Source organism: Equus asinus, chromosome X, assembly GCF_041296235.1.
Source record: "Equus asinus isolate D_3611 breed Donkey chromosome X, EquAss-T2T_v2, whole genome shotgun sequence".
NCBI classification, from domain to species: Eukaryota; Metazoa; Chordata; class Mammalia; order Perissodactyla; family Equidae; genus Equus; species Equus asinus.
This window is the reverse complement of record NC_091820.1, coordinates 94883374-95014482: the sequence shown is the minus strand read 5'-3', so window position 1 is coordinate 95014482 and position 131109 is coordinate 94883374. Positions and strand designations below refer to the sequence as shown.

The following is a 131109-nucleotide window of genomic DNA, read 5'->3' as shown; positions in this document are numbered from 1 at the left end:
AAAAAAATAAATAAATAAATAAATAAATGGATGGATGGATGGATGGATGGGTGAATAGCAGTGAGAAAGCCCTCATCCCCATCCTCCTACACCAAAATACTCATACTTAAAGCCCCAGAAGCTCCAGGCCGAGGCAAAGGATAAGAGAAACAGTCTTCTTTCCTCCCTCCATTTCTGAGAACAGGGTGTGTATGATGAGAGAGAAACAGATTGGTTTGGGGGTGACTTGCTTAACTTCGATGACTTGTCTCTAAAAACTCTCTAAGTTCTGATGCACTGGGATTTAGAACAGAAGACACTTCCTGGCCCAAAGGACATAGGACTAGTGTTTACAAAGTACCCTATAAGAACTGAGAATTGTTATTATTGTTATTATTACCATTATTATTATTATTACAGAAAACCTTCAGCCAGGAAGTAGTGTGTGTGTGTGTGTTTTCTTCTGAGATGAAATTTTCAAAACTTAAGCTCTTGGTTTCAGTAAAAGGTTAGCAATAAGGCCTGACTCCTCTTTAAAACAAGCAAACAAAATGGGATAGACTGCCCCCTCCCCCAAGCCAGGCTTTCAGAGCTGCGTGAGCGGCCCCTCCTGCCTGGCCAAAGTGGCAGAAGCCAGGCCCCCATGCAGGAGCAGAAAGGGCCTTTGATTTCTAAAGGGGCTTTGGGAAGGACATCCGGCTTCTCAAACTACACACTCTCAAGAGAGCATTTCTTAGCTACCCAGCCTAGCCCAGCCCTGGCCCTGAGTCCCGGCCCCAGTCTTCGCTCTGGCAGCTCACAGGCTTTCTCAACACCACTCAGACCCAGGGCCCCAGGAGTCCTTTACAACTGACTTGGAATGACTTGGAGGGGGCAGTTGACTAGAAAAAAGACCAGAGGGAACACTCTGAGAAATTGTTTGGGCTGGCACAGACACAGCATGACTGTGACAGACACACACCGAACACATGGGAACCTGACTCACAGCTCACCCTGGGCACCAGCTCACCAGCATGCCAAACAAAACAGAGTCTGGGTCTAGAAGGAGGATGGAGCGTGAGCTGGATGGGGTACTTGCTCCCTACTTTGACTGCAGTTGGACTTGCCCAGATCACAAGGAGCACTTGGAAGAAGCCTTTACTTTTCCTTTTCCAGCTCTAGAGAAAGCATTCAGGCTGCAGATACAAAAGTACAGTATCAGACTCCATGAAAATAAACCCACAGCGTTTGTTTTAAGGGGTGTAACAAAAGGCTTCCCCAAATCTCTCTCCCACTGACCCCCTCATGATGGGAATGACTCCCTCCTCGTTCCCTCCCTTATGACACTAAAGGCTCCTGTGAAAATAAGAATATTATTACCTATGAGGCAAAAAACATTAGGCTATTATCAGCCAGCAACACCTAAAATTTAATTATTAGATTATAATAATAACAATAATAATGGCTAACATTGAGCGTTTACTATAGGCTCGGCATGGTTTGAAGTGCTTTGCACACATTATTAGCTCATTTTGTTTTCTCAGCAAACTTAAAATAGCTTCCATTATTATCCCCATTTTACGGATAAAGCACTGTAACATAGTGAGGTTGAATGACTTGCCCAAGGTCACAAGGCTAATGCATTATGGAGCTAAGACTTACCCTAGGTCTCTCTGGGGAATGTCCACGTGATTAAGCACTGTGCTCTACTGCCCCCTTCATCTAGTAGTGGCCTGATCACATGTCAGGCCTAAGTACGTCACTGAGACAAAGATGATTAGGGCAAAAGAATTCCTCAGATATTTTTTCTATCCTTTGTGCCTTTTCTCAAGTTATTTCCTCTGCTCAAAATGTCTCCCTTCCCTTTAGAGGTCAGAGACAAAAGGAACCTTTGAGGTAAGACTCTCTCTGAGAAGTCCCAAGTGAGCGAATCCTACAAAGTTAAAGCTATGACTGGATAGAAAGAGAAAAGACAAATGGCCTGGAGATGAGGCGGAGCTCTCCAGTTTGCTCTGGTCCCCACAGCCCACTGTGCTCCTCTACTCATTTACGTGACCTGCTTAGCGCCCGTGAGCTTTTCAGTATGCACCATCCCATAGGCCGCTGAAGGTGCATTTGTTTCTGTTGTTGGTCTTCTGGTTCACTTGGAGGAGGGTTGTTTGCTTTTCTGTTTCCTGGAGGGTGTTGGGATGGATAGAGTCTCCAGTTGCGTTTCAGGAGAGGAAACGTCTATGCTTAGCATCGTGACTGGTTAGAAAAGTCCACTGTGACACTTAAACCCCAGGCAGACTCATTTGCACCCAGGAGACATCTGGACAAAACAGAGTAAACACATAGGCTAGCTTCAACTACTTCTCTGAGGAGGGAAAAGAAAGATCAAAGGAGGTTGGGCCACCAGCTTTGTCTGTGGCTCCATCCTGGTAACCTGTAGGAGGATGTTGGAGACCCACCCTGGTATCACTGAGCAGGACCTTGCTAGGTGGACAAGGACAGGTAGGGCATTTCAGATAGAGAGAAAGCATGTGCAAAGGTACAGAGGTCAGAGAGCATGGCTTGCTAAGGGACTTCCAGTACTAGTTAGTATGCCCAATTCAAGACAGGGTTCTAGGTGGGAAATGGGAGGAGGTGGCAGGAGATGGAGCTATGGAAGCACAGAAGGAGGCACTGGAATACCATGCTAAGGATCATTTAAGATTCTTTTTTTTTTTTAAGGCAAGCATCAGGGTCAGATTTATGTTTTGGAAATATCATTCTAACAGCTTTCATCCAAAGAGCAATTATTGAGTGCCTACTACATGCTTGATCTGTGCTAGACCCCAGGAGCTCAGAGAAGACTTGGAAATTGCCTTCAAGTTGCTCACAGCGTAAAAAAGGGTGAGACAATGAATTAAACATCAATACGATAGTGTGCAATGAAGGACGCGCGTTGGAAGAGAGAAAGCCTGGAAGTTTGGCCTCCTGGTGGGAGGCAGTTGCAGTACTCTCTGCGGAGAGCCCGAGGCAGGGCAGTCAGTGAGGGTGGGACAGTGCCCCCCTCCCAGTGAATTGTCCTTTCCTTTTATCATTTCTTCCTAGCCTTGCTACTTGCTGAGTTGAGAGAAGAGAAATAAACTATGAGTAGCTCTTTTGTTCTTTGGGGGTGGGAGAGGTGGCGTAGGTAATTCCCATTGCTGTTCCACAGCCTTATTCATTGGCTCCCTGACCACGTTTACTGAAAGTACTACTTCAAATTGTTTCTACTCTTCTCAAACACCCAACCCAAGCCCACCCACTTCAGCAAATAACCTTCATTCTTGCTTTACTGAGAAGCTGGAAGCTATCCCCGCAAAATTCTTCTCTACCTCAGAATTTCTCCAGTCCTTCCATCATGCCCAGACAAAGCAAAATCCCTTTTTCCCCACTAAGGTCAATACCTCTGCTCATGATCTCACATCATTCTCTTCCTCTCTCCTCTAAAATCTCTTCATAATTTTTTCTCTCTCTTGCTTTCATCCTTAATCTTTTCCTTGCTTCTGACACTTTCCTTACTGTCTATAAATGTCTGAAGAGCAGAGAGCTTGCTAACTCCTGTGAGCTGGGAAGTGGGAAGAACGTTTCCCCACTAGACAACGTTCCTCCATCCCACAATCCACCACACACACACATCCAGGTCAAGACTGTTTTACCAACAAGTTGGAGAAAGTTTGGAGGGAAATAACATCATCAGGGCAAAGAATTCCCAGTTTCGGGTAAGGCTGGGAAGTAAAAAGCAGCACTAAGAAAATGCAGAAGATGAGAATAATAAACATTTCTCAGTTACTATTTGCAGAGTGTTTTTGCCACATTATTTTATTTACGTAGCAGAGATTGCTTCCAATAAATGGGGATTTCTTGCAGCAAAAACGAAAGGGTTAAGTAGAGGGGCAGACAGAGGTGGAATGGCTCAGGAGAAGTTGGGATGTGAAAATGAGTCAGACGTCAGGAGGGAGGGAGTTTCACCAAGTGTGTATGACATAGACAAGGAAGCAGGAAACCGGGAGAAAAGTTGGAGGAACATGTTAGGAATGCAGGAGCACGATGCTGAAAAGGTTAGATTTTGTCATTGGGGTTGATAAGGAATAGTGCGAAGCCACGACAGACTAACGGTTGGAGAATCGGGGTTGCCCCAGTCAGTGTCCCGAACACCCTCTGCTGCTTTTGTTGAACATCTCAAAATGCAGCACTCAGCTTACACACTTGGTTACCTCCCACCTTCGTCTGCTGTTCTTCAAGCTTCTGCTAAACCAGACCCAGCAGCTGGGATCTTATATAACCAAATATGATGTTCTATTTATGTTTTCAAATGTATTCCATTTAGACCAAAACCATTCAAGCTACTGTTGAAGTGGTATAGTGGAAACAACACTAAATTAGGGTCAGAAGACAAAGGTTCTAATCCCAATTTTGCTACTAAATTGCTGTTAACCGTGGGTTTTTCTCCACCAGAAAGAGGATAACATCTGCTCTGTTCACCTGAATCAAACAGGATAATAGATGTGAATATATATTGAATATATCGAGAGTATAAAGTGCTATTCAAATGTAAGAGATTGTTATTTCCATTGCTTCAAGGTCCTGGTGGTTTTCCTATCTGCAGAAGACATAAAGGCACAGAGTAGATTATAGCAGCTAAGGAAGCAGTGCCAGGAATGTAATTAGCTCCCTGTTTCTGTGATAGATCAGATACTGTAGTGCTTTAAGTAGACAAACCAACAAGGCAGCCAGACTCCTATTCACCATCCTTCACGTTATCAACCTTGCCACCCTCCTTCCAGCCCAGAATGCTAGACAGATGCACGCGTACTAATGACCTTCATATATGAGATTCCAGGATAGGATACACAGTGCAGAAGGAACTACCGGTTTTCTAGGCTAAAGAGAACTGCTACTAATTTGTACTTTCCTTATGTTTAGCTTGCTGGGGCAAGGTAAGCATTTCTTGCTTGTAACTTGCATTGAGAGGAGAAGGAACCAACTTTTTTTGAGCTCGTACTCCGCGCCAAACACAGTGTAAAGCACTTGACCTCTGTTACCTCCTGTACTGCTCACAGCAACTCGGCAAGGTAAGGCTTATTGTTCCCAACTCTACAAGCAAGGAAACTGCAGCTCAGAGATGTTAAGTAACTTGTTCAAGTTCATTAAGCTTATAAGAAATGCAAGCTGGGATTCCATCCCAAATCCATCTGGCTCCGACGCTGATGCCCCTCCCACTCCTCTCCTTCTTCCAGGAAAGTAGGGCACATCCTAGAAATGATCACTTCCGGTTGCACTCGAAAGCACATACTTGCATAACATCTGGCAAGTACCTTGGCCACCGACAGGTGGAGGCCCCTTTCAGGGATACCTTTACATCCTGAAGTTGTTTAGGAATCTAAAGCAAGCCTGGGCCTAAAAGACAAGAGCTAGCTATCTTTTACATCTAGTAGGGAGTTCCATACATCTCACAAAAGAAAGGTAAGATATTTGCCTGCCGGGGGCAAAGTGACAATTGCAAGGTGAGAATCTGTCAGTGATAAAAGTATGCCTCACACAGTGTTGTCTCACCAAGAACCAATCAAACTCAGAGCTACCACACCGGCCCCTCCTTAGATTCAATCTTAAATTCAGTCTTATGGGGGTGGGTAGAGTCAGTAGGTACCTACTTGGTACGATTTGAGGAGAACTGAAATGCTGTCACTAGTCAAAATGACTTCCCCCACTGGCCCTGCCATGACGCCTGCAATTCCCTATGCATCACTTCTTTCAGGTTGAGGCATCTGTCAAAATATAAGTGCTATCTTCAGTCACTATACATCATACTCATTAGCTTATCACTTCCATTCTAATCACCAGACAGGTATGAGACACAGGGCAAAAGATTTTGAATAGAAAAGCAGAGGGAAAGATTCAGTGTCTTGTATGATGGGCAGCTAGAAACCAGTAGGGCCAGATCAAGACATTTAGGAGCCCCAGCCCTGAAGAGATAATGTTACAAACCCTACATGCCCATACGCATTTCAAAATAAAAATAACCTGTAACTAGCCTGTAAAATAAGCGTAAGATGGTTCAACAAAAATCTGATCTTTCCCATCATTGCTGCTGCAATTCTTTTTTATTGCCAGATAATTCACTATTTAAAAGTACAATTTAATGGCTTTTAAGACAGTCCAAGTCAGGCAACCATCACCACAATCAATTTTAGAATATTTTCATCATTCCCCCCATAAAACACCCCATATCAGTCATTCTCCATTTCCCCCCACACCCTTCTGAACTCTAGGCACTCACTGATCCACTTCCTGTCTCTGTAGGTTTTCCTATTCTGGACATTTTACATAAATGGAATCATACAATATGTGGTCTTTGGGGTCTGGCTTCTTTCGCTTAGCATAATGTTATCAAGGTTCTTCCGTATTATAGCATGTGGCGGTGCTTCATTCATTTTATGGCTGAATAATATCCTATTGTACAGATATACCACACTTTATTTATCCATTCATCACTTGATAGACATTTGGGTTGTTTTCCCTTTTGGGCTATTATGAGTATTGCTGCTGCGGATATTTGTACACAAGTTTTTATATGGACATGTGCTCTTTTTTTTTTTTTAAAGATTGGCACGTGAGCTAACGACTGTTGCCTATCTTCTTTTTCTTTTTCCTGCTTTTTTCTCTCCCAATCCCCCCAGTACGTAGTTGAATATTTTAGTTGTGGGTCCTTCTAGTTGTGGCGTGTGGGGCGCTGCCTCAGTGTGGTCTGACAAGCGGTGCCATGTCTGCGCCCAGGATCCAAACCAGCTAAAACCTGGGCCACCGAAGCGGAGCACACGAACTTAACCACTCGGCCACGGGGCTGGCCCCTGGACATATGTTCTCAATTCTTTTAAGTATATACCTAGGAATGGAATTACTGAGTTATACGGCAATTCTAGGTTTAACTTTTTGAGGACCTACCAGATTGTTTATCAAAGTGGCTATACCATTTTACATTCCCACCACACCAAGACTTGTTATCCTCTGTCTTTTTCATTATAGCCATCCGAGAGGGAATGAAGTGGCATCTCATTGTGTCAATCCTTTCTTGAAATATCAACTATCTAATTCTTTAAAAAAAACTTTAATGCCTCTATTTCGCCGGTTTCCTAAGCATGTGCTTGATCTTCCTATTACTAGGCCATCCAGAACTGGGATCAGCTTGAAATGATTTGGTTTCTGCGGTTGGAGGGCACATAAGGGAGGGCCTACTGTGTAAAACATTTCCAACACTAAACCAGGAAACAAAGATGACTAAGCCACACTTCCTGTCTAATAGGGGAGGCAGACACCTACTCAAACAACTACAAAACAAAATAGAATGAGAAAAGTGCTATAATAAGGCCATGGAAGTACACAGGGATGTTAGAGCAAATTAGGTGCCGTTCTCCCAAAGTACAGGGCTAAGCAGCCCCAAACGTCACCAAAGCAGCCCAGCTCTCCACCCCTACCCAGCCATAACATGAAGCCGGAGTTTTCTTACCATACAGCTAAAAGAGCAGGGAACAGGGCTTTTAGAGATATAATGTACTGGGCCTGTGAGGTATATTTGTCATTTCCTCATTTCAATTACTATTCATACTTAATACCCATTGGCTGACTCTTTCTGACTTGGCCTCATTACTTTTAGTCTTATGTCAATTTGTAAGACTGTACTGAAGAATGGCTGTAAAGTGCTTCGTAATTCTAAAGTACATCATAAACAATAATCTCCCACTGCAACCTTCTTACCAATGTGGGGGATCAGAATTTGCCACCCCCAAATGTGTCTCTTTGGCTTGATTATTTTTAAGAACAAAAGACTCTAAAAGAAACTTTGACCCTCTCCTAACTGCCTAAAAGAATTTAAGATAGAAGTCCTGTTCCAGGAAGGAGCTAATACCATAAGATAACTGTAGTGTAATGTAAAATGGGTCCCATTGTCTATAAAGGGCCCCCAAACACTTGTTTAACAAACATTTGTTTCCATCTCCATGTAAATCGCCTTTCTCCCCTTTGAAGTCCAAAACCACTACCCGCAATATCCTCCTTTGTCTTTAGCTGAAGATGGTATTTAAGGTGGCGGCTTCTGCCATTCTGGCCAGTTACTCAGCTTTCCTGGGTTTCTCCCAGGTATACACGTTATTAAACTTTTCTTGATTTTCTCCTGTTATTCTGTCTCATGTCAATTTAATTCTTAGACCAGCCAGAAGGACCTAGAGGGTAGACAAATTGTCTTCCTCCCCTACACCAACAACAAGCAAATCCTGCTCCAGAAGTTCCTCATCGCCCGCTTGCCAATCTACTATTTTACCTGAATCGTTCCCATTACACCTCTTTGCATCAGTACACCCCAACTTTTGGAGATAATGCTTACTGTCAGCTAAGCCTTCAGAGAGCCTTTGCAGTCTTAGAAGCACTTTGATTCAGTATTTTGCTTTGGAAATAGAAAGCAAGCCAGAGAGATTGCTCCCATTTCATAAAGGAGATGCTGAGGCACATAAAGATTAAGTGACCCAATAATTTTAAAGAAATCATGTTGTCAGACTGAAGTTCTGTGTGTCCTCCCTGTCTTATTCCCAGCTCTATTCATGAGAAAACTAGCTATTAAGGTTGTGGGTTTGGGGTAACTACTCCCCAGGTTCCAAGCCTTTCTCCAGAGAGTAGCTAAGAGTAAGCAGGCTGCCTGAGCACAGCTGACTCATATTCAACAGACCAGAGAAGGTAATTTCACTTTTGAACTGCTCTCTACTTTTCTGAAGTGGGACTCAATTGTGCTTGAAAATGTCAAGCACAACCTAATTGCCCTCAACCATCTGTCTAAACCTTCCTCAAAGCAACGGGCCAGGGTGTTGTAAAACCACGTGACTCTGCCTGAGGGAGGCCTTGGGGAAGCCCTATGGAAAGGAGAGAGTGCCAATCATTTATTTATTCAAATATTTATTGAGCACTTACTAATTTTAATACTTCAGAGTGGTAATAGCACATTGGTTACCAGCAAGGGTTGTGAAGGCCGGCTACCTGGGCTCCAATCCTGACTCTAATGTCTGCTTATTGACTTTAGTTCCCTCTTGGTTAAAATGAAAATAAGAAAATTACTTATGCCATAGGGTAGGTGTGAGGATGAAACGAGATCCATATGTGAAGTACCTAGCACATTGCCTGGCACGTGGGAAGTAGTCCATAAATGTTACTACCTATTGCTACTCATGCAGAATCAGAGCAAACTTGTCAGGGATCAATGGATAGGAGTAAAATTTTACAGCCCTTCAGCCTCATGGGCTCATTGCTGGAACCACTCCGGGGGAGAAGCATGTGCTACGAGTGGCAGGAAAGGTGTTATGTTTGGAGGAGGTAATGTAGAAATGACACTTGGATGACAGAGAACTACTTCTGGCACTACTGAAGTTTCAGAAGAATAGCAACACCAAAGAGGAAATTATTGCTCGTCGATACACACTGTTCTAGGGGAAATGCTTCCTGCTAACAGAACCAAGTCCCTGCCAGTCCTGTTTTCCATCACATGACAAAGAGCACAGACTCAGGGCAGGGATTCTTAGGTACAAAGCCCAGAACCTAACAAATTGTTCCAATTTTCTCCCAGCAGCATTTTTCCTGGAATTAGTCCTGAGAGTTGGGACAGCCCAGCTGACCCCAAGAAAAGGCAAAATGTGGCAGAGAGAAAATCCAATTGATGAGCTAACTGAGGCGAGGACTGGTTTAGGACTACTTTGACTGGTAGAAGTTCTTTCGCTGAGACAAGGCTCCAAAGGAATTGGGGAGGGTGGGGGTTAAAGGTGAGAATACTGTTTTGATCATTCTAATGGCTGCCAAGCACGAATCTTTAACTGGATTTCTGGCTTTCATGTTTACCAAGTGTCTTCTCTGTGCACAGCATTACTAATCATTGCAAGGACACAAAAGAAGCAACAAATGAGCTTCCTGCTTCCAAACTGTGATTAAACTGCAGTGGGAAAAATATTCTGCATTTTCTGCCTGTTACTTAATTCCTGATTAGACAGTACAACAGTAACAGTTGCACTCATTGCTTTTACTTTATATACAGCACTTAGAGTTAGGGCCTCTTGAACTCAATTCACAAAGTGACATAAAACCATGCGTGGGCACTTCTGTTTGTTATAGGATTGCAGCCAGAACTGTATAAAATTCGATGTTTATGTTCTCTGCTGCATCAGTCGCTCATTGGACTGGCATTCCATAGTCTTTAAACAGCAACCAACACAGTGAAATATCGCCCATCCTCCCAGGGAAGGGCTGGAGGGCCTCAAGGGCATGCACACAGTGGGTTAGCATCATTGGGCATTCCTGTGCCAGCTCTGCTGTTTTCTCTCAAGATCCTTTGCAATTTAGAGGTCCTGTTTTTGTTTTTCACTCCTGATAGGCTCAACCTCAGAAACAGTGGGCTGGTGAAGAACCATTTGTGAACAATCTAATTGTGAGGGAACCAGGGCAGTGGCAGACTGAGCAGAATGAACCCTAAGCACCAACGAGCTACACACCCACGCATCGGTGCACTCTCCAGATTCCTGTGTGTGAGTTCCTCGCACCTCCCACTTAGGGAAAGAAGGCTCACAGTGAGGGGGAGGTACTAGGCAAGGCGAGTAGTTTTCTATGATTATCTTTCCCTTCTATAAGATATTTTCAAAAAGTTCTCCCTTACTGGTCCAGGGTGGGTTAGGTGTAGCTCTGCTGAAAGCAAAGAAATGGCCTCTTGCGGTCATGTGAATCTCTGGTCATACTCCCTGAGTCCAACAGAGATGAACTAGGTTTAGCACCCACGATGTCCAGTCTCTTTTTCTGTTCAAACCTACTGAGGGCCAGGCCATCCAAAAGATCTCTGCTTATTGAAAGCTTGCTGCTACTGCTACTACTACTACTCTTATCACTGTTTCCTCCTCTTGGAGAATCTCAGCCTGATAGCAGAGCAACTGAGCCAGTAATTCTGACCACAAGGGGAGGGAGTGTGAGGTTTCCAAGAGGGGCTGATATCTAAACCGGTCACAGGAAGAGAAGGGCATTCCAGGCTGAGAGCAGCATGAGCAAAGTCACACAGGTATGTGAGTGCATGGCAGGTTCAAGAAAGTGAGTAGCAGAGTGAGGCTACAGTGGAAGGTATCACAGCCGTGAGAGTGATGCCCGAGAGACTGGAAAAAGGTAGGGTGGGGCGGATTGTGGAGGGCATTGGAGGACATAAGGGGGGTGGACTTACTCCCCTAAGCAACGGGGTGTTCTAGCAGATAAAACACAATCCAATCCACATTTACAAAGAGAGCTCTGGTGGGAGTATGGAGGCCTGATAGGCAGAGGGAAGGAGACCATTTAGGAGGTTCTACTAGATAAGAAATGGGAGCCATATCTAGGGTAGTGGTAGCGGGAACTGAAAGGGGCCAGATTTGAACAAGGCTAAGAAGCAGTAGTGTGCTGGTGAACAACTGGCTCTCCACAAAAGAAAAAGAAAAGCCCTGGTTTATAGTGTTTGTTGATTCCCATTGTGTAAATACTTCCCCGTAGCTGATTTCAAGCTACCAACTGGACGTCGCTGGACATGGAGTTGGGAAGAGATGTGCTCAATAGGCTGTCTCAAGCCAGTGTGAGCCAGCATACCACTGTGAAGTGACCAATTTGGTGTGGGGAAAAAAGAGAGAGAAATTAAAGTTGATAGATGTGTCTGATTTGGATGACTCCTTAGATGTTAGGTTAATGGAGAGAGGGAACCCAGGAGGAAAAATAGCCTTTGTTCATTTGTTTTTCTCTCTGGGGTGCGGGAGGATGAAGAGGTAAGAGACATACCAGGAGGAATTATGACTTTGGTTTTGGACATGTTGAGTTGGAAGTGCTGGCCCTGGAATTCAATTGTCAGTGAGGTTCTGCCTTATGACAATAACTCACATTAATGGAATACTTACATCGTGCTAAGCACATCATGTATTTTTATTTTCATTCAGGTTCATAGCAACCCTATGGGTCTGGCAGAATAGTCAGCATATAGTAGTTGTTCAACAAATAAATTAATTATGAATTAAATGAATGAATGAATTAGGTATTGTTTTATTCAATTTAAAAACAAGAGAAATGAGACACAAAGTTGTTAGGGAACTTGCGCAAGGGCACACAGCTGGGACTCAATTTCAAGCCTGTGTGATTCTAAAACCACTTTGCTATGCTATGTATGCGTGCTGTGGAGACAAACCATGGCAGGGACCTTTTCTTTTTTATTTTTCTAACTCTAGTCTACCACAATGCCTATACATAGTGTTACGGACTGAATGTTTGTGTTCCCCCAAAATTCATATGTTGAAACCCCAACCCCTAATGTGACTGTATTTAGAAATAGAGCCTTTGCAGAGGTGGTTAGGGTTAGATGAGGTCATAAGGGTAGGGCCCTGATCCGATGGGATTAGTGTTCTTGTAAGAAGGGGAAGAGACGTCAGAGCTCTCCCGCTCTCTCTCCACGTGCACACACCCAAGGAAGGCTAAGTGAGGACAGAGTGAGAAGGTAGACATCTGCTGACTGGGGAGAAGACTTTCACCAGAGGCCGAATGGGCCAGCACCTTGATTTTGGACTTTCCAGCCTCCAGAACGGTGAGAAAATAAATGTCTGTTGTTTGTTTAAGTCCCCCGGTCTGTGGTATTTTGTTGTGGTGGCCCAAGATGACTAATACACATAGCACAGGATCACTAAATGTTTGTTGAATGAAAGAGGGCTGATCGTAACATTTATATTGGAATTACTGTTTTTTCAGAGATAAGACCTAGTAGGACATAAGGAAGAAATAGGAGTAAAAAGAGGCTCCATGTGACAGATCGTTCATGGTGGATTTTTCTCTGATGGAAGTTTTTTTCTGGGGGACTAGTGAGGGGTTTCTTGCCCGAGTTTACAGGATCACTAACCAAGCCTTAGAAATACCTTTTCCTGAGGATCATCATATTCTGCTTCCTCCATTCTTGATTTACTTATGACATTAGGAATGCAATGTGAGAATTAGAGAAATATTTATTAATTTAACAAATATGTATTGAATATCTACTATGCTATAATATGTCCATTATAGCATTTTTTTTATTGCAGTAACATTGGTTTATAACATTATATAAATTTCAGGTGTACATCGTTATATATTTCATTTTCTGTGTAGACTACAACATGTTCATCACCCAAAGGCTAATTATAATCCATCACCACACACATGTGTCTAATTACCCCTTTCGCCCTCCTCCCTCCCCACTTCCCCTCTGGTAACCACCAATCCAATCTCTGTTGCTATGTTTTGTTTGTCATTGTTTTTTTTTTTTTTTAAAGATTTTATCATTTCCTTTTTCTCCCCAAAGCCCCCCGGTACATACTTGTATATTCTTCGTTGTGGGTTCTAGTTGTGGCATGTGGGACGCCGCCTCAGCGCGGCCCGATGAGCAGTGCCATGTCCGCGCCCAGGATTCGAACCAACGAAATACTGGGCTGCCTGCAGCAGAGCGCGCGAACTTAACCACTCAGCCACAGGGCCAGCCCCTGTTTGTCATTGTTTTTATCTTCTACGTATGAGTGAGATCATATGGTATTTGACTTTCTCCCTTTGACTTATTTCACTTAGAATAATACCCTCAAGCTCCATCCATGTTGTCACAAATGGCTGGATTTCATCATTTCTTATGGCTGAGTAGTACTCCATTGTGTATATATACCACATCTTCTTTATCCATTCATCCCTTGACAGGCACCTAGGTTGCTTCCAAGTCTTGGCTTTTGTGAATAATGCTGCAGTGAACATAAGGGTGCATGTATCTTTACACATTCATGTTTTCATGTTCTTTGGATAAATCCCCAGCAGTGGAATAGCTGGATCATATGGTAGATCTATTCTTAATTTTTTGAGGGAGCTCCATACTGCTTTCCATAGTGGCTGCACCAGTTTGCACTCCCACAAGCAGTGTATGAGGGTTCCCTTCTCTCCACATCCTCTCCAACACTTGTTGTTTCCTGTCCTGTTAATTATAGCCATTCTGACAGGAGTGAGGTGATATCTCATTGTAGTTTTGATTTGCATTTCCCTGATGGTTAATGATGTTGAACATCTTTTCATGTATAGCGTTTATTTTTTACCACAAGATTTGGAGGTAGTTTATATTATCCCATTTTGCCAATGAGAAAATTGAGGTTGGTAGAAGCTAATTAATTTACTCAAGGTCGTCTTATACATTTAATCACACCTTTAAACTTGTGTCTGACTTTAAAAAATTATCTTCTCCATTTCCTTACCCCTACCAACCAGCAGGGTGCATCCTCTGCTCAATAGATCTTTTGTCTACCTCTTCGCTTCTGCTTATTTCCATGTGGGGGAACTGTGCTAATTGCTCTGTATGCATTCTCTGATTTCATTCTCACGACAATCCTATGCATCTCGTGCAGTAGCTAGCACATAGTATGTATTCAATAAATTCTTTTTGGAAGGATGACTGTGTAATAATAATGGTAACTAACATTTATTGAGTCTTCCATGGATCAGCAACCATTCTAAATACTTTACATGCATTAACTCTAATTTTCATAACAACACCGTGAGGCAGCGACTATTATTATCTACATTTTAAATATGCCTGATGATAACTTTTTGGGTTTCACAGGCATCTCAAACTCAATACGCTTAAAATTGGGTACTTCTATCCCATAGCTCCTTTCCATACAACCACCCTTCCCTCTGCATCCTGCTCCCCTGAGTAGACGTATCTGTCTGCCTAACATCCTATTGGCCTTGCTTCTGGAAAAAGCACACATCATTCTTTGGGGAAATTGGCCCTCTTCCATTTCATCAGTTCTTCTGGAATTATGAATCACAGTACCTTGACATCTCTGCCACAGCGGTAGGCATGTGATCCAAGCAAGGTCAGATCCTCTCTCTCAGGAATCTGAATCTCAAGTGCATATGAAGATGGAAGTTGGCTAGGGTTCGGTTATCTAATGACAGCACCCTAAAGAGACATCCACAATTTCTTGCTGCAGAGAAACCCATATTTGCTCTGCTCCTATCCTTTCTAAGGTCTAGTAGCTCAGCTCTTCCTTCAGTGGTCACCTATCCTATATCCTTCCAATGAATTCCATTTTTTTAAGCCAGAATCATTTTTTAATTTTTTAATTTTTATTTTTTTACTGAGGAAGAGTCACCCTGAGCTAACATCTGCTGCCAATCTTCCTCTTTTTGTATGTGAGCCACCACCACAGCGTGGCCACTGACAGATGTGTGGTGTAGGTCTGTGCCCAAGAACCAAACCCGGGCCACCAAAGTGGAGTGTGCCAAACTTAACCACTAGGCCACCGAGGCTGACTCTGTTTTTTATTTTTATTTTTTTTTTCTGTTTACAACCAAAGGACTCTGATTAAACCAAACTCAGTGAATGGTACCATTTTATTTACCCAGGAATTTAGATTAGAAACCTGAGAATACTGGGCTGATAACACACTTCTATAACATCAGTCATAAAGTCTGACATTGATTCTACTTAACTATTTCGAATCTGTCTCTCTATTCTTACTGATACTGCCTTGATTCAGGTCCCATCTTGCCTTAAGTGCAGCAAAACCCTCTTAGTTGGTCTTCTTGCTTCTGGTTTAGTCCCTTCCAATAGTCATGCTATAGTGCATGCTTTCTGAAAACCCAAATCTGATCATTTACTCCACTATTTAATACCCTTTGTGGTTCCCCCTACCATTTAAGATGAGTTTGAATTCCTTAGCTTAGTACAAAAGGCAATTTATGACTAAGCCCCTGGCCACAATTCTCCCTCTTGAATAAAAGATAAAATAAAACCAGCATTTTTGTGTTAACATTCAACTACCATTTCACACACACAGTACAAACCAATAAGCAGGAGATATTTTCAAAATATTCGCCCAAAAGACTTTAACTCCTGGAGGGGGGCAGACCATGTTTTATTCATCGTTGTAATCCCAGTGCCTACTCATAATAGACATATGATATTTAATTCCCTTCACTCTCTTTCCCATGATGGATATTCCTCAGTAATTTAGTGGCATTATTTCATTCTATTTCTTTGTTGCTTTGACTCTTCTGTATAAGCCAAAATGTACGTATTATTATCTTTTCTTCCTGTGGTAGTTCCCCAGTGAGCACGTGCCTCCCTGTATTCACTCCTCATGTGACCTATCCCATATCCTTCCCTTCCGCTTGAATCTTGACTGATCTTGCTGCTTTCTTTTGACCAATAGATAGAAGTCATTGTGTGAACACTGAGGCGGGGTCAGAAGCCTTACAGCTTCTACCTGGGCCACTTGGACCACTCCCTCTCAGAACTCAGCCATTGTGCTGTGATAAACCCAGGCCACATGGAGAGGGCACATGTAGTTGCTCCAGTTGACAGCCCTAGCTGAGTTTCTAGCCCAGAGCCAGCATCAGCCGCCAGTGATGAGAACGAGCCACCTGGAACATCTAGCCAAATTGAGCCTTTCGATGACTCCAACCCCAGTCAAGAATTGCCCAGCTGAGCCCAGTCAGCCCATAAAAGTGTAGGAGACAAAAATAATTTTAACCTTGGGGTGGTTTGTCACACAACAAAAGATAATCAGAAGACTTCCCTCATTCCACCCTGTATCTAAAAAAAAATCTCATAGGTAATCTAGCTCATGTTGTAGGATTGAACTTTCTTTCCTAGTCATACTATTGTCTAGTCTAACATGTTTTTCCTCCTAGGACAAGCATTCAGAAAAACTAATCTAGATGATTGAGCCTTAATCTACATCTGCGGTTCTGAGTTTCTCTTTAAAAGATTGAATATATTCATTTTGATTTTTGTTATAATTAGGAATAGTACTGATTATAGGATTTCAGTAATTGCAGCCTTGCAATGAAGTATTCTGAAATTCATCCTCAGGAATGGCTGGGTACTTTTTCTTTCAGCTCTAAATGTCTGCCCTGGAACTCTTCTATTGGTAGGTATAGAACCCACAGACATCTTTAAACATATACTTGGTCTCCAGGAGCAAATCCCTCTTCTGTTTGCAGTAGAAAAATACTTAATAAAAGTAGACCACTGACATCTCATTCCCATTTCTTTTCCAATGCTTCCCTCTCCTTTTTAGATTAGTGGCTAGTCACTGAATTGTCAGTTTTGTTTTTACTTGGTGCATTTTTCTGACAATACATGTCAGTGGCAACCATTAATAAGAACCAAGTTAACTATTTTCTTCACCTCTCAACCCCTCCTTGCAAATCCTCAGCATCTCCTTGACTAAAAATTCTCACTTCAAAAGAGAATTGCTAGGTAAAGAATCCTGAGTCCATCAACTACTATCATTTTAAGCAAAATGTTTCCTTCAAAACCAATTGGACATAGGAACAATGAAAACTTATTGTCTTCTCCATATTAGTGCTTAATGGTGGCAAGCTGGGTGAAGAAGTAATGATAATAATGGTTAACGTCCATCAAGTGATCATTATATACTAAGCACTGTTCTAAGTGCTTTACACATATTAACACATATAATTCTTGTAACAACCCTGAAAGGAAGGTGATATTATTACCCCTATTTCACAGATAAGGAAACTGAGACACAGAGAGATTAAATAACTTGCCCAAGGCCACACACGCAGAGTGTAGCAGCATCTAGGTTCTAACCTAGGCAATCCAGCTTCAGAGTCTGCTCTCTTAACCACTACACTATTAGGTCAAGTTTTTGTTCAAAGCTTCCAGACACTCAAACTTTTAAAAATGGAATAGAAAAAGCAGAATTATCCAGTATCCAGTATCTATTTTTCTTCTGTTTTCTCTGTGTTAGAAAATGATTATTCATTGGTCTGGAAAGGGTAGAACAATTACTGGTATAAATATTATATCCAAAGATGAGTTAAGCAGCTCTTAAGACAACATCTCCACAATCTGTAAAAATTAAATTCTAGGGACCTGGGCCAGTAATTTACCTATTGCCCCTCAACTTTACTCTTACCATTCTATACTTGGCTCTGTACATTTTCCAGACTCTCTTGCCAACTTAGTTTGCTCTTAGGGTCTGCCACTGGGAGGCACTGGCAGGAGACCACAAGGCAAGAGGAAGAGAGATGCTTCCTGCTTTTGGCTCTGATGGCTAGTGGCTGCTGGCAGGAGCCAAAGTGGCAACAATAGTAGAATTTCTAGCCCTGGTTAAGGTGATACTACTTTGGCAGATCTAGAATTGATTGTGATGAGTCTCTAACAGTGCAATAGTAGATATGAGCTCGTGAGCTTCACTCCAGGACTAATAGTTTCTGGTCTCTGTGTATCATCTCTTCTTCCCTTTGCCCCTCCTTCTCCTTCTCCTTTTTGCCCTACCACTCCTTTCAAAACCTTTGGAACTAATTATTTTCATTAAATTCCATGTTTGAAACACCAAGAGTAATTTCCTTTTATCTGGCTGGACTCTAAGACCCCAAAGAACTTACAGATGAGACTATCGGATCCCTAGCAATGATTGTTGAGGAACTGACAATACAGGATTAGCATCGGAACACTGAAAGCAGCAAAACATTGTAGTTTAAAAAAATTTTTTTTGTATTGTTAAGAATAACATGTACAGAAAAGTGAGCACTCAGAAACACATAACTCAATGGTTTACCAAGAATCAGCCACGTAACCAGCACCCAGATCATGAAACAGAACATTACCAGCATCCCAGAATCCCCTTGCTAATCACTAAGTTCTCTCTCTTCCTCAAAGATAACCATTAACTTGACTTTTATGAGAATCACCTCTTCGTCTTTCTTTGTAACTTTACCACCTAAGCACGTATCCCTGAATGTTAATGGCTTAGTTTTTCTGTTTTGTGAACTGTTACATACATGTAATCAAATAATATGTATTCTTCCATGTCTGGTTCCTCTCACTCAACATTATATGTATGAGATTCATTTATTCTGATGCAAGGAACTGTACTTCATACACTTTATTGTTGTATAATATTCTATTGTATGAATAAACATGGCTACCAAACAAGGTCTGATCTGAGGCAGTATTAATAAAGTAGGTAAAATTAGATAAAATACCAATGAACTAGATGGTATGCTGTGAAGGAGGACCAAGACAGTAAAGGTCTAGTTGTTTACAGTGACCTGGAAAAAGAGAAAGCTTGGGACATGGCAGAAAAGAAGCCACAGCTGTCTTAAAATTTTTAAAGAGTAGAACAGGAATTGAACTTATTCTCTGCACTTTGATCAGTATCTTTCAGCCATCTTGTCACTATATTCTTGCTCTTATAATCCCATAAAGTTCTTGGAGATAATCTGGTCAGATAGGCAGGCCATAGCAGCCTATCTAAATATGGATAAATGACAATGATCTGCGTGGCTAGTTGCCTGAGCCCAGGGTTTTCAAATGCAATAAAACAGTTATAGAAATAATCTTCATCTCAGCATTCTCTGTAAGCTTCCTGTTGAGACTTTTCAGCTGGAGTAAGCAGAGGCAAATCAATAGAAAAGATAGAGAAGATAGGCTAGGAATTGTAGTGATAGTGACCACACGAATTATGGGAACTAAACAGTGTGAAGACCTCTTAATTGAAAAATTAGGATGCCGCTTGAGTTTTATACTAATCTCGAAAATCAATTCCTATGCTAGGTAATGTTGGGAATTTTTCCAACAAAAAAGGTGACCTCAAATGTATAAAGCTAGAGGAAAAAGACAGCAGAAATTTCTTGGATCCTCTGAGTGTGTGTGTGTGCATCAACGATATCTGCCTTACAGAGTTATAAAGTTCAAACAAGATAAAGTAAATATAAGCACTTCACAAACTCCAAGGGACAATAAACTGGAAGATGAGCTTTAAAAAAACAAAGTTTCCAGGAACTCTCAGAAGAATTAGCCTGAAATGCCAAACCATGATTTGAGTAATTTTTCAGAAATGAGGTTCCTAAAAATTACCTAATGAGATTCTTGAACAAAATTAAAGACATAAGAAGAATTAATCTCTAGAGAGGGAGTTAATTTTGTGAATAATGAATAAACATAAAAGGGTATTCTACTAGGGGCCAGCCTGGTGGCGTAGTGGTTAAGTTCAGGCACTTTGGTGGCCCAGGGTTTGCAAGTTCGGATCCTGGGTGTGGACCTATACACCACTCATCAAGCCATACTGTGGTGGCATCCCACACACAAAATAGAGGAAGATTGGCACAGATGTTAGCTCATGGACCATCTCCCTCAAGGAAAAAGAGGAAGATTGGCACAGATGTTAGCTCAGGGATCATCTTCTTCAAGCAAAAATAGGAAGATTGGCACAGATGTTAGCTCAGGGCCAATCTTCCTCACAAAAAAGGGGGGGTATACTATTAGACTTAAGACTCTCAGGTCAAAATTTTGCTAAGAAAAAGCTTCTCCTAGACTGCCACCTCCTTAAATACACTACCAGAGGTTTTCCTTTTATAGGCTGGCCAAAGGACTAAAGGGATTGCTTAAGTGGTAACTGAAGAGATAATTGATAACCAAAGTGGTTTTTACCAAAGTTTATTCCCCTAATCTAAGCATATTGAAGAAAGAGGTATGGAATCTGACATTAATAGTAAGGAGAAGGATGAAAAAGCTCTCTCAGAGCCTTCAAATTCTAAAGATTTTGGAGAAGAATTTCAGTCATTTGTAATCATATGAGTACAAGGATTTCAATTATACCTCTCTCAATTTACTATTAGCCATAGTATGATGCCTCATTGTACTTAGGTGAGGGGGGAAGAATGGAGATAGAGAAAGAACACAATATTTAAGAAAAATTCATGTCCAACAGAAAAAGGAAATAGATGTGGTTGGGTCTTTTTTTTGAGGTTAGAGAAAATGAAAAGACAGAATAGAAATAAAAGAATGTTATTTAAAAGTTGCAGAAGACAGAAAAATTACAAAATATTGGTGAAATTTTTTAAAACCCCTAAATAAATGGATTATTGTGTCCATAGATTAGAAAACTCATTATTTTTAATATGTGAATTTTACCCAAACTGATATATAGATTCAATACAATCTCAAAAGAAATGTCAACAGGTTTTGTTGTGGAAATCAACAGCTTTTGTTGTGTATTCTAAACTTTATTTGGAAATACAAAGGTCCTAGAAGAGCCAATACAATCTTAAACAACAACAAAGCTGGGGGGCTTACACTATCAGATACCAAGACGTGTATTATAATGCTATGGTAATTAAGACAGTCAGGTATTTGTACAATGACAGCCAAATAGACCAATGGGAGGAGTGACATCAGCAAGATGGCCATATAAGACATCCTTTGCTCATATCCCCTTAGCAACATCAATTTGGCATCCATCTATAGACAAAAGTGCCTTTGTAGGAGCTGTGGATTCCAAGGAAGAGATTGTGAAACCCTGGTACGGTCTAAGAACATGGAGAGCCATTTTGAGAAGACAGGCCTGCATTCAGGCTGCTGACTTGACTACCACAGCCCCAGCTATCGACCTGGAAATAGCTCCATACCCCAGAAGACTTGGCTACAGCCCCGTTTAGCTTTGGTTCTCTCATCGGCACCATACGCCAAGCGACTCAGGGGAGTCTCACCCAGCCATATGTTGGGTAATAGGCATAAAGATCTCAGTCCAGACTGTGGACCCTGAAGTTGCCTGTGAAACAGGTACAGACCCTCTTGGCCGCAGCCTGGGAGCCCCTAGAGAACACTGATTTAGACAATCACCCATGGACAAGAGAGCCTTTGTGGAAGTCTAGGAATCCAGCAGACAAGTTCCAACACACTGTTGGATCAAAAAAATCCAAGATTGGACACACTGGAGAGAGTAAGATGAACACTATGACTTTACTTGCATCACCCCTCCCTGAAGGCAGTACAGCTCAATGCCAAGAGAACAGACACTTCTTGGCCTATGATTTCTCCTACAGGAGAAAATGAGAGCATGTGAGTGAGCTCCTGGTTTCTTCAGCTGCACAGGACACTGCCGAAAAGGTCCATTTCTCTCTTGCCCCACGCAGAATACTGAGTAAGGAGTTGCACAACTTGGGGTCAGTGAGTGGCTGGAAGAACAGCAGTTTGGGCTAAGAATGGAACATATCAAAGGGACATGGATCCTAATAACGGTGTTGGGAGTCTGTCCACGAGCCGCTGGGGACCACTCACCTGCAGATCACACCAGCTGGCCCACAGACACCCCCATAGCTCCATGTGCCTCATCCACATCTCCCCCCACCCCTTGGCCAGCTCCCTGTGAAAGCTCCTGATGATGGCAAGATTGAGCTTTTGAAGATGGCTAGTGAGCATGTGCAGAAAGCCCACCTGAATCTGTAGGCCTGGGAGAGATCACAAACGTGAGCATTTAGCACCATCCTCGGAAAAGCAAAAGGGAGGCCATCAGGACCCGGCCTAATGCTTTGCAGGATCAAGAGAAAGTATACAAGCTTAAGAATTCTGCCACAAGAGGGAGCAAGAAGTATGGAGCAGGGGTACCTATAAAAGGACTAAGAAAGCCTCAGAATCCCTAACAGTGCTGATGGAAGGTATTTCTCTCCTGAAGTCATTTAGTAAAGACTGAAAGAGGTGACAGCTACTTCAAATGTGAAGACAGCACTGCAGGACTTCAAGGAACATGAAAAATCAAGGAAACATGATACCACCAAAGGTCAATAATTTTCCAGTAACTGACCCCAAAGACATGGAGATCTACAATTTATGAAATGAAGAATTCAAAATAGCTGTTTTAAGGAAGCTCAACGAACTATACAAGAACACAGAGAATTCAACAAAATCAGGAAAATAACACACAAACAAAATAAGAAGTTTAGCAGAAATAGAAATCATAAAAATGAACCAAATAGAAATTCAGGACCTGAAGAATACAATGAATGAAATGAAAAATGCAATAGAGAATGTTAACATAAAAATGGATCAAACAGAAGAAAGAATCTGTGAAGTAAAAGAAAGGAACTTTGAAATTATCTAGTCAGAGGAGAACAAAGAAAAAGTAAGGAAAAGGGTAAAGAAAGCATATCTGAAGTATGGGATGTCATCAAGAGAAGCAATCTGTGAATTACTGGAGTCGCAGAAAGAGGAGATAGGAAGAAGGGGGCAGAAAGTTTATTTAAAGAAATGTCGACGAAAATAATCCACAACCAATCTATAAATGAAAATTTGGGTGAGTTTATTCTGAGCCAAATGTGAGGACCATATAGCCTGGGGCCTTCCTTCGCCAAGGAAGGAAGGGCACCAAAGAAGTGGGGTGTACAGAGTAGTTATATACTCTCAAAAAGCATGTTTCATATATGATTGAAATGTCCCTTTTACAATAGTCATGAGTCTGCTCTGTCAGCGCAGCGATTGATGGACACAGCAGGTAGTAGGTCTGCTGTCTTGGTGGACCCAGCAGGGTGGCAGGTCCGTTGTCTTGAGCTGGGTGGTCACAGGTGAGCACAGCAATCAGTTCCTAGCCTAGGGAGAGATGCTTATCCTTAAGGAAATGCCAATGTGGGGGAAGTTGCACCTTCATCTTAAGGGCATTTGTCCCTGGCTTTGGGACACAGATGCCCTTAAGATAAAGGTGCAACAATGGCCCTTTTGGAAAAGCAAAGTCAGGCTGAATTAGGTTTACACCAAATGGCTTCCTCATATACTTCAATATCCTATTACTTGCCATTTTTCTTTGTCAGAAATAATGGCTAAGAACTTCCCAGGTCTGAGGAGAGATTTGGCCATCCAAGTTCACGAAGTGCATAGGTCCCCCCAAAATTCAGCCCAAAGAGATCTTCTCCATGACATATTATAATAAAACTGTCAAAATGAAAGACAAAGAAAGTATCATTTTTTTCTTTCCTTTTTTTAATGTTTTAAAATAATCAAGTTGTTTTCTAGACAATTTCTAGATGATTTTCTAGACAAGGAATAAAAACTCATTCAACAACTTGCAGTCCTAACAGGAACCAAGGCAGCTGTAGACACTGGCTCCTCTCTGAGGGTCTCTTTCCTGGGCCAAACGTGCTTTCACCAGGTATCCAGGTGCCCACACTTGGGCTGCCCTCCTGCACCACTGTCTGCTCTCTCTGCTTCCTGGGAGCTCTGTGCCTCTAATGGGGGCTTTTATGGCTGCTCTGGGCCCTCTCTACAGACACAGCCTGCAAGTTTCAGCCCCCACTCCTAGCTGTTTATTCCCTTAATATTTTCTAGTTGCAGTTCCCCAAAGAGAGATCTGTCCATGCTAAACCTGACCACAAGTAACTGGCCAGTACCTGAACTGGCTGTCCTTGGTCAGGTGCCCGCCCAGATCCCAGCAGCTGTGACCAGCAGGACCAAGATCATGTGACACTCAATCTGGACACTACATCAGTCAGGGTTCACCCGAGAAACAGAACCAACAGGACATGTATGTGTGTGTATATATATATATACACAGAGAGAGAGAGAGAGAGAGAGAGAGAGAGATTTATTTTAAGGAGAGATGTATTGTGGAGGCTTGGCAGGTTCCAAATCTGCAGGGTGGGGCCTGCAGGCTAGAGACCCAGGAAAGAGTGGCTATCTGAGTCCAAATGCCATCTGCCAACAGAATTTCTTCCAGCTTGGGAGACTTCAGTCTTTTTCTCCTAAGCCCTTCAACTGATTGGAGGAGGCCCACCTACGTTGTGGAGGATAATCTGCTGTACTCAAAAGCTACTGACTTAAATGTTAATCTCATCTAAAAAAATACCTTCACAAAAACCTCTACAATAACGTTTAACCAAATATCTGGGTACTGTGGCCCAACCATGTGACACAAAAAATTTACCCTCACAGACACCCAGGCATGCTGAGATGCAGCCTACTTGTTACAACAAATATAATTTAAACAATTCAACAGGTTGAGTGTAGTTGTTCCTAGAGAGAGAGACAGAGCTTGCTCTTTGAGTTCAGCAAAATAAACAGATAAATCATATTATCCCATGGGGCACTCATCCAAGATTAGTCAACTGGCAGGCAAAAGGTCACATACCTTCAGCACAAACCAGGCCCAAGAAATAACCAATTTCAGGCTCTACCAAAACAGACTGATTTTTGCTTGTTGTTTGTTTTCTAAAAGTCTCAAATCAGGCTAACTGTGTTTTAGTTGCCTCCACCAGGAAAATGGATCATAAAATGGAATCAACAAATAGTGATAACAAATAGTTACTCTCTACCCAACAGGCTCTGAGAGCATCTAACCTGGGGGGCTTCCCACACACACAGAACTCAGGAAGTTTTTAGGAAGACAAGAAATGCAACCCAAGTTAATTATTGAATGAGAAAACGTTTTTAGAGTGCTAAATGAGATAGTTTCATCAATCAGAAAATATCACAGTTTCAAGAGATGTGGGGCAGACAAATCCAGAAAGGAGCTGACAAGAGATGGTTTGAGGTGAATCATCAGAAAGGCTTCTGAGGGAACAAAAAGAAACCCTGCCTTATCCACAACTCCTCAGCCAGGATGCTGGAAAAGTCTTCTTTTTTTGCACTGAGTTTTCAGAGTTCTTGTGGTCTCACAGGCCTTCTCTAGTGGGAAAATGAGAAGCCCTAATGCAGCCCCCACTGTATGGAATGAGCTGGTTTATCTCCAGCATCCAGATGTTAGTGAGGCAGGATCCTTGGAAGAACTGTATCTCACACAGTTTCAAGGTTCCGTGTCCGGGAGCAGCTGTCCTGGGGGTCTGGCTCCTCTGGAGGTTGCATGTCTGTTGTTGAACCTACTATCCATATTATTACATGGAACAGCTTTCTAGGGACCCAAAACGAGCCATCCAGAGGTTCTACATACTAACGAGTCACAAATCTCCCCCATAGCACACTCCTGGCCTCCACACTCATTTCTAAGTGCCTTCTAGATGTCTCTACCTCAATGTCTCACAAGAATTTCAAGCTTATCATGTCAGAAACTCAAAACATTACTCTCCCTAAAAAATGTATTTTTTCTTCCGAATCACTGCTTTGATCCTCCAAACCACTTTCTCATAACTTACAACCTGAAAGTTGTCCCCAATTCAATCCTCACCCATTTAAGGAGTTATGAAATCCTGTTAATTCCAGTTGCTCACTGTTCCTCGGTCAACTCCTATCCTTTCTATCCTCCCACCTCATAACCACTGAGTCGCTGCCCTCCCCACCACCGCTGGACCACCGCTGAGACTCATTCCTGGGTACCCTGCCTCCTGCATCTACCCACTCCACCCTCCCCACAGCTGACAGAGAATATGTCACAGATTTGACCCTGTCACTTCCCTGTCCAAACACCTCTGGGCCCCTCCAAAGAGAGAATCTTAAAAGTAGCAACAGAAAAGAATCATGTCACTTATAAGGGAACCCCCTAAACTTTCAATGGATTTCTCAGCAGAAACCTTACAGGCCAGGAGAGAGTGGGATGATATATTCAAAGTGCAGGGAAAAAAATTTACCAACTAAGAATACTTTATCCAGCAAAGTTATCCTTCATAAATGAAGGATAGATAAGGACCTTCCCAGATAAACAAAAGCTGAGGGAGTTCATTGTCACAAGACCTGCCTTACAAGAAATGCTGAAAGGAGTTACTCAAGCTGAAATGAAGAGATGCTAATTAGTAACATGAAAATATACAACACAGTGGTACAGGTAAGTATATAGTCATATTCAGAATACTCTAACACTGTAATATAGTTGTGTATCAACCACTTAACTCTAGTAAAAAGGTTAAAGGACAAAAGTTTTAAAAATAACCATAGCTACAATAATTTGTTAGTGAATACACAATATAAAAAGGCATAAGTTGTGACATCAAAAACAAAATATGGGAGGAAGTAAAAGGATACATTTTTATATGTAAAGTTAAGTTGTCATCATTGTAAAACAGACTGTTACATCTATAGTATGTTTTATGTAAACCTCACAGTAACCACAAAGCAAAAACCTACAGTACATACATGAAAGATAAAGAGAAGAGAATCAAAGGAAACCACTATGGAAAATCATCAATTCACAAAGGAGGACAGCAAGAGAAGAAGAAAGGAACAAAATAGCCAGAAAACAACAAATTAATAAGTCCATACCTATCAATAATTATTCTAAAATGTAGATGGTTTAAGTTTCCTAATCAAAAGGCATAAAATAGATGGATGAATAAAAAACAAGATCCAACTATATGTTGCTCACAAGACTCACTTCAGTTTTAAGGACACACATAGGCTCAAAGTGAAGGGATGGAAAAAGATATTCCATGCTAATGGAAACCAAAAGAGAACAAGGGTAGCTATGCTTATCTCAAACAAAACAGACATTTGCTCAAAAGCAGTAACAAGAGAAAAAGAAGGTCATTATATAATGAGAAAGGGGTCAACTCATCAAGAAGATATAACAGGGGCTGGCCCTGTGGCTGAGTGGTTAAGTTCATGTGCTCTGCTTTGGCAGCCCAGGGTTTTGCTGGTTTGGATCCTGGGCGCAGACATGGCACCGCTTGTTGGGCCATGTTGAGGCAGTGTCCCACATGCCACAACTAAAATATACAACTATGTACTTGAGGGATTTGAGGAGAAAAAGTAGAAAAAAAGAAGAATATTGGCAACACTTGTTAGCTCAGGTGCCAATCTTTAAAAAAAAAAAGAAGATAAAACAATTGTAAATATATATGCACCTGAGACCAGAGCACCTAAATTTGCTAAGAAAATGCTAACAGATCATAGATCATTGGAACGGAATTGAAAGTCCACAAATAAACCCATACTTCTATAGCCAATTGATTTTTTACAAGGATGCCAAAACAACTCAATGGGAGAAATAGCCTTTAAAAAAAATGGTATTGGGGGGCCAGCCCAGTGGCGCAGTAGTTAAGTTCGCATGTTCTGCTTCAGCAGCCCAGGGTTCACTGGTTTGGATCCTGGGGGCAGACATGACACCACTTGTCAAGCCATGTTGTGGCAGGCGTCCCACATATAAAGCAGAGGAAGATGGGCAAGGATGTTAGCTCAGGGCCAGTCTTCCTCAGCAAAAAGCAGAGGATTGGTGGCAGATGTCAGCTCAGGGCTAATCTTCCTCCAAAAATAAAATGGTGTTGGGACAAATGTATATCCATGTAAAAGAATGACTTTGAACCTCTAACTCACACCAAATAGAAAAATTAACTCAAAATGGATAAAAATTTAAATATAAGAGCTTAGACTATAAAACCCTTAGAGGGAAACATTGATGTAAATCTTCATGACCTTGTTTCTTAGATATGTTTCTTAACAGTTTCTTAGATATGATACCTAAAGCACAAGCAACCAACAAAAAAATAGCCTGGACTTCATGAAAATTTTAAAATTTTGTACACTAAAGGGCACTATCAAGAAGTGTAAAGGCAATCCACTATTTGCAAATCGTATATTTGATAAGCATCTTGCACTCAGAAAATGTAAAGAAGTCTTAAAACAAAAGACAGGGGCCAGCCCCATGGCCGAGTGGTTAAGTTTGCGTGCTCTGCTTTGGTGGCCCAGGGTTTTGCCAGTTCGAACCCTGGGCGTGGACATGGCACTGCTCCTTAAGCCACGCTGAGGTCCCATCCCACATGCCACAACTACAAGGACCCACAACTAAAAATACACAACTATGTACCAGGGGGCTTTGGGAGAAAAAGGAAAAAATAAAATCTTTAAAAAAATAAAAGACAAACAACCCAATTAAAAAATGGGCATAGGACTCAAATAGATGCTCAACATCATTAGTCATTAGGTAAATGAAAATCAAAGCTACGATGAGATACTACTTCATAGCCACTAGCATGGCTATAATTTGAAAAAATGAAAAATAACAAGTGTTAGTGAGGATGTGGAAAAAATGGAACCCTCACACATTGCTGATGGGAATGTAAAATTGTTGCAGACATCTTGCAAAACAGTTTGGTAGATCCTCAATAAGTTAAACATAGAATTACTATATGTGGGTAGGCCCAATTGCCGAGTGGTTAAGTTCAAGTACTCTGCTTCAGCATCCCAGGGTTTTACTGGTTCAGATCTTAGGTGTGGACCTAGCACCACTCATCAAGCCCTGGTGAGGCTGTGTCCCACATAGCAGAACTAGAAGGACCTACAACTAGAATATACAACTATGTACTGGGGGGCTTTGGGGAGAAAAAAAAAAGAATTACCATATGACCCTGCAATTCTATTCCGAGGTATATACCCAAAAGAACTGAAACACAGGTGTTGAAATAAAAATTTGTATATAAGAATGTTCATAGGAGCACTCTTCACAATAGCCAAAGGTAGAAAGAGCCCAAATGTCCATCAACTGATGAATGGATAACAAAATGTGTCAGACTCACACAATGGAATATTATACAGGCATAAAAAGGAATGAAGTACTGATAGATGTCGCATAATGTTGAAATCATCATGCTAAGTGAAAGAAGCCAGACACAAAAGGCCACATATTGTATGATTGCATTTATATGAAAACCCAGCATATCTAAATCCATAGAGACAGATTCAGACTGGTGGTTGCTGGGGCTGTGAGAAGAGGGGGAAATGAGGAGCAACTGCTCAATGAGTATAAGGTTTGCTTTTTGAGTGATGAAAAAGTTCTAGAACTAGATATTAGTGATGGTCACACAACTTTGTAAATGTACTTAATGCCACTGAATTGTACACTGTAAAATTGTTAAAATTGTAAATATTATGCTACAAGTATTTTACCAGAATAAGAAAAAAGTAGTAAATGTAAAATAGTCATCTTACCAAAACTAGCCTTAAAAAGTGCTAAATAATGGCATCAGCATCATGGCGAAGTGAACTTGCCTGGGATTCTTTCCCCTCCAACATACAATGAAAAGGGGCATCCATACTTCAACAGAGGACATCCTAACACAACACAAAAATGTTGGAGAGACACACAGACATATGATGGAGGCCGGAGAGGATGGAGCCCCACTTGGAGGAGCTGGAACGGAGTAAGAGAGAACTTTGCTCTCTCACCTAAAGACTGTGATCTGTGACCATGGGAGGCTCCATGAGGGAAGGAATGGAGAAGGGGATGCTCATTTGCAGGAACATCAAGGACTCCCTAGGGTACTTGCAGCCTAGAGGGAAGGCCTCTAACAGGGCGAAATCTTTCAAAGGGGATGACATCATTAAGCCAACACCTCAGGAGACCAGATAGTGAGAGCAGAGTGAGAAAACCTCAAGAGCATGCAAAAGAAAGCACACCTCCCCCTACCTGCCCCACACCCAGTCCACTGCCTGGGATCTCAGCTGAAGGCAGAGGACTCAGAATATGCGACTCTTGACCTTCACCCAGTGGTGATAGGTGGTAACTGCAATCAAATAATAGAATGTATAAGAAATGACCCACCTCCTCCAGCAATATCAGACACTACATCAAATCTCCAGACCAGAGAGAAAATGACAAGTATCCAGAATTCTGTGCTGAGTACACAGAAATATGTGATCTAAATGACAAAGAATTCAAAACAGCTATCATCAAAAAACTCAACAAGGTAAAAGAGAATGTAGAGAAACAATTCAAGGAGTTCAGGAGCTTCTTCACAAAAGAGATGGAAACTATAAAGAAGCATCAATCAGAATTATTAGAGATGAAAGACACAATGGAAGAGATAAAAAAATATGGATTCACCGAATGCTTCAGTGGACATCATAGAGGACTATGTCAGCATAATTAAAGATAGACATGTTGAAATGCTCCAGATATAGGAGGAGACAGAACTAAGACCAAAAAGAAATTAAGAAAGTCTCAGAGAAAAATCCAACTCAATGAGGAAATGCAACATAAGAACTATAGGTATTCAAGAAGAAGAAGAGAAGGAGAATGGAGCAGAAAGCTTGTTCAAAGAAATAATAGCGGAGAACTTCCCAAACCTAGGGAAAGAGAGGGAAATCTTTGTGGAAGAAACTTCCAGATCTCCTATATTTGTCAATGTAAAAAGGACCTACTGCAAGGCATATAGTAGTAAAACTGGCAAAAAAAGAATGACAAAGAAAGAATACTAAGGGAAGCAAGGCAGAAAAAAAAAGAACCTACAAAGGAACCCCATCAGGCTTTCAGCAGATTTCTCTGCAGAAACCTCACAAGCTGGGAAAGAATGGAATGACATATTCAAATCTTTAAAAGATAAAAATCTTCAGCCAAGAATACTCTATCCAGCAAAAATATCCTTCAAGTATGAAGAAGAAATAAAAACTTTCCCAAACAAACAAAAGCTAAGGGACTTTGTAGCCACAAGACCCCCCCTCTACAAAAAATCCTCAAGAAGGCCCTCATACCTGAAAGAAAAGGGAGAAAGGAGTCACAAAACACAGAGTAAGGAGATAAATACATAGACAGAATAAGAACAGGATAGTAAATACTCAAGTATAGCATTAAGCTAAAGGGAAGGAAAACACCAAAAACAAAGATAATCCTGTCATTTTAACCACAAACTCACAACACAAGATGGAATAAGATGTGAGAAGAAGAACTTAGGACGGGAGGAGGAAAGGGACTGAATCGGTTTAGACTAAGGAAATAAGAGGCCATCAGAAAATGGACTATCTTATACATGAGAGTCTAAATACAAAACTCAGGGTAACCACTAAACAAAAAAGCGGAAGAGAAACACAAATAATAAATAAGGAGGAAACAAAGAAACACATCATAAAAATCCATATAATCCAATGGGTAGACCAAAACACACAGGACAAGAAACAAAGGAAATGCAGGAGAACCAGAAAACAAGTGATAAAATGGCAGCATTAAGCCCTCATACATCAATAATCACCCTAAACGTAAGTGGATTGAATTCTCCAATAAAAAGACACAAAATGGCGAAATGGATTAAAGAACAAGACTCAACAATATGCTGCCTCCAGGAAACACATCTCAGCTCCAATGACAAACACAGGCTCAGAGGGAAGGGATGAAAGACAATACTCCAAGCTAATAGAAAAGAAAAGAAAGCAGGTGTCACAATACTTATATCAGACAAAGTAGACTTCAAGATAAGACAGGTAAAAAGAGACAAAGAGGGGCAGTATGTAATGATCAAAGGGACACTCCATCAAGAGGAAATAACACTTATAAATATCTATGCAGTCAACACAGGAGCACCAAAGTTCATAAAGCACTATTAACAAACCAAAAAGAAGATATTAATAATAACACAATAGTAGTAGGGGACCTCAATACTCCACTCACATCAATGCATAGATCATCCAGGCAGAAAATCAACAAGGAAACAGTGGAATTAAATGAAAAGCTAAACGAGTTGGACTTAATAGACTATATAGAATACTGCATCCGAAAACAACAGAATACACATTCTTCTCAAGTGCGCATGGAATGTTCTCAAGGATAGACCATATGTTGGGAAACAAGGCAAGCCTCAATAATTTTAAGAAGATTGAAATAATAACAAGCATCATTTCCGATCACAATGCTGTGAAGCTAGAAATTAATTACACGAAAAAAGCTGAGAAAGGGACAAAGATGTGGAGACTAAACAACATGCTATTGAACAAGCAATGGGTCATTGAAGAAATTAAAGGAGAAATCAAAAAATATCTGGAGACAAATGAAAATGATAACATACCACACCAACTCATATGGGATGCAGCAAAATCCATATTAAGAGGGAAATTCATCGCAATACAGGCTCACCTTAACAAACAAGAAAAATCCCAAACAAGCAATCTCAAATTACACCTAAATAGAAAAAGAAGAACAAACAAAGCCCAAAGTAAGCAGGAGAGAAATAATAAAAATCAGAGCAGAAATAAACGCAATTGAAACAAAAGAGGCAGTAGAAATGATCAATGAAACAAAGACCTGGTTCTTTGAGAAGATAAATAAAATTGACAAACCCCAAGCCAGATTTACAAAGAAAAAAAAGAGAAAGCTCACGTAAACAAAATTAGAAATGAAAGAGGAGAAATAACAAAAGACACCACAGAAATACAATGGATTATAAGAGAATACTATGAAAAACTATATACCAACAAAATGGATAGTCTAGAGGAAATGGATAAATTCTCAGACTCTTACAATCTCCCAAAGCTGAATCGAGAAGAAACAGACTATCTGAATAGACCAATCCCAAGGAAAGAGATTGAAACAGTAATCAAAAGCATCCCAAAGAATAGAACCCCAGGACCAGGCGGCTTTCCTGGGGAATTCTACCAAACTTTCATAGAGGATTTAATATCTATCCTTCTCAAGCTATTCCAAAAAATTAGGGAAGATAGAAATGGAATGCTTCCTAACACATTCTACGAGGCCAACATCACTCTGATATCAAAGCCTGACAAGGGCAACACAAAAAAGGAAAACTACAGGCCAATATCACTGATGAACATAGATGCAAAAATCCTCAACAAAATATTGGCAACCCGAATACAGCAATACATCAAAAAGATCATACATCATGATCAAGTGGGATTTATTCCCAGGACACAGGGATGGTTCAACATCTGCAAATCAATCAATGTGATACACCACATCAACAAATTGAGGAATAAAAACCACATGATCATCTCAATAGACACAGAGAAAGCATTTGACAAGATCCAATAGCCACTTATGAAAAAACTCTTAACAAAATGGGGATAGAAGGAAATTACCTCAAGATAATAAAGGCTATATATGACAAACCCATAGCCAACATCATACTCAATGGGGAAAAACTGAATGCTATCCCTCTGAGAACAGGAACAAGACAAGGATGCCCACTATCACCACTATTATTCAACATAGTACTGGAGGTTTTGGCCAGAGCAATTAGGCAAGAGGAAGGAATAAAAGGAATCCAAATAGGGAGTGAAGAAGTGAAACTCTCACTGTTTGCAGACGACATGATCTTATATATAGAAAACCCTAAAGAATCCACCAGAAAACTATTAGAAATAATTAACAACTACAGTAAATTTGTGGGGTACAAAATCAACTCACAAAAATTAGTTACATTTCTATACTCTAATAACGAACTTACAGAAAGAGAATTCAAGAATACAATTCCATTTACAATCACAAAAAATAGAATAAAGTACCTAGGAATAAATTTAATTAAGGAGGCGAAGGACTTATACAATGAAAGCTATAAGACATTATTGAAAGAAATAGATAATGACATAAAGAGATGGAAAGAGATTCCATGCACATGGACTGGAAGAATAAACATAGTTAAAATGTCCATACTACCCAAAGCAATCTACAGATTCAATGCAATACCAATCAGAATCCCAGTGACATTCTTCACAGAAATAGAGCAAAGAATCCTAAAATTCACATGGGGCAACCAAAGACCCCAAAGTGCTAAGGCAATCCTGAGAATAAAAGAACAAAGCTGGAGGCATCAAAATCCCTGACTTCAAAATGTACTACAAAGCCACAGTGATCAAAACAGCATGGTACTGGTACAAAAACAGGCACACAGATCAATGGTACAGAACTGAAAGCCCAGAAATAAAATCGCACATCTACGGACAGCTAATCTTTGACAAAGGTGCCAAGAACATACAATGCAGAAAAGACAGTGTCTTCAATAAATGGTGTTGGGAAAACTGAACAACCACATGCAAAAGAATGAAAGTAGACCATTATCTCATGCCATACACAAAAATAAACTCAAAATGGATCAAAGACTTGAAGATAAGTCCCGAAACCATAAAATTCCTGGAAGATAATATAGGTAGTACACTCTTTGACATGGAACTTAAAAGGATCTTTTCGAATACCATGTCTTCTCAGACAAGGGAAACAAAAGAAAAAATAAACAAGTGGAAGTTCAGACTAATAAGCTTCTGCAAGGCAAAAGAAACCAAGATCAAAACAAAGAGACAACCCACCAATTGGGAGAAAATTTTTGTAAATCATGTATCTGACAAGGGGTTAATCTCCCATTAATATCTAAGGAACTCACACAACTGAACAACAAAAAACAAACAGCCCGATCAAAAAATGGGCAGAAGATATGAACAGACATTTTTCCAAAGAAGATATACAGATGGCCAATAAACACATGAAAAGATGTTCAACATCACTAATCATCAGGAAAATGCAAATCAAAACTACACTAAGATACCACCTTATGCCTGTTAAAAAGACTATAATCACTAAGGCTAAAAATAACAAATGTTGGAGACAGTGTAAAGAGAAGGGAACCCACATCCACTGCTGGTGGGAATGCAAACTGGTGCAGCCACTGGAAAACAGTATGGAGATTCCTCAAAAAAACAAAAATAGAAATACCATATGACCCAGCTATCCCACTACTGGGTATCTACCCAAACAACTTGAAATCAACAATCCAAAGTGACATATGTACCCCGATGTTCATCGCAGCACTATTCACAATCGCCGACACACAGAAACTATCCAAGTGTCCATTGACTGATGATTGGATAAAGAAGATGTGGTATATATATAGAATGGAATACTACTCAGTCAGAAAAAAGACAAATTCATCCCATTTGCAACAACATGGAAAGACCTGGAGGGAATTATGCTAAGCGAAATAAGTCAGACTGAGAAAGACAAACATAGATGATTTCACTCATATGTGGAATATAAACAAGCACATGGACAAAGAAAACAGTTTAGTAGTTACCAGGGGAAGGGGGGTGGGGATGGGCACAGGGGGTGAAGGGTGCACTTATGTGGTGACAATCAAGAAATAATGCACAACTGAAACCTCACATTGATGTAAACTATTATGAACTCATTAAAAAAAGTGCTAAAGAAACCTAATAATACAAAAATATAAAATATGAAATGTTTAACAAAACAAAGTTAAGCCTATTCGTGGCAGAATAAGACAAAATGCTAAGAAAAAATTTAATGCTCATTAACGTCAAGGAAAAATCTGAGACGTAGGCTAAAAAGAGCTAATGTGGTTATTAGCCAATATGTCTACTCTTACGTAAATAGCTGATAGGGGCAGGGATTTTCAAGAAGTGTAGATCCCAGCAAGACAATTACTATCTGACCCCTAGAACCTAAGTCATAGGCCAAGAATCCTTAAACTCTTTCCTTCAGCTCAATTCATTTCCAAACACAGGGGAAATGGCTCTTTAAAGTAGAAACGGGCAGAAAATCAGAAGAATTGTAGTCTAGCTCCCCATTCAGCTCAACACACTCATTTTCCTTACTCTAAGCTTTCTCTGCACTTATAGGGGCTAAGTTGAGAGGTCTAATTCTTACATCCTTGAGTTGGGTAAATGTTCAGCAGAGGGAGATGGTAGGTTATCCTAGATTCAGTAATAACATGGAATTCTAAACATGACTAAGATTTTTTTACACAGAGCATCTTAGAAACTGGGTTAAGTTTTTTAAATAAGCCTAATTTTTACAATTCTCACCTGGAATTAAATAGATTAATACTTTTTAAAATAATTAACCATATAAAACGTGAGTTTCCCAATTCTATTTAAAATACCATTCACTCTGGCTGTATCCTCATTCAGAACAGGAGAAATTAACTAAAGAATTTGTTAGAAATCTAATTGTGATTTATTTGTTTGAATACAGCCATTATAGCTATAATATTTTATATATTTTATTTTTGGTAGAAAAATATGCAAATGCCTCTAAAACTGATCAAAAACTTTTTTAAGAGAAATAATATTACAGTGATTTTTACCCACATACCATTTCATAATCTACTTACCTATCTGTATTTTAGAAAATTATTACAGTGTATCTGTTTTCCTTGCCGATCCTAAAATGTCTCAAATAAATATGTAAATCTGATATTCACCTTTAAAGATTCTTAAAAATACTTTTTAGCTGCACAATTACCACATACTATTCTCTTGGCATATTCCTAATTTCCTAGACTGGAAGAGGACAAGGAATAAGGTAGAAGAGAAGCTGGGGCCGGCCCTGTGGCCAAGTGGTTAAGTTTGCATGCTCCGTTTCGGCGGCCCAGGGTTTCACTGGTTTGGATCCTGGGTGCAGACATGGCACCGCTTGTCAGGCCATGCTGAGGCGGCGTCCCACATAGCACAACCAGAGGCACTCACAACCGGAATATACAACTATGCACTCGGGGACTTTGGGGAGAAGAATTTAAAAAAAAATTTTAAAGTTAAAAAAAAAGAAGAGAAGTAAATAATGATTTTATGATAATTTTTCTAAATTTATTATACAGTTAAGATAATCATTATGCAAACACAAGATCTTTAAGATTACTCATCTCATCCTTTTCCAAAGCAGGACTTAAAATAGTCCTTACAAGTTTTTTTTAACAGCTTTAGTGATATAATTTAATAACACAAAATGCACCCATTTAAAATGAAATTCAGTGGTTTTTATTATATTTACAGAGCTTGGAACACTTTCATCATCTTAAAAAGAAACTTCCTACCTTAGCTGTCACTCCCTGTCTTAGTCTGTTGGGACTGCTGTAACAGAATACCATAGATTGGGTAGCACATAAACAACAGAAACTTATTTCTCACAGTTCTGGAGGCCAGGAAGTACAAGATCAAGGCGCTGGCAGATTCAGCATCTGGTGAAGGTCTGCTTAATGGTTCACAGACAGCCATTGTCTTGCTATAACCTCACCTGATGAAAGGGGCAAGGGAGCTCTCCGGGGCCTCTTTTATAAGGGCACTCATCCCATTCACAAGGGCTCCACTCTCATGACTTAATCACCTCCCAAAGGCTCCACCTCCAAATACCATCACATTGGGGATTAGCTTTCAACACATGAATTTTGGGGGGACACGAACTTTCAGTCTATAGTACCTCCCATTATCCGCCACCTTATCCCCATCAGCCTTAGATACCCACTTTCTACTTTGTCTTTATAGATTTGCCTATTGTGAACATTTTCATATAAATGGACCCATACAATATGTGCTCTTTTGCGCCTGGCTTATTTCACTTCTCATAATGTTTTTGAGGTTTGTCCATATTACAATATGTATCACTTCATCATTCCTTTTTTGTTTTTTTGCCAAACGGTATTCCATTATATGGAAATAGTATATTTCATTTTTCATTCATCAGCCGCATATTGGGTTAGTTCCACTTTTTGGCTATTATGAATAGTGCTGCCATGAACATCTGTGCACAAGTTTTTCTAAGGACATGTTTTCATTTCTCTTGGGTATATACCCAGGAGTAGAATTGCTCAGTCATATGGTATTTCTATATTTAAATTTTTGAGGGACTGCAAATTGTATTCCAAAGCAGTTACATCATTTATAGTCCAGTCAGCAATGTATGAGTGTTTCAATTTCTTCACATCCTCTCTTGTTGTCTTTTTTATTATAGCCATCCTAATGGGTGTGAAGTGGTAGCTCATTGTGGTTTTGAATTGAATTTACCTAATGACTAATGACATTGAGCATCTTTTCATGTTTTTATTATCCATTCACACACCTTTCTGGGGAGAAATATCTATTTGGATCCTTTGCCTTTGTTGAGTTGTATGTTCTTTATATACTCTAGATACAGGATGCTTATCAGATATATGATTTGCAAACATTTTCTCCCATTCTGTGCATTTTCTATTCACTTTCTTGATGGTCTTGTTTGAAGCACAAAATTTCTAATTTTGAAGTTCAATTCATGAATTTTTTATTGTTTCTGCTTCCATTGTCATATGTACAAAATCACTGGCTAACTCAAGGTCACGAAGATTTACTCCTATGGTTTGTCTAGGAGTTTTTAAAGTTTTAGGTATTACATTTAGGTTTTTGATCCATTTTGAGTTAATTTCTGTATATGATGTGATATAAGGGTCCAACCAGATTCTTTTGCATGGGGATATTCAGTTGTCCCAGCACCACTTTCTGAAAAGACTATTCTTTCCCCATTGAACTGCCTTGGCATCCTTGTTGAACATCGAATTCACCCTAGATGAATGGATTTATTTCTGGACTCAGTTCTATTCCACTAACTACATGTATCCTCGTGCCAATGCAACACTGTCTTGATTATTGTAGCGTTGTAGTAAACTTTAAAATCAGGAAATGTAAGGCCTCCAACATTGTTTTTTTTCAGTATTGTTTTGGTTATTCATGGCCCCTTGCATTTCCATTTGAGTTTTAGGATCAGCTTGTCAATGTCTGCAAAATGCCAGCTGGGGTTTTGATAGAGATTACATTGAAACCATAGATGAGTTTGGGGAGTATTGCTATCTTAACAATATTGTCTTCTGATCTATGAACATGGGATGTCTTTGCATTTATTAGATGTGTTTTCACTTTGTTTAAACAATGTTTTGATATGGTGTATTACATTGACGTTAAATCAACCTTTTATTACTGGGATAAATCCCCATCGATCAGGGAGTAGAATCCTTCTTACGTTGTTGGATTTGATTTGCTAACGCCTTCGGCTTCTTGAATGTGTAGTTTGTTTTTCATCAAATTTGGGGCATTATCAGTCATTATTTCTTCAAATATTTTTTCTGTCCCTTTATCTCCTCCTCTGGTATACCCATCATGAGTGTGTTTGTGTGCTTGATGGTACCACGTTTCTCTAAGGCTCCAATCATTTTTCTTCACTTTTCAAGTCCAGAATTTCCATTTGTGGTGCATATGCATTCTATCCTTTACTGATATTTTTTGAAGTCATCACGTATTCCTTTATTTCAACATGGTTTCTTTAAGCTCTTTGAACATATTTATAATAGCTGCTTTGAAGTCCTTGTCCACCAAGTTCAACATCTGATCCCCTTCGAAAGCAATTTCTACTTTTTCTCCTGCGTATGGGTCACACATCCCTGTGTCTTTGTATGTCTCATAACTTTGTATTCATCTGAACAGTTTAAGTAATATATGGTAGCAGCTCTGCATACCGACTGTCCCTGCTCCAGGGTTGGTTGCTGTTGTTTAGTAATTTGGCTGGACTAATTCCATGAAGTCTGTTCCCCAACAGTGTGCAGTTCCTAATTTCCCTGTTTGGATTTTTTTCTTGTTTTATCTTTAAATCTAGCTTCCTAAGGGTTATCCCCGGGTCAGTACAGTTCAGCAGTCAGCCACTGATTGAACAGAGTTGTGCTTAAGCCCCCAAGCCTGTAAGGTTTGAATTTTTGCTGTTTAATCTGCGTGGCTTGGAGACTGCTTTCACACTTCAGGGAGTTTACAAAGCTTGTCCCATATTTAGTCAAGGACTAATAGTAAAGCAGCTTCCCCCTCAGTTACTCCTGAGAGAGTGTGGCCTTAGGTATGTGCACAATCTTCCATATCACCAGGCCTCCTTTGCTGTTTCTTTCTCTGATCTCCCTGTTAACCTTCTGGCTCGTCTGCCTCTCTTGGTATCTATCATGCCATGCTTTTGGCCTCAACTGTTAGCTGATTTTTATTTTGGACAATTCCTTGACAGCATAAATCGTTCCACAATCCAAATAAAGTCAGGCCCCTCAGCAGGGCCAGGGTGCTGCCAGTCTTTGAGGTTTTCTCTGACGTCCTCCCTGGCAGAACTTCTGGATTCTGGATCGGTATCTGGGGGAGATGGGAGCTGCCACTTACTGCCAGGCCAGCTAGAATACTTCTTCTGCAACACCGAGTTGGGTGGGGAAACGGGTGTAGCCTCGAGCTCAGATGTTACAGCCTCCTACTACTATTACTGAGTTCTGGAGATTTTGAATAAATTGTTCACAATTTGTTGTAAATCCTTTTATCATTCTCCAGAGACTTTGAATGATTGTCTTTGCTAATTTTGCCAGTCCCAACTTGTACCCTGAATGCTAGATTTGGATTATCCAACTGCCTACTCAGCATCTTCAAACTACCACGGCCGAAATAGAACCCCTGATTCCACATGTCTCCAAATCTGTTCCTCTTCCAGTATGCCTCTTCTCTGCATCCCAGAATTCACTCAGTTGCTCAGTCAAAAACCTAAGAGTCATCCTTTACCCCTCTCTTTCCCTCTGCTTATAATCCAAGCTGTCAGTATATCCTATCTTCCCCCCACTTTAGAGTAGAGCCCGAATCCAATATCTAACCACCTCCTTCTCATCAACCACCTAGTCTAAGACTCTTGCCTGGAACACTGTAATACCTTAACTGGTCTCTCTGTTTTCACCCTCAGTCCTCTTCAGTCTAACTTTCACACCACAGCTCCATACAGGTAAGTCAAATTATGTTACTCTTTTGCTCTTAATCCTTCTAATGGTTTCCCATTACATATCCAGACCAGGCTATAAGAACCTTCATAAACTACTCCCTGGCTTTTTCCTCTATTTCATTTCTTATCATTCTTCTCCCTTAATCACTATGTTGTAATCTTACTGGCCTTTCTGCTATTCCTCAATCACGCCAAGTAAGTTAACATTTTTAAGCCTTTTCACTTGCCTTTACCTCAGAATGCTTTAGCTCAGAATGCTCTTTCCCCATTCACAAGGCTCATACATTTATTTCATTAGGGCCTCTGCACATGTCACCTTTTCAAACAGGCCTTCCCTAACCACCTTATTTAAAATAGCAACCCTCTTAACATTGTCCTTATTCCTTGCTTTTTCTTTATAGCACCTGATATTATGTATTTATTTGCATTTTTATTGTCTTCTCCAGTGGGATGTAGTAAATTCCACAAAGCAGACACTTTGTCTTGGTCACAGTTGTATAATCAGCACACAGACGAATACCTGGCACATCATAAGCTCAAAAACCAGTCTGAACACTATCCAATAACACTTCAGGGTTTTGTTTTGCTTTAAAAGAAAAAAGAAAGAACCACAAGATGTGCCCTTAAAAACAAAAATAAACACAGCTTGATTTCTCTCAAATGATATGAATTTTATTAAAAGGGAGGGAGAGTTATTCAGTAGCACTGAAGCAAAATTTTATAGTAAATTTTCAGCAAGACATTCTAGCTATTATTAAAACTTTAAAAAGCTTCAGAATTATCCCTGAAAATAAAGTTGCAGTTAGTTTACTTAGGCCTGAACACTTGAAAATGGATATATACACATAAACACACACACACACACCAAATAGAGCAGTTTCATGAAATCAAACTGATATAAACAAGAACGTCTTGATTATCCCACAATCCTCTCCCCTTCCTTTTCTCATCAAATTGCTACCAATGAAGGCCCAAGAAGCTATCAACTACTTAGAGCCAGCTTTTAGAGTTAGCAATGTTGCCTCATGTTAACTTGGTGCAGGTGCTGTTGTTCACAATAAGAAAAATGGCAATATCCATGGAGGTTTCGTAGAGGCAACAGGGCATTTTGCACAAGCATGTCTATGGCTTAACTACCACTGTATATTACCTGCTCTCTTCCAACAATGCAGCTCACAGTTCACAAGACCATGAAAAATCCCACGGATGTTTCTCTTTACATGTAATTTGGTGGAAGGCAGAGCCTGATGATAAAGTTACTAATGGGTTAAAGAATCTAGATCCTGAAAAACAGTTAGCCACACCAAGGCTCTCCTGAGCCACGGACATAAGGTCAGTCCAAGCACTCTCTGAAGATGCCAGTCTGCTGGTGAAAAGAATATGGAAACTCAAGTTGGCCTTTCTAGCAACAAGGAAGGAATTTAGTCCCGGATGCTTCATGAAATGTTGATCATGTGGTTTATGCTCTCTGATCAGGGGACAGAAGAACGATGAATACTACTTCTTATGAAAAGCTTCAGGCCTTGCAACCCCTCTGAAAATAAATAGTCCAAATACCAGTTCCATTTCTTTCCCTGCAGGCACAAAAAAGGGGAAAATTACTTATCAAATATTTACTAAGCTTAGTCTCTACCTCTTCTTTACCTAGGAAAAGTTCCCAGCATCCTGGATGCACATAGCCGGAGTTAGCTCAGAGAAGCCAGGTTCATAACTGGAACTCAGCCACTAAGCAACATTCAAACCAGAAAGTGCCCAAAGTTTAAGGGCTAAACATTCCTCTTAGTGGCAAAAAACATTTAGCTGTTCAACTTAACAAGTACTGTGAAATGAAAATGGGTCATCGTTCCCACACCCTAGGAATTTAACATTTAAAATAGATAATGCAGAAGCAGACATTATTATATTACTGCCTGTATTACGTATGTACCCCAGCAGAGTTTCTATAGTAATGAGACCATTGTGTTGAGTTTTGTGAAATCAGCCTCATTACAGTCACACTTTGAATACGCGCAACTGTACTATAAAATGAGAGGCACAGTCACAACAGCAAGAGTCAAACTGAATAGTGAGAGAAGACTGCAGAGGGTATGTGCCAATACATTCACAAAACGTCACCGGAAGGAATTCAGAAGGAAAACGCTTCATTTTGACTCTGTGGAGGCAGCAGACTTAAGATTTGGGGAAAAGTAAAGGTATAAATTCTTGTGATGAAATGAAGCTGCATGAAATCCCTAAACATGATGAAAATAAATAAATGTATTTACCCGAATAGAGCTCAGGTTTACTGTCCTTTCTTCTGGCCATTCCTTAAAAAAACAAAAACAGGAAGTGGAGAGAGATGAGGACGGAAATATTTGGCCTATTATCTACTTAGATATTGCAGATCTCTAAAACATCTGCAAAATTTAGCGGAAAATTAAGACGGCTCTTCGCTGCCTGATTCATTTGCTACATTCTCTTCCTACCATCATTCTTGGATCACTTTGGAATTAACCCCCACTATAACCTTCCATATTTCTCCCTAGAAGCACAAACAGAAGGAAAATAAAATCACAGTGGATAACGTGAACACCATTTTGCTAACCGATGGCCTCATTTTTTTGTTCTGTACTTAGCCACTGGGGTGGGGATGGAAGATGTTCGAGAAGGCTTCTTCTGAGGAATATGATACTCGAATTGAGTCTTGAAGGATGAGGAGGAAATCTGATGAGGGAGTCTGTGTACACAGTGGATTCAATGAAACTCTAACTCTTTATGAAAACTCAGACTTAGGTGGTTCCGTTTATCCCCTGGATAATTTCTATCATCTACTGTTTTTCATTGAAAAGCCATCAATTCTAGCAAACAACATTTTTTACATATCACTAAGAAAAATTGTTTACTAACCTATGTATAACACAATGTCTTTTTAACACTTCAAACTTATTTTATAATGATTGAAAGTTTTAGATGTAGACAGATTTTGATCATATATCACTTTTATAAACATGAAATGGTAAACATAAACAAAATGAAGTGGTGAAAGTATTTCTAAAACTCCACATTCAGAGTCTAACTCTTCTGAATTACTTTTCTACTCAAGAGTTGTGGATATCTATGTTTTTTTCACACAATATCCTCTGTGCCAGAGTGTTGATGCTGCAGCATTTCCTAGAAGAATTACAAACTACTGGTGCTGGGGTCTCAATTATGTAAAGCTAACCTACTTTTGGCTCCTGCCTCAAGGAAAGTCTGTAACACATATGTGTCACCACTTCCCTCCTTTCTTTCTCCAAGTCATTTGGGTTTTGGGGCTTAAAATAGTGCTCCAATATTGTCTCCAATTTTTTTCCCCGAAGCTGCTGACATCCATTCTGCAAGGTCTGATTCTGGCAATCTGCCTGTGCACGCTCAAAAATAGCAAATGGCAACTATCTCATGATTGCTGCCTGGCTGACAGCGATCACGAGATGCATCCTTATCTTGAGAAGTTAAAAAGCAAAAAAAAAAAAAAAAAAATCTGTGTTTTGGGACTGAAAAATACGGTCCATGCTGATGAATTCCATATTTATTTCTCTAGTTCCAACCTCTCTCCTACGCCAAGCGTCTATTACAAACTGCCTATTTACACTTCTTCTCGGATGGCTAACAGGCATCTCAAACTTAAGTACGTCAAAACAGAACTTGATTCTCAACTTGCCCTCTCAAAAAACCAAAATAACCTCTCTTGCTCTTTCATCAGTATTTCTCTTATTAATAAACGGACCCACCATCAACCCAGTTGCTCAATTCAAAAAACTCAAAAGTCCTTGTCTCATTCCCACGTCTAATCAAGCCATCATCAAGTCCTGCCTGTTCTATCTCAAATCAGTCCACTTCTATCCATCTCCACCACCACCATGTGTATACAAATCACTATCTATATCCTTGTCTAGACTCAGCAATAACCTCCTAATTGCTGCTCCTGCTTCTACTCAGACCTCCTCTCATAACCCCAATCTCTGCAAAAAAGCCAAAGTGGGCTCTACGAAACATCAACCTAGACTGTACTATAACCCTGCTCAAAAATCATTTGTTTCCCAATGCTCTCCTAACAGACCTGTAAGATAGACGACCCTTGCATTATCTCCAGCCTTATTTCATTCCATCCTCCCTTAAGCTCTAAGCCACAGTGACCTGTCTTTTTCACTTGAATCCCTTGAGCCATTGTACCATTCCCACTGCCTGGAACGCTCTTCTTCCAGCTATTCATAGGCTGCCTTATTCTCATCTTTTAGAAGAAATCTCAGATAAAATGTCACCTCCTCAAAAAGGCCTTCCTTGAACAGCCACCCCTGACAACTCTCCTGTCACTCTCTCTCTCACCTCACCCTGTATATATCCTTCATAGCACTTCTCAGAACTTAAAATTATCGTGTCTACTTATTTCATTACTTGTTTATTGTTTTTTCTCATTAGAATATAAATTCCATTTGGGCAGAGATGGTATCTATCTTCTTAAGTACTGTATTCCCAGTGCCAGAAGTATAGTGGACACAAATAAATGTGTGTTGAATAAATAAAGAAAGAAACAACTAGTTATTAATTCAAAGGTAATTTATGGTAAGAAAACTTAGAGCTTCAGAATTTCCTGAAATGTAGGCTCCACAAATGTTCAAAATATTTCAACTCATTGAAGTGAACTGAGCTTTTTGATACTGAGAGCTGACTGGTCAAATTAAATTGAATAAATTATCTCTAAAAGTCTGGCTAATCTGAAATATTTACACTGTGATAATTCAGTAAAATAAAATTGTTAGAATTAAATCATACCACCATGGCATCAGAGGTTATTTTTACCATCTCAAGGGTAAGAGACTTAGATAGTGAGCAGTTAGCTGGCGACGAGGGCTCCAAAGGCACTCTTTTAAAAGACAGATTGACATTAAAGCCTAGTATTTTCAGAACCATATAGAAACATCATCATTACAAAAATGGTAGTTTCACATTTTGCCAAATGTGCTCTATGCTGTTGGAATTTAATCTTCCAGAACTGACTTTCCTTAAACATTTTAGAAACTATTTTCTGATTTAAAAGAATATATCAATTCCTGACCTCCAAAACAAGTTTGTTTACCTATATCCAAACTGATAACATTTGCTACTTCAATTATACTCTATTTATGATCCGTTACATACTTTTCCAAATAAGAACTGGATGCAACTGTATTGACAGGGTATGGAGAAATGGACACTCATTCACTGTTAGCAGTAATGTAAACTCGCATAAATTCTGCTGGAGGCAACTTGACAATACCGAACAAAAGTAAAAAGATATACCCTTTGAAAGCAATTGTATCGAACAGACACACTTGCATATGTATGAAATGATGTATATACTTCAAGAACATTCATTAGAGAATAATTAAAAACAAGATTAGAAACAACTTAAATGCTCAACTTGTAACTTATATGCTTAAACTTACTTAAATCCATACAATGGAATACTATGGAGACATAAAAAAGAATGAGGCTATGTAGAAATGTGAAACAAAAGCCAAGATATTAAGTCAAAAAATCAAGAGGCAGAAAAATGTGTATAGTGCACAGTACTGATAAAGATCATTTACACAGAAATGTACAGTATGTCTCTGGAAGGATAGTCAAGAAACTGAGAGTGGTTGCTTAAAGAAACAAGTGTCCACATGGAGTTCCACTTCCAGGATGAGATCCTGAGGAGTTCTGTGGACCAGTCCCCAGTAAAATGCACAAAGTTGGCAAAAATTATTTTTAAAAACCCAGCATTTAAAGCCTCTGGAAATTGTCCTAAGGGTATATAGCAAATATAAAAATATTTACTCAAGAAAATCTACTAAAATTCTGTAAGAACAGCAAGTGTCTAAGGCACGTGAGCCATGACTTCTCTTTCTTAGCAAGTGCGGCTTGAGAGGTCAGGACTATAAAAGCTTACATTAAAAATGCAGGAAGATCTCAATCCAATAATCTCACAAACTGCCTTGGTTTTTTCTTCTTCTTCTCCTCCCCAAAGCCCCCAGTACCTAGTTGTATATTTTTAGTTGTAGGAACTTCTGGTTGTGCTATGTGGGACACCACCACAGCATGGCTTGATGAGTGGTGCCATGTCCGCATGCAGGATCCAAACCAGGGAAACCCCGGGCTGCTGAAGCAGAATGAGAACTTAACCACTCGGCCACGGAGCCGGCCCCAAACCTACTGTCTTCAGAAACTAGACACAGGAGAGCAAATTAACCCAAAGGAAGAAGACAGTAAATAATAAAGATTACAGCAGAAATAAATGAAAAAAGAATATAAAAACAGTCTCACACTTCCTGATTTCAAAACTTACTACAAAGTTACAGTAATTAAAACAGTGTGGTACTGGCATGAAGGTAGATACACGGACCAGTGGAACAAAATAGAGAGCTCAGAAATAAACTCTCATGTATACAGTCAAATGATCTTTGACAAAGGTGTCAAGACCACTCAATGGGGAAAGAACAGTCTCTTCAACAAATGGTGGTGGGAAAACCAGATATCCACATGTAAAAGAATGAAGGTGGACCCTTACTTCACACCATATACAAAAATTAACTCAAAATGGATTAAAGACCTAAACATAAGACTTAAAACTATAAGATTCCTAGAAGAAAACATAGGGGGAAAGCTTTAAGACATTGGATTTTGTAATGATTTCTTGAATATGACACCAAAAACACAGGCAACAAAAGCAAAAATAGACAAAAAAAAAAGCCAAGTGGGGCTACGACAAACTTAAAACCTCTACATATCAAAGGATACAATTAGCAGAATGAAAAGGCAACCTATGGAATGGGGGGAAATATTGGCAAATAATTTATTTGATAAAGGGTTAATATCCAGACTTTTTATATAAAGAACTCCTATAACTCAACAACAAAAAAACAACCTGATTTTAAAAATGGGCAAAGGACCTGAACAGACATTTTCCAAAGAAAATACAGGGATGGCCAATGAGTGCATGAAAAGATATTCTACATCACTAACCACTAGGGAAATGTGAATCAAAACCACAATGAGATACTACCTCACACTCATTAGGATGACTATTATCAAAAAATCCCCAGAAAACAGTAAGTGCTAGTGAGGATATGGAGATATTGGAACCTTTGTACACTGCTGGTATGAATGTAAAATTCATATGGAAACATCTGTGAAAAACAATAATATTTCCCCAAAAAATTAAAAATAAAATTATCATATGATCCAGCAATTCCACTTCTGGGTATATACCCAAAAGAATTGGAAGCAAGGACTTGAACAGATAATTTTACACCCATGTTCACAGCAGCATTATTCACAATAGGCAAAAGTTGTAAGCAACCCAGAGGTCCAGGAAAGGATAAACAGATAAACAAAATGTGGTATATACATACAATAGAATATTGTTCAGCCTTAAAAAGGAAGGATCGTCTGACACATGAACGAACCTTGAAGACATTACGCTAAGTGAAGTAAGCTATTTACAAAAGGACAAATACTGTGTGATTTCACTTACATGAGGTACATAGAGTAGTCAAACTCATAGAGACTAAAAGTAGAATGAACGTTGCAAAGGGCTGTGGGGAGGAAGGAATAGAGAGTAATTGTTTAAAATGTACAGAATTTCAGTTTTACAAGGTGAAAAGAGTTCTGTGGATGGACAGTGGTAATGGTAGCACAATGTGAATGTAGTTAATGCCATTGAACTGTATACTTAAAAAGGGTTATTATGGTAAGTTTTATGTCATGTGTATTTAATCACAATTAAAATTTTAAAAAAAATTTAAGTAGAGAAAAATCAATGAAACCAAAAGTTGTTTCTTTGAAAAGATCAACATCATTGGCAAAGATTCAAATTACTAAAATCAAGAATGAAGGGGCCAGCCTGGTGGCATAGTGGTTAAGTTTGCACGCTCCACTTCGGCAGCCTGGTGTTTGTGGTTCAGATCCTGGGTGTGGACCTACACACTACTCATGAAGCTGTGGCAGCGTCCCACATACAAAATAGAGGAAAAGTGACACAGATATTAGCTCAGGGACAACGCTCCTCATTAAAAAAAAAAAAAAGAGTGAAAAGGGAGAAATCATTATCAACTTTACAGAAACAAAAAAATATTGTAAGGTATACCAATAAATTAGATAAATCATATGAAGTTGACAAATTCCAGAGAAACAACTAAATGTTGAGAGTGACTCAAGAAGAAACAGAAGATTTGAATAGAACCATAACAAGAAAAGAGGTTGAATAGCAATTTAAAACCTTCCCACTAAAAAAAGCCCATGATCAGATGGCTTCACTAGTAAAATCTACCAGATATTTAAAGAAGAATTAACGCCAATCCTTCACAAACTTTTCCAAAAAGTTGGAGGGAGAATACTTCCTAACTTATTCTATGAGGCCAGAATTAACCTGAAACCAAAACCAGACAAAGCTATCACAAGGAAAACCTAATATCCCTTATCCTTCACAAAATACTGAGAAATCAAATCTGGCAACATGTAAAAGGGATTGTTTCCCATGACCAAGTGGGATTTACCTCAGGAATGCAAAAAACATCTGAACATCAATTAATATAGCATACCATATCAAAAGAATAAATGGCAAAAACTACATGATCATGTTTGTAGATGCAGAAAAAGCATTTCATGAAATCCACCACCATTTCATGGTAAAAACTGTCGTCAAACTAAAAATAGAAGGGAAGTTCCTCTACCTAATAAAGGGCAGCCATGGAAACCCCTAACATCGTCCTGGGGAAAAACTGAATTGTTTCCCCCATGATCAAGAAAAAGACAATTGGGGCCGGCCCGGTGGCACAGTGATTAAGTGCACACCTTCTGCTTCGGTGGCCCGGGATTCGCCGGTTCGGATCCCAGGTGCAGATGTGGCACCGTTTGGCAAGCCATGCTGTGGCAGGCGTCCCACATATAAAGTAGAGGAAGATGGGAACAGATGTTAGCTCAGGGTCAGTCTTCCTCAGCAAAAAAAGGGGGATTGGCAGCAGATGTTATCTCAGGGCTAATCTTCCTCAAAAAAAAGAAACTTGTCCATTCTTGCCACCTTTCTTCAAAATTCATTGTACCTGAGGTTCTAAGGAATGCAATTAGGCAAGAAAAAGAATAAAAGGCATCCAGATTTGAAAGAAGGAAATTAAATTATCTGTTTGCAGAAGACATAATCTTATATATAGATAAACCAAAGGAACCTACTGAAAAGCTATAAAAACTAATTAATGAGTTCCACAAGGTTTCAGGATATAAGATCAATATACACAAATCAATTACATTTCTATACAGCAGCAACAAGCAATCCAAAAATGAAATTAAGAAAACAATTTCATTTACAGTAATATCAAAAAAATAAAATATGCAAGAATAAATTTAACAAAAAGAAGTGTAAAACTTATACTCTGAAAACTACAAAACATCACGGAAAAAACCTAAAGAGGACCTAAATAAATGGAAAGGTATCCTATGTTCATAGATTGGAAGACAACATTAAGATGCCAATACTATCCAAATTGATCTACAGATTCAAGGCATTACCCATCAGAATCCCAGCTGGTTCTCTGTAGAAACCGACAGGCTGATTCTAAAATTCATATGGAATTTCAAGGGGCCAAGGATAGCCAAAACAAGCTTGAAAAAGAAAAACAAAGCTGGAGGTCTCATATTTCCCAATTTCAAAGTTTATTACAAAGCTACACTAATCAAGACAGTGTTGTACTGGCATAAGGATAGACACAGATAATTGGAAAAGAATTGAGAGTCCAGAAAGAAACCCATAATCTATGGTCAGTTTATTTTCGACAAGGGTGCCAAGAGACACTTTAGTGGGGAAAAGAATAGTCTTTTCAACAAATGGTGTTGAGACAACCAAACAGCCACATGCAGAAAAATGAAGTTGGATACCTATATCACATCCTATACAAAAATTAACACAAAATGGATTAAAAAATCTAAATATGAAAGCTAAAACTATAAAATTCTTACACAAAACATAGGAGTAAATCTTCATCATCTTGGTTTAGGCAGTGATTTCTTAGCTATGACATCAAAAGCACAAGTGGTACACTAACAACAAATTATCCAAAGAGGAAATCAAGAAAATAACCCCATTTACAATAGTTTTAAAAAGAATAAAATATTTAGGAACAAACTTAACCAAGAAAGTGAAAGACTTGTACACTGAAAACTATAAAACACTGATAAAGGAAATGAAAGTCTACACAAATGGAACGACATCCCATATTCATGGATTGAAAGAATTAATATTGTTACAATGTCCACACTAGCCAAAGCAATGTAAGGATTCAATGCAATCCCTCTCAAAATCCCAATGGCATTCTTTATGGAAACAGAAAAAACAACCACAAAATTCATATGGAACCACAAAAGACCCCAAATAGTCAAAGCAATTTTGAGCAAGAAGAACAAATCTGTAGGCATCACAATTCCTGATTTCAAAATATAAAACAAAGCCACAGTAATCAAAACACTATGGTACTAGTATAAAAAGAGACACATACACCAATGGAACAGAATAGAGAGCTCAGAAATACAACCATGTGTCTACGGTCAACTGATCTTTGACAACGGTGCCAAGAATATACAATTGGGAAAGGATAGTCTCTTCAATAAACGGTGCTGGGAAAACTGGGTATCTACATGCAAAAGAATGAAATTGGATCCCTATCTTACACCATTCACAAAAATTAACTCAAAATGGATTAAGGACTTAAATGTAAGACCTAAAGAAAACTGTAAAACTCCTAGAAGAAAACAAACGGAAAAGGCTTCTGGACATTGGCCTTGGCAATGATTTCTTGGATATGACATCAAAAGCACAGACAACAAAAGCAAAAATAGACAAGTGGGACTATATCAAACTAAAAAGCTTCTGCACAGCAAAGGAATCAATCAACAAAATGAAAAGGCAAACTACTGAATGGGAGAAAAGATTTGCAAACCACATATCTGATAAAGGGTTAATATCCAGAATCTATAAGGAACTCTTATAACTCAACAGCAAAAGAACAACTTGAATAAAAAACGGGCAAGAGAAGTGAAGAGACATTTCTCCAAAGACGACATACAAATGACCAACAGGTGTATGAAAAGGTGCTCAACATCACTAATCATCAGGGAAATGCAAAGCAACACCACACCAAGATATCACCTTACACTTGTTAAGATGACTTTCATCAAAAAACAAAAGATAAGTGTTGGCGAGGATGTGGAGCAAAGGGAACCCTTGTACACTGTTAGTGGGAATGTAAATTGATGCAATTGCTATGGAAAACAGTGTGGAGGTTCCTCAAAACATTAAAACTATCATATGATCCAGCAATTCCACTTCTGGGTGTACATCCAAAGGAATTGAAATTAGGGTCTTAAAGAGAAACCTGTACTCCCATGTTCACTGCAGCAGTATTTACAATAGCCAAAGACATGGAAGCAATGTAAATAACCATCAACAGATGGATGGATAAAGAAAATGTGGCATATACATGCAGCCATAAAAAAGAAGGAAATCCTGCCACTTACAATGTGGATGAACCTGAAGGAAATTATGCTAGGTGAAATAAGCCAAAAACAGAAGGACAAATACTACATGATACCATTTATCTGATGAACCTAAAACATCAAACTCACAGAAGCAGAGAGTAGAATGGTGGTTGCCAGGGGCTGGGGCAGAGGACGAAATGGAGGCATTAAAAAAAAGTACAAATGATAAAAGAAAAACTTCATAAATTAGAGTTCATCAAAATTAAAAACTTATGTCCTTCAAAAGACAGCAAGAAAAAAATGAAAGTAGGAGAAAACTTTTGCAAATCACATATCTGATAAATGACTTAACTCTAGAATATAGAAATAACTCTTATAAGTCAATAACAAGACAAATAACCTAATTAGAAATGGGCAAAGGGTCTGGATAGACATTTCTCCAAAGAAAATATACAAGTAGGCAATAAGCACATGAAAAGATACTGAACATCAATAGCTACCAGGGAAATGTAAATCAAAACCACAATGAGATACTACTTCCCACCCTCTAGGAGGGCTAGAATAAAAAAAAAACAGATAATAACAAGTCTTGGGGAAGATATGGAGAAAAGGGAACCTTCATACACTGCTGGTAGGAATGTAAAATGGTGCAGCTTCTTTGGAAAACAGCCTAAAAGTTCTTCCAATAGTAAAACATAGAAATACCATACGATCCAGCATTCCCACTCCTAAATATATACCCAAGAGAAACGAAGACATATGTCCACACAAAACCTTGTACATAAATCTTTATAGAAGCATCATTCAGGGGCCGGCCCGGTGGCGCAGCAGTTAAACGCGCACATTCCGCTTTGGTAGCCCGGGGTTCGCTGGTTTGGATCCCGGGTGCGGACACGGCACCACTTGGCACAATATGCTGTGGTAGGCATCCCACATATAAAGTAGGGGAAGATGGGCACAGATGTTAGCTCAGGGCCAGTCTTCCTCAGCAAAAAGAGGAGGATTGGCAGCAGTTAGCTCAGTGCTAATCTTCCTCAAAAAAAATAAATAAATAAGCATCATTCATGATAGCCAAAAAGTAGAAATAACCCAAATGTCCATCAACTGATGAATGGATAAGCAAAATGTAGCATATGCATACAAAGGAATATTATTTGGCAGTAAAAACAAATGAAGTACTGATACACGCTATGGCATAGATGAACCATGAAAACATTATGCTATATTTTCAAGTATCATGTCTGACTGAGCAAGGGAAACAATAGAAAAAACAAACAAATGGGACTACATCAAGCTAAAAAGCTTCTGCACAGCAAAGGAAACCATCAACAAAATCAAAAGACAATCTAACAAGTGGGAGAAGATATTTGCAAACCACATATCTGATAAGGGATTAATATCCAAAATATATAAAGAACTCATACATCTCAACAACAAAAAAACTAACAACCCAATTAAAAAATGGGCAAAAGATGTGAACAGACATTTCTCCAAAGATATACAGATGGCCAACAGACACATGAAAAAGATATTCAACATCACTAACTATCAGAGAAATGCAATCAAAACTACAATGAGATATCACCTCACTCTCATCAGAATGGCTATAATTAACAAGACAAGAAACAAGTGTTGGAGAGGATGTGGAGAGAAGGGAACCCTTGTACACTGCTGGTGGGAGTGCAAATTGGTGCAACCACTATGGAAAACAGTATGGAGTATCCTCAGAAAATTAAGAATAGATCTACCATATGATCCAGCTATTCCACTGCTGGGTATTTATCCAAAGAACACGAAAACACAAATGCATAAAGACATATGCACCCCTATATTCACTGCAGCATTATCCACAATAGCCAAGACTTGGAAGCAACCTACGTACCCATCAAGGGACGAATGGATAAAGAAGATGTGGTATATATACACAATGGAGTACTATTCAGTCATAAGAAATGATGAAATCCAGCCATTTGTGACAACATGAGTGGACCCTGAGAGCATTATGCTAAGTGAAGTAAGTCAGAGGGAGAAAATTAAATACCATATGATCTCATTCATACATAGAAGATAAAAACAACGACAAAGAAACACATAACAGCAGAGGTTGGATTGGTGGTTACCAGAGGGGAAGGGGGCAGAGAGGAAGGTGAAAGGTGTGATTATGCATATGTGTGTGGTGATGGAGTCTATTCAGTGTTTGGGTGGTGAAGATGATGTCATCTACACAGAAATAGAAATACAAAACATTCTACATCTGAAATTTATATAATGTTATAAACCATTGTTACTGCAATAAAAAATTTAAAAAACACAAAAACATTATCCTAAGTGAAAGAAGCCAGTCACAAAAAACTCTATGTTGTATGAGTTAATTTTTATGAATTTCCAGAATAAGCAAATCTACACAGATATAAAGTAGATTAGTGTTTACCTGGAAATGGGGAGATGGGGAGACTGGGGAGTGACAGCTAAGAGGTATGGGATTTCTTTTTGGGATAACGAAAATATTCTAAAATAGATTGTGGTGACGGATGCACAGCTCTGTGAATATACTAAAAGCCATTGAACTGTGTACTTTAAATGGGTGACTTTTATCATATCTGAATTATATTTTGGTAAAGGTGCTAAAAAAGGGAAGAGACAGAACATTTTTAAAGTGCCCATATCCTTTAGAGGTATGTAATGAAACATTTACAGTACAATTGTATAACATTTGGTATTTGCTGCAAAATAATTGAGTGTAAAAGTGGATGGGGAGCTAGCCCTGATGGCCTAGTGTTTACAGTTTGGTGCACTGCACCGCAGCGGCCTGGGTTCAGTTTCGAGGCACAGAACCACACCACTGGTCTGTCAGTAGCCATGCTGTGGCGGCAGCTGACATAGTAGAACTGAAAGGACTTACAACTAGAATATACAACTATGTACTGGGGCTTTGGGGAGGAAAAAAAAGAGAGGAAGATTGGCTACAGATGTTAGCTCAGGGTGACTCTTTTCCTGCAAAAAAAAAAAAAAAACCAAAACAAAAAACTGGATGGGAGTAGAGACTGAGAGCTGGGTGATGGGTACATGGGGGTTCATTATACTATTCTCTCTACGTTTGTATTTACAAAATCAAAAAAGTTTTGTAAAAAAGGTAACAGAGCTAACGCTATGGTAAGGAATGACAAAATCTATGATAAGGGAAGTCAAAATCTAGATGAGAACCCAGAGGGTAAACCTAATACTCAAAGTCACTCTTGGCCTGAGGAAATTTGCCAATCCAGAGGAATTAGCTGCAACACTGAGCTGCACTTCCATAGTCTCAAAGGGCTAAGGTGAGTAAAGTCAAAGCAGAGAGTTTGCCCAAAGTGGGAACTCTTATAAACCAACCCCCACTTTAAACCAGAAACCCAAGGTAAGAGTTCACCGGAAGTAAATTAGCCTTCTCACAGACTTGCAGTCTGTCTGTGTATGGTCTGAGGAATCTCAGGCATAGAACTTGGATTGGGGGGGGTCCCAGACAAAGAGCACCCCTAGGTTCCCATGAGAAGCAAATGAAAGTCCTCTTTGCAGGAAGATACCATTCTAATCTTCCGATTCTTTCTACAAAAATATTCCAGGTGTCCAGCACATGGTCAAAGACAACCAGACACAAAAAGAAACTACACAACACGAGGTAGCAGCAGCAAAAAAAGGAGGCAAGAGAGATAGAGACACAAAAACTTGTGCTATTGGAATTATCAGACAGATTAGAAAACAATGTTTACTAAGTTTAAAGAAAGGAAACATCGGATGGAAAAAACAAGCAGCGTTAAAAATGGCTATCTAAACACAGAAAAAGAGAAAAGACGGAGGAGACGAGGATGGAAGTGTGATTTCTATAGTTTAGAATTTGGAATCATGTAAATATTTTACATTTTCCAAGAATCAAATTAAATAAGAAAAAAAGCAATCTCTAAAACATGAAAACAAACGGAAACAAATGTACCTAACTGTATGTAAAATACAATATGTGCACTGTACTTTTTTTGTAGGATTTAGTCCAGAGGTTAAAAGAACTAAAAATATTTCAAATTTCATCCAGTAGCCTCATTATTAATATTAACTTGAAAAAAGTTCTTATACATTGTATGATAAATCAGGCAAGTTATTACAAAGGCAAGAAAAAGAGGAAGGAATATCAGAAAATCACTAACTATACTGTAGCCTCTGAAACTCCTCTACGTACTTTAAAAATGTAATTTTTATTCAAATATTGAAATCAATCAATATGTTTTTGAAGGCCTACATATTACTTTTTTCATGTTCTGGTCATTGACTACATTTCAAAACCTCATCTCCTACCATGCTAGTCTAGCCCTGTGGCTCTCAACCCTTGTTGCATGTCAGAATAATTATATTTAAAAAGCAGATCCTGGATGTCACTCGAGTTATTAAATCAGAATCTCAGGGTGGGAGCAATCAAGGATGTGTACTTTGGAAAAGCACCCTGGGTACCTCTGCTGCTCGGTCAGGGGAAAACCCCTGCTCAAGCCCTACAGCTCTACCTAAGTTCCTCAAACATGATATGCTCTCACGCAGGGGTCAGCAAACCAAGGCCCACATCCAGCCCAACGCCTATTTTTGTAAATAAACTTTTACTGGAACACAACTATTCTCATTTGTTTACCCATTGTCTATGGCCACTTTCATGCTACAATGGAAAGGCTGAATAGTCTTGACAAAGACCACATGGCCTGCAAAGCCTAAAATATTTACAACCTGGCCCTCTACAGAAAAAGTTGGCGGTCCCCTTTTCCTCAAATACTCCTCCTGTCTTGGCAAGCTCATACTCATCCTTCAAAACTCCAATTAGCATCACTTCTGTAAAGCCTAAATTTGGTTAGCACTCCTGGATATTTGTTAATCGTCCTCTGTACTTTCCCTATACTACCCATCATTCTTTATTCTAAGATACCTGTTTAATTCCTCTTCCCTGACTAGACTGTAAGCTCTAAGAGGGCAACACCGAGATGTATCTTGTTCACCACAGTGCCTGGTTCATTGCATATGTATATTAAATACTTATTCAGTGAACATCTTCCCCCCTTTTTTTTCATTTTGCTAGATTTCTCAATGTTCCAGCCTGTTGAGGGAATTCTGAATCCGGATTCTATTGGTGTATTCGTAATCCCATCCCAGTTGTGTCATCTACACATTTCATATGCACACCATTTGAGTTCTTCCTCTAGTCACTGATAATGTTGAAAAGGACAGGGCTAATGATAAAGTCTTGAGAAGACCCTCCCCTGCCTGCATAATGGTATCAACCCATTAAATCAGCAGTCTTTGGCTAAGACTCCAACTCTAATTATAATATTATCTAGCCTACATTTTCCATCTTGTCTAGAAGGATTTTATGAAAGCTCCAACTTCTCTACAGCCTTTTTGTACCTGCTACCACCTCTACCCAAGCAGAACTGAACTAATAACCATTCCCTCATCTTTCTCACAACTGTACCTTTTCTCACTTCACCACACTGTATTTTAATAATGTTGACATGTCTGTCTCTGCCACAAGCCCAAGCTCTTGGAGGGTAGAGACTTAAGTTAATTTTGAATCCCCAGAGCCTAGCACAATGCCCAAAATTTGGCTGATACTCAAAAAGGAATGACTGAACACGTCTTGCAATTCACAGACACTAAATCTGTGGTATTTCCTGTTTCTGCCATCATAGTATTCCTATAGACAATCTAAAAATCCTTTAAATACCCTTACCTGTAGCAGAAAGGAAGCAGCATAACTCAATAGAGCAGGGTGATAGACTAAATTTAAACTGCTTTTGTATTGTGCTACTCCAGCTTTTTCTAAGACTTCGGGGTCAATATATAATCCTTTCTGGAAGGGTTTGGATGTCCACAGACAACCAACCATGGCTGTCAAATAGTGATTAAATTCTTGATAGGTCTTGTTGCTGAAATTGAACTCTGACTTTGTCTATTGGGAAAGAAAAAAAAATTGTCATTATTATCTCTTCTCCCTTTCCTTCTTATTCCCAACAGGTCATATATATATATATCTGGACTCAATTTTTAAGCAATGGTGCTTTAACACAGAGGTTTATCATCCATACCTTTTGTACCAACTCATTTTTCTTTGCAGCAGTCAAATTTGTACGATACCTAAAAGGGAGAACAAAGAAACTTTTAACATTAAATGCCTTTGAAATGTAAACATAAACAAAAGTATACATTTTAAAAGTAAATATATGCAGATATGCACATACACAAATATCCACCTGTCGAGTTAAGGTTTTTATCCTTTTGTGGTATTCTCCTCAAAGAATAAAAATTAACAGAGGCTCAAATATTGAGTTGAACATTTAAGACATGCACTTGACTGTTTGTAAATTATACTTCAATAAAAAAATGAAGGAAATGCTTTTAATATTTCACTATTAAAAAATTAATAAAGGCTCAAGGGGCAGGCCCTGTGGCCGAGTGTTTAAGTTCGTATGCTCCGCTTCGGCGGCCCAGGGTTTCGCCAGATCAGATCCTGGGCATGGACATGGCACCGCTCATTAGGCCGTGCTGAGGCGGCATCCCACATGCCACAACTAGAAGGACCCACAACTAAAATATACAACTATGTACTGGGGGGATTTGGGGAGGAAAAAAAGGAGCAGAAAAAACAATTTTTTTTAAATTAATAAAGGCTCAAAAGCAGTCAGTCACTGATACAGAACATACTTTTTCTTTTTCTTTCTTTTTTCTTGGTGAGGAAGATTGGCCCTGAGCTAACATCTGTTGCCAATCTTCCTCTTTTTTTCCCCCCTCCCCAAAGCCCCAATACATAGTTGTATACCCTAGTTGTAAGTCATTCTAGTTCTTCTATGTGAGATGCCACCACAGCATGGCCTGATGAGCAGTGCTAGGTCCATGCCCAGATCCAAACCAGTGAACCCTGGGCCACCAAAGCAGAGCACGCAAACTTAACCACTCAGCCACAGGGCTGGCCCCAGAACATATTTTCTTAATGTGGAAAAAAAAAGTGCAGTACAAAGGCTAAAGGGGAAACTTACAAATGTAATTTTTTTGTCTGAGAACTAATATCTAATTAATTTTAGATATTATGGAAATTAGTATATTGAGAAGGAGATCTGATCGGTGGTTACCAGGGAAAAGGGGGGGTGGGGGGAGGGTACAGAGGGGGAAGTGGTGTACCCACAACATGACTAACAAAAATGTACAACTGAAATTTCACAAGCTTGTAATCCATCATAACATTAATAAAAAAAAAAAAAAAACATTTTAACTTTGGTATAGTCCTACAAGTTATGCCAAAAGGGTCTACACTTATCAACTAAAAAGAGTAATTTCAGTGCATGTGAAAGAATTAGAGGGATAAGAAATAATACCTATGGTTTCATACATGTGGCAATAGCTCCCCGTGTCTCCCAGAAAATGTTCTTTTTACCAGAGAAGCAACATAGACCTAAAGCAGTTGTCAGCAAATGACAAATGTTTCTTTAAGACACAGCAATGAGAATTAACAGTTCTGAATGCAGCTGCACCATTGCACAGAGGGTCCTTATTTTTTCTTTAAGACTGGCCCTGAGCTAACATCTGTTGCTTATCTTCCTCCTTTGTTTTTCTTTCTTTCTCTCTCCAAAGCCCCAGGCAATAGTTGTATATCCTAGTTGTAGGTCATTCTAGTTCCTCTATGTGGGATGCTGCCTCAGCATGGCTTGATGAGTGGGGCGTAGATCTGTGCCTGGGATCTGAACCGGCGAAACCCTGGGCCACTGAAGCAGAGCATGCGAACTTAACCACTCGGCCACGAGGCTGGCCTCAGAAGACCCCTTAACTATGAATTTTTTTAATCCATATTCCCCTAGAGCGACATTTTAAAAACAACACAGTTAAAACAGCTCCATGTTGGAAGGTCATTCCCAAAAGAAAGCCATGTTTCCTACTTCCAGAGGCCCTGGCAGAAAATGGATAATAATTTTATTGCATTTAATGTTCTAATATTATATACAACAAATTTATTGTGGCATATTTAAAAGTTATAATTTATTGCATAGTTGAAAATGAAGACAGAATTATGATATACTAATTTGTAAAATGGTAAAAGGGCTTCATACCTGTGCATAATGTAACAGAGCTGGTTCAGGATACTGGAATCCAGGCTGAGGAGTGCAGAATAGAAGATCCCAGGAGGAAACAACACCACTAATGGAAGGTTATAACTTATATATACGTCACACACCTTTGGGAAGAATGATAATATCAGTATATCCAGATTATTCCCCAGAACTCCTCCACCAAGTTCACCCAAAGAATCATCAATAGAGAATAGGCGATAATAGAACATCAAGTTTGGGCCTGCCTGATTCATAAATAGAATAGGTAGCCACAAGCCTGCTTAAAAATGTACCTCACCAAATATCAGCCTTACCATAGAGGATTATTTCTAGAAGATCTTATTAAAATCTTGCATTTCTTTCTGGGAAGAGATCTTAGAGTTGGGGAGAAAGGGGAAGGGAGCATTTCTTCCCCCTTAAGTCCCCAAAATACTGATTTATCATATTAGTTAGCTGTCAACCTGGAAAACAAAGGAGCATGCTTCTAAACAAACATAACACAACTAGGTATTAGTGAAGGGAGGAAGCAAGGAAAACTGAGATTAGCAGGTACTTCCTAGATAATGCTTCTGTCCAAGTCGAATACTATAAAAGAACAGAACAGGACCGGAATCATAGGTACCAGGAGAAATAAGGTGGTTAAAAGGTGGGAGTGGAGAGTTGAAGAAATAATAAAGTATTTTCGTTTTTTGCCAGGGGTTGGGGATGTACAATGGATGAACAAAAAGTGATGCTAGAGACAGACTTCTGTCTAGGGCTAGCATTATTCAGGGGAACATCTATCAAAGTGGTACCTGGACTTTTCAAAAAGGAAGCATTTGGTTTTTCCACTTTGTTTTATGAAAGTCAGTTATTCAGGCAAGAATACAATCATTAACTTCAAAATATGTAGTTTATTCTAATTATGCTAATAAGGTCATAGCCAAACTTCATGGTTGTACATAAAATTTAAGTAAGAGACCAGTAAAGAAACAGCCATCACAAAAATCTAAACAGGGAAAACGGAATGCGTGCTACCTTCTCATAGAAATCCAAAATGAAGTGCAGCAAGAAAGTGCTGTTGCTTTCTAAGCGCATTGCAGTAGTGGACAGCCACCCTACATAGCGGATCAGTTCAGACACGGAGTTCATGGAGCCACCTAAAGTTGTCTCTCTGCAATAAGAAACCGTGACATTCAGATCCATATTAGCAAAAGGCTTCACAATTTCCAAGTTAAAGCTGGATAACATATAGCAAAAAGTTGTCAGAGATTTCAGAAAACGATCAGTGCTCCAATGTATAATTCACTTTTTCTTAAACCACAGTGATTCATCATAAACTACACAGCCCTCTAGGGAGCAGTTAAGTGAATTCACAGAAGAGCCTCAGCAACCGCTCTACTAGTAAATACCAGAGAAATAAAGGATTAAGCTCCAGACAGACTTTAGATAATATTACCAATGTCCAGGGACCATAACAGTCAGAAAATTAGTTTCTAAGTACCCAAATCAAAACTCAGTTTTGCCTGAATTCCTGAGCTAAAATGCCGTAAAAAATATTTTCACTCTAATTTAACTGGAATTCAATTTAATCCTAAAACTGAATTAGTAAAATTTTTGGCATCTTTCATTCTTCCAGTAAAAACCAGATCTGGATATTTTATATTCTTCTCAGGTCAATGAACTGTGTCTCTTTAAATCACACATGGGTATAACTGGTTCAGCCCATTTATCTACTTACCCCGTCCTTCAATTTACTGTTGAGTGGATTAGGAAAAGACCTAGAAATGTGATTACAGAGCTTTCCTCTCTGATCTAGGTAGCCAACAATGGTTACGCACAAGGGAAAAGGCACAGTATATAGTCTTAGAGCTTGAGATGATGATGATAACTCTACCACTACCCACTGCCATGATGGTTCAGTGCCAGAGCAAACAGGGAAAGATCAGGAGACCATCCAAATAGGCGGGCATCCATATAGTCAGCCAGCTATGTGCAAAACTATATTTTAACTGTGATTTTTGGCAGCACTTGGCAAATGCGTCTGAAATCATTTGAAACCATGGTGATTGCTCAGAACAGCGTCTTTTGAAGTGTTTCTCTATAGGACACTACTGGCATTTTGGATGAAACTATTCACTGTTCAAGACTGTCTTCTACTTCCCATCCACTTGCAGCACATTTAGCACCCATGGCTCCCACCTACTAAATGATGGTAACACCCTCTCCCAGTTACCATGCCAACCAAAAATGCTTCCTGGTGAACCACTGCTGAGCAGGGTTTCCCACCCTTCTCTCCTTGTGATCTACAACTACAATTTACTCCCTCTTTGACAGTTATATGGCATATGGACATACGATGGAAACAGGGCATTACACCTATATAGCCAAAAGAGAAGGAATTATTGAGAACTTAAGAGCTATATTATATAATGTCAAGTAGTATTATGACAAGCAAAGTTATCTACATTTATGTCCATTTATTTAAGAATTTTAGAAAGCAGAGCTCCTTTTTAAATGCCCTCCCCAAATTTATAACACTAATTCTAAAAGGATCCTTGGATTTTGGGAAAGAAAATATAGAAATTTTAAGTTGCCTATATCAGGGGTAACTAAAACTTACATTGCAAGTTGGCCAAAGATTATAGATGCAAACACACTATTCTTATTAGAACTGAGGTGTTCAAAGAGGTTAAGCATTTAAACAAAAATTCTTTATGATAGTGGTTCTCAAACTTCAGCTTGCACCAAAATCATGGAAGTATTTGTTAAATCACAGACAAACGGGCCCTACCTCCAAAGTTTACTTCAGTAGGGTCTACGGTGGGGCCTGAGAATCTGCATCTCTAACAAGTTCCCAGGTGATGCTGATGCTACTGGTCCAGGGACCACACTTTGAGAAGCACAGCTTTATAAGATGCTTTCACTTCCCGCTAATGCTGCACTTCCCTCTAAAAGTGACCACACACACCTGATGTATGGAAGCACTGCAATAATGAATATGAAGAATTGAAAACAATTTTCCAGGCTACTCCCAAGAAACTTCTATTCTCCATTCTCCTATCAAAGGAGGAGATGACTATAGGGATAAAACATATAGAAAAATGAGTCTGGGTTAATCTAACCAAGCTAACTACTAGCTACTTGCAACTGAAGTCAAAGTCTTTACCTTATGAAGTAAGAATGTGACTGATACTATAGTGAATGTGAACACCGATTAGATATTGAAGATATTAAGAACTACTAATTTTTGAGGTGTTGTACTGGTATCATTTTTCACAAGTTGAAAGAATGCCTGGGTTTGGCTTTAAAAAAATCTAGTATAGAGGAGGAAAAAAGTGAGGGTGTTATAGATGAAAAAAGTTAACCATGAGGAAGATCCAAGATGGCGCCGTGAGTAGTCCTCTTTGTCTCTCGCCCTTCGAGTCTACAATTATTTGGACACTTATCGCTTGACAAAGGATATCCAGACAGCATCTCAGGACGTCTGAGACACCCACGCGACTATACATCGGAAGGCGGATGGACTTTCCTCCGGGAGGATGTGGAAATAGGTGAAAACTCTCCGACCCCGACAGGCAGCCTAGTACCCGCAAGCGGCTTTCTTCCAACAGACGCCCCCAGAGGATCCACACACATCTACGGCAGGAGCGAGAACACAACAGAGGAGCGACGGTGGAAACAGGTGACCAGAACCCTACCTAAACCCCCCGCAATTACTCCTAAACGCAGAGGGAAACTTTGGAGTTGCACACCTGAGCCTGCGGGGAGAGTCTCTCCCCGCCATTGGCGGGGAGACCCAGCCTGGTGCTCGGGGCGCCCGGAGGGTCCCAGAGAGAGACACGGAGGGCACGGAGGTCTCCCAGCTGCCGTTGCCCGCCCCGTGGGACTAGGGATTGCCGGAGATCTCAGAGAGGACCGGGGCTGGGGGAACTTTCAAAGGCCGGTTCTGCGACCCGGAGGGGAAGCGCCGGAGCTCCGCCCGGGCAGCAGACAAAACTCTCTGTCTGCCGTTAGCAGAGGGGCCACGCTGAACATTCACGGCTCCGGGAGAGGCCCGGAGAGAATCCCAGAGAGCGGGGCGACCCCCAGCTGCCGTTGCCCGCCCCGTGGGGCTAGGGATTGCCAGAGATCTCGGAGAGGACCGGGGCGGGGGGAACTTTCAAGGGCCGGTTCTGCAACCCGGAGGGGAAGCGCCGGAGTTCCGCCAGGCAGCAGACAAAACTCTCTGTCTGCCATTAGCAGAGGGGCCACGCCCAGCATTCAGGGCTCCCGGCAGAGGCCCGGAGAGAAGCCCTGAGGGCGGGGCGACCCCCAGCTGCCGTTGCCCGCCCCGTGGGGCTAGGGATTGCCGGAGATCTCGGAGAGGACTGGGGCTGGAGAGAGTTCCAGAGACCCAGCTTAGTAGCCTAGGGGGAAACCCTACAGGCTCACAGCAGCCTTAGGGAAAGCCTCTGCACAGCACCAGTAGAAGGCACCCAGACGCCAGCCACAAGGCTGGAAGACCCCAGGGCAAAAGCAGCATAGCTAGGTGTACTAACCACAGACTGTAGAAGATGCCAATAGCTCTCCTGCGACCCATAGAGGACAAGTGAGATTTGGGGGGTGCCGACAGCAACGGAGCGACAAATATAAGTGATCCCACCCCTGGCCGCTGGAAAAGCCCATAACACTGTTGCAGACCCCAAGGAGAGAGCACATCTAGGTGGGCTGCAACAGTAGGCACCTGCAGCCTGAAGCCCCCCTGTGACGGCCCCCACGGCAGAGGAGGGAATCCAAAGGGCCACTGTGGCTACGAAGAGGGGCCCAGGCCCAGTTAGCAACTACGGACAGGGTTCCTGGTTGGTGAAGTATAAACAGCTGCTCCCCCCACCGCAGCAGCTGAAACAAGTGAAAGGAGCAACTAAACTCTATCTCCCTGCGGAGGCACAAATCAACAACATCAAGCAATATGAAAAAATACATTAAATCTCCAGAACAGAAAGAAAGTAACAAATACACAGAAAACAATCCCAAAGAAAATGAGATATATAACCTAAATGATGATGACTTCAAAACAGCCATCATTAAGATTCTCAATGAGTTAAGAGAGAACTCTGACCGACAACTCAACGAGTTCAGGAGCTATGTCACAAAAGAGTTTGATACGATAAAGAAGAACCAAACAGAAATATTGGAAATGAAGAACACAATAGAGGAGGTTAAGAAAAATCTAGATGCTCTGAACAGTAGGGCCGATAATATGGAGGAAAGAATTAGCAATTTGGAAGATGGCAATATAGAATTGTTGCAGGCAGAGGAGGAGAGAGAAGCAAGACTTAAAAGAAATGAAGAAACTCTCCGAGAATTATCAGACACAATTAGGAGATGCAACGTAAGGATTATAGGTATACCAGAGGGAGAAGAGAAGGAGAAAGGGGCAGAAAACCTATTCAAAGAAATAATGGCTGAGAACTTCCCAAATCTGGTGAGGGAGATGGATCTTCAGGTGACAGAAGCCAATAGATCTCCAAACTTTATCAATGCAAGAAAACCAACTCCATGGCATATAGTAGTGAAGCTAGCAAAAGTCAACGACAAGGAGAAAATATTAAGGACAGCCAGGCAAAAGAAACTAACCTACAAAGGAACCCCCATCAGGCTATCAGCAGATTTCTCAGCAGAAACTTTACAGGCTAGAAGAGAGTGGAATGATATATTCAAAAATCTGAAGGACAAAAATCTACAGCCGAGAATTCTCTACCCAGCGAAAATATCCTTCAAATACGATGGAGAAATAAAAACTTCCCCAGATAAACAAAAATTAAGGGAGTTCATTGCCACAAAACCTCCTCTTCAGGAAATCCTCAGGAAAACCCTCATTCCTGAAAAATCCAAAAAAGGAAAGGGGCTACAAAACCAAGAACAGAGGAGATAAGTAGAAGGACAACAACAGAGAGTAGCAGCTCTACATCAGAACAGATTAAACCATGGGACGAGAAACAAAGGAAACTGAAGAAAACCAGAAAACAAGACACAAAATGGGAGTGGTAGGCCCCCACGTCTCAATAATCACTCTAAATGTAAATGGATTGAACTCCCCAATCAAAAGACACAGAGTGGCAGGATGGATCAAAGAACAAGATCCAACAATATGCTGCCTCCAGGAAACACACCTCAGCCCCAAAGACAAACACAGACTCAGAGTCAAGGGATGGAGAACAATACTCCAAGCTAATAATGAACAAAAGAAAGCAGGTGTCGCTATACTAATATCAGACAAGGTAGATTTCAAAGCAAAACAGATAAAGAAAGATAAAGAGGGACAGTATATAATGATAAAAGGGACTCTCCACCAAGAAGACATAACACTTATAAATATATACGCACCCAACACAGGAGCACCAAAATTTGTAAAGCAACTCTTAATAGAACTAAAAGAAGACATCAACAACAATACAATAATAGTAGGGGACCTCAACACACCATTAAGACCAATGGACAGAACATCCAGACAGAAAATCAACAAGGAAATAATAGAATTAAATGAAAAATTAGACCAGATGGACTTAATAGATATATATAGAACACTTCATCCAAAAACAGCAGGTTACACATTCTTCTCAAGAGCACATGGAACATTCTCAAGGATTGACCATATTTTGGGAACCAAAGCAAACATCAATAAATACAAGAGAGTTGAAATAATATCAAGCATCTTTTCTGATCATAACGCTATTAAACTAGAAATCAACTACAAGAAAAAAGCAGAGAAAGGTGCAAAAATGTGGAGACTAAACAACACGCTTCTCAACAAACAATGGATCATTGAAGAAATTAAAGAAGAAATCAAATATTATCTGGAGACAAATGAAAATGAGAACACGACATACCAAATCATTTGGGATGCAGCAAAAGCAGTCCTAAGAGGGAAATTCATTGCAATACAGGCTCATCTCACTAAACAAGAAAAAGCTCACGTAAGCAACCTCAAACGACACCTAACAGAACTAGAAAAAGAAGAACAAACAAAGCCCAGAGTCAGTAGAAGGAGGGAAATAATAAAAATAAGAGCAGAAATAAACGATATTGAAACAAAAAAGACAATAGAAAGGATCAATGAAACAAAGAGTTGGTTCTTCGAAAGAATTAACAAAATTGACAAACCCCTAGCCAGACTCACCAAGAAAAGAAGAGAGAAAGCGCAAATTAATAAAATCAGGAATGACAGAGGAGAAATCACAACAGATACCAATGAAATACAAGAGATCATAAGAGAATACTATGAAAAACTATATGCCAACAAATTGAACAACCTGGAAGAAATGGACAAATTCCTAGACTCCTACAATCTCCCCAAACTGAATCAGGAAGAAATGGAGAATCTGAATAGACCAATCACAAGTAAGGAAATAGAAACGGTAATCAAAAACCTCCCCAAAAACAAGAGTCCAGGACCAGACGGCTTCTCTGGAGAATTCTACCAAACATTCAAAGAAGACTTAATACCTATTCTCCTCAAACTGTTCCAGAAAATTGAGAAAGATGGAGAACTCCCTAACACATTCTATGAAGCCAACATCACTCTGATCCCCAAACCTGACAAGGACAACACAAAGAAGGAGAACTACAGGCCGATATCACTGATGAACATAGATGCAAAAATCCTCAACAAAATTTTGGCAAACCGATTACAGCAATACATCAAAAAGATTATACACCATGATCAAGTGGGATTTATACCAGGGACACAGGGATGGTTCAACATCCGCAAGTCAATCAACGTGATACACTACATCAACAAAATGAAAAACAAAAACCACATGATCATCTCAATAGATGCAGAGAAAGCATTCGACAAGATCCAACACCCATTTATGATAAAAACCCTCAATAAAATGGGTATAGAAGGAAAGTACCTCAACATAATAAAGGCCATATATGATAGACCCACAGCCAACATCATACTCAATGGACAAAAGCTGAAAGCCATCCCTCTGAGGACAGGAACAAGGCAAGGGTGCCCACTTTCACCACTCCTATTCAACATAGTACTGGAGGTGCTGGCCAGAGCAATTCGGCAGGAAAAAGAAATAAAAGGAATCCAAATAGGTAACGAAGAAGTAAAACTCTCGTTGTTTGCAGACGACATGATCCTATACATAGAAAACCCCAAAGAATCCACAGAAAAACTATTAGAAATAATCAACAACTACAGCAAAGTAGCAGGGTATAAAATTAACGTGCATAAATCAGTAGCATTTCTATACACTAACAATAAACTAACAGAAAAAGAACTCAAGAACTCTATCCCATTCACAATCGCAACGAAAAGAATAAAATACCTTGGGATAAACTTAACCAAGGAAGTGAAGGATCTGTACAATGAAAACTACAAGACTTTCTTGAAAGAAATAGGCGATGACATAAAGAGATGGAAAAACATTCCTTGCACATGGATTGGAAGAATAAACATAGTTAAAATGTCCATACTACCTAAAGCAATATACAGATTCAATGCTATCCCAATCAGAATCCCAAGAACATTCTTCACAGAAATTGAACAAACAATCCTAAAATTCATATGGGGGAACAAAAGACCGCGAATTGCTAAAGCAATCCTGAGCAAGAAAAACAAAGCCGGCGGAATCACAATCCCCAATTTCAAAACATACTACAAAGCTACAGTGATCAAAACAGCATGGTACTGGTGCAAAAACAGGTCCACAGATCAATGGAACAGAATTGAAAGCCCAGAGATAAAACCACACATCTATGGACAGCTAATCTTCGACAAAGGAGCAGAGGGCCTACAATGGAGAAAAGAAAGTCTCTTCAACAAATGGTGCTGGGAAAACTGGACAGCCACATGCAAAAGATTGAAAATTGACCATTCTTTTTCACCACACACCAAAATAAACTCAAAATGGATCAAAGACCTAAAGATTAGGCCTGAGACAATAAGTCTTTTGGAAGAGAATATAGGCAGTACACTCTTTGACATCAGTTTCAAAAGAATCTTTTCGGACACTGTAACTCCTCAGTTGAGGGAAACGATAGAAAGAATAAACAAATGGGACTTCATCAGACTAAAGAGCTTCTTCAAGGCAAGGGAAAACAGGATTGAAACAAAAAAACAGCTCACTAATTGGGAAAAAATATTTACAAGCCACTTATCCGACAAAGGGTTAATCTCCATAATATACAAAGAACTCACACTGCTTAACAACAAAAAAACAAACAACCCGATCAAAAAATGGGCAGAGGACATGAACAGACATTTCTCAAAAGAAGATATGAATGTGGCCAATAGACACATGAAAAGATGTTCATCATCGCTAATCATCAGGGAAATGCAAATCAAAACTACACTAAGATATCACCTTACCCCCGTTAGATGGGCAAAAACATCCAAAACCAAGAACGACAAATGTTGGAGAGGTTGTGGAGAAAGAGGAACCCTCATACACTGTTGGTGGGAATGCAAACTGGTACAGCCACTATGGAAAACAGTATGGAGATTTCTCAAAAAGTTAAAAATAGAAATACCCTATGACCCAGCCATCCCATTACTGGGTATCTATCCTAAGAACCTGATATCAGATATCTCAAGAGTCCGTTGCACCCCTATGTTCATCGCAGCATTATTTACAATAGCCAAGACGTGGAACCAGCCTACATGCCCAGAAACTGATGATTGGATAAAGAAGATGTGGTATATATACACAATGGAATACTACTCAGCCAAAAAAAAAGACGAAATTGGCCCATTCACAACAACGTGGATGGACCTCGAGGGCATTATGTTAAGCGAAATAAGTCAGTCAGAGAAAGACGAACTCTATATGACTCCACTCATAGGTGGAAATTAGTATATTGAGAAGGAGATCTGATCGGTGGTTACCAGGGAAAAGGGGGGGTGGGGGGAGGACACAAAGGGGGAAGTGGTGTACCCACAACATGACTAACAAAAATGTACAACTGAAATCTCACATGGTTGTAATCTATCATAACATTAATTAAAAAAAAAAAAAAAAAAAAAGTTAACCATGAATTGATAACTGTTGAAGCTGGATGAGGCATACATGGGGGTAACATTGTACTATTTTCTCTACTTTTGGTTATGTTTGCAATTTTCTACATATAAAATTTTAAAAAATTAATATTAAAAAATAATGTGCCTAATAGTAGAATACAATAGCCAAAGCTTTTAGGTAGAAAGAGTCAAAACATATTGATTAGGCAGTTCCTTGAAATTCAGCCAGTCTTTTATTTTCACTTTGAGGGTAAAACACACATTTAATAATCATCATCATAATGGAAATTTGGGCTTCTTTTTTATTCCAAAGTGAAAATAAATTAATGTATAATGACCGAAATACATCTGAGAAACATAAAAAAAGCTGTACAGCAAAGTGACAGATTTTCCTAGCCATAATCAAAATTGACTCTACATACAAGTAAGAATACATTTTATAAAGTGAGCTAAACTGAGTGGAAGCCAAAGTTGCAAGTTCTAACGTCAGTTTTCCAATGTTTTGCTACATTAACTCTTGCAAGTCACTTAGGGGCTTAGGGGTTGCTTTCTGATTTATATAATAGAACTTGAAGAACGAACCTTCCTCACAGGATTGTGGGGAAGAAGAGTGAAAAGTAACAAAAATTTGTTTAGAAAAGTAAGACTAAGCATGTACATGAAATAATTAGGTCTCACGCCACACTATTAAACTCCATACGCCAACATTTTTCTATAGATCACCTATTGTGGAGGGTTGTAAGATAACTCACAGAGGACTGTTCATCACAGGTTTCACGTGGATGTCCACAGAAAGACACAACAGCCAGTTCTGCAGTAGCTCTTTCAGGCTCTGAAGAACACTACACTGAGGGGGCAAAGCAAAAAAATCATTTGTAAAATCATTCAGACATACCATCGTGTTGAGAACTAAAAGACTAAAGCAGAGGCTTAGAGGTGGAAGGAACCATGGAGATGACGGCATCCAATTCAGAACCCAATGGCTGCTACTCCGACCTAATCAGTCTCCAGGAGATAGATGAATGCAAGTACAAGTTTATTTTGCCATTTTCTCTACAAGAAACACACCTCTACAGGGTTGTCCCCAACTTATCAGCCTAGGAAGAGATTCTTGTATCTCTAAATTACAATCAATAATAACATAAATTACATCACCAAATACAGCATCACCCACACCTTATTGTCTCCACTCAGAGATCCTTTGAAGTTGCTACAGATGAGTTTCCCCTTTGTGTCTACAACTACAATTTACTCCCTTTTTCATGGTCAGAAAATTTATCTTATCTTCTGTGACTGTGGAAAACAAACAATTCTAGTCTTTCCTTTCTCAGGCCTTGCCTCGATTTCCCAGGGCCGTGTTCACACAAAAAATATAGTCTTGACAGAAGTATGCCTGGGGCTTTTATGAGGATAAATCATAATATCTATAAATTTGAAAGCGATTCATGCCATCCCAAAACCTTATACAAGAAGCCTTTCTTAAACATCCTTGATAGACAATGGTCTAGATACTATTTGAGTAACTCTAGCGATAGGGTACTAACTGCTACTTCATAGAAAAATTAATATTTTTTTAGAAATGAACACCTTGCATTCAGGTTATTAAATACGTTCAAGTTGAAAGTAACCTTGGAGTCATTTAAAACAATCTTATATTTTGGCGTCAACCAGGGAATTTAACATTTGAAAAGGTATTCAATATTACTATGTCATATTCAGAAAGCAAAAATCCTTAATTCCCCACCCACTTACTGCACCCCATCCAGCCCCCACATTAAAGGAAGGCATGAGATTTTTATGTTTATGAGAAGGGGATATTAGTTAAAAAAAAAAAAAAGGGTTGAGAAACACAGCTCTACCCTACATATGAACCTTCTCTACATAAATATCCCCAGTAGACAGACATTAAATCTCTGCCTGCCCTACTCCCCTGTTGGGAAATATACTACCTCTTAAGGTCCTTTATTCCATTTAAGTCTGGTCTACCTATAAGATACTGCCCCATATCTAATCCTGCCTCCCACAGCCACACAGAAATCTATTCTTTCCATGTGACACTCCTTCAATCATTTGAAGGGGACCAGAAAATCTTAGTCTTTTTTTCCTCCAGGCAAAATATCCCTGGTTCCTTTACTGTCCCAAGCTAGAAATCTTGAGGTCATCTTGTGTTCTTCATGCTTTATTTCCGGTCACCAAATCCTATCATTTTTTTTCCCCTTCAAAAATGTCCAACTTACCCATTTCCTTCCAATCCCTTTATAACTACCCTAGACCAGGACTTCACATCTCTGAGATTACTTTATCCTCCTAGTTGGTCTTCTTTAGTCTTGTCTCCCAAACCCCAATTCTTTCTCCATGGCTGCCAGACTCTTGTTATTTAAATAAGCCACCCACTATATCCATCTTCCTTCAAAGAGCTTGCATCGCACATCCCTTTGGCAAAGGAACAGCAGTATGTATCAAAGTCATGAAAATGTTCAAGCCTTTTCCTTTCATCCAGTAACCTCACTCCTGGAAACGTATGCTAAGGGAATAGTTCAAGAAGAGGAAAAAATCTAGATTATGAAGCTGATCAATACAATTATCTATTCCTACAATAGAAACAAATTAGAAATAATAATAAGGAAAAGATTAAATAAATTATGGTATAATGTCCATGGACTATGAAGTCACTTTAAAAACATTAGGAAGACTATGTGGAAATATAGAAATTGTTACACATTAATTTTGTAATCTGATTTTTAAATTTATGCCGACTATGTTTGTAATTATATAGGAGATATAAATCAACATGGATAAAAATTTGAAAATTAACATGCCAAAATGAAAATAGCAATGTTACAGTAGATCTGTGTGTTTTTCCCATTCAAAATTCTTCAGTGAAAAAAATTGTTTGCTGATAGGCACAACTGGCTAGGCACAAACAAAAGCACTGAAAATGTAAAAATACTTTAATAGATTTTTTAAAATATTATTTATTAGAAAGAGTAATCAAAGTATGCAATAACACAGCAATAATTAGTTACTAAAAGCCTCAGAAATCAACTGCATTTTTGGCTAATTCCACCAAATGTCACATTACTGTATCCTTAGTCACCACTCAGAATGGAAGCCCCTTTGGTCACCTATCCTTTCTTGTGCTCTATTCTGCTCTGTGCTTCTTTCCCCCTTTCACTGATCCCATCCTTCCCAAATCTTTCACTTGCAGTTTCCAGAACCTCCAGTCCAGGGTAATCTAAACCCACACCTTCATAGTTGTCAAAGTATGCTTTCTGTGTCTTCTTACACCAAACATATCTGGCTCTCCCTCACCACCCAACTAGGACACTGTTTTCTGTGAATATATTTCCATATCCCACTTCAACACCTGGAGGTAAGCACTGTCCTAGCTCCCCATTACTAATAAGAGAACAGGATATAAGCCCTTTCTGTGAGAAGATAAATACAAAATCAGAAATGAGTCTCCTGGGGCTGGCCCTGTGGCTGAGTGGTTAAGTTCACTCACTCTGCTTTTGTAGCCTGGGGTTCGCCAGTTCAGATCCTGGGTGCAGATCTAGCACCGTTCATCAAGCCATGCTGAGGTGGCATCACACATAGAGGAACCAGAAGAACCTATAACTAGGACATACAACTATGTACTGGGGGGCTTTGTGGAGAAAAAAAAGAGGAAGATTGGCAACAGATGTTAGCTCAGGGCCAATCTTCCTCACCAAAAAAAAAAGAAATGAATCTCCTTTTAAAAAGGGAGTCGGGGCCGATCCAGTGGCATAGTGGTTAAAGTTTGCACAATCCGCTTTGGCCTGGGGTTTGCAGGTTCAGATCCCGGGTGCAGACCTAGCACCACTTATCAAGCCATGCTGTGGCAGGTATCCCACATATAAAATTGAGGAAGATGGGCACAGAAGTTAGCTCAGGACCAATCTTCCTCAGCAAAAAGAGGAGGATTGGCAACAGATGTTAGCTTAGAGTTAGTATTCCTCATCAAAAAAAAAAAAAAGAAAGGAGTCAGCTTTTTTTTATTGCAGTAACACTGGTTTATAACACTATAAATTTCAGATGTACATCATTATATTTCAATTTCTTTGTAGATTACATCATGTTCAGCACCAAAATACTTATTATAATCCATCACCACATACGTGTGCCTAATCACCCCTTTCAGGAGTCAGCTTTAATGAAAAAGATACTATAAGAAATCAAATGAATCTGGTCTTTAATGAGGTGTCACAGAAAAAATTGCCTTGTTTTACAAAACCGTCAGCCCTCCGTATCCATGAGTTCCACATCCGCGGATCCAACCAGTTGCAGATCAAAAGGCCTATGATGGTTGCATCTGTACTGAACATGTACAGACATTTTTTCTTGTCATTATTCTCTAAACAATACAGTATAACAACTATTTACATTGTTTTAGGTATTACAAGGAATCTAGAGATCATTTAAAGTATACGGGAGGATGTGCATAGGTTAGTTATGTGCAAATACTATGCCATTTTATATAAGGGACTTGAGCATCACTGGATTTTGGTATCCACAGGGGTTCTGGAACCAATCCCCTGCAGATATTGAGGGACCACTGTGTTTAAAAATATTTTGTGAGCTACAGAACCTCATTAGCTAAATTACTGCTAACATTAGCTAAATTTGTTAGGCTAAGGTCAAAGACCCCCACTTCAGATTGCACTTTGCTATAGCCAGTTTTTGTCATGAATTTGACTATCCTTTGGTTTTTTATACACAACACAAAAGCTATCTATCTTCAACACTGTTTCCAAACTATTACTCCTCCTTTCTTATGTAAAAAACCCTTTCTCCTTTGATGTTTATACTATCCAACTACACTAGCTTTTACTTTTTATCCTTTCATACCTCTGCTGTCTACCCCCTGAAACTCATCTACATTCATTGAGGACCTTAGCACTCTCTGTCTCATGTCCTGCCATCAACACCTCAGTATGTCAGTGTCCACGAAGATGATCCACCCAATACTTTGCATTCACAGTTTCTTGACCTCAAACTAAATAACCTTCACCTTCATTCTACCTTAGTTATACACTCCCACAGCCACACACTAGACTTTGTCATAACCTGAATCGAACCACCACCGAAATCTACTACTATCCTTTCTTTGTCATGACTTCCTATTCTTCCAGCATTCTGACACCCCCACCTCCAACTATAGCTCCTCTTGCTCTTCAACTTCAGAGACATTCAATCCCTTGATTTCCTTTCCTTTTAACCTCTATTTTCAGGCTTTTCAGCCTTCTCCTGGCCTCATCGCCCTATCTAGTCTAGACTACACTGCCCACCATTCACAACTCCCTTGCACTCCATTCAACCAGCAAAACTCCAACTGATTGAATCTCGTAACTCACTTTCTCTGCTCTCACACCTGAGCTGAAGAAAAACAGACAACTATACAGACCACTCAAAATTTGTGGTCTCCAACTTCACCTGGGCCCTTACTGAAGCTTAATAAGCCTTTTACTTGTCTTCAATCAGCTTTCCCTCTTCCATTTTTCTCAGCGACTGTCCTAAGCACATAATACCCTCCTGAAGCCTCCTACTCAATTCTGTCCTCTATAATGCACTTCTTATTTTGAGAAATTTAACATTTTTAGGCACAAAGTATTTCAATGTCTCGCCCTTTCTTCCAACTCTACAAATATATCTATATATCCACCTAGCTATAAGTCCTTATAAGAGAATAAGTTGTACCTCTCAACCCCCGTCATCCATTCAAGCAAATCCCTCTACCTAGTTTTAAAACCAATACTTTCATGTTTCTTCTCAAATCCTGCACCATCGATTATCCCCTATCTTTCCTCCATTTTCAACCTTTCTCTCTTCTCAACTGGCTCCTTCTAGTCTAGCTACAAACATGCACAGGTTTCTCTCATTCTGCAGTCAAAAAAAAAAAAAAAAACCCACAACTTCCCCCAGCCCCATGACAACGATTTCTCTACCTCTTCTTTTTATAAAAACATAGTCTATACTCATTGTCTTGTCTTCCCTTCTCACTGACTCCTCAAACTTGACAATCTGGCTTCTACCCCTACACTCCACTGAAACTGCCCACAAAGGGAGTCAAAACCTCTACTATCAATTTCAAAAGAAACTTTTCTTGGTCCTTTTCTTTCTGGACCTTCCTGGGATATACAGCAACATTATTCCTTCACTCTTTCTTGACAACCTGTATTCTCTTTGCTTACTTGGCACCGCTGTTCTTCTGGTTCTTTTCATGTCTCTTGAAAAGATTCCCTCATAGAGTCTCCTTTTCAGCTGAGACTTAACTACTGAGAATTCCTCTGAGTTCTGTTCTTAGCTCACTGTCCAGTTCCCCTCCTCCATCTCTTCCTCTCCTCACCCCCCCACACTCAAACGCAAATACACATGTGTGTAAAAATGTATATATACTTACTAGGTTGGACCATATGAAACTGCCAATTGTCAAACATCTTTGACCTACAAAAATGGCAATTTCATATGGTTCAACCTAATATTTATAAATAACTCTCTAGATTGGTGGAACACGAGAAGAAACAAAAGACTAACCAAATTAGAAGATCGGAAGAGAACCACAAAAAGCTGCAAAATGAAGTTCCTGAAGATGTATCAGCTGGGGAGAAGTGTGTGTATTGCCGTGTGAATAATGATATTAGTCTGGGGGCTGGCCCCGTGGCCGAGTGGTTAAGTTCGCGAGCTCCGCTGCAGGCGGCCCAGTGTTTCGTTGGTTCGAATCCTGGGCGCGGACATGGCACTGGCTCATCAAACCACGCTGAGGCAGCGTCCCACGTGCCACAACTAGAAGGACCCACAACAAAGAATATACAACTATGTACCGGGGGGCTTTGGGGAGAAAAAGGAAAAAAATAAAATCTTTAAAAAAAAAAAAATGATATTAGTCTGGTACTAAGTTACAAATACAAATAAACCTCAAATCCAAGTTAGTGTGATAGCTAGTTAATAAAGTGCCATTTGATTATGACAACCACTAACCAGGACAACGTATTTTTTCTGTAAAGGTGGCCAACAGTGATTTAAGGTGAAAAAAAGTTATAAAAGGAACACTATTTGGGAACAGAAGTAACCATTCTATAAGAAAGTGGCTCTCAAATTCAGTCAGGCAGGACTCCTGGAAGCCACAGTGGTCTTTTTGGAGAACACCCCGAAACAGTAACATTTTCACTATACCATATAAGATTGGAACATTTTATTAGCAGAAAATGACTATATTATATAGCATGAATGTCACAGGGAGTTTTGTTTGCTTTGGTATTACTGTAATCCTAGTGTCAAAAAGAGTGTCTGTACACACTATGTGCTCAATAAATATTTGTGAAATGAATAAGTGTATCTACAAAAATATCAACCACAATGATCAAACTAAATATAGTTAAGTATTTCTGGGTTTGTTTTTATTAATACTCATTCGCCACCTGTTCATTCACTTTGTCATCTGCTACAAGTGAAAATAGTTTAGGAAAACTGTATGTGACAAAACCTTAAAAACAGAAAATTCTATGCATTAACTTTTTTTTTCTTAAGGATTGGCACCTGGGCTAACAACTGTTGCCAATCTTTTTTTTTTTTTTCTGCTTTATTTCCCAAACCACCCCCATACATAGTTGTATATCTTAGTTGCAGGTCCTTCTAGTTGTGTGATGTGGGACATCGCCTCAACATGGCCTGACGAGCAGTGCCATGTCCGCGCCCAGGATCCGAACCCTGGGCCACCGCGGCGGAGCGTGCAAACTTAACCACTCGGCCACAGAGTCAGCCCCTATGCATTAACTTTGATTTGAGTCACGGCAGCACCTCAAGTCCAGGTCTGAGAGAATCCTGTTAGAAAACCATTGCTATAATGTGGGTTTGGAATCGTGTACCACTGGCTATAGAATAACACTTCTCATTGAATCTAAGTAAGACAGGGTTTTTTTTTTTTACCTTGAAATAAATGGTTGATGTAAAGAAGAGCTGTGCTAGATGGTCAAAAAGAAGTGGTTTCACCTCTAGGAATTAAAAAAAAAAAAAGATTATTCAAGCTCCTTTTAATTAATATTACATTGGATTAAATGACTCCAAATTTCATGATACATACCAGAGAAGCTACTAAAAGGAATCCAGCTCACAAGTTGAAGGAACTGTGACCGACAACAGAGGCCATCCCAGAGAGGAAGACTCTTATACATGAATGCTTCACAGGAATAAAACCCCTCCTGTAACACAAGTCGATAGCAAACACTTATATGGAACTCTTTAGTCCATAACCATGCTAAACAACCAGTTTCTTTTGCGCTATAGTTGCTTTATTTAGACTACTTATTCTGTCATCAATATAATAAAAGCTGTAGGTTAGGTGACAGACTTCCTCATAAAAAGGATCAGATGATTAATATTTGATACATTAATACTGGGATACATTTCTATCTTTATCAAAACAGTTTTCAAACACCGAAAAAGGTAAAAAGTCAAATTATGGAATATTTTCAAAGATAAATGAAATTGTACTACTTTGGAGTATATGCAGTCACTTGAACAGTCAATAAAATGTATACAATGTTATAATAGGGCTGGAATTTCATTACAGGCCACAGACCAAATCCAAACTCTGGGCAGCTCCATCTGGAGAAACCTGAGTGTCCAGGCTGCTTATGTTTCCATTAAAGAGAGGATCCAGGGCTCTCTTTTTTACCTTTGTCACCCTGGGCCTTTGTCACACCTGGGCCTTCAAGTGGCAAGCACCAGGACTCCATCCTAGACCTTCTTCTCATGACATGAATTCTCTGGACAATCTCATCCATAACAGAGCTAAAACCACCACCTACGTCATGAGTCCTAAATCTATATCTCTAGCCCAAATCTCATTCCTGAGCTCTAGACTCATTATCTGACTGCCTACTGGATATGACCTCTTAGATGTCCCATAGGCATCTTTTAAATCAAATTTTTCTTTCTTTCCAAGCCTGCTCTGCCTATATTCCCTTTCTCACTGAATGCCATCATCCTCCCAAGCAGGACACCTAAAAAGTCAACCTAAGTTCGTTTCTTTATCCTCACCACTATCATCCACATCCAACTTCCAAATCAATGGTTTCACACTAAATCCTTAAGATTTATAGCCAACAAACATTTATTGAGAATCTCTTTTGTACCAGCTACCAAGCTCAACACCTGTACATGAAGAAAAATTAGACATGGTTCCCACCCACTGTGAGCTCATACTGTGTAGAAAAACAGATGCTGAAATTGTCATGATACAGGTAAACACAGAGAGTTAGGGGAGCTGATAGAACAAACAGCTAATCCAGACTGGGTGTTGAGTAAAGGCTTCCTGATGGTACTACTACCTGAGTTGCAGCTTAAAGTACAACTCAGGGTTACCTAGGCCAAATAATTAATTGGCTGGAATATATTCAACATTCAAAAACTATGTGATTATAGGAACACAGGTAGTAACCCCATGAGATTTATCTTACTGGTTAATTCAGTTAATTGAACGCATTCAATTACATCTTCAGTCTGTTCTCTTAAATTATAGGCCTTTCTCTCTTATTTGCATAATTTAACAAATTCTTTCTTCAAATCCAACAGTACAGACGAATGTCAGTTCAACTCGGTTCTTTTTACAATTAATTTTAAATTGAGCAAATACTATTTACAAAAAATGTCAAGCGCTAAAGAAAAGGTATTCAATAGATATCGAAATAAATTTTAGTAAGAAGTGGTGAAGTGCGTACAAAGCAAGTGGAATCTTACTTGTAAGAAGCATTCTGCTCTGATGATAGTGTCCAGGAAGTTGGTAAATTCTTTTCCATGTTCATAATTATCCACCTTGTACCAAATACATTCTGGAGCAGAAATATTAAACATAAGCATCTGGTTGCACAATAAAATCTACACAAAACATAATTACCACAACTCTAAAGCGACAAATAAATGACAAATATAAACAGACCATCACTCTTACACAGCCTAGCCAACTCACACTGAAGACGGTAACATGTAAGTGGTGGTAATAGTCAGATGTTCCTCAAAAACTTGGTAATATAGGGAGAAAGCTTATAGGGAAAAAATAATCTGGTAAAATTCACATATAGTTGTCCCATGGTATCTGCAGTGAACTGGTTCTAAGACCCTCCCGTGGATATCAAAATCCTCAGATGCTCAAGTCCCTTAGTCGGCCCTCTGGATCTCCGGCCTGGCATCAGCGATTCAACCAACCATGGACCGTAAACATTACACAATTGTTGGTTGGTTGAATCTGCAGATGCAGAACCCACAGATACGGAGGGCCGACTGTATCATGTGATTAGCTTTATGTCACATAGTAATCCAAGAGACTATAAATGGATGAATTGAAAGTTTGAGAATGTTCTAAACTTCAATTGAGCTGGGGGTAATCTAAGAGTGGAAGGACTTTAGTAAGTGGAAATCTAATAAACTGTATCATATCCTATCTAAAGAAAGGCTCTGAGTAGGAGAGTTAGCCTGAACCGACTTTAAACACTTGAAGAGTCAGGAATTGCTTATCCAGGAAAGAATCAAGCTGGCAAAGAGAATAATATCTCTGGAGAAATCGATCCCGTTGGAGGAATGAAATGATCGAGATTTACTATGGCCTGGATGAAAAGCTCCCTCACTGCCCTTTCCTCCAATTCTGTAATTAAGAAATCTTCTAATGACTAATTTGGCTCCCATATATACTGATAGCAGAGAGGAGATAATCTAGTTAGCTGACATGAACATTTTGGTCACCAGAAAGCATTACTTCCATTACAAAATAATAAGTTGACATTTTGGCTTATACAATTGTCTCCTCTGAGTTTGGTTAGCAGTAATCTGATGATTCTGGGGGCTTAACGGCAAGTTTCTGGACATACAAATATGAATAGGCCTTGGAGTGTGACAGTCATCAATGGGTGAGTTTTGGTGGCCATTTAGCAGTGTTTCCTTAACAGCACACCTCCCTTCTCACTGCCCCTTAAAATTATAACAATAGAAGCATTCAGGCTCTGAATATATGATTATCAGAGAAACAACCACAGCATATGAAGGCTATTCTTGTATAGAATTTGGCACCCTTATAAAAGAAACGCATTTGTAAACTATCTCATACCTTCCCCATTCATCCAACACTTTTAAGTATCAATTTTTACCTTCTTGTAGTGTTTGACTCAACCAGTGATAGAGCCTCAGTAAGACGGACTCATCTTTGACACAGTTAATATAGTGAAGTAGCACAGAGTTGTTCAGCACGGCACCCATCTGAGAAGGCAGCTGCAAAGACAGCACAAGTGATTAACCATAAGGATTTGAAAAGTAGGTCAGAGCAACAAGGAAATCATCAGATAGGAAATATATAAAATAAAGGCCATGAAGATCAAATGGAAAATGCAAATAAGCACATGGTCCAGTCACATACCTCTAAGCAATGGATGTTCTGTAACAGTTGAGGGAAGCTTTTAAGCTGTTCTAGTGGAAATGATCCATTGCTACTGAGACAATCAGAGAGACTCATCCCTTTTTTTCCACATTCTTTACTGCAGCTACTAGAATTTAGCACTGGTATAACTGAGTGAGAATTCCATTTCTAAAGAAGAAAGACAATAAAAAAGTCTATCAATGGACTAAAGAGACTACAAATTATAAATGTAAAAGCAGTTGTTAAGGTGGTTCAATAATGGAGTCTGAATGTGGTTTGCATAGAATCCTGAGTAATTAAAAATGTATTCAAGTATCTATAATCTTTTCCAACATCTGAATGGTTATTGGTTGGATTTAACAAAAGAAGTCCACGCAAGTCATTTGGGGTTTTAGATACTTACTCTTTTTACAGGACGGGCATTAGCTGGACCTAACATCAGCTTTAAAGGTTCTGGAGACGGTCTCTGATTCCTTTGCCTCACAGCAAGTAGAGCTGTCTTCCACAGATTCTCTGAATTTTTGAAATAGATCTATAAATTTGGATGTAAAGTACATGAGAGTAAGTACCCATAAGTTGGAGCAACATAAAATCTGAAACTCTTCATTAATTAAAAGTATATTAATTATGAAATATTTTGCACTGATGCAATTCCATTGGAAGTTTTTTTTTCTGACCAAGAAACTATTAAATACATCAAATGGAATCAAAACAAAGTGCCAATCCCTAAAAAAAATTCCCCCAAACAGTGCCACAACATTAGATATTAAAACAGTATGCTGTAAACATTTTAGTCCAAATCTGTAAATTAATTTAATCAAAATAACATATTTCAATCTCAATACGAGTTATAGCTCCTTAATTCCTTACCTTCCTCCTTACAGGCAAAGACACAGAAATCAAAGCAGGAGCAAAGAACTTATATAGTGACAACAAAGCCTGGAGATGAGGCTGCATTCCCTGAAATAAAATAGTTTTCAATTTTCAATTCTGTGGCCAGTAAGAAAAAAAAAGTAATGAGAAAATAAACATATTAAACACGTATTCAGACCCTAATTTTACTATGTCATACACCTATAGGAAGATGCTTCAGAAAATCAAGGAATGAATAACCAGACATTTAAATCAACTCTCATAAAACAACCCTCACCCAACTGTGGTCTTCTCTTTTATGACTTTTTCCCCTATTTTACTTCTTCCTTCTATTTTCTCTTCTTCTCTTCCTATTTTATCTCCTTCTCTGCCCATGCCTTAGGCTTACCAGTTATACCTGCTAGCATGGCTTACTCTCACTGGCAGCATACTCAGGACTCAAAGTTTACTCATTCTTGATTTGGACAGCAAGATGAGAGGATGAATAGGGAAGCCAAGAAAACAGAGCAAAGGAATTAGTAATACCTTCTCATCAAAATTCCTGGAAAACTAACTGGGAAATCTAACAACTGGTATGTGGTAGTCAAGCAACTTGATATAAATGAAACAAATCTTAACAAAAACATTAGTTTCACAACGACAGAAGTTATTACTGCTGGATACCTGTTTGAGATATCTGGCTATTCAGAGAAAGCACACCACTAAAATGAATTCCAAGGAAGTAACCAAATTGTTTTATCATATTACAATTTTGTTGAATCAAATACTGTACACAAAATAAGGAAGGCAGAAACTGGGGCTAAGAAATACAGTATTCCTATTTTATAATAGCTTCTTGAAATTAAATTTGTTATTAAAAAAATCAAAATGATCCAGTTTATCTATGCTGAAACATCTTCTGATCTCTGTATTCACTATCAATTAGTATCAGAGTGTTTTCTTTGAGTCAGAATGGTTTTTGGTAGAGCAAATATTTAGTAGTGGAGAGACCTTTAGAACTTATTGTCTAGTTAACTAAATCTATCTTTGTTGTTAAAAAGTTAACATTCTTGGGGCCAGCCCAGTGGTGTAGTAGCTAAGTTCACAGCATCACTTCAGCAGCCCCAGGGTTTGCAGGTTCGGATCCTGGGCATGGACCTGCACACCACTCATCAAGCCACGCTGTGGCAGCATCCCACATACAAAATAGAGGAAGACTGGCACAGATCTTAGCTCAGGGACAATCTTCCTCAAGCAAAAAGAGGAAGACTGGCACAGATGTTAGCTCAGGGATAATATTCCTCATTAAAAAAAAGTCTCTATTCTCTTTTTTTTAAGGAAACTTTCACTTAAACATGGCATATTGAACATATCTGTTTAACTCTGGGTCCTCCCAAAGCTCCACTAAAAAGTAAAGGAATGAAAAAGGCATGAAGCACAAGTTCAAAGAGAACAAGTGAGGAGACAAAGCAAATGAGAGATCTCAACAAGATTTTGGAACCTAGAATGAAGATCAACAAATAGTAACCAACTTAGCAGAACATAGAAAATGAACCCTAGCGCAACAACAGAAAAAGCCTCAAAAGCAGCAGATTCATGCTTGAGAATTCCCAGAGAGGCTCAGGAATTTAAGGAACCAGATATCTCTGAAAAGTGGAGGTCCAGGAGGAACAGAAAACAGGAGGATTGTTGAAAGCCTACGCAGGAAGCAGTTAGAACTCCAAATTCCTTCACTCATTGGCAAACATCAAGGTTCTACTCTCTGAAGATGAAGCTGGACTCGGACAGCAGGCACAGTTGAGAAAGGGTACCAGGATCTTTCTCCATCCCTTTTCCACGGCTTATGTCCCAGAGTGCTGGTCGCCAGGTTTACACCCCTGTGACAGTTAATTATATGTGTCAACTTGGCTAGGCCACGGGGTGCCTAGATATTTGGTCAAACATTATTCTGGGTGTTTCTGTGAGAGTGTTTTGCATGAGATTAACATTTAAATTGTTGGACTTTGAGTAAAGCAGATTGCCTTCCATAATGTAGGTGGGCCTCATTCAAACAGTTGAAGGCCTATACAGAACAAAAAGACCAGCCTCCCCCAAATAAGAGAGAATTCTCCAGCAGACTGCCTTCAGACTTCATCTACAACGCTGGCTCTTCCTGGTTCTACAGCAGACTGCCTTCGGACTCAAACTGGAACATCAGCTCTCCTGAGTCTCCAGCTTGGTGGCCTACCCTGCAGATTTTAGACTTGTTAGCCTCCATAATCATGTGAGCCATTCCTTATAATAAATCTTTCTACATATATACACACATCCTATTGGTTCTGCTTCTCTCGAGAAGCCTGACTAATACAACTCCCAGGTGGGAAACAGGAGAATTTCTCTCTGGGAAAAGTAACACAGTCCTCTGGGAGGCTCTGCAGTGAAACATCAAGATCTCTCAATGAACAAGTCCTGCTCACACACACAAGTCTCCAATCACCATTTTAGTGCTTTACTATTAAATATGAACAAACAAGGTTTGCCAAGCATTTGAGAAAAGCCTCTACCATGAAAGGCCAAACAAACTAAAGAATAGAACTCTGAGGAAACAGAGACAAAGCTGGGAACAGAAAAAACAAAAATCACAGTCCGAGTCACACAGGCTCATGCTGGTGGAGGGACAATCCCAGAAACCATCTTCACCAACCCTTAGGACGAGACCTAACTCCTCCTTCCTGTTCCAAAGATTGCTCTCAACAGGGCCTGTGCATGTCAGATAACACGCCTGCTCTACTTCCCACCATTCATGCTCGCTACCAGCAAGACAATTTCTATGTTTTGTTTCCTTCCACGAATCAGGAGTTATGGGGCAAGGTAGAGGGGCTACCTGCCTGTACAGGGTATTAGAAATTCACAGATCCAATATATTCACTCACATGTCTTGATTACGACTGTTATCATTACACAGGTTCAGTTACATGTGAGCATGGCTATGTCTTCTTGGTTTGATACCATTGGACTTGACCAAATTCATCAAAATCCAGCTAATCAAAACAATTTTATGAATGCATCTTTATGTATTATATAGAATGTTAATAATGAAGCCATACATTTAATGTCTAGGTTTAAAATTTGTAGAGGATCATGTACTAAATCTTTTCTTTTCACTTGAACATACACTGTTGTTTCAGTTAATATAAATCAGCAAGATTTACATTATTTATGGTGAGAAGTTTCTTATTCTGTTGAAATGTTTTGCCATTAACATGGAAAAATGTAGATCTTTTTCACAATTTCTGTTAACGTGAAATAAAACTCAATTTAGACAAAAACATTATCATTAATATCCTCATAAGAGCTAAGAGAAGATATGGCAGCCATAAAACTAAAACAGGAAGCTATAAAACAAGATCAGTCATCGAACTGTGCTAACAGGAAGCCTCACACTGGAAAAGCACAAATGTGCACGTGTTTGTGTTTTTCCTGAAATGTGAGTGCCCTCAGGTAGGTTATGCAGGCTCAGCAGCTAGGCACAGTGCTACAACTTCCTACGGTTTTATACCCAAAGCCTCACAGACTTCTGTCACCTGGCAGGCAGAGTGGAAGTAACAATGCAAGAGAGCTGTTAAGGACAAGAGATAATGGTCAGGGAATATACTGAAGTTTAAGTATTCAGAAAAGAATGTTTTCCTACATCATATCCATAAAAAAAACTGGTCACTTTAATAGTCATTTTTGACTACTCCCTGGCACTTATTTTCCAGCCATACCAACCAAGTTCCCTGAACAATTTTTGCTAATTGACATCTACATGTCTTTGCTCATGCTGTTCCCTCTCCCCGAGTGCCCTTCTCTTCCTTCTTGGCCTAGTTAAATCCGATTCATCCCTTAAAATTCCTCACAAGCATCACCACTCCTCCTTGACCCGAGTCTGATTCTAATTTTTTCCTTTGTTGACTGAGCTTCCCAGACAATAAGTTCCTTGAAGATAATGACTCATTTGATTTTATACCACCAAAGCCTAGCACAGAGTACACTGGCCAGTTTTAGGTCTTTTCGGTACTCACCATTTTGGCCTGAAGATCAAGCAGTTTTCTCACACGAAATGGTTTGACTAGAAAAGGTAAAGGAAAGAGGTACTATGTATGTGGTTCAGAATAAAAAGGAACCATGTGGTTCACATAGCTTCTTCTTACAATGCATCAAGAATATAAACACCCTGTTCAGTTAAGCCATTAAGCAGATGCCCTTAGATAAAACTACCAAAAAGCAATCCCCACAAATTCCTGTCACAGAACTAATGCTAATAGTTAACTTTATAAAGGCTAACACAAATGCTAATGCCACAGAGTGAACGTCCTACAACTGGAATCAAAATACTCACCATTCTCTTTTTTGGTAAGTAAATATAACAAATGGCAGACATAAGGGCACTGTTAAAATATAAAAATAAAAAAAAGAGAAATGACAATATATCTTGAACAGCAGCAACACATTTTCCTCAAATATCAGTCTTATACTGATTAAGTAAAAAGACTTCAAGACTTCAGTGAACAACAGTTTTACAAAGCTTCTCTTTTTCATACTACATAGTAGTGATTAAAAAAATGATGGTTTTAATTGGCATTTCATTATGCCATTTTAAATGTTATTTTTGGAATATAAAAACACTGCAGACAATTTGAAAAAACAGAAAAACATCCTTCTACCTAAGAAAAATCCATGTATTCCTTACAGTAGTCCACATTTATTAAGATACAAACTTAAAATTTTTATCCTGTTTTTCCACTTAAAAGCATTTTCCCATGTTTGGTCTTCAAAATGATCACTTTCTATGATCTTAATATTCTGAGAGCGGACAGACCATAATTTAATTAACCATTTAGCCCTCAGTTTGGCAAATAGCACACACAATAAATTTGTTACTTAAATTACTGAATGATTGGTGCCCTTATACCATTTCATTTTGAGTGTCCACTTTTTGAGATTTTATTCTAGATCAGGGGTCAGCAAACTACAGTCCGCCTGTTCTTGTAAACCAAGTTTATTAGAACACAGCCACATTCATTCATTTATGTATTGTCTATAGCTGCTTTCTCACTACAACAGCGGAACTAGAGGAAGATGGCACGGATGTTCGCTCAGGGCCAGTCCTCCTCGGCAAAAAGAGGAGAATTGGCAGCAGTTAGCTCAGGGCTAATCTTCCTCAAAAATAAATAAATAAATAAATAAAAAGCCCATTACATGCTAACATAAATGACATATTTTATGAAAAATAACTATTTTCCAATGAAAGAAAAATAGTAAGAAAAGTGACATTGTTTTACATTTTACGTTATATATGAATGTTAAAATAGGTACGATAATACCTAAAAGAACACACACAGAATGTGTAACTTCCAAATAAGAGTGGGGGAAAATCACAATCAATCCAAAATAAAAGGGATAGAGGGAATCAGAAAAAAGTAGATCATTTAGAAACCTCAAAATAAGATACTTGAGTTTATTTCTACTATATCAGTAATTACTACAAAGGTAAACTAATTCTCCAGATGAAAGCAAATGCCCATCAACCTGGAAGTAAAAATAAAGTCCAATTACATGCTACTTAAAAGAGGCATGTAAGACATCAAGGCAAAAAAAGATTAAAAAAAACAAAGATGAAAATATACCAAGCAACTACTAGCCAAAATAAAGCCAGGGTAGCAATGTCAATATTAGACAAAATAGACCAAAACAAAAAGCATTTCTAATAACAAAGACTGACTCCATGATAAAAGGTTTGATTCACCAGGATGATAGGAAAACTATAATCACGTATACACCTAATATTACACTCAAAAAATATGAAGCAAAAATTGACAGAACTTTAAGAAAAAACTGACAAATCTGCCTTCATAGTGGGAGATTTTCAACTTATCTCACTCAGTAATTTGACAGATGAGCAGTGATCACAACAAATGCATAAAAATACAGAAAATTTCAATTCCAATAACCTTCATTCCCTCACTCTACTTCAACAACTCACCCTCTGGTCACTCTGAACCTTATCATCACATTGAACCATCACCCTCCTGAAATCGTAAATTCCAATGCTACAACTTCCTATCATTCCACCTTTTAATCCCAATACATGACTTAAATGTCACCAGGGCATCCTGAAACTCTACTGCATGTGCTCTCAATCTGCCCTCTTCTGTCTTTACCTTCTTCCCTTTTCTCTCTAGATCTCCTGGTCCATTAGCTCAATTACTTCCTTGCCTCCTTGCCTGACCTTGGAGAAATCACCTACCCTTGTATATTAATAACATCACAAACTCATGCTCTCTAACTTCATCTGGGCCTCCAAAACTTGTGTCTCTAATCAGCTCCTATTCCCATTTCCATCAGGAACTATTTCAAAATTTATACTCTCTCCTCAAACATAATATTCTGTCTTTCCCTCCTCACTCTCAGCAGAAGACCTTGCATCCTACTTAAGCGAAAAATTGAAAAAGAAAAACCACCAAGACCACTGGGCAGGAATTCCCTCAATTGTGTCCCTTACTAAGCCACAAACTTATTAGCATCAGCACCCATCCTTTTTGCTTATTGTCAGGAGAGGTATCACTCTTCCTATTGAAAAATTCCTATAACTTTAACCCTGATCCCAAAATAATATGCCTTGATACCTCTCCTCTATACCCCCATAGAACCTTCTGGATATTATCATACGATTTATCACACTGTACTTATCTTTTCCCCTACTACACATATAAAGATCCTCAAGGCTCGACCTCTTATTAGGTAGCTTACTTTAGCAAAGTTACTTAACTTTTCCATGCCTCAGTTATCTTATTCCTAAAATGGGAATGATATAATTTCCCATAAATCCTGGTTCCAGTCATGTGACCCTGCATAATTATTTGACTTCTCTGTGCCTCAGATTCCTCATCTCTAAAATGGTGATAAAAGTGTATACCTCGTAAGATTGTAAAAGGTTTAAATGGGTTAAAAACACATTTTATCTGGTATGTACTTTACACTTACAGCACATTTCAGTTTGGCCTAGTCACATTTCTAGTGCTCACTAGTCACAGGAGGTTAATGGCTACAGTATTGGAGAGCACAAGTACAGAACATAGTAGGTGCTCAATAAATGTCTTTTTTAGAATACTGATGTAAGAATAAAAAGAACTTTCAGACCCCCCCCAGCAACAGAAAAACAAATACTTTACACGGTCTAACACTTCCTTTATTTACATTTTAACATCTCTGAAAACAGGACTAATCCTGTAATCAATGTCATATGAGTTTTAATGGCAGCACTCTTTTGTAACGATTCATAAGATAACGATGTATCTTACAACTGATAGCATCTTAGAGTTGATGAAATACTGCATATATAAAGCACCTAGTGCCTGGAATATAAGCCTCACATAAATTCACTATTATGTCTTATTCATATTTGTATTTCCAATACCGGTTCAATGGCCAGCATAGTATGTAGTTGATAAATGTTCACTGAGTGAATTTCTACAGATCGTCTTGTAAACTCAACTCTGTACATGTAAATCCAAATATATTATATTCCTTCCAGAACCATCTCCTTTTCACAAATTCCCTTTTATTGTCAAAGGTACCACGGTTCTGAGTCATGCTGACTTACAAACTCAGATCTTCATCTCTTGACCCTTCCTTTAATTCAATTTAGGTACCAGTCATGTCAAGTCTTCCTTTACAACTCCCCCTAAAATGTGTCCTTTCAATTTTTCCTTCTCCTTACCACCCTCTTAGTCTAGGACAGCGCTTCTCAAACTTTTTGGTCTCAGGATCCTTTAAATTCTTAAAAATTAGAGGACTCCAAAGAGCTTTTGTTTATCTGGATTAGATCTATTGCTATTCACCATATTGGAAATTAAACCTGAGAAATTTTAAAATGTTTATTAATTCATTAAAAAAATAATAAACCCGGGGCCAGCCCCATGGCCAAGTGGTTAAAAGTTCCACGCACTCGGCTTCAGTGGCCTGAATTCGCAGGTTTGGATCCCAGGCGTGGACCTACTCCACTCATCAGCCACACTGTGGAGGCATTCCACATACAAAGTAGAGGAAACCTGCCACAGATGTTAGTTCAAGGCTAATCTTCTTCAAGCAAAAAAAGAAGAAGATTGGCAACAGATGTCAGCTCAGGGTGAATCTTCCTCACCAAAAAATAAAAAATAAGTAATAATAACAAGAAACCCATTATATGCTAACAAATGACATATTTTACGAATAACAGCTATATTTTCCAAACCAAAAAAAATGACTAGAGTGACATAGCTTTACATTTCTACAAACTTCTTTAACATTTGACGTTAGAATATAGTTAGATTATCTGCTTTTGCATTAAATCTGTTAAGAGATGTTGTTTTGATTAAAGGACATGAAGAAAATCCAGTCTCACACAGATACACAGTTGGAAAAGGGAAGAAAAATTAAACTTTTCAGAAAACTGTGGATGTGACTCTTTGAGACTATACCCAAACTTGGTAAGTGGTAGTCTCTTAAGGGTTAGCTGCAATGTGGAATCCGAGATCTTATCAATAAACTCTGTACTGTGTTCCATTAAAATTCATTGATGTATCTGCACTCTGAATGGATCTTTCACCCAGGCATAATTTTATAACATCATACTTGGTCATCTGGAAAATACTGGTTCACTGAGTGATACTGAGCTTCCAAATATTGAGAGATTTCATTACACAATATTTAAAAATCACATTCTGCCAATCTCATCAGAAAAGTCTATAAGTATTGAGAAGCTGTCAGGCTCACAGTGGCAGCTAAAAATTTTCCAAACTTGTAAGTTTTGCTCGAAAGCTCGAATTTTATCATTGGCAACAGATATTGCCAGTTGTTTTCTTTGAAATGATAGGCTCACTTTGTTTACTTTCAAGAAAACATCTGCCAAATACCAAAGTCTGAATAACCATAGTTTATATGTCATTCTTTCAAGTAATAATAGGATTCCACATAAAAAGCAGCTAGTTTAGCTCGCAACTCAATCACACAAGTGCTTTTCCTCAGAACAACTATTGTACTTTCGGATGCAGGAGGACTTGATGTGTACTTCCCATTTCATCACATACAATATTAAAGACTCTCAAAGGTAGAAATTTTTTAAAGATTGGCAGCTGAGCTAACATCTGTTGCCAATCTTTTTTTTTTATTTCTTCTCCCCAAAGCCCCCTGGTACATAGTTATGTATTTTTAGTTGTGGGTCCTTCTAGTTGTGGCATGTGGGACACTGCCTTAGCATGGCCTGATGAGCGGTGTGATGTCCGCACCCAGGATCTGAACCAGCAAGACCCTAGGCCACCAAAGTGGAGCGTGTGAACTTAACCACTCAGCCACGGGGCCAGCCCCCATTTGGGACACTCTTAAGTGAAACCAGCATTTCTGTTTTTTTACTGCAGTGAAGAATACAATGACCAATAACACAGTTTGGCCCCACTACCCTGATTCATGCTAAGGCACCAGCAGTTTTATCCACCATTGCTTCAGCATCATCAGTGCAAATGCCAACACAGTGAAAATAGCAGACATCTTGATATTGCTATGAAAATAATCTTGACCGCTCAGACCTCCTGAACAGGTCTCAGGGAGCCTTAGGGGTCCATCCACAGACCATATTTGAGAATTGCTAGTCTAGGACTTGATCATGTTATACCAGGATTATTCTGTTAGTCTGCTAACTAATCATCCTGACTCAAGCCTCTCTCCTAATTCAGTGTTTGGCACTACCAGATACAACTTCCTACAATCCTGCTTTCAACACATTCTGCCCAAAATTTTTGACTGATTTCCCAACTGGATAGAAGATAAGGTTCAAATTCCTTAGCATCACATTCAAAGAACTCCACCATCTTTCCTCACCCAACTTTTTCCACCTCACCACCCACCACCACCTGAAACCACAAGTAATGAAGACAGTCTGATCAAAGTCTCCTGAAACACAATTTACACACCTTGCAACTCTGCTTGAAATATTCCTATCATTTCAAACATCATTTCCTTTTACCAAATCTCAAATCCTATTCAATCCTCAAGACCCAGGTCAATGCCCACATACTTTATGATGCTTTTTCTAATCACTCTGGTTTACAGTGCTCTCTTCCTTCCTGGAAATATCACAGCAATTATTATCTTCACATTATCATATATTGTCTTTGATAATTTAACTTGAGTTGTTATTTAACTTTAAGTGCTTTCCTTAATGCCCAACTGGATTCTAAGTCCCTGGAATACAGAAACTCTCATATAGCTTTGAATCTTCTACAGCGCCTAGTACAATGCAACAAACAGATTAGAAACGTCAATTTTTAAAAGTGAAATCAGTGAAGGAATTCCCTGCCCAAAGGCAAGAGGAATTTGGTTAGATGAATGGTTCACATGGTCTGTGAACTACTGATGGTCCTTGAAAATCTTCCAGGTGGATGGATTGATTTCTTAGAGTTATTAATGTTTTCAATGGGAATAATTATACTAGTTAATCAAAATCAGTCCACTGGCATCTCAAGAAAAGCAAAAAGCAATCCTCTCCCTCTCATTAATTCTGATGAGGTTTTTGCAGTGTTAATCAAGAAAATGTAGAATAAGTGACCCAAAGGACCCTGCTGAAGTGGTTTAAAAGGGAAAAGATGGCAATCGCTGCTCTAGATCAGTAGAGACTCCAACGTGGATCAATTCTATCTGTAACATTTTATTTCCTTAAAAGAAGATATAAAGCAACTATGGTAAAATTTCATATTTGTTAAACTGAGAGACAGATGCAACGGTGTTTGTTGTGTTATTCTTTAAACTTTTCTATGTTTGATATATTTTAAAATAAGTAAGGAGAAACACATTGTGTGGCACTTTGAAGCACATACGTTACGTCAATATACAAGCACGTACCATTTGATCGATGCATGATACCGTCCAATTTTTACTTACCAGTGCATCATCCTGCAATGAAGCAAAAAAGAAGCCATACAGCAAGTTAATTTGCTCCTTGTGATCGATGAAGTCAAACATTGCAACCAGCCAACGATAAAAAAGTACCTATCGAGAGACAAAACGCTTATCTTTAGAGAAATATAACTGGCACAGAAGAGTTTAATTTCCCCCTCAGGGCTGTTTTAGAAGCCTCTAGCACAAAATAGGATAATAGGTTTTATTTCTCAGTAAAAATTTCTGTTTGAACAGAGTTCTTGCATCAAGCTATATTGCTCTAAAACTACAGGCTTTGCACAAAAGGCCACTGCCATTACTCCATAAGTGGCTCTTCCTTGCCAGCCCTTAAGTGGTTCTGAAGGACTTATAATCAAAGTGTTTAAAAAGATTACCTTGGTGTTACCAGAACATCTGCCAACACAAAGCCAGGAGACCGCCTTAACCACAGAATCTTCTGATATTAGAGTTGCTGGAATCATGCACTTCAATATCTGAGTGCTTACAGCACTCCCTGGAAAGCAGACAAACTCTAAATTAAACTACCTTTTAGTATCCCAATTGTTCCCTTACTATTTTTCGCTTTTGGTCCTAAAAATCTCACTTTATATTGAAGACAATAAAAAACAGTGAGTAATATTTGATATGTCTTATCATCATTATAAAACATAGTTCAAAACAAAAATGTACCTTAATTTCTAATATAAATTATAAAGCATAATTCTTTGGCTCTAATATTTCTATTTAAAAGGAAGGATGCATACAGGGTTTCTTTTTGAGCTGATGAAAATGTTTGGGAATTAAGAGAGTGGTGATGGTTACACAATGCTGTGAATATGCTAAAAAAACACAAAACCTAGGGCCGGCCCTGTGGCCGAGTGGTTAAGTTTGCACGTTCTGCTTCGGCAGCCCAGGGTTTCGCCAGTTCGAATCCTGGGTGCGGACATGGCACCGTTCATCAAGCCATGCTGAGGTGGCATCCCACATGCCACAACTAGAAGGACCTACAACTAAAAATACGCAACTATGTACCCGAGGGGCTTTGGGAGAAAAAAGGAGGAAAAAGAAACACAAAACCTGAATTTACACTTTAAAAGGGTGAATTTTATGGTCTGTGAATTATACCTCAAAAGAAAAGTCTTTTACTCACAGAAAAATTTCAAGGATGATATTTTTTTGTTGTTATTTTTTAATGGCATGATCGATTCTGATTTATCTAAAGCTACTGACAGACATCTTGCATGAGCTGCTTTTAAGAATAAGTAAATAATTTGTATTCTTCATACCCCCCAAAAAAGTGGGGAGGATAGTAGAATGGAACAGTTATCCTTGGAACTAGCTGGCAGTAATATCATTCTATACTGGTCCAATCTTTCCATCATACTCTCTCAGCTTCCATGGTATTCTTCCATCTGGTAACAGAAGTGATATTGAAATTGTTTTGCGCACATCTTACATCAACTTCTGATTAAGGCATCAAGAATTAAATATATATTTCATAAATTTTTTTTTATATTTAAACATTGTTTTACTTGCATTATATTGTGGTGATCACAACTATTCACTGAAAAAACACTGTTCTCAATTTCTCATGCAAGTAGAATTCTCAAAAACATCTTGGATACACATGCCTCTAACCACTGTTTGACATGTGTGACAGTGTGGTGATCACATCCATCCAGTATAATAACACTGTTCTCAACCTCTCTGGCAAGCATCAATCTTAGAAACATCTTCTACCTGTCTTTAAACAGTGTTTTATATATGCACTCTAGCATAGCGATCACATCCTTTCGCCGAAAAAAAAAATGTCCTTAATTTTGCCTGCAAGTGGCATTCTCAGAAACTTATGTCTTGTCTTTCTTCCCAAGAAGTTGAAGACTTTTATTTTTTTTAAATAAAAATTGTATATATTTAAGATGTACAACATGATGATATGATATACATATACATAGTGAACTGATTACTACAGTCAAGCTGATTAACATATTATCTTCTCACATGGTTACCATTTTTGGTGTTGTCAAAACACCTGAAATCTACTCTCTCAGCAAATTTGTAGTATTTACTACAGGATTATTAACTATAGTCATCATGCTGTACATTAGATCTCTAGATTTTTTCATCCTACATAACTACAACAATATACCTCATCAATTTCTACCCCCATCATTCTGTGGAAAAGAAAGAAAGTGGTGATGACAGGCAAGAAATCACAAGAATAAAAATCTCTGCTTCCTACTTTTGTGGTTTCTTGTTGGTATTTCTCTTTTCTCCCTGACTCCCATCCCCTAATCCTTCTAAAGTTTAAAACAGTCTGACCACTAACAATTTACACATGTACCAAATTCAAAGGGGGAATTCAATACAGACTCTATTCTTACCTTCCAGGGAATTTTAATTAATTCCTAAAGAGTCTAAAGTCCCTTCATCCCTAATTATGATGACATTTCTAGCACACTTGCCCCTGAATATGCATTTCAATTTAGCAAAAGAGCTACATGTAAAGATCTAGTAGTGATGGGGGATATATAGAAACAACTAAAAGGGAGAAAAGCAATTTAGGAGGCCACATTTGACATCACCAAATTCCAGCTCAATAGAAAAATGAAGTTAGACTAGAAAGCCAGAGATTACTTTAACAATTGGACATACAAGTTTCCGAGTCTGAGGCATGCATTTTGAAAGAGGCATGCACTTGCCACAAGACCTGGCAAACATCAGGAAAACCTTCTAACTATTAATTTCTGAGATACCAAAAAACAAAAGAGAAATTCCAAAATAGAAAACACCTGTACATTTTATACATGTTTTAAGGGAAGAGGGGAGAAACAGAATTGTTCTTGATAGACAGTGATTGGTTAAACACAGTTTCCTGGAAAGATATTAGAACTAAACAATCTGAAACCACTTACAAGAAAAGCAAATTTTATTAGGTCAAATTTAACTGTAGGAAAACACAGAGAATTAACCAGGTAAAGTATAGAACTAAAACACCTGGGAGTCATACACTGAATTTGGCTAGTAATGTGTTGCTGCTTTAAAACACACACACACCCCTGCAAACATGATGCTAGGGTATACACAAGAAGCTCAACACGCAAGGGCAAGGAAATAGTATATAAAGCATCCAGTTTTGATAGCTGTCTTAATTTTCAAAAATAAAACCAAAAGTAGAAAACCCAGTAGCAGCGTGGTGTAGTATAAACACTAGAAGGGGAGTTAGGAGATCTGAGTTCCCCCATTCTAGTTCTGACATTAAGCAAGTCTCTTTAACCATTCTGGCCTCAGTTTCCTCACCCTTAAAATTAGGATGTTCAGGGTTTAAATTCCTTCCAAGTCTGAATTTGTTATAAACATAAGAAGTTATATATGAACCTCACAGTAACCACAAAGCAAAAACTTATAGTAAATACACAAAAGAAAGTGAGAAAGGAATCTAAAGGTAACACTAAAGAAAGCCATCAAACCACAAGGGAAGAGAAGAAGAAAGGAACAGAAAGAAACTATGAAAATAGCCAGAAAACAATTAACTAAATGGCAATAAGCACATACCTATCAATAATTACTTTAAAGGTACATGAACTAAATTCTCCAACCAAAAGACAAAGAGTGGCTGAATGGATAAAAAAAACAAGACCCATATATATGCTGCCTACAAGAAACTCACTTTAAAAGGACACACACACTGAAAATGAAGGGATGGAGAAAGAGATTCCATGTAAATGGAAATGAAAAGAAAGCTTGTGAAGTTATACTCATAACAAATGAAACACTTTAAAACAAAAACTGTAATAAAAGACAAAGATGGGCACTACATAATGATAAAGGGGCCAACCCAGCAAGAAGACATAACATTTATAAATATATGTGCACCCAATAAGAAGCACCAAGATATATAAAGCAAATATTAACGGGCGTAAAGAGAGAAATTGATAGCAATACAATAATAATAGGGGACTTTAAAACCCCACTTACATCAATGGATAGATCATGCAGACAGAAAATAAGCAAACATCAGCTTTAAATAACACATTAGACCAGGTGGACTTAATAGTTATATACAGGACATTCCATCTAAAAGCAACAGAATAAACATTCTTCTCAAGTGCACATGGAACATTCTCTAGGATAGATCACATTTTAGGCCACCAAACAAGTCTCAATAAATTCAAGAAGACTGAAATTATACCAAGCATCTTCTCCAACCACAATGGTATGAAACCATAAATCAATAACAAGAAGAAAACAGGAAAACTCACAAAAGTATGGAGATTAAATAACACGCTACTAAACAACCAGTGAGTCATTGAAGAAAGCAAAGAAGACATAAAAAAAACACCTGGAGACAAATGAAAACAGAAATATGACATAGCAAAATCTTTTGGACACAGCAAAACCAGTCCTAAGAGGCAAGTGCATTGCAATACAAGCCTTCCTCAAGAAACAATAAAAATCTCAAATAAACAATCTATCTTTACACCTAAGGAGCTAGAAGAAGAATAAATGAAGCTCAAAGTCAGTAGAAAGAAGGAAACAATAAAGATTAGAGTGGAATTAAACAATATAGAGACAAAAGAAAAAGACAATAGAAAAGATCAATGAAGACCTGGTTCTTTGGGGCTGGCCCGGTGGTGCAGCAGTTAAGTGTGCACGTTCCACTTCAGCAGCCCGGAGTTTGCCGGTTCGGATCCCGGTGCGGACACAGCACCGCTTGGCAAGCCATGCTGTGGCAGGTGTCCCACATATAAAGTAGAGGAAGATGGGCATGGATGTTAGCTCAGGGCCAGTCTTCCTCAGCAAAAAGAGGATTGGCAGCAGACATTAGCTCAGGGCTAATCTTCCTCAAAAAAAAAAAAATGACCTGGTTCTTTGAAAAAATAAACAAAATTGACAAACCTTTAATTAGACCAACCAAGAAAAAAAGAGAGGGTGCTAATAAAAAAGGCAGAAATGAAAGAGGAGAAGTTACAACTGATATCAAAGAAATACAAAGGATCATAAGAGACTACTATGAAAAAATTATATGCCAACAAATCAGACAATTTGGAAGAAACAAATTCCTAGAAACATATAATCTTTCAAGACTAAATCGTAAAGAAATAGAAAATCTGAATAGACCAATTACTAGTAAAGAAATTGAATCAGTGATCAAAACCTTCCCAAAAAACAGAAGTCCAGGACCAGATGGCTTCACTGGTGAATTCTACCAAACATGCAAATAAGATTTAATACCTATCCTTCTCAAATTACTCCAAAAAATTGAAGAAGAGGGAAAGGCAGCATTGCCCTGATACCAATACCAGACAAGGACACCATGAAGAAAGAAAATTACAGGCCAACATAATTGATGAACATAGATGCAAAACTCTTCAACAAAATATTAGCAAACCGAATTCAACAGTACATTAAATGGATCATATATCATGATCAAGTGGGATTTAATCCAGGGATGCAAGGATGGTTGAACACCTACAAATCAATCAATGTGATACACCACATAAACAAAAGATAAAAATCATACGATCATCCGAATAGATGCAGAAAAAGCATTTCACAAAATTCAACATCCATTTGTGATAAAAACTCTCCAAAAAGTAGGTAAAGGAGGAATATACCTAAACATAATAAAGACCATATGTGACAAATCCACAGCTAACATCATACTCAATGGTGAAAAGCTAAAAGCTTTTCTTCTAAGATCAGGAACAAGACAAGGATGTCCACTTTCGCCACTTTTATTCAACATAATATCAGAAGTTCTAGCCACAACAATTAGTCAAGAAAAAGAAAAGGCATCTAAATTAGAAAGGAAGAAGTAAACTGTCACTATTTGCAGATGACATGATATTATATATAGAAAACTCTACAGACTTCTCCAAAAAACTGTTAGAACTAGTAAATGAATCCAGAAAAGTAGCAGGATACAAAATAAATTTACAGAAATCTGTGGCATTTCTATACACTAAAAACAAAGTACCAGAAAGAGAAATTACGAAACCAATCCCATTTACAATTGCATCAAGGAGAATAAAATACCTAGGAATAAATTTAACCAAAGAGGTGAAGGACCTGTATACTGAAAACTACAGGACACTGATGAAAGAAATTGAAGAACACACAAATGAATGGAAAGATATTCCACGCTCATGAATTGGACAAATTAATATAGTTAAAATGTCCATACTACCCAAAGTAATCTACAGTTTCAGTGCAATCCCTATCAAAATTCCAACGGCATTTTTCACAGAACTAGAACAAATAATTCTAAAATTTGTATAGAATCACAAAATATCTCAAATAGTCAAACCAATCTTGAAAAAGAACAACAAAGCTGGAGGTATCACACCCTCTGATTTCAAACTATACTACAAAGCTATAGTAATCAAAACAATACGAGATTGGCATAAAAACACACACAGATCAATGGAATAGAACTGAGAGAGCAAAACTAAACCCACACATATGGATAATTCGTTTTCGACAAAGGAACCAAGAACATACAATGGAGAACGGAGGACAATCTCTTCAATAAATGGTGTTGGGAAAACTGGACAGCCACATGCAAAAGAATGAAACTTGATCACTATTTTACACCATACACAAAAATTAACTCAAAATGGATTAAAGACTTGAATGTAAGACCTGAAATCATAAAATTCCTAGAAGAAAACATAGGCAGTAAGCTCCTTGACGTCGGTCTCAGCATTATTTTCTTGGATATGACTCCAAAGGCGAAAAAACAAAAGCAAAAATAAACAAATGTGACCACATCAAACTAAAAAGCTTCTGCACAGTTAAGGAAACCATCATCAAAACAAAAAGGCAACCTACTAAATAGGAGAAGATATTTGCGAATCATATCTGAAAAGGGGTTAATATCCAAAATATATGAAGAACTCATACAACTCAACAACAAAAAAACAAACACTCCGGGGCCGGCCCCGTGTCTGAGTGGTTAAGTTTGCACGCTCCGCTTCGGCGGCACAGGGTTTCGCTAGTTCAGATCTTGGGCACGGACACGGCACTGCTCATTAGGCCACGTTGAGGCAGCATCCCACATACCACAACTAGAAGGACCTACAACTAAAATATACAACTATGTACTTGGGGCATTTGGGGAGAAAAAGCAGGAAAAAAAAAACACTCCAATTAAAAAACGGACAGAGGAACTGAATAGACATTTTTCCAAAGAAAACATACAGATGGCCAACAGGAACAAGAAAAGATGTTCAACACCCCTAATTATTAGGGAAATGCAAATCAAAACCACAGTAAGATATCACCTCACACTTGTTAGAATGGCTATTAAAAAAAAAACAAGAAATAAGTGTTGGAGAGGATGTGGAGAAAAGGGAACCCTCGTACACTGCTGGTGGGAATGTAAATTGGTACAGCCACTATGAAAAACAGTATGGAGATTTCTCAAAAATTAAAAACAGAACTACTATATGATCCAGCTGTTCCACTTCTGGATATTTATCTGAAGAATATAAAAACATTAATTCAAAAAGATATATGCACCCCTATGTTGACTGCAGCATTATTTACAATAGCCAAGATATGGAAACAACCTAAGTGTCCATCGATGGATGAATGGATAAAGAAGAGGTGGTATATATACACAATGGACTATTACTCAGCCATAAAAAGAATGAAGTCTTGTCATTCGCAACAACATGGATAGACCTTGAGAGCATTATACTAAATGAAACAGGTCAGAGAAAGACAAATACTCTATGATTTCACTCATATGTGGAATCTAAAAAAACAAAACAATGAAACAAAACAAAAACAAACTGATAGATACAGAGAACAGACTGGTGGTTATCAGAGGGGAAGGAGGCTGGGGGTAGGTGAAACGGGTGAAGGGGGTCACTTGTAACTGTATAGTGATGGATGGTAGCTAAACTTTTGGTGGTGATCACTTTGTAGCATATACAGATGTCGAATTATAATGTTGTACACCTGAAACTTACATAATATTATATACCAATTTTACCTAAAAAAAAAAAACTAACAGCAAACTGATGACAAATATATGCCCTTGACATACCAAATTTGCCACTGAGTGCCACATTTAATAGAACGTCAATTCCTTCTGGAGCTAACCCATTCTTCCAAGCCACATTTTCCACAGTTTTCAAGTGTTTTTCCAGGGTTTTATCTTTACTCCGTGAAGTTTTAGTGGGACCTGGAAAAAGGAACAATATTAAATAAGTAGGATCTTCAAAATTCTTTCAGTCCTCAGCATCAACAAATACAATTTGGGATAGTTTAAAGGAATAGTTTTATGTTAAAAACATCTTCCTAAAAACCCTTCAAAGCCTTTAAAATTCTAGAAAATTTAATAGCACCTTCAGTGAGGAAAACTGACTCGTGCCCTGGCATCTCTGCTCTAAACTAACTAACAGCACTGAACTTAGACTATAAGCTGTTTCATTACTAGCACAGTGGTCCCCAAACTTTACTGCATGTTGGAATCACCTAGAGAATCTTTAAAAAATCCTGATGCCCAGGCTGCATCCCACTCTGATAAAATCCAAATGTCTAAGAGTGGATACCAGGCATCAGGGTTTTTTCAAGATTCTCGGGTAATCCCAACTTGCAGCAGTGTGGAAACCACTCTGCCACGAACATGCTTTGTTGCTGTATCTCTAGTACCTAGCACACTGATGTATAGTAAGTGCTCAATAAATGTCTATTAAATAAACAAAAGTATGAATGAGGAGCCGGCCCTGTGGCCGAGTGGTTAAGTTTGTGATCTCCGCTTCCACGGCCCAGGGTTTCACTGGTTCAGATCCTAGGTGAGGACATGGCACCGGTCATCAAGCCATGCTGAGGCAGCATCCCACATGCCACAACTAGAAGGACCCACAACTAAAAATATACAATTATGTACCAGGGGGCTTTGAGGAGAAAAAGGAAAAATAAAATCTTAAAAAAAAAAAAGTACGAATGAGCAAATATATATGCTTCTCTTTAAAAATCCTTAAGAAAAATGTCTAGAATATTTTTTACAGAAATTGGACTTGCATAAGGAAAACAATCTGTCTTACCTTTCTCGAAATATCTTACTGCTATTTGCAGAGCATCTTCTGCTTTATCATCAGCATGTTCATAATCTTCCACTGGATTGTTTTGTCCATGTTTCGAGATGCTCTTTGAGTCGCTTAGGTCCTCTTTTACTTTCCAGGCCGAGAGATTAGTCTGATAACTATTACTACTTTGTGAAGGCTTGCCTTGTGACTGAGAGTTCTTAACTCTCTTTTGGGATGACATTACTGCACATGTTCTATACAGAAATAAGTTTCAAGTTACCATTAATCAGCCAGTCCCTTTTTACTCCACAAAGACAGGGACCATATCTGCCCATATTCCCAACATTTAGTACAGAGTACCTAGCATACAACAAGTACACAATAAAAAAACTGACAACAATCCAGACAACAAAATCTACACTTCAACTTTCTCAGATAGCCCCTGACCTAAATAGGAATAGAGAGAAACAACACTCCAAGGTAACATTTACCAGCTGAACTGGCCTCCTTGTGGGAAAAGAACAGTGGTACAGGCAACACAGCAAGTTCTCTTTAAATGGCTATACCACATAAGCGAGTCCAAAATTAATCCATCTCATGAACTCAGTCTTCCTTTCTCCACTCCTACTTTTCTCCACCCCTCCTTGATTCTGCTTTTAATCTTTTATGCTCCCCACTTTGTCAGTGCTAAGTTAAAACTGCATAGTTCAAAAGTCAAACTGGTGGCCAAACTAAGGATTCTCTGAACAGAAACATTCCCCATTAATTCACTTATTCAATAAATAATTACTGAACATCATCTATATGCCAAGCACAGTTCTAGTTACCATAGATAAAATAACAAAACAGTCAAGGTCTGTGCTCTAATGAAACTTACGGGGGTGGGGTGGGGAGGAGTGTGAGAGTCAAAAAATAAGTAAATAATTAATAGTGAACATCACATTGTGATGGGACAGAAATGGGGTTGGGGGTGAGAAGCTACTCTGGAATAAGTGTGCAGAGAAAGCCACTCTGATGTGACCTTTAAGCTAAGATTTGAACGCCAAGAAGGAATCAGTCATGTGAAGATCTGGTGGGAGAGTATTTCATGGAGAGGGAAGAGCGAGACATGCTAAGAACTTAAAAGCAAGAGCTTCGGGTGTTAGAGAAACAGCGACACTAGTGGGGGTGGGGGTTGCATAAAAGGGGTAGAGCGTAGGGGGAGATGAAGTCAGAAAGGCAGCCAGGGACTCCCATATTGGGACTTGCAGGTCACAGAAAGGAGTTTGGATTTTTCTTTTTTTTTTTTGAGGAAGATTAGCCCTGAGCTAACTACTGCCAGTCCTCCTCTTTTTGCTGAGGAAGCCTGGCCCTGAGCCAACATCGTGCCCATCCTCCTCTACTTTATATGTGGGACGCCTACCACAGCATAGCGTGTGCCAAGCAGTGCCATGTCTGCACCCGGGATCCGAACCGGTGAACCTAGGGTCGCCGTGAAGCGGAAGGTGCGACCTTAACCGCTGCGCCACCGGGCTGGCCCCAGGAGTTCGGATTTTAAGTGTCTTGGGCAACTATGGGGGAAGGGAGGAGTGTCAGAGAGGTGAGTGATACCACCTGATTTATGTGTTAAGACCATTTTAGCTGCAGCGCGGAGAACAGAATGTTAGGAGTCAAGGAGTGGAAACAGACCAATTAAAAGGGTCTTGCAGAAGTCCGGAAGAGATACAGCTGTAATCTGAGCTAGTCCTAAGGTTATAGTGGTGGAAGAGGTAGAAAATATTCGTATTTGTGATATGTTTTGGAGGTACAATGGGCAAAGGCCACAAAGAACTGGATGTAGGGAAAAAGAGAGGAACCCAGAATGATTTCCAAGTTTTTGGCTTCAAAATGGGAAAAACTAAGAGAATGGTGGGAATGACACTTACTCGATCCCACCTCCCCAGAACAGATGAGGCCAGAGCTGGAGAGCAATATGTATGCCTAACCCAGGGGGAGGTTCCAGGTTCGGAGGTGTTTCCTAGGGTCCCACGAAAGAAGGGCGAGAGAGCAGCTTCTGACCTCACCCGGTTGAACCGTCCATCGCTTCCCAAGAACACCCCCCCTCACCGCCTGCCCCCGCAGGAAGCGAACTTGGCGGCGGCGACAGACTCACGGAGCAGATTCCTGGGCTGGGGCAAAACCCGATCCCAGCCACACTTTGCAGGATGTCTTGCTCAGAAGTCAGAGTCCCTTCTCCCTCCGGGGAGGGGGGCCCATTTCGCGCGGTCTTTAAAAGTACCTCACCTAATACTCTCCTCGTTCCTAAAGCCTCCAGCGTCCCAACACCGCCTCCCGGATTCAAATGCGCGGGCCTCGCCCTGCGCATGCTCCTCCGCGGAGAGCCCGGCGGCGGGGGCGGAGCCGCGCGCTCTGCTGAAGCCTGATTGGTTGGGTTACAGCTCAATGGCGCGAGGCGGTGCGCGCGCCGACGCTGACGCAGACCCAGCCCGAGAGCCGCTTGCCCCACCCGCCCGGGCCCGGGTAAGTGCGGCAAGTGGGCCGTTGCTGCTGAAGCCTGCTGATTGGCTGGTGTTTCTACTGTTCTAATAATATTTGCATTAGTCATTTTGCATAAGCCGGGACAATTAGTGTCCCCATTCTTGAAGTTAACAAGATTATAGTGGTCATTTTGCTCAGATTGACCCCACTTGTCGGAACTTTGTAAGAAAATATGAAACTGTAAACTTCGCAGTAAGGGCTGCTTCTCCCAAGCTGGGCAAGAGACTTTGGTTAAAAGGTCTGTGACCTCTGAAGTTGTTGCTTTCCCCAAGTAAAGCTAGGGGCTGGGAGGAAAGCACGGTTGCCTGGATCCGCCCTCCTTTTACCGAGGATGGGCGCGCATACCTTCCAGGGTGTGCTAGAAACATGCGTCCTGAGCCAGATGTGGCACCTTGCACGTAGCCGGCCAGTCAACATGTCGAGATTCCTAAGTTTGAGGAATCGATGGACCTTAAAGAAACTGACTGAAATGGCAACAAGGGCTTAATCTGAGACGGAGTTTGGTCCCTAGTTTAATCTCTTTCTAAAGTAGGAATCAGAAGAAAGATATAAATTTAACGGATCTCACTGATTTTTTGAGGCCAGAACATACCTATAAACTGTAGGCAAAACTGTCCGAGAAAACTTTGCAATCTTAGGGAGAGATGAAGAATCAAAGATCAAGTTGATGTATTTGGGAAAGACTACAACAGAAGTGACTATTTACCGCATCTTGTATTTATGTGGTTTTCTGAGTACTTTCCCGAACTCTTAATTAATCATGCATGAGAATTGAGTATTCAATATTTTCCGTGATAAGTGCTCTTCCTTATCTAGTAAAACTGAAAATGTCTAGAGTTCTTTTTCATACTTTTAATCATTTCATAGACATACCAATGGGAAAGGATTTTAAGCCTTCAATCCTCTTCTTTTTCGTAAATGATAAAACAGGCCCTGAGTGGTGAAAAAATTTGCCTAATGTGACAAACCTGTGGCATTGGAACTTGTGCCACTTTGTGGACACATATATAGTGAGAGGCACTGGTTCACCTTTATTTAATATACCTGCAATTTTCTAGGAAATCATTCTTCTACCTCCCCTTGTCATCACCTAATGAAGCAGAACTCCCCAAACCTGGAAATCTTATTGAGATCCTAATTCTATGGCTTTCTGTCTTATGTGCTGACATCACTGAGGTGTGGGCGAACTTAAATGAGATTGAGAAATTGGGAATCTCATTAGTATATTAAGTGATTATACTCCCTCTTCTCTTTCTTCTCCTGCATCCAGACTCAAAAATAAAAAAGCATCAGGGCCAGCCCCGTGGCATAGTAGTTAAGTTTGCTATGCTCTGCTTCAGCTGCCCAGGGTTCATGGGTTCGGATCCCAGACACAGACCTACACCATTCATCAGCCATGCTGTGGTGGCGACCCACATACAAAATAGAGGAGGATTGGCACGGATGTTAGCTCAGGGACAATCTTCCTCAAGCAGAAAAAAATAGAGGAATATTAGCAACAGATGTTATCTCATGGCAATCTTCCTTAGCAAAAAATAAATAAAAGAGCCTGAATCCCTTGATAGAACCCTTTCTTTCCAGATTTTCATTATTTGTCCAGACAGTTTCCTCCAAATTTCAAAAATTTTTATTCTGAAAGAATGAGAGAAATAAGACAGAGAGGTATCAATTAACAAGAACAATGACATTGAAGAAAATACAATAATTTGTACTCCCCCACACACACAACACCCCCACCCATTTCCCTATCCCTCGCACAATATTAAAACCATCAAAGCACATCTAACAAGGAGAAACAGCAGTATGTAATGAAGAAAGCAAATTTTCATACTGCTCAATCCAACTAACCCATATCAAATGTCCTTCCCCCAGCTCAACTCCACCCACCAGAATGATAAAAAGGTGTAGGGAGACAACCGTGGGGGTACCTTGGATCTCTGCTTACACTAGCAAAGTTGAGTGAAGATTCAGTAGACGTAGTGTCTCTATTTGGTGGGGAAACACTGTTTAAGAGAACAGCTAGAGTTTGAGATTCACAGGCTTCTGACAGGACTCCCTCTATCATGACAGTGGAGCAGCTGCCAAATCCTGGTTAGCTGCTGGGAATAGTGGAAGTGAGGCAGCTTTTGGCTTAAGAAAATCTGAAAAAGATGTCTGGTAACAAGTTTACTGCTTCAGTTTCAAACCGTGAGGTGAGTAAAGGAGCTTAGTAGGTTGGGCTCGGACAAAGGCAAGGTGAAACTTCCAGTTTTATCACTTGAAGGATTAGATTATCTAATGACTGCATATATCCATTATTTTCATTAAACTCAATATGGAGTATTTAAAAGTTAAGCAACTGTTAAAGTCGTGGCTAATTAATTTTACATATAAGTCAGCGTCTCAAATTGAAGGAACTTTTTCCTAAAGTGGTAAGTTTAAGTTTTCAGCTTAATCTATAGAGGGATTCCCCCATCCCATGAGAATATATCACTTGTTTTATACCTGAAGTAGGATTCTCTTTATAGGCAGTTAATTTTATCCTGCCACGGCTAGAATCAATCTATAAAGGGAAGGATACCTATGCAGGATTAGTTCAAGAACAGATCCTTCTCCTCTGCACGTGCACCCGTGCACACACACACAGTAAATACATTTGCCCACATATAATCTCACAGTCACATGCTTGCTGGAGTCCGTCTCACAAATACACTTCAACAGTTAGCCGTATACATGTACATGCAGCAAGATGTGAGAGTTTCCCCAGAGTGATTAAAGGTGGTGCACATATGTCTATGTGGGGAGGTCATTTTAGGGTATAGGTGTACACAAGCCAATAGGGCCATTAACTTGTAGATTATATTTTTCCCTTTCCCCCAAGATAAATAAATCAAATGAAAAACACACACTAACATCTTCCTGGGTGTCATGGAGGCAACTGCCTGGAAGGTCCACTTTTTGCACTTCCGCTTTCCTATGACAACTTCATTTTGCCCTGAGGGGCTTTCTCATATAAGGAGGGCTGCTCCTCGGCATTCCCAGCGTTCCCTGCACTGGCTGGCGGCGGCAAGGGCTTCTTCTCAGAAGACCGGTCTTCCGGCTTGCGGGCAATCAGCAGGCGGCAGGTGAGCAGGATCCCGAACACCAGGGCATGGGCGTAGCGTTTGAGAGGATCCCCGACGAGCTGATGGAAGAAGAGCACAGCCAACACCAGCAAGAGTAGGAAGAAGTTGGCCACATCCTTGGGACGCCCAGGCACAAGGGTCATGACAATGCCACAGGCCACCTCAAGAGCACCAATGCTTTTGCGGAGGAGAATGGAATTGATCCCCATTTTCTTCAGCAGAGGGAGGGCTCGGACATAGCTCTTGTAAGCACGTTTCTAGAGTGGAATACCATAAGGAAATCACTACATTAACCACAATTCTCACTTTAGAATGAAGAAAACACAAGCAAGGTTCTCCTTCCCCACCCTTCCCTTTCCTCCCCCGCCAAGTGTGCACCATTTTTTAGTGTCCCCTAAATAAAAACCTTGTAATTAAGAAAAAAAGCAAGCAATCTGAGTTCCCTGTGATTTAAACCTTAGTAACAGCACCAACAGTAAGAGAATTTGGCTTTATAGTTTAAATTTTTTTCTGATTATAAATCATAAACGTCAAGAATTTAAAAGAAAATTCATTGCCCATAAAAACTGGTACAGATTAGCCACATCCCACATTTTCTAGTGCCTGCCTTGTCCAAACCCAGGTGCATATAAATACCAACAAAAATGAAACAAGGCAAGGCACAGTATTGCAGAGCCTTCCAATCTGCACTTCCCTATCTGGAATCTGTGATAATTCGGAAAAGAGCTGAGCTGGAGTTTATATTTGTGGAATCTGTAAAAATTTTAAAAGTGTGTGCTAAGCAAATAGAAGAATAAAAATGTATGCAAATGCTAGCCCCTAATATATCATTAGAAAGAATATGGTAAGACAAAAATCACTCTCATGTTCATTGAGATAAATCCCCAGCACTGCCTTGATTAGCCTGGTTCAAATTCATTAATTTTAATTCGACAAATATTTATTGAACACCTACTATGGATTATGCGATGGAGATATAGAGATGAATAAGACAGGGTCAAGAAGCTCTCGGTCTAATGGGGGGAAACATAAACATACATAAACAACATTATAAAGCAGCATGGTCAGTGGTATATAACAGGGGACTGTACAAGGTCTGATTGTAGCCCAAGGGGGACATAATAGGACAGAGGAGGGAGTCACTGGATATATTACAAAATAATAGAATTATACTGACCTTAGAGTAATAGATAAATCATATTTTTCACTATTCAGATTAGCCTGATCCTCATTTTGGAGTAAATTGATGAGATTTTTTGTGCCTTTTTGGGTTGGCCCACTGCTTTGTTTTCATTAAGTATCCATTAATTCATTCAGTCTTTACGAAGTACCTTCTCATGCCAGGCCCTGTACTAGGTACTCTGAATACCGATATCAATCATTCAAAGGCCCTGCCTTCCTGAAACTTGAGTTTATAAGACGAGGAACAGTTATGTAAATACGTAAGTGCAACAAAGTGTTATGAGTGCTAAATAAAATTATGTAGTGAGTATAGTGGAGGCGCAGCAGAGGGAGTGGTCAAGTCTCCCTACATGGTGACTGAGAATAGCTAGAGTAGAATCTTAAAAGAAGAGCAAGTGTTTGCAAGATCAACAAGGGAAGGGCATTCTGGACAGAGGAAGCTGGATGAGCAAAGGCCCTGAGGCACAAAATAGACTGGTGTGTTGCAAACACTGCCCCAGTTCAGCATAGGTTAGGGGAGGGAGGGAAGGGAGAGGATACATGAGACAGGGGAGATAGACATGAATCAGATCATGGAGAACTATATATGTTGTGTTGTGGAGCTGGACTTTATAAGCCAGGGAGAGCAACATAATTTGCCGTTTTTTTTTAAGATTTTATTTTTTCTTTTTCTCCCCAAAGCCCCCCGGTACATAGTTGTATATTTTCAGTTGTGGGTCCTTCTAGTTGTGGCATGTGGGATGCCTCCTCAGCATGGCTTGATGAGCAGTGCCATGTCCATGCCCAGGATTCGAACCGGCAAAACGCTGGGCCGCCGAAGCAGAGCGCGCAAACTTAACCACTCGGCCACGGGGCCAGCCCCCATAATCTGCTTTTAAGGAAGGTAGCTGCCTCTGGAAATAGTGTGGAGGATGGATTGGGAGAGGTATGCCTGGAAGCAAGGAGACTGGGGGAGAGAACTGGACTCGAGTAAAGACAGAGGAAAGAAGATAGAGTCAAGGATACTTTGAATGCAAAATCAACAGAATTTGATGCCCTATTGGATGTGGACAGTGAGGGAAAGTGAGAAGTCATAAAAGATTCTCTGGGGGCTGGCCCCATGGCCGAGTGGTTGAGTTCCTGCCCTGCGCTTCGGCGGTCCAGGATTTCGCCGGTTCAAATCCTGGGCACTGGACATGGTACTGCTCCTCAGGCCATGCTGAGGCGGCATCCCACATGCCACAACTGGAAGGACCCACAACTAAAAATACACAACTACGTACCAGGGGGCTTTGAGGAGAAAAAGGAAAAGTAAAATCTTAAAAAAAAAAAAGATTCTCTTGTCTCTAGCGTGGGTGCCTAGATAGAAGAGTATTACGATTCTCCAAGTTTGGGAATGTATCCAGAGGAACAGGTTTGCGGGGGCCAGAGGGTAGAAAGGAATAAGGAACTCATTTTGGGTCTTTTTGAGTTTAACTATCTCTAAGATATCTAAGTGGAGATGTCTGGTAGGCAGCTCAGTAACAGAGGTCTAGGGTAAAGATACAGAATGGATAGTCATCAGTATGCCCACGTAGAGTATATACATTGGGTAAAATCGTGTGACAGACATTTAAGAAATGAGAAGAGGAAGAAAGTCCACAAAGTAGACAGAAGAAAATGTGGTCAGAAAAGTAGGAGGAAATCCAGGAGAGGTAGAGTCATGGGGGCCAAGAGGAGTTTTACGAAGATAATAGTCAAAAGTGCCAGATGCAATACAAGTATTATAAGAACCAGGCAGAAAGCCAACATGACCTCTCAGAAGCATCTGGCGCTTAAAATAGTGTTCACACACTCTAGGTTTGGAACAAATGTTAAGTCATTTCTCTCACTTCTGGACAAGTGAATGCACCTTTATTTCATGGATTAATTATCATGAGGGGCACAAGATAATCCTCTATGAGGACTGTTAAGAGACAGATGGTTTAGAGAAAAAAGCATGGGTTTGGATTCAAACAGCTTTGGCTTCAAATCCCATGTCTGCCACTTTCTGGTTGGGCAAATTTGACTTTCTGAGCCTCATTTTCCTGAGCAGGGCAAGGACTAAGGTGGGGTGAGGCTATTGGCCTTGAGTGCAAAATTTGAGAGGGCACCAAAAACACTCATTAATGAAGGTAAATAATATCCATGATTAACAAAATATCAAAACTGTAAATAAAGGCAGGATCCAACTCTGCACTTGCACAACCCTGCCGCACTCAGCTCTTCCTAATTCCGGCCCTGTCAGATCCTGTCTTTATTTAAAATTTCACTTCACCCTAGTCCCTACCCTATTCCTGAGCATATAAGGAAATACAACGTGTTAGTTGTTCTTCCTCGCTCTTCTCATCTTAGGTTAAATCAGGGATTTTCAGAGAGAAATTACGAGAGAGGTTGACCAGTTGGCATAGTAAAACCCTGGGCTGAACTGAGCCAGACGCTGGTGGGGTAGAGCAGGGCTGAGGGTTAAGGCACCTGGTGGTGGGGAGGAGCCTGCCTGTTTCTTCTCACTATTAACTTAGATGCCACCTGCCCACTCTCTCTCCCTTGTACTCTGGTGACGGAAGCAGGACATTAGGGTAAGAAATCTAGACTCAAGAGGCTTCCTTAACACTTTTAAGTAAGGACCACTTCTAATTAGTAACATAATGTTTCCCAAAAGGCAATTCCTAAATCCTAAGTGTAAGCTTCTGACATGATGAACACAAGAGGCAAGATGAGTTTCTCACAGTCAGTTTGGAGGCAAGACTTCCAGATGCTGGCTCAGTGACTTCTGGAAACGCTCCTTTTTTGGCTAGGGCTAAGCACCCATCATTCAAGAATAGATTCTTATCTATACTATAGTGGAATCTGTAGCCTGGGGCCAAATTCCAAGTGTTTAAACCAAGTTCCTATGACTTCAGTGATCTTTTTTCTCTCCATTTGGGGTAACTCCATATTACTTTTTCAGTTGTTTATCTAACCTCTTAAACTGCAGCTGTGGATCTTTTTATGCAGCTGTTGCCTCTTTTCTTTTCTCCTTTTCTCCAGAGGAATGTGGATGAGCCATTTCATCCACTCTTTAGTTCAAAGCTGAGTAAGTACAGATAGCATCTATTCTCCAGGATTCCAGACAGGGAATGTTTAATTTGTTAGAAATGGGACTAAGCTTGGATGAGGTCTTGACATTATAGGAAGCCCTTTATTCTTTCTCCTGTGGAGTAGGATTGAGACATGAAAGGAATCTTACTATTGCCAGTCCCATCAATGCTTGGTTGGGCCACCTCAATTCTAGCAACAGAAGGGTCACATGTCTTGAGTCTATAGTAACTAGATCTCTAAAGACTTTAATTGTTCTGATAGTAAGAACAGAGAGTTGACTGAGTCACTCTCCCAAAAGGCTGTTGCAATTCACTTTGCTAGGTCTGTTTCCTTTCCATTGCAATGACCCAGACTCTGTAACCATAGTTTCCTTATGGGGAAGGAAGCAGGAAAGAGAAGGCTTTAGTCAATGTGTTAAATCCCTTTAATCAAAGTCAATCATCCAGTAATATCCTAGAGTTGGGATCCTTAAGTAAGCTAAATTCCAATTTGAGTTTTGCCCCTAAATTGCTTGGAGACAATTACTAAGTATTTTATTACCTCAGTTTACCCTTTTGTAAATTACATGAGCATTTTGGAGATTTAGTCAAAGAATCATAGCACATAGCATCGACCAAGGGCTACACACACACGTTTTATCATTAATGAACCACACAATTAGAAATCCATTCTTTCACAAGCCACAGTAATTATTTTAGTGACAACAGCAATGAATCTAGCAGGTCCATTCTTATGATGTGAGGAGATATGATTCAGACATGAGTCAAAAGCATATGGAGCCTTCCTTTAGTCATACCTTTTTCTTTTTTTTATTAAAGATTTTATTTTTTTCCATTTTTCTCCCCAAAACCCCTGGTACATAGTTTTGTATCTTAGTTTTGGGTCCTTGTAGTTGTGGCATGTGGGATGCTGCCTCAGCATGGCCTGACAAGCAGTGCCATGTCCACACCCAGGATTCGAACCGGCGAAACCCTGGGCCGCTGCAGCGGAGCGCACGAACTTAACCATTCAGCCACAGGGCTGGCCCCACCTTTTTCTTTTTGTCATTAATTCTTCACAACACCCCATGGTCCATGATCTCATAGTAATGACAGTGAATTTCAACAGCTCAAAACTGTCTGATAATAATCATCTTCCATTACAATTAATAACAGATACAAGCCAGCGATCAGGACAAAATGGGAACAAAGAGCAAGCGATTTGGTCCACTTTAGTTCACTTATGCCAGTCAGGTAAAAGAAAAAATAATTTGGCTGATAAACTATATGATTCCATTTATACAAAGTTCAAATCCGGTAAAACTAACATGTTGTTAGAAGTCAGGATAGTAATTACCCTTGGGGAGGTAGCAACTGGAAGGGGCCAAGTGAGGGGGTGTCTGAGGTGCTGGTCATGTTCTGTTTCTGGATATGGGTGCTGGCTACATAGGAGTAGTCTGAGAATACCTTGAACTGTACACTTACGTGCATGTTTCAGTATGTATGCTATACTTCAATAAAGTATACAGGGGAAAAAACTATATGAAAGCAGAAGAGGGCACTGACAAAAATATATTTTGGCTAAAAATCTCAGCCTAGTTGCTGTCTTATACCATAAAGCCTACATAAGTGCTGCAAAATTGACTGACTCCAGTATGATTTTCCTGAATCTCTGTAGGAGAAAAAGCCACATATGAATCACAGATAAAATGTAATAAAAAGCCATCAAATGTTTAATTGCAAAATATCCAGGTGAATGATAAACACCTTTTAAGCAATTCTACTTTCCCCAGTCAGATAATGCCCACCTAGGGGCCGGCCCGGTGGTGCAGCGGTTAAGTGTGCACATTCCGCTTCTCAGCAGCCCGGGGTTCGCTGGTTCGGATCCCGGGTGCGGACACGGTACTGCTTGGCAAAAAGCCATGCTATGGCAGGAGTCCCATGTATAAAGTAGAAGAAGATGGGCACGGATGTTAGCTCAGGGCCAGTCTTCCAGAAAAAAAAGAGGAGGACTGGCAGTAGTTAGCTCAGGGATAATCTTCCAAAAAGAAAGATAATGCCCACCTAAAGGAAGAAGCTGGCAAACCTGGTCCTACTAACCATAGTGGATCCCTCCCAGCATCTTAGGGCAGAGTCTGACTTCCACTGTCAGTCAAAGGTCGCTCTACAACAGGCACAGCTGTTGACCACTGAGATGCTACAAGCTCCCTGGCATAAGCTCCAATGTTATTTAGCTTGGGATGGCTAGCTGTGGGAACTAAGCAAAGTCACTTCACATCTCAGGGTCAGTTTCCTCTCTGAGGGAATAAACATACTGTACCACCTCAGAATAGTCTAAGCATCAGTGAATTACTATCTTATTACCTAGTTGGAAAGCAATTAATGGCAGTGATTGGAAGCATAAAAGATTACTATGGACATCAAATAAACTGCCCAAACATAACTGGAGTGTTTCCCCAGGGTTACACAAACAGGAGGGCATTTAACTATAGATAAGCAAATCAATCAAATCAATAAACCTTCCCTATGAGACAGATGCAAAGAAGCAGAGATTTGCCCTGTCTTCCTCAGGGCCAAAATCTCTTGGCTTCGTTGTGACAGGATTTTGATGTTTTCTTACCATTGCATATGTGGCTCCTTGTGCTTACAAGGTGGAACCACTGCTGAATACCAAATTCAGAGCAAGTCAACTGCTGAGCATTTGTAAGCATTGTCTCCCAACTTCTAGTTAATTAATGAAGGAATTTAGTCATGGGAGTGGTCGTTCATGTTGAATTGACAAGAGATTTAGAGTACTCTATAATGACACTTACTAAATCTGGAGGAGGTATGAGGTGACACACACCAAATAGGCTATTCAGAGAGGCATCTGGAAATACTGCATGGGATCTACTGTGCATTATCCAGCAGCAAGTGTGGAGTTTTCGATATTAGCTGGTTGCATAAAGCTCTGTTCTCCAGGGCACATGAAAATAGCATCTTGCTCTTCTAAATACCTGATTCGAATCCCTTAAAGTGGCCATTCAAATTAGTTAGGAAGCCACTGCATAAAATGGAGTCAATTATCATCATCACCTCACCCAGAGCATTTCTTGAACACTTACTATATGTAAACACTGTACAAGATAATTCCACATGAAATCTCAGTTAATATTTACAAGAACCTTCTGAGGTAGAAATTATTTTCCTCATTTTACAGATGAGGAAACAGAGATACTAAGAGTGTCAGGACTTGAACCTAAAGCCATATAACTCAAAGCCTGTACTCTTTCCACTACCTTTCCTGGCTTCCCCAGCAGAGACAGGAAAGAAGTTCATAGTCATTTGTCTGTTTGGTTTTTAGCAGTGATTCTCCATGGAGGGGACCACACCTACACATAACACTAATGGTTTTAGAACAGGAAAACAAATAGTCGTAAGAAAAGCAAGAAAAAAAAAATCTGCTTTTGAAAAATTGATTCCAAAGTAAAACAAAACCCCAAAGTACGGATTGAGGCAGTTGAACTGATACAAAGAGGGAGAGAGAATGTGCCAGATATTTTTAAGAATCAGCTGTAAGTTCTGACATCCCGAAAAGCAGTTGTAACCACTAATGATTCCTCTACTCAGAGTATCGAGTCACAGACTTGGTTTCTAATCTCTGCACCAACAACAGTTTACCCTACAATCTTGGATCAGTTTATCCATCAGTAAAATAAGAATAACTAATGAAATGAATCTTCCTCACAGAAATATTTTAAAGAACAAATGATCTTAAAGTAACAACAACATTTTGAGATCTTATAAGAAAATTCACTGCTGTTAATACATGACTAACTCCATCAAAGCAGAGGACTTACTCCTAAATGGAAAACAGAAAATCCCAGATAATCATCCCAGATGATCCAGGGTTGGGGTCCTGAGGGGCTGTAGCCCCCTTCTAAGAAGCAAGTAATGGCTCCTGAACTGCATAATCAAGAGCCAACCAGAGAAATCTGAAGGGTGGTGACCAGCCAAGACAATGCTACAATGACTCATTCATTCACCCATCCATTCAGCAAATATAAACTGAGCACCTTCTTTGGACTAGAACTGAATTTTCCCCATTTCCTATGGATTCAAGAATAAAGCTGGGCCAGTCCAGGCACTATGCAGTGGGCTCTATGCCAGATAGCCGTCTCTGGCCGGGGGCCCAATGCTCAATGCAGAAGGGGACCCTGGAAAAGGGCAGTCTGAAAATCCTCCTCAAGTTTCATACTACTGTGAAGTCCACCTCCCAGTTAGATTTAGTTCTTCCATTCCCTCAAGATGCCCCTGAGCACAGAAACACAGAATTGTGTTTATACACACACACACACACACACAATGGTTCTACACTGCTGTATTAGATTATACCTATTTAAATATGTTCCTCTGTATGATAAGAAATCTTCATATTTGTTTCTCCTGCCTTTCATTAGACTGCAATAGACAGCTCCAATCCCTGGGAAGAAACCTACTGTAAACCCAGTTGTGGCTGGTCCTCCTTGTGAGCTCCTGCCAAGCTGGTAGGAAGCTTCCCAGTGACTCCATCTTAGTTTGATTGCCTGCAGAGCCTAACACTGTACTTAGGGTGCAGCTTGCGGCGGGGGGGGGGGGTGGGGGGGGGGGTGGGGGGGGTGGGAGGGAGCCTCTAAAGCAGTTGAGCAGAGTCTGGGAGACAGGGAGTATACTGAATACTGAAGAAGGGTACTCTGTCCCTAAGGAAATGGAAAGCCTAAAAATCCCTAAGGTGCACACATACAAACATATACATATATGTATGTATGAAAAGTAAAGAAAAGCAAGAACATATTCATTTATTTATAAGCTAACACCAAACTACTACTGCCAAGACAAAAATATAATGGCATTTCCCCTCCACCCTGTCCGTCTGCCCTAGCTCTTTGAGCCCTTTGGTGGCTTCGGCTACCCCTCTGCCCCTCCTCTCCCCAATGCAGGCTGCCTTGAATACTCATTTTGACCTGATTTCAATTCCATCTGGTCAAGCATGCTGAGAGGAGGGGAAGGGAGAAGGAGAAACACATTAGGATTTGCCACTGGGGCTAGACCTAGGCCCTTGAGTCCCAGCCACCATCCCCCACCCCAGGGTGATCCTGTGGTGAAGGAGACATGGAAAGCACCAGCTCAAACCCTGAGACAGAAGCCAGAGCTGCCTGCAAATGTTTTCTTAGCATCTACAATTTGCCAGTCTCCATGCATTTACAGCTCATGTTGAGGGGCCCCGGAAGGCTCTGCAGTGGTCTCCAGGAGAGCTATTTATTTCTGTCAACATGTGAAGCTATTCCTCCTTGCCTCAGCCCTAAGTGGGGGTCCTCTTGCCTCTTTTCTCTCTCCCTTCCTGTTCCTCCCCTAAGCTCCTTTCCTTCTTGACCTTGAGAGCCCAGTAATGGGCTTCCTCCTATTACTGGCAGTCTGGCAAAGACAGTGAGAAGCAGGTTCCCTTCAGCCAGGGTGGGGAAATGAAGAGGCAAAGTGACAGGGGGAGAGGCAAGAGACCGAAAGTGCTGGAAACATCCCCTGCCATTTCCTCGTACTCCACAGCACAGGAACAAGTCCTCTTGACACCCAACTGGGGAGAGCAGCCCAGCCCCCAGGTTGCAGAGGAGATGTTTTGGCCAGTCACCTTCGGTGATTCCAACTCTGCAGAGGGGAAAACCTGCAGAGGGCCTGGCCCTGGGTATCCACAGAAGGCAAGGTGTGGACTATGGACTATTTTGCAGGAGAGAAAAAGCAGACTTTGCAGATTAGCCCACAAACAAAACAAAATAAAACAAAACATCCAGCTCTCCCTTGAGAAAAGGGAAAGAAGCCGGCGCTCGGTGACCTTTATTTGATCCAAGACTGCTTTGTTTCAAGGATACAGACACACACCCAGGCAGCTAGGGGACCACTGTCAGCTCTCCGCTGGGGATGAGGAATACCTTTCCTGCCCCTAAAAATTGCTTGTTTTAGTAGCCCATTCTCCCGCGGCTCTTTCCCTTCTTCCCCTTTGTTCTTCCCGAAGAGAAACTCTCCAGCTTGCTAAACTCTAGCCCCAAGAGAAGGAATCAGACTTGCAGACTGGTTGCCCAGACTTTGGGCGTACTGGAAGGAGGGAAGGGCTCCTGCCAGTGACAGGTGTTATGCAGGTCTCAGCCGTCCGGTTTACTTGGGGGTGGGGGGACTCGCTGGGCAACCCCTCCCCCAACTGGCATTCAGTGGCTCCAGAACAGTTGCTCCCGGCATAGCCCACCAATGAAATCGCTCCTGTCCAGCTGCTCCTTCTGAGCTGCAAAGTTGTTGGGGAGAAGGTAGGGTCAGGGGTGGGGGTAGGGGTTAAGGGGATGGGACCAGGACTGGGAAGGAAAGAAGGGGAGAGGTATTCGCAATCCCTTGGGGGTGCGCTCCTCATCACCCATTTGCTTCACTTACCATCTCACTGTAGGCATCCTTGCTGAGCCTCGGGGTCAACTTGATAGTCCCCATGAAAACAAAGAAGAGTCCCAGGGCCACTGAGAGGGCCACAACAGTTACGGTTCTGGGGGATGCCATGGGGTGACCAAGGCAGGTCCCAACTAATCCTTCTGCTGTGCGCACCCTGTCTGTCTAAGGCGCAGGCAGTTAGCACAGAGAGAGCTAGAGGGACGCTGCGGAGGCAGCAGGCAGCTAGAATGACAAAGGGAGAGGAGGGAGCTCTTGAGAAAAATTGAGAGATCGAGAGTCAACCTCTCTCACTACAACAATCGCTGGGTCCTAATGCCCTACGCTTGCGCCTCACTGGCCAAAAGCACAGTCTCTAAGTTAAATGAAGCCCTAAACTAAGGTGGAAACTTGGTCTTAAATGGGGAAAAAGTAGGTTATGCTTGAGTTCAGTCCCTGAGCTGCCTCTGGAATGAGGAATGAGGGAAGACCTCTTTTCTACCACTTCCCACCAGGCACACTTTTCATTTCTATTGTCCTCTAGCTACTCACTCCCTTTTTTCAACCTCTCTCCCTCTCCCCTTTTCCTTTCCCTCAATCAAAGCATTAGTCCTCAGAGTTGCTGGTTTCTGCCACTGGTAATACTCAAGAATAAAACTGCAAAGTGGTCAGGCTTGATTGCTGCTGAGGAAGGCTTTATCTTCCTCTTCCTCTTCCTCAAAGAACTTTCATGGCTCCCATTACTCGGTGGTTAACTCCAGGGTTTTAAATTTGACATTCAAGGCCTTCCACTTTTTGAGCTCTGCCTCTCTTTGGAGGTTTATCTTCCAATACCTTCCACGGCTGCATGCCACCCCTCTTCTCCTATGTACTTGTGGCCCCGTCCAACCTGAGCTTTCCCACCTCCCCTGCCTTGGGCCATTCCCTTTCCCCACTCCATCGCTCTTTATTAATATTTAACATTTTCTTCCATGTCACCTCCTCCATAAAGCCTTCCTTGATTCATTCCCAGCTGGATATGATTTCCTATGCCTCTGATTTCCTGTCATAATAACCAATATTTATTGACTGTTTACCAAGTGCTGGACACTGCCTTTTACTGTGAGCTAGATATGAGCCCCCATTTTATGGATGGGACTTTGAGGCACAGGAAAGTTAAGTAATTTGCCCAAAAGTATACAGCTAGTAAGAAGAGAGCCAGAATTCAAACCTAGGTAGTCATTTCCAGAGCTCAGGTTCTTAACCATTGCTCCGCTGCCTCTCCGTATACTATTTTGCATTGCTAGTATGGCACTTACCTGATACTACTTAGCGCTGTAATTACACACACACACACACACACACACACACACACACACACACCCCTTTTTGAGAAGCAGCGTTCATTAAAGGAGAGAGAATAGTCTGGAGTCAGACCCAGAAGTTCCAGGGTTAAAATCCCAGCTCTGCTACTAAGTCTGTGGACTTGGATAAGTCATTTAACTTATCTGAGCCTCTATGTCCACATTTATAAATTGTGGATGAAAATTCTGCCTCAAAGTTTTGTTGTAAGAATTCCGTATAAGAAAATTGCCTAGCACAGTGTCTGACAGAGTGATACCTTAACGGATGTAGTTCTCTTCTTGCCTCTTCTGCCTTCCTAATCCACTCCACAGTTAGCTTCTATTATAAGCATTTAAAAGGTAGGAACAACTTCTATCTATCCCTTAGTACCTAGAACAATGCCTTTTGTGCACTAGAGCCTAATCAATCTTTATTGGGAAAAAATTGACGAATTTAAATGCACATATCCCTGGGAGTGATAATACTTTAAGATTTAGCCATCATTTACATCTTCTGGTGGAAGAATTTCAGGCTCTTTTCTGATTATGATTCAACCTATAAATTACTGAGTGCCTACAACACACATACAAGTGAATTAGGCAATGTAGGAATACACAGACAAATGAGGCATAGACCCTGCTCCCAACGGGCTTGTTGTATAGTAGAGAGTAGGCTTTGTTAGAGAGGAGCGAATTTCTTTATGCATAAAAGCCTGGAAAGAATACACCAAAGTGAACTGTTTGTCTTTATAATTTGTTTTCCAAATGTCCTACTTTGAATATGGCAGTAAAATGAGCACTTAGGGAAGCCCATTCATATAGTTAAGCAACTGATCATTATATATATATGTACTATTTTTCCTTTCAAATTACATAATAATGGGAATAATACATATTCATTATTAAAATGTTTAAAATACTGAATAATATAAGAAAAAATAACTCATGATCCCAACATGCAGAGATAAATATCGTTAATATTTTGATTTGTCAATTGATCTTTTTCTTAAATACCTATGTGCAAAATACATACAAATTAGATTTTCAAAATTCAATCCTACTATAGAGCCAGTTTTATACTCTGCTTTTTTTCACTTGTTAGCATGTTTCCGTGTCATTAGACTGTCTTCAAAAACACAATCTTTTAAAAATGATTGCATAATACTTCAGCATCATTTGAATGGACTATAATTCATTTAACTCTCCTCTTACTGCTAGATATTGATGTTGTTTCCATGGTTTTTGCTTCTGCAAGTAAAGATGATGCACATCCTTGTAAATAAATCTTTGTCTGAATTCCTGAAGTTTTCCTTAGGATAAATTCCTAGAAGTTCAATGGTTAAAAATTACAAGTGTTTCATATACATGTTTATATATATATAATATATTTAATAATAGCTGACATTTACTTATCACTTAGAGGATGGCAGAACATATGCTAAGTGACTTGCACATATTGTGAGATTAGTACTATTAATTTTCTCCATTTTATGAGTGAGGAAACTGAGCAAGGAGTGAAGCGGTAACCCAAGACCAGGGCAGGGCAGCCACTTGTTGGGGTATCCAACTTAAATCTGTGTTGTTCCTCAGTTTACAGCTGCTTCTTTAATTCATTTAAAAGGTATGAATGTTTAAAAAACTCTTGATACATATTACTAACGTGCTTTCCAGAAAGGAAATTTGTCCTCCCTTCAGCAGTATAGAAGAATGTACACATCACCACATCAGATCTGCATTAAGAATTTCAGTGTTTTTCATCTTCACCAATTTCATTCATTTAAAAATTTGTATTTCATTGACTATTAGCATGTTAGAACATTTTTTAGTTTATTTATTGGTCATATGTATATCTTCTGTTTATGTCCTTTTTCCATTTTTATTTTGAGTACTGATGGGTTTTGTTTGATTCGTAAGAGCTCTTTATATCACACTGACATCAATCATGTTTTAAATTTTTCCCAGCTTGTGTTTTCCAATAAATTTGATGGAGTCAAATCTAGCAATACTTTTATGGCTTTTTCCATTGCTTTTACGCTTTCTTTTTTTTTTTAAACGTTATCTTTTTACTAGTTCAGTGCCAAGGCTTTCTGTTCTGCACTACTGATTTGTTTGTTGATTCTTGTGATGGTACTATAATATTTTAGATATTATAACTTATGTATACATTTAAATATCTTATAAGCCAAGTCTCCCATCATTATTTTTCTTTTTGAAAATTTCTTTGCCATTTCCCCGTATTAATTCTTTTAGGTGAACTTTACAATCACTTTATCAAGGTAAAATAACTTCAAATTTTGACTGGATTGGAATTAAACACGTAATTAATTTTTAAAAGTTGATATCTTACAAAATTTAGCTTTTGCATCCAGAAATGTGGCATCAGTTTCCATGTATTCAAGTTCTGGTTGTTGAGAGATATACAAACATTCTTATTTTCTTTGTGCGTCTTTTAAAAAAAATATTCCTAGGGATTTTATGCCATTTTTTTCATCATGAATAGATTTTTTTCCCCATTATATCTTCTGACTGGTTATTGCTGGCTTACAGGAAAACTACTGATTGGTATTCAGGCCCTTTGCTGAACTCTTTTCTGAACTCTCTTGTTAAATCTGTGAATGTTTCCACTGATTCCCTTGGGTGTTCTCTGGATAGACAACTGAATCAGCTGTAAATAATGATGATTTCTGTTTCCCTTCCAATAGGTATACCTCATTTCTTTTTCACAGTTAGCTGTGTTAGCTACAGGCCAGCTTCTAACATTTGCCTGGCCTGGGGCAAGAGTATAAACAGAGGCCCACTTGCTACATGTCAAGGAACCATGAATTGGAACACAGAGAGAAGCAAGAAAGCCAATTCTTGTTTCTAGTGGGAGACAATCATTGTTATGGAAGAATCTATTGCTCTTGAGAGAGGAAGGACCTGACAAGTTCATTTGTTTTTTCTCTTACTAAGCACTTCTGCTGCTCAAATTCTCCCTGTACACCAAAGCAGTGTGTGACATCAGCCGCGGCATCACTCACAAAATTTCATGGCACTTGGATGCATTTGTCTCTTGTTTCAAGTACATAAGGCAAGAGATATGAAGTATTGCCCTTATGTTTGATTGCTGTTAATCATAAGAGCACAGGTTTGGGCTTATGTGTTGTGCCAACACTGAGCACTGAGTGCCGAGTGACACAAGTGCCTACGTCTTCTTTTAATAAATTTATTTTTGCATATTTGTAATATGCGGGATCCTCTAGAGCTTAGGTCCCAGGGCAGAAGCTCCTCTTGCCCAGGTCTAAGGATTGTACTGGTTACTCACTACTCGGCACTTTTAAATGGCAGCAGCCTAGCTTTGTCTTCAACTCCAGTAAGAATGCGTTGAGTTAGTAGAGAGCTATCATTTACTGAGGGCTTACCATGTGTCAAGTGCCATTCAAAGTGCTTTATATACATAATCTCATCCTTTCCTCACGGCAACCACCAAAAGTAGGAACTATCATTATTAGGCTTTCATTGATAAAGTAACTTGCTCAAAGTCACATGCCTGTATGTTCCTGAGCTGGGATTTGAAACCCAGGTAGGTCTGAACCCAAAAGTCCATTGTATTAACTACTACATTATACTAACTTATATTGTATCATTTGTCATGAGATTGGCTATTGGTTTGAGATAGATACTCTTTATCTTTATTTGGCTCTGGTGGCGAAATAGAACAGATTTTTGAACTTGAACTTGAAACTGAGATCCAATACCTGGTTCCTACAAAGAGGTGGTCCTCTTTGTTGTCTCTTAGGGCCTGAGAAATTCTGTTTTTGATCCATCCTATTCCTCACATCTTACGCTTGGATATTTGTAGATTTTTGCTTCAACCGTAGAGGTCTTTGGGTGGTGACTGGGCGAGGGGTCACAAACCCACATGTCTACAGAGGGTGAAGAGTGACTATAAATGTGTAAATCTGGTGAGACATTAGGCAACAGGTATTAAGGCTCTTTGTACTGTGACTCCTGAATGCTCTGGAAATTCTGGGGTAGCTGCTAATGAGGCCACCAGTTATTGTGCAGACCATCGTGCATTCTTTCGGTGGTTGTCAAAGTGTGGTCTGAGAACCCCATGTGGTCTATTATTTCCTCAAGGTACTTTGTGGGCTGGTCTCTTAGAGTATTAGTGTTACCTTGTTTCTGGTTTGCTTTTACTTAGTGTCTTATCCAAAGAAGCATCATTTCCCACATTTGTTTTGAGATAGGTTGGCTGTGACATGTATAAGGTAGACGTTCTGCAGAGGTGTTTGCCTTGTCATAGTGGTCCTGATTGAAAGACCGTGGGATCCACAGCAGAGTGGGCACAAGACCCACACCTCCCATAGGGTCACCGCCTCATGGCTTGCTCTGTAGGCTGAGGTAGGATGCCTTAACTTCATCACTAGCTACCATCTAGCTAGCAATTACTCTGTACTAGGCATTGTATAATTACAGTGCTTTACATACGCCAGCCCATTTGATCCTTAAGACAGCCCTGTGAAACAAGTCCAGTGGGTTCTATTATTCCGCCAATTTTTACTATGGAGAAATTGAGGCTCAAATGTAGTAAGCCATTTGCTCAAGATCATCTTCTTATAAGTGGCAGAGCTAGAAATGGAGTCTGCCCAACAACAGAGCCTATTTTTTGAACCATTATTGGTTCTTAACCTTGGCTGACATTAGAATCACCTGGAAATTTGTTTTTCATATGTATAAATGGGACCCATCTGCAGAGATTCTGATTTAATTGGTCTGGGATGGGGTCCCAAGCAGTGGTATTTTAAAAAAGCTTTCCAAGTGATTCTAATGTGCAGTCACACTAATGAACACTACACTCTGCTCCATTGCCTCAGAACTCAGCAACCTCAGCTGTATCTCAGGGAAATACAAGGCACATGGTGGAAAAAGAGTGAAAAGAGAAACAAGGTTATGGTGGGGTGAGTGTTATGTTCAAATATGCCTCTCTCTGTCTACTGTAGGCAATATATATTCTTTATAATGTAGGTGTGAACAACAAGCTCTGAGGAGAGCTTGCGTGGTAATGACTCTTTCCTCAGCTTCACGAGTAGTGCTAATCGAGACCCTCCACAGCATCAGACTGAATGTCAGTTATATCAAAATCTCAACTGACAGGTAGCTGTGCTCGGCAAATACTGCTCTTGAATTTTAACTCTTTGAGTTGCTTCTAGAAGAGAACCAAGATCACACTGCACATGCATCAGCTTTTTGTAGCTGTCAGCACTAAGTTAGAAACTGAGCCTAACCCAGGATATGTCCAGTTCTTTCGAGAAATACCGTGTTCTGTGAGCGCAGCCTATGCAGTGTTCTCCTCCAGGGTGGAGTCTCTAGCTAGTCATCTGGTCATCCTAGAGAAGCAGAGGCAGAGACTGAAACCCACAGAGCAGAAGCAAGCCCTCTGTGCTTCATTACGGCCTTCGGCTCTTCTGCCCTTGTCTGGAGGTAGTGGAGTTCAGAGTACAGGTCCTCTGCTCCAGCAACATCAGCATCCCCTGTGAACTTGTTAGAAATGCAAGTTCTCAGGCCCTGCCCCAGAACTACTGAATTATAAACTCTGGAGATGGGACCCAGCAATCTGTGTTTTAATGGGCCTTCCGGGGAATTTTGATGCAAACTAAAATTTGAGAATCTGGTTAAAAGTTAAAAGATTAAAAATAGAGATGCAGGCATCAGACAGCTGAATTCAAGTTCTGGTTCCACCACTTACTGGGGGACCTTGGGCCAATTATTTATCCTTCTCTGCGTCTCAGTTACCTCATCTCCAAAGTACGGCTACCAATTTTCTTGTCTGTAAAATATGTACCTACATGGGATGCTGCACATAGAGCACTGAGCACACTGTGAGTCCCAAAATGAGGACTCAGTAAATGTTGGATACACATTATTATTATTAAAGGGCTGTTCTGGATAATCTCATTTGCAACGTGGTTGGGTTCCTTTGGAAAAAATCCTAATTATAAGATCAGAAACCAAATAGTATATCTTAACTCAATGGGGATGGGACAGAAAGTACTTCATCTGCTAGTTTCTTCACAGAATCATGGAAATAAAAGTGGGGGCACCTTAAAAGCAATCTACTCCTACCATTCAATTCAACCTAATAATGGCTCTTAAAAGAAATCCAGGTGCATAGCATCAGGAAAGAAGGAAGGGATGAGTGTCTTTATTAAGGATTTACTGAGGATGGTGATTTGGAGAGGATTGAAATTATAGCCTCTAAGTAATTGTAGAATTTATGCCCTTAGTGCTGAGTCCCAGACATGAAGCCAAAGTTCATGTACTAATGGCATTCCAGTGTGGAGTAAGACATGGGATAGTTGTCCCCATGTTATTTCTCTACATCTAGCTCTGAGGGATGAGCTGACAGGGCTGGAATGCTATTAACATTGAATTGCAAATTTAAACACTATAAAAAGCAAAGCTTTGGGAACTTATTAAGTGAGAAAGTGAGCATCAACACCAGCCATATAAATGTAAGGTAGTAAATATCTGTGTTACCTTAGAAACCAGCCATAAAGGTAGCTAGGTAGTTGGGTGACAGTTTCCAGGGTAATTCCTCCCACATACAACATAAGAGCTTTCCTTTCATGTTAACTCTTTCTCTACATGCCCACTGGACCTTCACTTGATGTTCCACTATCACCTCCCTCTCTCTTAAGACTCCCTTTTTGACTTCCCTATTTCTGTAAGTGGCAGTGCCATTCTCCCAAGTACTATCCTCAGAAAGCCTTGATGTTTATCAGTGAACTGAAGGGCCTCAAAAGTAATATGTATCTCCAAACCTAAGAGATACAGGTTAAAAAAATTAGACACGCAAATCAGGAAATGATAGACTCTTCAAGTGAAAAATTAAAAAAAAGAAAGGCTCACAGTGGATGAAACTAGCTATCTGTCACTCTTCCCCAAAGCGACTTCTTGTAAATATAATTTGTAGATACACTACAGACGAAATTAAGATGCTTCCCAATATCTCACCTGGGAGCTACCAACCTAGAATGTAATTCATGTAAGATGAACTGTTACCTTGGCAACTGTAACATGTAATAAGGATAGGAGGCAGGTAATGTAACGACAGGAGATTCTGGTAACTAGTTAGAGATGGTAGAAAAAAGAACATTGGAGAGTCAGTGTTTATCCAGCCTTGTTGATGTAACAGAAACACTGGTCTAGTAGACATGTTACAAATAACCCAAAGAGCTCCCTCAAAACCATTCAGCTCCATATGTTCAAATTGCAAGTGACCGTCTGATTACTAGCTTAGTTTGTCAGGTACATTAATAGCTGGTAGGTATAACCCTAGATTGGAGATAATATTTCAGTCACTAGAAACTCTATTCCTCACTGGCATTTGGCTTGTAAGCCAGTCTCCTCTAAATCTGCCTAGTGTAAGTTAGTCCCTCTGAGTCTAAATCACTTCCACTGGAACTAATAATATCTAGTTCTCACTTTCAGAGTCTGGGCTATGGGGGCTTCACCAAGATTCATCAATTCACTTTTTTCTCTGACTTTCACTTTTTTTCTTATTATCAGTGTAACGCATGTCCATTGTAGAAAAGTTGGGAAGTACAGAAATGGAAAAGAAGCTCACAAATGAATCACCGCCAAGCCCACTATCTAAAGGCAACCACTGTAAACAGCATATTGCCGTCGAATGCATTTTTTCTTTCCACGTTTAAGATCATACTGAATGCACAACTCTTTATCCTGCCTTTTCCACTTAAGGTTGCCTTCTATACATATTTCCATGTCATCACAAATTTTTCAAAGACACAATTTTAAGTTAAATTTTTATTGAAGTATAACATACATACAGAAAAGTACAGCTTGATATCAAAATAGTACAGCTTGATAAATTTTCACAAAGTGAACACATTTGTGTATAACCAGCACATAGATGAAGAAATAGAATGTTATTAGCACCTTAGAAGCCCCCTTTCGCCCGCTGCCAGCCACTCCCCATACCCTAAAGGTAATGCCGTCTTGACTTCTAACACCATACGGTGAATGTAATTTTTAGTGGCTCTGCAGTAGTCTATGGATAGACCATATTTTATGTAACCATTCCATATTTTTCTAATGTTGGACCTTAAAGATTTTTTTTTTAACTGTGAGATCCTTTGGGCATATATCTTTGTCCACATCTCTATTTCCTTAGAATAGATTCATAGAGGTGGAATTTCTGGGGAAAATGGTATGAAATTTTTAAAGACTTTTGATTCTAATTGCTTTCCACGGAGGTTTCATCAATTTACAATCCCACCAGCAGTGTGTGAGAGCGGCTACCTCACTGTCCATGGTCTACTTTAAGGAATATCAGTTCTTTTTTACTCTTCACCAATTTGATAGGTAAAATAATGTTATCTAGTTGAGATATTTTGCATGTTCTGTCATTACTAGTGAGGTAGAAGAAAGCACTTTTTGACCAATTATATTTCTTTTCCTGTGAATTATCTTTCCATACCTTTGCCAAGGTCTCTATTGGGGTCATTGTGTTTTTCTTATCAGTTTATATAAGCTCTTTATACAATAAAGATAATGACCCTTTGCCATACTTGTATATATTTTTCTATTTGTTGTTTATGATTTAATTTAGTTATATTTTTTGTCATATAAAAGTTCTTAAGATTTATGTAGTAAAATTGACCTATGTGGTGATTTTTTCCTACTGCTTTTCAGTTTAGACAGTCCTTCTACATCCAAATTTCAGATGCATTATCATCTATATTTTCTTTTTTTTCCTGGGAAAGATTTGCCTTGAGCTAATAACTGTTGCCAACTTTCCTCTCTTTTTTTTTCTATCTTCCCAAAGTCCCAGTACATAGTTTTGTATTCTAGTTGTAAGTCCTTCTAGTTCTATGTGAGCCACCACCACAGCATGGCTACTGACAGACGAGTGATATGGTTCTGCGCCGGGGAACCGAACCCAGGCCACTGAAGCAGAGCACACTGAACTTTAACCACTAGGCCATCAGGGCTGGTTCCATGTATATTTTCTTCTAGGGCTTTTATGATTTGATTTTTTTGACCTTCAACTAATTCATCTGGAATTTCTGTTGATGCATGGTAGTGGGCTTAAATTTTAATGGGCATCACCTGGGATGGTTGTTACAAATGCAGATATTCCTGAGCCCTATCCCCCTGAGATTTCAATTCTGTAGGTGTGGGCTGGGGCTCAGGAACCCACATTTGTTACATTCACTCCAGCTGATCATGTTGCAGATGGGTCCCTTACCACACTTTGAGAAACTCTTGCAGAATGCAGTGTTGCTTGCCTTAGTACAGAGACTTAGTACCTCCCATCTGGATGGCCGCAGCCATCTCCCTTAGCTTCCAGGTCATTACACCCTAAAATCCATCCTACACATAGCTCCAAGAGTTCTTTTCCTTTTTGTTTTCTTTTTGAGGAAGATTAACCCTGAGCTAAATCTGCTGCCAATCCTCCTCTTTTTGCTGAGGAAGACTGGCCCTGAGCTAACATCCGTGCCCATCTTCCTCTACCTTATATGTGGGATGCCTGCCACAGCATGGCTTGACAAGCGGTGCATAGGTCCATACCCAGGATCTGAACCAGCGAACCCCGGGCCACCAAAGTGGAACATGTGAACTTAACTTCTGTGCCACTGGGCTGGCCCCTAATTCTTTTCAGGAAGCATCTCATGAAAAACTTCATTAGCTGCCTATTAAGGGAACCAGTTCAAATCCCTCATCCCAGCACTCCAGACCCTTTATTATCTTCCCAGACCTACTGATCTAATCAGACAGCTCTCCAATGACTTCTGCACTACTTTCCCATCTATTGGGGTCTGCCTCCTCATGGGCCTTTGTCATATATTGCTCATTCCTGTTCTCATGCTGCTGCCCCCACCTCCTCTCAGGCTATTCACATTCTATGCATTCAACTCAATTCTCACATTCTCTTCCTTCCCAGATTACCAAGAGGATCCGTTGCTTTCCTAGAATTACCAAAACCCGTTGTTATGTATTCTCACTTTGTGAGTCTTATCTTCCCATCAGGTCATACAATCTCCAGGGGGTGGTCTGTGTGTCTGTCCCTCATAGCCTCTAACACAGTCATAGATGCAAGGAAAGCACGGCTGAAAACATGGTTAATGGAACCAAACCAGCCCTAACTGCAAAGTGTTTTTTTTTTTTTTTTGGTGAAGAAGATTGGCCCCGAGCTAACATCTGTTGCCAATCTTCCTCTTTTTGCTTGAGGAAGATTTTCTCTGAGCTAACATCTGTGCCAATCTTCCTCCTTTTTTTTTTTTGTATGTGGGATGCCAGACCCACACACCACTCAGTGGTGTGTAGGTCCACGCTTGGGATCTGAATCTGCAAACCCTGGGCCACTGAAGCAAGTGGAGCACGCAATCTTAACAACTATGTCGCCAGGCTGGCACCCCCAAGTGATTTTAATACATGTTATTTCTGAGAGCTAATGCTGTAGCCTCTCAGAAATCTCTTCCTTAGATCAAAATGAGAATGTTTGACAAATTTCTAGAGACTTCACTTTGCTGTGATTTGGTTTGCTGATAACAAAGTTAAGCAAAGGTTATCTTGGTTTCAGCTCTTATTTAATTTAACAATATTGGTCATCACCTATGACATGTCCATTTATTGACTTTCTGGTTGAAGAGTGTAACTTTTTCTGTAA

At 39.7% G+C, this 131109-nt stretch overlaps 2 protein-coding genes across 4 annotated transcripts; both read right to left on the bottom strand.

Moving 5' to 3' along the window:
• Positions 1-41627: 41627 nt before the first annotated feature.
• On the bottom strand, positions 41628-105203 carry CENPI (centromere protein I). Of its 3 annotated transcripts, none has more exons than XM_044763980.2 (21): positions 105096-105203; positions 102852-103087; positions 101849-101986; positions 94188-94306; positions 93796-93903; positions 87221-87269; positions 86904-86950; positions 82879-82968; positions 82412-82540; positions 82009-82176; positions 81743-81863; positions 80343-80434; positions 78685-78802; positions 78531-78595; positions 71336-71430; positions 61607-61742; positions 60590-60714; positions 58577-58625; positions 58222-58440; positions 43244-43285; positions 41628-42553 (listed from the first exon to the last, which is right to left on the bottom strand). In XM_044763980.2, the coding sequence occupies exons 2-21, from the start codon at positions 103072-103074 to the stop codon at positions 42452-42454; spliced, it is 2235 nt and encodes a 744-aa protein (XP_044619915.1). In that variant the 5' UTR covers positions 103075-103087; positions 105096-105203; the 3' UTR covers positions 41628-42451. The 3 variants fall into 3 exon arrangements, with proteins under 3 accessions (XP_044619915.1, XP_044619916.1, XP_044619914.1); XM_044763981.2 differs by having other exon boundaries at positions 104965-105115; XM_044763979.2 differs by lacking the exon at positions 105096-105203 and adding an exon at positions 104738-104823.
• A 1751-nt stretch (positions 105204-106954) lies between these two features.
• On the bottom strand, positions 106955-119425 carry TMEM35A (transmembrane protein 35A). Its single transcript, XM_014854885.3, has 2 exons — positions 119125-119425; positions 106955-108711 (listed from the first exon to the last, which is right to left on the bottom strand). The coding sequence occupies exons 1-2, from the start codon at positions 119242-119244 to the stop codon at positions 108304-108306; spliced, it is 528 nt and encodes a 175-aa protein (XP_014710371.1). The 5' UTR covers positions 119245-119425; the 3' UTR covers positions 106955-108303.
• Positions 119426-131109: the final 11684 nt, after the last annotated feature.

Coding starts and splice junctions, on each gene's coding strand:
- TMEM35A (XM_014854885.3), bottom strand. CDS start 119,244: ATGGCATCCCCCAGAACCGTAACTGTTGTGGCCCTCTCAGTGGCCCTG. Junction 108,712..119,124: donor AGGATGCCTACAGTGAGATG/GTAAGTGAAGCA, acceptor ATTCCACTCTAG/AAACGTGCTTACAAGAGCTA.
- CENPI (XM_044763980.2), bottom strand. CDS start 103,074: ATGTCATCCCAAAAGAGAGTTAAGAACTCTCAGTCACAAGGCAAGCCT. Junction 94,307..101,848: donor GGCACTCAGTGGCAAATTTG/GTATGTCAAGGG, acceptor TCTGCTTTCCAG/GGAGTGCTGTAAGCACTCAG. Junction 93,904..94,187: donor GATGTTCTGGTAACACCAAG/GTAATCTTTTTA, acceptor GTCTCTCGATAG/GTACTTTTTTATCGTTGGCT.